Below are 144,179 nucleotides of genomic sequence, written 5' to 3'. Positions count from 1 at the left end.
TAGAGAGAAAATGGGGGTAAGTTTTTTGTGTGTGTGTGTGTGTGTGTGTGTGTGTGTATCTGTGTGTGTAAATGAGGAAGACATGGGTATGTTTATAGGCAGTAGGGAAGGGAGCCAGTAGACAGGAAGAAATTGAAGAAAAGTGATAGAGTAGAGATGACAGAAGGGAGAATCTATTGGAGGAGACAAGATGGAATGGGATTTCTTGATCAGGTAGGAGAGTTAATCTTAGTAAGGAGTAAGGCTACCTCATCATGTGAGACAGGGGTGAAGGAGGAGATAGAAAGCATCCAAATGATAGGAGATGAGGAAGAGGGGAGAATAGGGAGTTCATAGCAAATAGCTTCAATATTTTTGGTAAAATATGGGCTAAGCTGAAAGGGTGAAGGGAAGGGGAACCATGGGATATTTGAGGAGGGATGAAAATATTCAGAAGAGCCACTGTGGAGAGTGGGAAAATGAGTTGATAACGGAGGTATAAGAGGGTAGCTGTAGCAGCAAGGGCCCAGTTGAGGTTGTGTAACATAAATTCATAATGGATGCAGTCATAATGGTTACATGATTTTCTGTACCTTGATTCTACAACAAATGTGTAAGAGTGAAGATGGCGGATGGTGATCCAAAACTGAGTCTTGGAAAGGAATAATTAGTAAAATGATAAGGGGGCTAAAGACTCAAGAGAAAAAGAGTGTAAATTGAATTGGTTCACCAAAGGTCCAAAAGGGGAGAGAGCCGCTAGTGCAGGGGAAATGGCTTGGAGAGAGAATTGAGGGGTCAAGGAATCAGAGGTCATGTTGTAGACAAATAGTAGAATTTTATAAGGGAAGGCAGAGAAAGGTAAAAAATCAATAGATTGTGGTTGGATAAGGGGATTTCAAAATTCTTAAACGTGGAGGTGGTGCTTTTTTGAGTAATGACAAGGGTATGATTATCTTTGTGTGTGGCTGAGGTGCGGTAGAGGAGTAGGTCATGAGAAATGAATAGGTTGAGGACTTGAGTGACTAGGGCTTTTGAGGGAAGAGTTAATATGTATGTTGACATCCTCCCACAAGAGGCCAGGAGTTGAGGAAGCGAGAAAAATTGTCAGCCATGTACCTAACTCATTGAGGAAGGAAAGGAAGTGACCTGGATATCTGTATGCATCAGATACCAGGATTTTGACTGGGTTGTAAAGATGAATTGCACAAACCTCAAAGGAGGAGAGATTACTGAGTGATGGAGGTAGGGAGAGAACATGGAAATGACAATGGAGAGCAAAGAGCATCCCAGTGCTTGTAAGTAGGAATTGCTTCATTCATTGTTTTTTGTATTACCAGTGCCCGGCACATAGTAGGTGCTTAATAAGTGCTCAATGATTGATTAATTGGTTTCCTTGTCCTCCCAGATGACAGTGGTCTTCATTTCATGAAATTACTTTGCATTTACTTCACATATGCTTCGTATTCACTTATCATTATACTGAGAGGCACTGAGTAATAATGGAAAGATAGCTGTTCTTGGAGGCAAGAAGACCTGTCCCTTACACCTACTAGCTGCATGACCAGGAACAATCCAGTTAACCTAGCACTCCTCCTGGGCAAATCCATATGACTGTAAGTTACAGATGAGTTACTTACTCACATCAGAGAAGAGTGTTTCCGCACTGAGTTTTTCCCTGCACCAATGTAATCAGAATTCCAAACCTAAATAAAAAGTCTGAATACATGATGCATCACCCCAGTAGAATATAATCTCCTTGAGGCTGAAAACTGTTTCACTTCTTTCTCTGTATCCTCAGCAGCTAGCACAAAGCCTCGAATATCATAGACACTTAACAAATGCTCCTTTAGTTGAATGGAATGTTTGTGGATGTACTTTGCAAAATGAAATGCATGCTATAATATTGCATTGATTTATGATTATTTATATCACTCTATAAATAATTCACTCTAGAGTTTTTTAACAGTGACCCATGCCCCTCTCAAGCATTTAAAATAGCATTTACTTTATTATAAAGGTCTGTGTATTTGTAGCTTGTTAAATTAAGCAGAGTAAACCAGGATTTTCAAGAGTTCATTTATTCCATTTGGGAAACTTAGTTTCCTTTCTTTAAACCCTCCAAGGTTCTCTATTTTGACTTTCCCATTTGCTATATTAGTGAGGATCTGGGGACTGGGGTGGGAGGGTCAGACTATTATTAAAAGAGCAGATGTGGAACAGAGAAGCTGTATAACTTGCCTCTTCATCTCCTTTCTTCCCCTCTCCATTCTTATCTTCTTACTCCTCCCCCCTCCCATCTTCCACTAAAGAAAACTAGCATTCACACTCCCTACAGTATTTATTTGAAATTATGAAGAAGTGGGCCTCAGCCCACCAATAAAGAGACTACTGCAAATCACCAGCCACCTCCTCGTGCTGCCCCCTGCCCCACCCTTTCCATGTTTTGGCTGTACTCCAAAGAAAAGGAGTGTGCTGGACACCTCAGCCAATCCATTCACAGCCACAGACCCAGGCAATGACATTTTTGCTTTTCTATGGTGCTCCACCAAAACAAGAGCTTGTAAGGTACAAAGAGGAAACACAACAACACCCTCATCTCATTTTGAGTGAGGATTGGGTGAGCATAATTGCTTACAGGTGCAGGTGAACTTTCTGGAGAGGGGCAGCAAGGGTGAGGCTTAAGGAATGAGAGGGTTCTTTTTTTGGAGGAGGGGGAGAGAAAAACAGGGGGAAAAGAGAAAAAACCCACAGCCACCCTAGTGTGTTCAGTATACACCAGCAGTGGTGGTCTGGGCCAATGCTGAACGTTTGTGCATTGGACAATGGCACAGCCTGGCCTGGCTATTATCAGCTGCTGTTTGCTGGTTAGCTTTCCCTTTATTCAAGTGCACAATACAAGCCTTTATCACCCTTCAGTCATAGTGACTCTTGAGGAATACATCTGGTTTTCTCTTTCAGCAGCTCTGAAAAGGTCAGCCTGTTCGTTTCTTATACAGAGGACACCACATTTTTTCCCCCTCTGAACTGGAAAGACAGACCTACACCTTTTCTTCCCTCCTGGTACATAATTAGACATGGTGTTGCTCTAGAAGCTAGCCTGCCAACCCATCCTCAGTAACTCTTTCACAGACAGTGAGGCCTGTTTCTAGCCAGTGCCAAACTCCTTCGTCTGTTCACAAAGGCACTGCTCAGTCTTCCACTGACACATTGCTGGGGGGTTGGGTGGGGGTTTGGGGGAGAGAGTATTTTGTGTGTGTATGTGTTGTTTTGCTAATTATGATTATAACTTTTCCCAACACGATGCCTGACAGACACTCTCTCTGGTAGAATGAAGGCTCCAGAATTTCTGTAAAAATACAATTTTAATCATTTTTCACTTCAGTGATGTTCAGGATTCTTCATGCGCATTGTAACATAATAATAAATGTGCCCATGAGGAAAGAATGATCAGCAGCTGGTGTCTGACAAATTATCTCATTCAAAGCAGGCAAACAGCTCAAAGTTGTGATCGACTGGAGCATAAAGAGACAATTTGGCAACTCCTTCGTATGGCAGAGCTTGGAACTGGACAGGAGAGAGTGACTGTCAAGATCTTCACCCTCCATCCCCTGGTGTATCCTTCCTCTCTAGTGGCCCAGCTGTCTCCGAACAGCAGGCAGGGCTCTCACTCAGCTATCCCTGACCACTGGAGCTACAGAGGGGAAAGTGAGTGGGACTCCCTCCTCCTGCCTGGGCTTCATTGAGAAACAATTGCCAGTAACTGCCTAGAGAGGAAAGAGAAGAAAAAAGAATGCCTCATGACATGAATTATTGACTTAGTAGAACAAGGCAAGGAGACTCAAATTAATTTCAGTTAGGACAAGTGGATACTCACTGGGGCTCAGACAGGGGACATTTGGTCTAAAACTGCTGGCTTAGTCACTTACCCTGCCAGTCCCATTTAGATGCTTTCGTTTGAATCAACAATGCTTGAAATGAATCCAGGTTCCCTTCCCTGCCTCCCCCTTTTCTTCCGCCCTTTTCACACCACGGAGGCAGTGTCACCTTTTGTGTGTCTCCAGCTCTCTCAGCTGAAGCTGAGGAAGCCATCTATTGAAGGAAAGCCACATCGGGCCAGTTGGGAGGAGGAATAGGGTGTCCTCTGCTAGAGTTTAGAGCCGCAGTGGCCTCAGCCCGATGTGAGCTGACATGGTGTTAATGAGTCAAAATGACTTTCATGGGAGAAAGCCCTGCAGTGGTTCACAGTTTGGGGTCTATTTTTAGCACAGCTGGAAAACACAAGCACACAGAGATATTGTTTGGGGGCCTGACTACTGAGGCACATAATATCCAGCTCCCAGGAGGGTTAATTCCCTATTCATGAGCAATCCTGTGTTTAGGACCAGTCTAGTCAAATGTGCATATTGCTCCCAGGAGGGGAAGGGAACTCAGTTGTCCAGCTTCCCCAAGATCAAGGCCACTGGTTCCCTGTCTGATTTAGAAAGCTGAGAAGTGAGAGGGACAGTAGAAGATAGACATGCTGATAAAAGAAAGGGTTATTTTCATTCTTGGAGAGAATGGGTGAGAGACCACACTCAAGCTCCCTCTCTGAAGAATGGAGATGGCCTTTGCTAATCTGGATGTTTTGCTGACCTAATTGGAGACAGAGATATGGGGTGAGAAGAAAGCCCCTGAGATGGCATGCTAATGAAATGATTTGTCTCTGGAAAGAAAGAGCCTCAGTTTCGTCAACTATGAAATCTATTTTTAAATAAAACTAATTTACCTTTAAAAAGTATGGTAATGATTTTCCATAAAACATTTGGGTATGCTAGAGTGAGAAGAAGAAAAAACATATTGAACCGCAATTTCAAAGCAATATTTCTATTCCAAGACCATTCGGACAACATGAAGAAGACATTTCATACCCCCTCCCCCACTCAGCCTAGAATCACACTAATGGATTTGAGATAAAATTTCACTACAATGTAGGGAGATATTTTGTTTCAGATAATTATCAAAAAGTTCTCCAGACAGGGTTATAAAATCTATTCCTTCAGAGACTTGATGGAGTTGAAAATGCCAATGTGTAACCAGTAATCTAGTTTGAAGTTAGATGCCAGACTAGGCTTTTCCTGTCAGTCTTGAGTAATATATTGGGCTTCTCGAATCTGTTTCTCTGCTTCTTGGTCAATCATTGTACTTGGGCAATCAAGTATGCAACTTGGAATAGATTTCTGCGATAGCTTTAAGCATAGTATTCATCCATCCATTCATTCAATGAGGCAGTTGAGGTATGGAAAAAACACATGAGAAAGAAGACCTGGCTTCCAGAAACAAAGTAGACTCTTAGGGCTAGCAAAAAACAAAAACAAAAACAAACAAAAAACAGTTATTTTATTATCCCCTCCCAAGTCTATCCTCTAATTTCCTCAGCCTTTCAGCTAACTTCTCTGAGGTCACCTAGGGAACCAATGGCCATGACTTTGTGAAAGTTTGAGAATCAAGATCCCCCTCCCCCCCCCCCGACTCTACCCCATCCCGAGCAATACCTGTCTAACTAGCTGTGTGACTTGAGAAAAAGTTATTTCCCTTTTTGGACTTTTTTTTTCTTGCTAAAGTAAGGGATTGGATTAAGTTTTCTCTAAGGTCCTTTCTAATTCTGACATTCTATAAATCAAGGCCAAGTGGTTTTTTTGGGGGGGTGCTTTTTTGGAGGAGAATAGCCTGCCTTATTCAAGGTACTGTTCAAAATGCAGTGGAGGACACAGTTTAATAGAATTTATGATCCCTATCTACAAAAAGCTTGTAATCTAGAGGGAGAGGCAAGACATAGACATATACAAAGTTAAATAACTATTACAAAACAAAGATGTAAGAGTTGTCATGAGGCAGCATGAAAGGCAGCATTTAGTGGATTGAGAGCCAGCCAGAGACCCCTGGGTTCTAGTCCTACCTCTGACACATACTGACTTTGTGACTCAGGGTAAATCACTTAACCTCTAGGAAATTCTCTAAGACCATATCACAGAGAAGGTGATTGGCCTTCATTGGTAAAAGGTATATTCTTACTTGAGGTTTCCCTACACCAATGAAAATTATAGATTTTATCACCATCTCTATCTGTATCCACAAGGTAATATATGATTAAGTGACAAATGAGTGCCAAAAAGCTCAAATTTTGCCAATCCTTGGGAAGGAGAAATCATGTGTCCTGGAGTGACAGTGGAGGGAGATTATGAAAAGATTAGACTCAAGCTAAGCCTTAAAGGATGAGTAGATTGTAGATGGGCCAAGGAATGGAGATAGAGTTTTTCACGTAATAGAAGTACCACAAACAAAGGCAAGAATGAAATAGAATGCCATGGGAACAGGCCAATCTGGTGATGTGGAGATTACAATAACAGGAGAGAGAAAACTGGAAAGAGAATGTGAAGGGTTTACATGCCAGACTAATGGAGTTTGGACTTTATCCTCTGCTGGTTTAAATGCAGAGATTCCCTGATTCAGGTCAGCGTATAATTTTTATCCTGTTTAGACTATTCCATTATACTACTTCAGCAACCTTCTGGAATAGGGCATCTCATTCTCAGATTTCAGTATGTACGTTGAATAAATGAGATCCATGTTAGGCAGTTAGTACTGCTTTGGGCCATGTTAGAGAATGTCACTAGACCTGATTTTATGAGAATAATTCTGAGATCATAAAGACTTTTGGGAAAGCAAAAAAAAATACATAATATATTTTCATTACCTTGGCAATGTGGCTTCTCGATGTAGACTAAAAAGAAGTTTATTGAAATCTATGTAAAGGCCTATATTTTGAGTTAGGAAGCATGCAGAGCCACTAGCCAAATTCTAAAGACTAAACAAAGAACCTCAAAAAGCTGATATAAGTTCAAAGAAGCTCATCACCAAATTGGCTGCAGGGTGACGAATTTTTAAAATGATAGTAATTCTCAAAAACTATATACTGAGTTGTAGAGATTCATGAATTGAGAATTGCTTTGGTGAAAGGAGCCTTTTTTCCCCAAAAAATTGAGTATCCTTGGAGTATTAAACTCTTCATAATTTCTTAAGATAGTAGGATTATTTCTCTTTATAGGCAGAACGTTTAAAGAGATTCAAGAAGAGTTTAAATAAATTCATAGATGACAGATCATTCATTCTTTTGCCATTCATTTATTAAGTACCTACACTTTACAAAGCATTGTACTAGTCAATGGAAGAGATACAGACATAATTAAGAGATAGTTTCCCCTCTCATGGTGGACAGATCTATAATTGGTTATTAAGGGAAGTTAGAGATGTTGTGGGAAGTTAGAGATATTGACTTCTGATCATCAGAGAAAGGCTCATTTACCTTGGAGCCTTTATCAAAGACAGACTACTGGTTGGTTGAATCATTGGACTGATATGGCTAGTATGTTTTGTGTTCTTATACTCTCTAAATATTTTAGTTGTAGCAGTCTATAATATTAACTCAAACCAATCCTTTTTCCGCTATATTATATGGCTTCTGTTAATTTTTCATTGCAATAAATCCATAACGCCAATATCTCAAAAAAGTTCCAGTAACACCATAAGTGACCAATAGATCTCCATTATTTCCATCCTCTTTATTAGTTCAGATACATAGAGGAAACACATTGTATTGTAGTGGAAATGAGGTCAGGAAATCTGGATTCCAGTTCTAGCTTTGCCATCAACTTTCTGTGACCTTCAGCTAATTGCTTCTTATTTCTGAGCCTTGGTTTTCTCCTGTATAAAATGAAGAAATTGGACTTGATCTGTTATGTCTCTTCTAGCTCTAACATGAAATAAATGCCATTGGTTAAAAGGGAGTACTCAGCAAGGGTGTAGATGAATCAGCACAAATTCATTCTCACTCCTAAAAAAATTCTCAATATGTGTCCCAATATCATAAGTTGTAGGACCATCTTCATATGGGAAGAAAATAATATTATTACATTAATTCATAATGGTATGTTGAAAAGGAAGCTTGGGATGATATATGTGCATATTTAATCCTCACAGTTCAGTGTCATGGGAGGCAACTAACATTCATCTTGGTTGCAGAGTAAGTCATTATAGCATTTCATTCAACACTTTCTACTCAGTCAGCTTTGAGTGGTGGTGTCAAGATATGCTATTGCCTCTAGGAAATGCATATAGATTCAATAGTTTGGAAACATCACCAAACAATACTAGAATGATAAGTCTCAGAATAGAATAGTAGGAATAGCTTTCAACAAATCTGTCTTTGGCACTAAATAGTATTGTAACCATCATTTCCAATCCTTTGGTTTCTTTGGGTCACAGTTGTCTTATTTGTAAAATGTGTGAGTTAAGCTGAATGACCTGGCTAAGGATAAGGATTTATCTAGCACTTTCATGGTTTTATTCAATTTTTTCAACAATCCAGTGATGTAAATAGTTAAAATATTACCAACTCCATTTTGCAGCAGAGAAACTGAGTCTTGAACAGACAGACAGCATGGCTTAAGTGGTAGAATGCTAGAATTAGGGTCAGGAAGACCTGGGATCAAATCTGCCCTCTGATGCTTACAAGATATATGACCCTGAATAAGTCATTTAGGCTCTTAGAGACTCACCTACAAAATGGGAATAGTAGAACCTACCTCCCAGAGTTATTGTGAGACTCAAATCAGCTAATCCACGTACAGTACTTTACAAGTGTTAAGGTCCTATGTAAATGTAGTTATGATTACAAGAGAGGTGAAGTGAGCGGCCCAGAATCTCTGGGCTAGTAAGTCTTAGAGCCAGGACTAAAATGGAAGTCTTCTGAATCCAAGACTTATATTCTTTCTGTTGCAGCATGCTGTATCATGGTACTTGCAACTCTATTATCCTATGATTCAGAAAGAAGAATAGAGGCAAAGAGTCTCAGATCTCTTATGCAAGTCAGCACAGCAGAAGATGCTTCTTGAAGTCCCTGAACATGCACCAACCTCCCAATTCCAAGGGCACCATTTTGAATTCCTCACCAGTGTGCCTAATGACAAAGCAGAGGAAATATTTTCAGGGATGGCTCCCATTCAGGGAAGCAGGAGGAGATTCCAGTTGACTCCAGCCCAAGGGTTCCAGACCTTGCCTTTGTGTATTCAAATCTGGACCTTTGTGTTGGCTTTTGTACTCAGCAATATTTTTGCTGATTTTCACAGTAGGCACATTGCAGGCTTCAGTCAATATGCCATTTAAATATAGCCACATCTCTTATTCTTGTTTTGAAATTTAAAACCAGGAAATGACTAAAGACAAAGAAAAATTAATTTTTGTTATTAGACTTTTTGATTGGTTTACAACCAATATTTTTTTTTCACAAAAAAACCCAGAGATTTACCTTGATCTATGGCCCTGCTGCAGTGAATAATAGCTTTAGAACACAAAAGAAACATTTGAAATCTTTATTAAATCCTTTGCATAATAGCAGTTTTATTAATACGGTTCAGTGGGAGGCTCCATGTAAGCTTTTGTGGAACTCGTGGCTTCCACAAGCTCTTTGGAAAGTATGTACAGGGATGGAGGTGAAAGCGAGGGTGGGATGAGAAAGGTTCTTTGTTTTGTTTTGTTTTTCCCTCAAAGTAGATTAAAGATATTGTATACTTACATGGATCAGTGAGCCTATCAAAGAGGACATTTCCTTTACTAATGGAGATTCCTGCCCCTCCATTTCTTCTTATCCTTCACAATTCTTATCCATGATCTTTTTTTAAAAATAAATCCTTTATAAAGCAGCCAGCTAACAAACACACTCTAGGTCTTCCTTTTAGCTCTTTCAGTTTCTCCTAATGCACAGGTGATGTGGAACTCAGGCGACAGGTTTCTTGTATCTCACTCATGCTATGTGACCAACCCAGGATTTTTTTAATAGCAATACATGTCATTAATTATATCTTTGATCAGGTCATCTTTGGTAATAAGACATAGCCAGCCATTTAATGTCTATCATTTCCATTGTTCTCACAGTTACTTACAATTTTTGACTCTTTTGAAATCTCAGTGTCCCATTATTTTCAAACATATGATATAACTAATAGGACATAATAATAGGACAGCTAGGTGGTGCAGTGGGTAGAGCCTGGAGTCAAGAAGACCTGAGTTCAAATCTGGCCTCAGATACTTACCAGCTATATCACCCTGGGCAAGTCATCTAACCCTATTTACCTCTTTTCTCATTTGTAAAATAAGCTGGAGAAGGAAATGGCAAACCACTCAAGTACCAAGAAAACCCCAAATGGGGTCTTGGAGAGTTGGACATGACTGAATCAACTAAACAACAACAACAAAAAGAGAATGGTAATTGACCAACTTCAAAATTTACCCATCTAATTCCATCTCTCTACCTGAAATATGTAAATTTACCATTCAAAGAAGTTATGAATTTTCAAATTGAACTTTAATGCTAAAATAGACATTGATTTTGAGCTCTACTACCCTGGTGAGATGAGGATTTGAGAAAAGAGATTTTAACCTGTTATACTTTTAAACTATTTTTTTCCCCTGTTCATCTAGATGTTCCCTTCCTTAAAGACATTGGTAAATTAATCATTCCACAGCACTCAGGGTACCAGAGCACCTCCCATTCAAGCTGAGATCTCTTGATACCTCTCAATAGAGAGGGCACAGAAAGGGGAATCACGGAGGAAAGAAATGAACATATTGAAGATGGGGGGTGGGGGAAGTGTGAAGAGGAAAAGTAAGAGGAGAAAAGCACAGGGGTAGGACAAAATGAAGAGAAACTATTTGGGGGTTACAGGAGGGAAGGAAACTGTGAGATGATGAGACAATCACAACATACATATCTTAAAGGTCAAGTGAAATGCTTATTTTATTCCTCTTCACCATTTAGTTTCTAAGTCAGCCTGGCTGAATACAATTAACAGCTCCATGGTACTGAGCTGAATACTAAATTTAGGTATTAGTTCTACTTTTCACTCAGGAGATAGATGTGGGCACTCTTCTTTTACATAAATGATGCTTTCACTAGTGCTACATTCACTCTTCCCCTCCTCCCCCTAAGTTTTTGCAATCAGAAAGAAAATTCTGGCCTGCTCTGTTGACTTAACTTTCCTTCACTAGAAAGGGTTTTTTTTTCCCCAGAGCCCCTGTGTCCTCATTCATAATCTTCTTCATTAATTAGTGTTTCTATTATTTATCTATCTGCCTATCTTTCTATCTTCCCAACTGTCTGTCTATCATTTATCTATCAATTTTCTATCTATTTACTTTACCTGGGGCACAGTCCACCTATGAAATACTATGACTCATTGAAAAGCAAAAACTTCAGTCCTTCTAGACCTCAAGATTCCAACATGTATCCAGTGATTCAATTCCTGAATCATCTAACTTTTTCATTCTGTTGTCATAGCACAATCAATAGAGTGCTGAATATGGAATCTGAAAATCTTGGGTTCATATCCCACCTCTGACATTTACTTCCTGTGTGATGGTGGGCAAGTCATTTAATTTCTTGTAGCCTCAGTTTTCTTACATGTTAGAGACATGAAAACTTTTAGCACCCCACTTATAATGTGTTACAAGACCAAGTAAGAAATACATGTTTATGTAATACATGTAAAGTACTCTGCAAACTTCGAATTGTTATAGGAAGACTGTTTATTATTGTTCAGTCATCCAAAGCCTAGACTGTTCTATAATTTTGATTTGGTGTCTCCAAAGTGTTCCTGATATCTGAAGAGTCCTGTTTGCTTTATCCCAGAAATGCCGTTAAACTACTAAAACAAGGTTAAGCAATGGGCAATTATTCAATCTTATTCAAGACTTGTAGAATATAGTGGTCCTAACTTCCAACTCATGGGTTTTGTTCCTAAAAGACAGCCTAGCTCTCCTTTCAATGTTTTCACTGTACCCCCTAATAGTTTGGGAGTATGCAGCTTTGTAGCACAGCGTTTAGAGTTATAGGGCCTGAAGTCAGGAAGACTCATCTTCCTGAGGTCTAATCTGGTCTTAGATACTTAGTAGCTATGCAACCTTGAGCACTTACTAGCTGTGTTAACCCTGTTTGCTTCAGTTTTCTCATCTGTAAAATGAGCTGGAGAAGGAAATGGCAAACCACTCCTGTATCTTTGCCAAGAAAACCCCAAATGGTGTCACAAAGTTGGACATGACTGAAAAATGACTGAACAATATAACAAATCCAAATACTTTCAGTTTAAACCATTATTCTTGTATGTTCTTTGTAATATCAATTGCTTAGAGTCATTATTAGCCTCCATAGTATTATTTAATGAGTAAATATTGTTCCACTATCAATTTAACCATTTGAAATCAATTGACTTTTATAAAAGGATATTTACTGAAAATGTATGGCAGAACCAAAGAACCGAAACATCCCCATGGAACAGGAGGCAAAAATTTTTCCTGTAACTCATCCCTAGGAAGAGTGGGGTTCAAACTTCAGAGCATTCATACCACAAAGCTCACTTCTGAATTAAGCATAGCCACTGAATAATTTGCTCTCTTGTCACAGAATTTTAGCTGCCAGGTTAAGCAAGCTGTTCCATGGGGCCATCCAGGCAAACTGAGCTTAATTGCTGTAAAACTCTGATATGGACTTCCAGCCTTTAAACATCTGTTAAAACCTTCTACCAAATGTATGAAGACAGACAGAGAGGAGGTGGCTCTATCCCAAACACAGGCTTGCCTAGGAAGCCATGCATTTGCCAGCTACCTGGCCACCAAGTAAGACAAGGCTTGAGGCTTTTTCCCTACCTACAGGCCCACAGCAATTTATCCTACTCACTTGAACATAGCCAAGGAGAAAAGAGGTCAAGTTGTCATCCATGGGAGTTTTTTGAATGCACACTTGGTTCTGGATCAGTAGCCAAATGAAAGGCGTTTCGTTATCATACAGTAAATAGATAGGAAAAAGTCCCAGAACACCTGTGCTTGCTCTGAATCTGAGAGCAGGGCTCTTCCACTACATATTTGCAGATACTTCATCACCAAGCCCTCTCTCCCCAAGATGGGCTGGCAGCAGGCAGGGTACTGCACAGTCTCTGAAGTTAGTGCTCTCATTGGCCAATCCCCATTATACCACCTATCCTTTCCCCATTGCAACTTTCCCTGTCATGGGTTTCAATATATTGTGGGTAGGCATAAGAAATTAAATGGAAATTTGGGGAGAGTTTTGTGGAAGCCATAGATAACACACAAAGGTCAGCAGATAACATAGTAAAAGTTTAGAAACTCAGAGATGCATAAAATATATGTGTAGTATTCTATAATATCAACATATTTTGTCTTTTAATACCATAATAATTCAGACTTCTCTGATGCAAAGGGAGGGCCAAAAATTTTATGTAAATTTTCCAGATCACTGGGGCACTCATGCCTATCTCCCATGATGTGGAAGAGATAACTGTACTTCTATTTGTAGATGGATACCCTGAGGCGTGGAGAAGATACAAAGGCTCAAAGTTACCTAGAGTTCTTACTTGGACAGAGAACTTGATTTCTCACTTTACATCCCTTGCCTCTGTTCTGTAGCTAAACTGAAGTTCAGAGACATTCATTCATTCATTCATTCCTTTTATGCTTACTATGTAATGTACCAGGTACTGGATGAGATTCAAATGTGAATAAAGCATGGTCCCTACCCTCAAGAAGATTACAATCAGTAGGTGCATTAAGAAAATATACAAATCACATAATACCAAGAAGAATACAATGAGGTATTAAAAGGTACAAATTACTGAGAGCACCAAAGCTGGTGAGAGAGAACCCAAAAGCCTCTTGCCAAACTTTGACTCCAAAATGATCTAAGTGTTAGTTTGCTAGCCAAGATGAAATGAGACCAAAGCATTTTTCAGAATTAAAAAAATATATATTTTTCCTGCCTCTAAATAATAACTCCTTGAAAAGTTGACATCAAAATGATTTTCTTTCCCAAATTTCTTTCTCTTCTCCATCATTCATGCATATTGGCTTGTTATTACTTGAGAGAACTGAGCTGCTGAGTTTTTTTAGACTACGAGATGATTGAAAAATGTGTTTGTTTTTTTTAAACTGCACACATAAGACAGGACTACATGTATTTTGCATTTTCTAAATATGCCCACAATCAAATCCTGTCCCTCAAAAATGTGTTTACAAAGGGGAAAAAAACCACTACCACCTCATTTTTAGTGCACCATCATGTCTGCCATGTGCAAACCTAGTTACTTCATTCATGAGCACAAAGGGTGCCACTCATTCTGTTTAAAGGGCAATTATGTTGTTTAAATATGTGTCCATCATATTTGGGCACTTACTTTTCTTCTATCATTTAGATTGTGTCTGTATGAAGCAAGCAATTTTGAAACTATGTTATTATTTGTCCCCAAAGTATTTTTTCTTCCCCTACAAGAGAATTCAGAAGGGATGAAGGACAGCAGAGCAGGGAAACCTATTAACATCCATTTCAAGAAGTTTGGACCTAGAAACTTCACAGATTATACAGTTTGGAAGGACCTTGAGAGATCAGCTATTCCAACTCAGCAGTTTTATAGATGAGGTAACTGAGTTCCAGAAAGGTTAAGGGACTTGTCCAAAGTCACGCAATTAACATCAGAGACGGGTCTGCAACAACACTCTCCTGATTCCTTGCCTAAGGCTCTTTCCACTCCTCTTGCTCATTGTGCATAGAATCCTCTGCAGCTGAGATATAAGTAATCTGAATCATCATTCACCTATTCATTCAATAAACATTTATTAAATGATTTCTATGTGAAAGGCAGCTATAGGGATGACATTTGTTCATAAAATACTTTCTTAAAAAAAGCTTTTCATTCTCTCCATGCTTTCCATATTGGCAGTATCGTCCACTTTCATCATCAAACATCCAGGACTTCTGACATGATCAGGTCCTAAGAGAAAGGGAATGACTTAGGGGACCTTAACCATTGCTTACCTGGCGATAAAGTTTCATAACTGGCAATTCCCTTTGGAATTACTTTACCTGAAAGGTGAGGAGACATATGATTTAATTGAGGAGGAGACACGAATCTCTCTCTATAACATTCTTGTCAAGTGGTTATGCAGCCTCCACTGGAAGACATCCATTAATGGGAAATTCATTTCTCCTAAAAAGAATCACAAAAGGAAAATACACCTGAGGAATTCCTGGACCATTTCATCACTTTGAGGTTGCCTTAGCATTTATCTCATATCTCATATCTGCAACATCCACTTTGTAGGATTGGAAGAATTATGGGACTAGAATGGAGAAAGGAATCCAAGGAATCCAAAACCTCATGCTGCTATTCCTTCTCTATGGTTTACAGATGTGGACTCGTGGCAATCACCATTATAGTGGGAGCACTGGTCACCTTCCCAGAGTAGTTGTCTTTGTCCTTCTAATCCTCATTAAATGAGATAATAATTGTAAAGCACTTAGCATAATGCCTGGTACATAGTAGGTTCTTAATTAATGTTTATTCCCTTCCTCTCCAGCCTCTTATTTACATCATTATAGTAAAACTCCTTGCTCCAATGGTCACCCTTTTGTGGATGAGGTACATTCAGCAAAATGACTGTGTTTACATTTATCCCAAAGTGAAATTGGCTATCTCAGTAGCTAACGGTTAAGGTACCCATCACTAAAAGTTTTCAAATGAAGGTTGATTGACTACTTGTTCATATTCATTTATGTATGAGCTATCTGCCCTGATAATATAATCTCCTTGAGTCAGGACATTCATTTTGGTCTTTGCCTCCTAAGTGCCTAGAGCATGTGGCACATTAATAAACGCTTTTGATTGATTGATTGTCAGGGATATTATGGAGGGACTCATGCTTCAGGTCGGACCAGATGAATTCAGAGGCCTTTTTCATATCCAATATTCTGTGATTCTATAATTCCCTCATAAAAATTTCTCTTGTCTCCCCCAAAGGGGTTATCTGCTTCTCTGAGAATTTCTCACATTGCCTTGTATCTCTCCTATACACTTACCAAATTCTAATTTGTTTGTAATGTTTCTTAATAAAATATAATCTCTTTTAGGGAAGGGATGGTGGTATATAATATATATATATATATATATATATATATATATATATATATATATATATATATATATATTCAGTGTCTTAACATATTGCTAAATGTTTATTGAATTGGAATTGGAATAAGAATAAAAAATGTGGTAGGTTAACTTTTAGCCTTTTCACTAAAACTCAGCATTTCATAACTTCAATCACTTCTTTGACAAGATTTTTCAAAACTACATCTCAAGCCCCATATCTCTAATATTTCTATTCACAAATTATGTCATCACCTAAAATTCAATATGTCCCCAAACTAAAATTATCATCCTTCCCTGCTCCCCTCATTAAACATTTCCAATTTCCCTTTCCAGTTTCTTTATTTTAAAAAATCAACTGCAACAACCCCTTTCTATCTGTCACAGAGGCTCAAACCCCCCGATATCTGACATTTTCCCTTGGACCCCTATATAGTCATTCACCAGCATATGTCAATTATTTCTTGAACATTTCTTTTGAATCTACCCTTTCTTCATTTTTCTTCTTGTTACTAACATAGTTCAGATAATTACATTTAACTACCACAAGTTTCCTAACTCTTCTTTCTGTTTCCAGTTCCTGCTGTCTTGTCCTGACCACTAGTCAGGGGCTATAAGGTTCAAGGTCTTCAAACATTCAGTATGACTGGATATACTGGGAGGAAGCTGCCTATAAGTATAATAGCTTTGCTCATCCCAGAATTCCTCATTGGTTTGGAGTTTTGGTTTGGTAGGTTGTGCTGGTGGAATAAAATCTGGAGCATGTAGGTTAGTGATAAACTTGTTTTTTATTGTTCTGAGTCTGCACAGTGCAAGATAGAGACTCAGAAGCTTTACAAGTCTAGAATGGCCTATGCCATAACATTTTCCTGTACAGTGATTATAATTGAGAACAGAGAGGATAGTTAGGGAATGGAAGAGGTGAAAGGGCAATGGTAGGTACAATTCTGGATTGGGGAAGAAGGAAAGAGAATAATTATTTAGTAAGCAGTATGTGCCAGGCACTGTGCTAAGCATTTTACAAATATTATCTCATTTGATCCTCAGAGCAACTCTGAAAGGTAAATGCTATTTTTTATTGTCATTTTATGGTTGATAAAACTGAGGCAGACAGAGGTTAAGGGACTTGTCCAAAGTCACACAGATGGCTTACAGTTAGTAAGAGTAAGAGGCCCTATCTGAACTCAGGTCTTCCTACCTGTAGTTCCACTGTGCCACTTAGTTGGCTTTAAAGCATTATGGGTGAAATGGGGACCAATATAACATGGGGCAATTTTGGAAAAAAGCCAGCAACTTTATGGAGTTTGCCTGTCTTTTCAGCTAGTGTTCTGAAGAGATAATTAGGTTCGAGGTTTCTAGGCATCAATCAAACCTGATTTTCAACTTGTGGGGTCTCACCAGGAAAATTGTATTGCTTCACACACACACACACACACACACATGCTTCACGGGAATAGAAATGAAAAAAGCAAGGATATAGCTATCAGACTTCAAATATCGATAACTAAAGAGAAGCAACTTTGAAAGCTAAACAGGACCTGACACTAAATATGGAGATTTTCAAAGTTACAGAATACTAATAGAGGGATATGTAACTCCATGAGAATTAGCCTAATTTGCATTATAGTCTACATGTGCCAATCCTACCTAGATTAAAGGCATTAGAATACAATATCACGCAACTCAGTACAATACATTGCAATATGATCTAATATGATGCAACAAAGAATATAAAATATATTCGTCAAATGCCTACAGCACACTAGCTTCTGGGAGATATATAAAGTTTAGGTGAGACATTGCAACTGATCTCATGCAGCGCACAGTCTAGTAAAGGAATAAAATACAATATCACATGATAAGTGTATCACAAAGTCACAAAACAAAAAGCTATGTGGTACCAGAAGAAGCTTTATGAAGAAGGTGACATTTGGGTTAGATTTTAAAGGGTAGACAGGAGGAATTCAATAGGTAAAGAAGAGAGAGGACATTTCAGAAAGAGGGACCCATATGAGCTAATATTTCTAAAGCATTTAGCACAGTGCCTGATACATATTAGGCACTATATAAATGTTAGCTATTTTATTATTAGGTAGAAGAGTGCAGAGGGTATTCAGTAAGATAGAGAGTTAACTAGGCTGGATGAAGCATAGAGTACATGGAGCGGAATAATATGAGATGAACCTGGAAAGGTAGAATGCAATTAATTGTGGAGACTTTAAACACTTCGCAGGAAAGTTTTAACTTTTCCTACAAAAAAAAGTTGGAGACATTTTATTTTGGTTGTGTCCTTGTCCTTGCCACCAATACTCTGAGTCTAGAGAATAATCTATATATAATTTTGCAGAAAGCTCAAGGATCCAAGCCCAGATAAGGCTTTACAGACTTGAGAAGCATTTGTATGTCTGGACTATTTCTGTGCTCTGTCCAGTCTCAAATTCCAAATGGATTTCCCAACGACATAGTTGGGACTTGCATTCTAACCATTTCGAGCTATTCTCTTGGAGCCGAATCACAAACAGTCACGTTAGATGGAGAAGGGAGTGTGTTTTCTGGAGAGATGAATTTTAAGATTTCAGGGAACCTTGGTAGAGCTTGTGGAGGTTTTCTAGCTTTATTACATATCCCTTCCTTTCACATAATCTGAAGTCTAGCCAAACCAACCTTCCTGATTTTCTTTACACATGACATTTCATCTTCCATCAATCTACCTTCACAAAGGCTGTTTTCAGCCCCTGTGCCTGGAGTGCACTCACTCCTCACCTCTATCTCTTGAAATACCTAGTTTCCCTCTAAGCTCATCTCAAGTGCTCTCTCTTATATAAGACTGTTTTGATTCTTCCAGCTACCAATGACTCCCCTAACCTCCCATAATTACCTTGTATCTGCTTCAGTGGTTCCAAATATATTTTATTTGCTTTTGCTCATAGCACAGTATTATGCTTTACCATGAGAAATCCAGGCACACTACAAGAGAGTCAGGACACTCAAACATGAAAATGTGATTGCAAGTTTCATACAATTTGTGGGAAACTCACTCATGCATATGCAATTTAAACCTGGGGCACACTCCATCATGCATCTCTCTCTCTCTGTCTCTCTCTCTGTCTCTTTCTGTCTCTGTCTCTCTCCTCTCTCTATCTCTCTGTGTCTCTGTCTGTCTCTCACTTTGTCTCTCTGTTTCTGTCTCTCTCTCTCAATGAACATATACTTTTTACCCTTTTATTTACTTTTTTGTTTCTATGTTCCCTCGATAGAACAGAAGCTCCTTGAAGGCAGGCAGGGGTTGTTTCCACTTTTTTTTTTGTCTCCCCAGTGCCTAGCATGGTACCTGGCACATAGTAGTTACTTAATAAGTGTTTGTTGATTGTTTGAGCAAGTCAATATAACGTAAGTCCCCAGTTTATCAAAAATTAGATACCTTCCTCTCTCTATCATTTCTGAAAGAACTGATGGGTCCTACTTTAGTTCAATAGCTTCTGTGCTGGCTCTTGTTTACCCTGTTCAAGGGCAGCACTTGATGTACCCAATTCAAGCACTGACCTCAGGGACTTTTTGACTCCTAGGCACAATAGCCGAGCCAAGATCAGGAATAGGGAACCATGGCTCAGAATTAATTTGCTGAAAGCTTTGTGCTGGGAGTTTATGAAAGGCTCTAGAGATCTGTAAGAACCTTCTACTGTTCATAGGTCCTGCTGCCCTATTCTTTGTTCTTGTCCAAGATTAAAATCTCCAGAAATTTTGAAGTCATCAGGGACGGAGGGGGAGACCTTGGGGGAAGATTAAAATATATCAACTATAAGTATGTATGTATGTATGTTTACACACATACATATACACATAGACATAGACATACACACACACACACACCACACACACACACACACACACATATATATATATATGTGGATATAGATGTAAATATAGATATAGACATATAATGTCCAGATCCCTTTACAGAGCTAAAATTAGTATATGGACATAAACATGCATTCTACAGAACTTGATTTGCCCATAAAATGATGATAAAATAATAATTGGAAAAATACTAAGAAATATTTTCTGTCATTTTTGGCATTGGAGAGGGGAGGAGGAGTTTGATCAAGAAAGGGTTTAGAGAAACAAGACTTTCTCTTTTCCCCCAGACTTCTGCATTTCTGATTTTATCTGGAGGCAAATGCTGTCTCTTCCTTCCAAGAAAACTGGATACAACTTCTTCTGAGAGATCCCCAGCCCTAGCATCAGTGTATGGACACCAGAAAGTCATGTTCCTAGGGCTGGGAGTTAGGCAGTCTCTAGATACCAAGGTTCACTGCTTTAGCATGCCCACATAAAATGGAAATGCTGTCACATCCCCATATGCAAACGACTTGCCAAAACAGTTTAGTGTTTCAAAAGCCATGTACTGAATGAAGACAAGATCTCACTACAAGCTGTGGGAACAGGGAGAGTTTATGAAGCAGAAAGTATGGGATAAGGAAGAGATCAGACCAGTGATAGTTTACTGGCCTTGCAGTTCTTTTAAGAGGCACTAATGGTAGTGGACTGATGCAATGGAAGTAGACCCAGCCTCATTTAAAGCAGTAGCATGAAATTGGTTGCAATAAAATTATGCATTAAGCGTGCATTATGTTTAATAAGACGGTATTGCACTTCCCATGTTTACTCTGTGACTATTGAGGCTGATCCAATTTTCTAAAGTTCTCCAATTGGTTCACTATCAGGTTTCCGGCCAGAAGGTCAAATTTCCCTGCCTGTTATTATATGTCTCTATTACTTTACTATGGCATTTACACTTTGTATTCATTACCTTCCTCCCCCCGCCCCACCATCTCCTGAACCTTCGCTACTCCAAAATGTTCCCTGTAGATGGCCCGCTTGACACAAATTACACCAACCTTGATAGCTGTCAACTTGAGACCATCCAAGAATAAAAGGACATTATTACAAAGCAGTGCTGAAGGTAATTTCATGGTGTTTTACAGAGGCTTTTTAATGGCTTCTATGAAATAATAGGTTTTAGACCTGAAACTGGGAGATGAAGTAAGAATGCAGGAATATATGAAGGGGTATGTGGTTGGGCTTTTAGGCTGGACAGAGGTCTGGATTGTTTCAATTAGAGATACTTTTCTCTCTAGTATTCCTAAACTCAGAATTCCCTCCTGATGTTTTGGGAACCAAGCTGGCTTAGCTTAGCATAGAAAATTCAGGTGAAAGTTATTGTGAGAGCAGGGAAAAGGTCTTTTTCTCTTTCAGTGAGGGAGTCTCAAGGTCTTCCCTCAACCTTTTAAAGTGAGGCTATGCCATCATGAAGATGATTGAATGTATTTATCACCATCTTAGCTCCCTTTTCTGAATCATATTGGACAGTAGGTCCTTAAACCCCTTGTTGATCAAGACACCATAAATGTAGAGGAATACATTAATTCTATAAAGTAACTGATAAGTAGGTTGCCTAAATTAAAGATATAGGGAAAGTGGTCACTAACATATTTAGCACATTTTGCTTTAACACTGACTGAATCCACATTTTTTAAGTGTATAAAAAAAAACAAGTTATTTGATCAGTTCCCCCAAACTCATCCCATCATGTATAATTTTCCTACTTTTTCAGCTAATATAGCTGGGGATTGGTCAGTAGTTAATAACTGGATTACAATGGCAGGACTTTTGACTCAGTAGGAGTTAATTTATTCACACTATTGGCAAAAATTTCTAGTAATGGTCACAAACAAGAACATGGCTTCTGATGCATCCTGGTGATGCATAAATAGCAGCAAAAGTGAAAGGAGAAAGAAAACACTGTTACCTGAGGGAAAGGATGTGAGCTAAAAGGAAAAGAAGTTGATTGGTCTTTATTATTGCTAAAAGACAAGGTGAGGGGCCTTAGAGAAAACTAAGATGTGACTAGTGTGTTGGAGTGATCCTCTTTTTTTTCTAGTGTATAATGTACAGGAGGAAGAGAACATTTTGAACACACAGATATTTATTTTAAGATATTTATTTTGCTTACATCGAGTTGCAGTGACATCTTAAGTTTACTCCAATGATTACTTTTTATTAGCCTTCTTGAAGATATTAGTCCTGTGTACTTTGAGGTATCAAGTTCCTCATCCCTGGAAGTCTTCAAATGAAAGTTGTATGTTCTATTCTCTGGGGGTATTGTAGAGGAGATTCTGGCACAGGTGGAATTTGGACTAAATAACCTTCTGAGTCCCCATTTAGCTGTGAGATTGTGTGATTCTACAAAACAACTATGCATCCCAATAGGGGCTCCTTTGGATACGAGAATGCTTGGTTCTACAAAAAGGCACTAGTACTGACATATCCTAGGACAAAATGCCCCAGGGTAGCAAGTAAAATTCATTAGTGTCACAGAGAAATGATTAAAATAAATTTTAGAAATAATAATAATTTTTAAAAAGGTTCCTGTACTATTGGTTGGTTTCCCCTTGTGTATTTTCACATATTATGTTTTTAAAGAACAAAATATTCCAATAATTTAATATATGATTTTACCTATTCCTTTCCATGATACATATTGCAAACTAGCCAGGCCTGCCCATCCTTTCTGCTTCTCATTTATGTCCTCCATGTTTGTAAAAAAAAAAAGGTTCAATTGAATATGCTATATAGGCCTTCCTTGCATTCTCTTGACATTGGGGAGAAACTACAGGTATGACCTTTAATCACAGCACCAGTATATGCATAATGGTATTTTTCTCCTCCCCCCCCCACCACTACTCATCATTCTGGGTTCAAGAGCTTTGGAAGAAATTAATTCAGTCCTGGGACTATGAATTGGCCACAACTAGCCTCCACAGTTATTCACTATTATCAGTCTCTTCATGGGTCCACCTTTAAAAAAAAAGCTCATTTGCCCCTTATAACATTTATGTTGCTGACATATGGATGGCTAGTCAGAAGAATCATAAACTCAGAGATTTGGAAGGGACCTCAGAGGACATTCAGTGCAATTGTAACCCCTGCTATAACATGTGCAGCAAGTATTAAAGCAACCTCCACTTGAAGGTATCAAGAGATAAGGGATTCATTACCTCTAAAGGGAATCCATTCCATTTTTGGACAATTCTAAATGTCAAGATATCTTTCCTCATATTGAGATGAATTCTCCCTCTATTCAACTTTCTCCCATACTCCCTCCAGAATATAGCAGAACAAGATGAATTTCTCTTACATGAAATAACCACTTATATACTCAAAGACAGCCATCATGTGTCCCTGAGCCTTCTCTTTTTCAGGTTAAACATCCCCAATTCCTTTGGTGATCCTTTCATAAAGTGGTCCCCTCAAAACATTTTTTGATCAGAACATTTGAGTCAGTGGTCCTATGTAGACATAGATCTAACTCAGAAATAGATCTTGCTTCTAATTTCTATTAATATCCTATTTGTCTCTCCAGCTTTGTTTCCATGTGTCCCAAAATCAATAAGAAGTGGCTAAGCCAAAACACAAAGAATTATGCATTGGTATTTAAAGATTTGACTTTTGAGTCAAACATTTCATAATTAACTTGATACAATATCATATATTATTAATGATAAGGAAATTATCATTATCTCCTTAGTCTCCTGGGCCCTCTCTTTGCTGACTGGAAACAATTTATGCCATGTGATCCACAAGGAAACATAATTCATAAAAATAAGGCAAAGTAGAAATTAATAATTGAAATAATATTGAAATTCTTGAAATAATTAACAACGAATATAAAATAATACTAGCATTTAACATAGCAAGGGGAGAGGAAATTTACATGTAGGAGAGTTTCATAGCTCTGTGCATGCTAATAGCAGCTATTTAAGAAGGACGTGTTAGTCAAGCCTGATACTCCTGTTATGATACCGCTAACTCTTCTCCCGATGTAATATATTTCAGTGTTATTCTCTTCTTGCATTTCTCCTCAGTCATCCCTATTTATAGCATTTAGTCATTGGTATCTGTGATTACTTCTGATAGTACAGCCCCATATCATGTATTTCACATTACTGATATAATCACAGCCAGCAGTTTTTTGAGGTTTTTCATTTAAGTTTCTCTAAATTAAGAAAATTCAGGAAAAGTCAGTACATGTATCTACTTGATTTGGAATTTTGTATTTCCTGGACTATTTTTACCATAGGTTAAGCTGGTCCAATACTCCCTAGGCTCTAGATCTAAGATCCTATGATAATGGGATGATAGTGATGCTGCTCTGTCTTACACAGTGTTCATATATTGTAGAAATATTCTTGGTCATGTAAATGTAGGCCAAGCACCCAAATAGATAGCTTTGAATTGTGAAAGATTTAAGGGTAAATATAGATATGTTCCTCTCTAGTTGCCTTCACACTCACAACAGTGAGTGCCAGAAGGCTAGGTCTACATGACCCCAAAGCAACTGGTCAAAAACTTGCCCAGAACCCTAATCAATTGGGTTTAAAAATCAAACTGATTATCTGCCATTCTGTAGAATGATAATGCTGACAATGGGCTGAAATCTTTATTTTCCCAATACTTATGTGAGGTGTTCTGTAGACTTGACATCTCAGAGCCATTTTTAGTGTTTACATGATGAAAACAGAGAGTCAGTGACACCTCGGACTTTCTCCTGTTACTGACTCTGCTTCTAACCCTTGTATCTCCAGAGATGAAAGGGAGACAAAGATGGGTTTGTGCTGCTCCTCAAAAGAGATGGCTGGCTTATGGTTACCTAGGGCTTTTGCAATGTCATCCATACAAACTTTTGTCAGGTAAGGTACAAGTTGTTAAATTTATCCCAGAGTAAGTCATGAGGAGGTGTTTTTTTTCTTATCAGATGAATAATGTTTTGTGCTTAAATGTTCTTTTAAAAAGACACCTACAAAAGATAGACCTGCACTGGATACAATGAGCAAGAGGCTCCCACCACAGAAATCCCGATTCTGGTGAAAGTAATGCACTTTTTGAAGCAGGGTTGAAGATACATCTGTGTGTTGCTGCTTAGTTGATTATTTTAGCTGAATCTATTTTGGGGTACAACTTCAGGATAGATTGAATTATTGATTGAAGTAGATAATCAAACCTGTACCCAATGCTGCCCAAATATTTTCAATCCTGGTTTGTTTTGTTGTTGTTGTTGTTGTTGTTGTTTTCTTCATCATAGAGTTAGGGCCAGAGCCTCACCTAGCTTAACTATACCTCGGGGTAAATTCCTTTTGAGTAGGCAGAGGACAGTCAACTGGAAAAGGGCTTGAAGAGTATGAGGAGGAAGTAGGGAAGGTCTAGAAGTGTAACCTCCTATGGTGGAAGTGTCACTCACTGCCTCCACCCCACAGATAATAGCACCCTTAAGCAAAGCTCCATTTATCTCACAAGGGCTCTGTCTCTGGCTAGGGCTCAACTCTTTGAGGCTAGCGGGAAATATTTTGGTCTACTAAAACAGGAATGCTGCAGACATAGTGTTCTTCTCTGCTTCCATCACAGAGCTAAGAGAAGATTTCGTGTGCACCTAAGCAAGAATTGATGTATATCGTTGTGGTATACAATGCCTGATGTAATACAAAAAATAATATTGGATCTGGAGGGAAAGGATATGAGGCCAAAGCCCTGCTCTGCTACTTTGGGCAAGTTGCTTAATCTTTCTGGGCTTCATATTTCTCATCTATGAGATGAGAATACCTATAAGAATATCTATAAGAATAGAATACCTGACTAGACTATTCACTCAACAAACCCAGGATTATACCTATTGTGTACAGGGCATGACATTAAGTGCTGGGGAAGATACAAAGTTTAGATCAGAAGTAGTCCTGTCCTGATGAAGTTCATAATCTAATAGAATTTCTCACAGCTGCTTGTTTTCCTCAGACACTATTCTTCCTCATCTAATGATCTTTTTCATGTATTTCTAAATGTTATGATCCTATGATGGTGCATTATAACTATCTATAAATGTGAAGGACAGCATGGTGCTGTGGCAAGCATATTGGACTTTGAGTCAGGAGAGGCTTGATTTCACTTTCTCATTTGGAGCCATAATAGCTGTGTAACCTTGAACAAATCATTTAACTTTTAGGAATATCATTTTGGCAATTTTGTGGAGGATGAATTAGAAAGAAGAGAGATTGGAGGAAGTGAGACCAATTTTTGAAATAGTCCATGCAGGAGAAGATGAGGTCTTGAACCAGAATGGTGGCATTATAAGTAGAAGAAGGGGGCAGATGGGATGGTTACTGTGGAAGCAGAATTAGCAGCTGATTGGCTATTGGGGCAGAGTAGGGCAGGGAGAGGGAAAAGTTAAACCCTTGACATCATTCCTTATTCCTTCCTCTTCTTTTTCTTCAATCTCTACCATGGTAAACTTTTTCCCTACACGACAGACCTTAAAATATTTAAAATAGCTACCACATGCCACCTTGTCTTCCCTTCTTCAGGATAACCACGTAAATTAAACTTCCCCAATTCCTTCAGTTGATGTTCATTTAGTGAGGTGGCTGCCTCCTCCCATGCTGCTGTCTAGACTCTCCCTCTATCTCTCTCCCTGCCTTCCTCCCTTCTTCCCTCCCTCCCTCTTTCTATTCATCTTCCTTCCTTCCTTCCTTTCTTTCTTCCTTCCTTTCTTTCTTCCTTCCTTCCTTCCTTCCTTCCTTCCTTCCTTCCTTCCTTCCTTCCTTTCTTTCTTTCTTTCTTCCTTCCTTTCTTCCTTCCTTTCTTTCCTTCTCTCTCTTCTTCTTCTTCTTCTTCTTCTTCTTCTTCTTCTTCTTCTTCTTCTTCTTCTTCTTCTTCTTCTTCTTCTTCCTCCTCCTCCTCCTCCTCCTCCTCCTCCTCCTCCTCCTCCTCCTCCTCTCCCTCCCTCCCTCTCTTAACTTTCCTTAACCATCACCTGTACTAGTAGTTTGGGATGTCTCAGAGCACATGCTTACTACTACTCTCAGGTAACTATTATGGATGGATGTATTCATACTATTGTAGCTACTAGTGTGCTTGCTATCAACAAATCAGCTCCCTGACTCAACTAACTCAAAAAGAATTTACTAAAAGGGCAAAGTTAGAACAACAATTACACAGCATTCTACCTGTAAACCAGGTGTATTCTTCCACTAAGGCACACAGTATTTATGGGAGGCAGGGGTTGGGGGGGAAGGGAGGAAGGCAGAATGGACACAAATTTAAAGTGTCATGTTAGTTAAGCACATGTCTAGGGAATATATGTGGGCAAGGCAACTCACTGCTCTGGAACCAGGGTCTATATGTTTCTCTTGCTCATGCACTGTCTTCATAAGCTACATTGATAGGTATAATGTCTATGCTGGATAGTGTCCTAGATGCTATGCTGGGCTGCTCCATTGTATTACTGCCCCCACTGCTGGGCCAAGCAGCTCTGTTCCTAGGTAGGCTGCTCTGTGGTATATTCTGCTCCTCTTCTAGGTTAGACCTTTTTGCTTCTGGGATAGCACTTTGTTTTTTTCAGAAGGGGAAGAGACCTCAAGCCTAGGATACAGGAAGCAGCTCCAGTTCTATTCCTTTGACCAGGTTCTAAGGTTTTTCTACTTCTCAGGCACCGGGCAGCAGCGAATAGAAATATTGCATTTCTTTAACACACTTCTGAGGTCTTTTCTTATTTAGACCATCTTCCTAGTTGAGAGCAGGGTTACCTAATGACAGAAATCCCTCTAGCTTATGGTGATAAACCAGAATATGCCTTATTAAATCCTTCTCTCTGCCAACTAAGTCATAACCAAGCAATATACACTTGTCCAATAACCTCAAAATAGTGTGGAGTTCAGAGTTCTTGGTTACTAATCAATGTTCTGTTAGTCACATGCTGATCAGGACATTTAAAAAAGGCGCTTAAGCAATTTTTGCCCTAGAAAAGTATATACTCTCTGTAGGCTACTTTGTGTTTCGTGTGTGTGCGTATTTGTACAAATTTTACATTTGTATTTGTCTTTGATGCTTTCTATCAGCAAAATTGTAAACACCTTGCAAGTGTGTACTTTTATATCCTCTCTTAAATTAAAAATTTATAAATCTTGCAAATCATTTGGGAGAAAGCAGGCCATCCTTGGGTGTGCAAAATAGCATGTACATTAATATTTCATGCAATCACCATCAATTCAGTAAAAGTTACAATTTTCTTTCATATATTACATAAGTACATATGTATATACATATATATACATAATTCATGTAGCACATAAAGCAATTAAGTGTATAATTCACACGTAGTAACATGGTACATGCAAGTGAAACAATAGCATATGAAACAAAAGTACATTCTAGCTTTGTGTGTTAATGGCAAGAATTTACTGTGAGTTATAGAACTAAATTATGAAAGTAGGCAAGGGTTACTCTACAATATCAGATTAGCTGGACATAAACAAGTGCATGGTCAGAAAGTTAGATCAGAAGTAACAACCAAGTTCAGTAGATGAGTACTACTGCTAGCATCTATTAGGAATTGGGGATGGAGGGAGTGCTAACCCCTTATCAGTTCTACTACTAACAAACTATCTGCCTTAACTCTTGAAGACCTTTTTCCAAACTGTAGAAGGCTTATAAGCTGTGAATTTAGAGGAAATATTTATTTTTGTTCAGTCATTTTGCATTCATATCCAACTCTTCATGATGCCATTTGGGGTTTTCTTGGTGAAGATACAGGAGTGGTTTTCCATTTCCTTCTTCAGCTCATTTTACAGATGAGGACACTGACACAAACAGGGTTAAATGACTTGCTTAGGGTCACACAGCTAGTAGGTGTTTGAGGCCAGATTTGAATTCAAGTCCTGCTAACTCCACGGCTGGTACTCTTTCCACTATGCCACCTATCTGACCAATTAGGGAAAATATACCTCCCAACAAAATTGAAGGTCCTTGAAATATTGAAATAGGTATTGTCACAATAGTTAATTGTTTTTATAGAGTTTTTTTTTAAGTGAAAGGACTGGTAGATAGATGTTCCTAATCTTCCTAATCTCTAGCACTCAAACACAATGGCTTGATAATAGGTAGATCCATTTATCCAACAAACCTACTTCCAGTTGGAGACAAAATGTCCTAATTGCAGGTTTAGTTCTTTTTAGTGGAGCATAATTTTCTTGAAAGTTGAAAGTTAAATGTATAAAATACCAAGGAAATATGCAATGGTAGAAAGAACATTGTACAAGAACACTAAGTCAGGAAGCTTGTGTCCTAGTTCCAGCTCCAACCCAAACATTAGGTGAGACCTTGGGAAATTCATTTCACTTCTTTTTCCTTTAATTTCCTCTTCTATGAAGTGAAAAATAGTACTAAGTAATTTCTAATGTTCTTTCCAGCTTTTTTAAAAACAATATAACATTTTAAATGTCACAGCTTGATTTTCCAGTTTTCTCTTTAGAAGTTGAGGAGAACCCAAGTAGAGAGGCTATTTGTTTCCTTATATTCACTAACCTTGAAAAATACTGTCAAAAGAAGGAATTGCAGAAATAGTACTACATCAAGAAAGAATACATGTATTATGGTCTCAGAAGTATATGAGTTTAAAAAAAAACAGTGTTGTTTCTAAAAGTAAAAAGTTTTGGAAACAAGGTCTTGCTCAAGATCCCTCAGATACACACACACACACACCACACACACACACACACACACACACACACACACATACAACAACAACAACAACAACACTCTGTAAGTATTGCCTAAGAAGGGGGTTATCAGAATTACAAAAACAGGGGGAATCATGATGTGTCTTGAAAGGGGCAATCAGGATCCACAGAAGCATTTTATTCCCTGACAGACTTGTATCATATTCTTTACATTGTCCCAGAATCAGAAAATGGATAAAGCCAAGTGTCTTGTTCACAATAATTAAGGAATAGCTAAGGTTAAGATATATCTATGTGTTCAGGTTCTTCTTTTCTAATTTCTAAGTTTTCCTACTTCTAAATGCTAAGTATGGGGTTGTTGTTCAAAGTATTTCAGTCATATCTGACTGTTCACGACCAATGGACCATACTGTTCGTGGGGTTTTCTTGGCAAAGACACTGGCATGGTTTGTCATTTCTTTATCCAGTGGATTAAGGCAAATAGAGGTTAAGTGACTTGCCTGGAGTCACGCAGCTAGTAAGTGTCTGACAGCCAGATCTGAACTCAGGTCTTTCTGATTCTAGGCCCAGTGGTTTATCCACCAAGCCACCTAGCTGCTCAAACATGTGATAGTTTCCAGTGATTTGATATTTTTTTTCAATAAAAATGTGGTTGTCATTATATTCCTTGGACTAGGTAGTTTCAAGAAATGTTAATTTGCATTTTATTGTCAAACCACAAAAAAATTCATATCAAAACAGTTTCCTTCTTGTGGTGTTCACTGACATGATATGAGTCACAGTCAGTCAACAAGCATTTCTTAAGCATTTGCTATGTTCCAGGCACTATGCTAAGTGCTGAGGATACAAAGAAAGACAAAAACATGGTCTCTGTTCCCAAGAGGCTCATTTTCTAACAGAAGAGACAATGCACAAACAACTATGCACCTAAAAGATATATACTGGAAAACAGTCTCAGTGGGAGAAGAGGAGATAAAAGCAACAGCAAAAGCAAAACCCAATCCAGCTTTTGCCTCATAAACTAAGCTGTGTTTGTTTCCTTATAGCTATGATAGGTCTTTCCATTGCTTTATGGTTCATCTCCAATTTTTATTCTCTGAAAACTGTTCTCACCAAGAAGACACATTCTCACCAGAGATTCTCACCAGTGTGATAGAGGATCTCTCATACAAAGTCTAAATAGAAGAAGGGTAACAGTAAGGTTGTCTAAATGATTCTATTTGTGTATGAAATGCTCCTTATTGCATGAAATGCTTGGATACTACAGGGCCTCCTAATAAGATTATTTGTCCTTTAAAACAATAATTTAAAACAGGGGCCCTTTCAGGGAGTCCACAAGGTAAAAACAATTTTCATAATAATATTTTGATGTTTTTATTTCTAATATGGCAAATCAATAGACATAAGCCATAAACAAAAAATCTCTGAAGAGTCTTGAATAATTTTTAGAATGTAAAGTGGTCCTGAGGAAAAAAGTTTGAGAACTATTACCCTGAAAACAAAAATTAGCCTCACCATTCACACTGGAAAAACAAAGTGGATAAAAAGTATTCCCCGTATTTTTCCATAGCATTGAACAGATAGCCCATTTGTATGTGCTATTTATATGCATAACATGAATAGCTGCTACAGTTGTAGGTACAATGGCTTGTACTCATAATTATATAGGAGCTAGAAATTGGGCATGTTAAATGCTATTATTGTTTTATACTCATTGTTAGTTATTTCAAGAATTTCAGTATTCAATATTGCCCTGAGAGATGTTGTTGTTGTTGTTGTTGTTGTTGTTGTTGTTGTTGAGTCCTTTTCAGTCACATCTGGCTCTTTGTGACCCCAGAGATACTGGAGCAGTTTGTCATTTCCTTCTCCAGTTCATTTTACAGATGAATAACTGAGGCAAATAGGGTTAAGTGACTTTCCCAGGGTCACACTTCTAATAAGTGTCTGAGTCTGTATTTTAACTTGGGAAAATTAGTCTTCCTGACTCCAGGCCCACAAGTCTATCTACTGTACCACTCAGCTGCCCCTCACTTCCACCAGTGCCTTCTTTTTGAAATTCTCTCCTATTTACACTGTATATGTATTGTATATAGAAGATTGTTTGTGTATGGTTTCTCCAATTAAGAGGTGAGCTTTTTAAGGGCAGGAACAATGTTTTTTTGCCTTTATTTGTTATTTTCAGCATTTATCACAGTGTATGGAATACAATAAGTGTATAACAATGTTGGTTAGCTAACTGACTATTCATGTAACCATGGGCTAATCAACTCTCTCAGCTTGTTTTCTTATTTGTATAATGGGGGTAATAACAAGGGCTATTTTAAGACTCAAATGAAATATGTATTAAAGTGCTTTGCAAACTTTTTATTAATTTTTTTACAGGCTACGCAAATATTAATTATTATTATTAATTTATATCTGGCTTTAGTCAATTTTTCCATTATAACGTGCTACTTCAATGCAAAGCTAGGAACAGTATTCATGGATAAAACAATGAACAAATATGTATAAATTATAAATTGCTTAGGGTCATATGAAATTGCCCACATAGATATCATTCGTTGCTATTATCTAAATTGGTCCCAGTTCTAAAGTTCTGAGACCAAAATAAGCCAGATTCCTCTTTCATGTTTCTTCCAGATTTCTCTTCCCTTCAAATACTTGAGGACAGTTATGTCCCTCCTAATTTTCTGTTCTCCTGGCTAAATATCCCTTATTCCTCCAACCAAAGGAATGTTCTTCATTGCCAGACAATTCCTGGGCCATGTCTTCCTGCACTAGTTATGACCCAACATTGTGAACCAGTTGCTCTCAGGCATCTAATCTCATGAAGTGTGACCTTTGCTACCTGACACATGCAACAGAAGTAAAAGGAATAACATCAACATGTCTACATTGTGTTTACTGACCTTTCAGGAGCATTTGACACCATTAACAACAGCTGGACTATGACAGCTACTAAGTACCTTTGGCTCCTTGGATCCCACCCATACCTGAACAAGAATCCTCTAAGGCCAGTGGACCATAGATTTAGAATTGGAATCGGAAGGAGCTTTAGTGCTGTGTCTCCAAATCCCCCATTTTACAGATGAGGAAACTAAGGCCCAGAGACATTAAGTGACTTGACCTAGGTCACACAGGATTTAATAAAAGAACCAGAATTTGAACCCAGGTCCTCTGACTTCAAATTCAATGTTCTTTGAACTGCATATAACACTACCTATCATCATTCCACAGTCATTGATCCAGACTTTGTTTGAAGAACTCTGTTGAGGGAGGACCTATTACTTCCTGACTCAGTCTATTATATTTTTGGACATGTGTAACTGTTGGAGAGTTTTCCTTTATATCAATCAATAAAAGTTTTATGCTTTGCAATTTTCAGTCATTTCTCTTAGTTCTGGCCCCTGAGCCAAGCAGAACAAATTTAAGTCTTTTTTTTTTTCATGCGATATCCCTTCACATACTTTAAGATGGCTATCATCTCATATGATATATGAATCTTTTTTTCGACTGTGTCACCTTGTCCAAGTCACTGAACCTCTCTGAGTCTCAGTTTTCCAATATGCAAAATGGAAATAATAACAGCACCCCCTCACAGGATTGACATGAAGGTCAAACGAGATAATGTATATTAAGCACTTTGCAAACTTTAAAGCACTATGTATATGTTAGCTATTATTAGCTATCCAATCATCTGGTTAGCTAGTACATAAACACTGATTATATACCAGACTCTGTGTTAGGTACTCAATTATCTCTACTTCATTTAACCATTCCTCACGTGGTTTGAACTCAAAATCTTTCACATTCCAGATGCATTCCTCCAGATGCTGTTCAGCTTATCAATCACCTTCACAAAATGGGGCTTTCCATAACTAAACACATTACTACAGATATAGTAAAATCAAGCAAAGTGTAGTGGGGTTGTGACTTTCTTCAATAACCCTATAAGTTGGCTTTCTTTCCTTTTCTGGAAGTATTCATAGACTAGTAGGACAAGGGGATATTATTGACAATACATCTAGATTCCAGAAAGGTATTTAATAAAGTCTCTCACATTTTTCCACTGAATGATATCTAGAAATGTAAAGCAAATGTAGTCAGGTGGATGCTAAGCTAGTTAAATGACATGACCCAAAGAGTAGTGACTACTGGATAATGTTATCATGAAAGAAAGTCTCTAACAGAGTGTCCAAAGGGATTTGGTTTTAAGCTTCTACTGTTTAATATTTTATATTGGTGACTAATGAAGAAATAGACGATGTTACAACAGTGAGAAGGAAAGGATGATTGATCTTTGGAATGGGAAGGCAGATGAAGGTACCAATGTCTTATCCAATCACTCCCATCCCCCAGGCAACCTTTAGCTAGCCTGTAAAAGCAGAGCAAGCTTAGATTTCTAGAAGGGTGTTTTCTAAATAGGCTTTCATGCCACAAAGCTAATTAGACTGACAAGAGCCAGATAAAGAGAGTTAGTTGACACTTCTATTTGACCAAGTGATGAAGTACTGAGAAGTCTACTTGCTTGATTTTCCTTGGTGGGAGCGCATTTATCTTCCCCTGCATTCTCTGCATCCCCATGCAGGTTCTTGCTCATTGGAATGTACTTCAAGTAGCCAGATGCTGTAGGGATAGTGTATATTAATAGGGCTAGGTAGTGATGAGCATTCTTAAAACATCTTCTGAACCTTTCACTATTCTCTTGGACATGTCTATTTCATATGCCATGGGATTCTGTCAATCAGAAGTTAAGGGAACCTGACAGATAATACCTCTAGCAGATTTTCAGGTGACATACTAGGGAGGAACAATTGATGAATCAAAAAAGATAGAAAGTATCCAAAAAGATCTTGACAAAGTAGACTGGTAGGTTAAAGCTAATAATTTAATGAGAATAGATGTAAAGTTCCACAAAAAGGTTCAAAAACTCCATTTTTCATGGATCAGCTAGAGGAAAAAGATGAACAAAGAGAAAGACAAAGGGAAAGGCAAAGAGAGCAGGGTAAAAGACATCAGTCAGGCAGGCTCCCTGGTGCTATATACATTTATTCAGAGGGAAACAGAAAGAAATAAAAATATCTTTAAAAAAAGAAGCATTATTTTTTTGTTGACTAATTTCTCTTCCTAGAGAGTGTTGAGTGTGACCCATTAGAGACAATCTCCATTAAGATATTATTGTAAATGTGGCTAATATGGAAATGTGTTTTTCATGACTTCATATGTATAATGGGCATCATTTTTTCTTACCTTCTCAATGGGTGAGGATAGAGGTGGAAAGGAGAAAGGGAATTTGGACCTGAGAATTAAAAATAATATGACTTCGTAGTAAGTTGGAGAGAGAAATTAGCTTCATCTGACAATTGTGGAGCTAGTTATTGGTCCTCTTCTATTTAGTGCTGGAAGGAGCCTGAGAGATCATCTCATCCAACCAAAACCAAAAGAGATCAGTAACTTTCACAAGGTCACATAGCTAGGCAGAATTCAAACCCACATCTTCTGACTTCAAGTACACTTCAGTTGGGCCATTCTTTTAGATGGGCAAGTAGTTGAGATACAACATTCTCCACAACAACATTCACTACCTCAGAGGTTCCCTTAGCCTTCTGGACTGTGGTTCTAGTACTTGAAACTTGGGACTAGTAAGGGATCAAATGTCATCCTGAAGCACCAAAGAAATCAAGAATAACTGCAGAGGGCACCTGGGCTGATAAGCTTAGAAACAAAACTTAATCAAATTATATGGATGTGAAGCAAATACTGTCCACAAACCTGGTACATGCAAACAGCTTAGAGATTGAAGAGATACTAGCCTATATTTATCTCAGTTTTTAGCTTCAGTAGGACAGCTTGGATTATGTGTATACAACAGTGCACTACCTGACTTGGATACATTTCAGGAAAACTTACTTAATGAAGTTGACAAGGAGATGGTCTTCGTTACGGCAGAAATGTTCAACTCCACAGCATTATCTGCAATACAGATTCTGAGATAACCAGAATGAGGAGAGTATTTAAAGATCATGCCATATCATGAGCAATTGAATGGAATAGGTACGCGTAGCCTGGCAAGTTTTAGGGATCTCAGCCTATGATGGCTCTCTTTAAATAGCTGAAGGGCTATATACAAGAGTAGTTAGACTAGAGTGTTTATCTCTAGAGTGAAGAACCAAGATAAATTCATGAGAATAATAGATACCTATTTTGGTTTAATGTAATGAAAAATTTCCTAAGAAATAGAACTATCCTGAAGTATACTTGGCTGCTTTGGAATTTAGTAACTTCCTTGATACTGGAGCTTTTAAAGTGGATTGTCAGGTACTGACAAGCAATAGATCATCCAGTAAGGGTCAGAGAAGAAGTGATAAATAGTAGGAGTGAGTTACTCCCTGTTGTTCTCATGAGGTATTGAGGTGGACTATTTATTAGCTTGATAACAATAAAGAAGTCAGCTATCTTTCTGTGGTTTATATCTAAGATATGACAGAAGACCTTCCAAGATTTCTCCAGTTAGATGACTGCTACCCATTTTTAGTGTTTCATGTGGGCACAAATGTTACTCCCAGAAAGAACCTAGAAGACTTTGCTAAAAATGGCAGTCTTCAGCAAGAAACTAAAGACCTTAAGGGCACAGGTGGTGTTTTTGTCACTGCTGCCTGTTAAAGGAAAAGGATTCAGAAGAGAAAGGCAGATTTGGGAAGCGAACAGATGGTTAAGAAGATGGTGTTTGAGAATGGGACTTGGATTTCTGGACCACATCTCAAAATGTAGGAATGACAGGTTCCTGGCTAGGGATGGAGTGAACCAAACACGAGCTGGTAAGATTGTATTTGCCTGGAGCCTTTTAAACCTAATCAAAAGGACTAAACTGAAAAAAAGAAGATGGAGGGGAAAAACTGCTAATGTATATTCACCATGCTACATAGCATAGAGAGTAGTTATAACATAGGAGACAAGCAGTTGAGACACTTGGAAATTTGAAAGAGACAAAAATACAAGAAAGAAATGAGTAATGAACCCCATAGTCTCCAATGTCTACATATATATATTACTACATAATACATTCATATAGGTTGCATAGTACCATGCAAAGTATTGGTAAAAAGCAAGGTGAATTAGAATTCTTAATCCAAGAAGACGAAATTGTCCATTGAGATTTAGAATATTAGTCTGGAAGGAAATACAATATTTGAAATGAATAGATATATCAAAAAAGATACACTTGTTTAAAAAAAATCCAAGAAACAAAGAGAATAAGCATGGTGGAGAGCATCTGGATAAAGATCAATAGAGACAGAGACAGAATTAAAATTGTCATCAGAATATATTAGAGACCACCTGGGCAGCAAGAAAACTTTTGGAAGTGGATCACAAACCTGGCACAGAAGAATGATAGCATAGTGACGAGGGACTTCAATCATCTGGACATCTGTTGAACTCTGTCTTTGCCAGAAACAGAGCAACTAATAACTTCTTGATGTGCCTTAATGACAATTCTATCACAGAAAAGGTAGAGAAATCAAAAGGTGGCAATTCTACACTGGATTAGATTCTCATCAAAAAGGAAGACTTGGTTGCTGGGATCGATGTGATGAAAAATTCAGGGGCAGTGAGGGCATTGACCAGTGCATCATAGAATTTATGATAGAAAAGAGGATATCTGATCACAAACTAACATGAACCTTAGATTGGGGGAGTGCAAATTTCAAAGCATTCATAAAGGATAGGGAGAATCCCATGGACTAAAATTATGCAAGAGAAGTCAGTACAGGAGAGATGAGAAGCTATCATGAATGAAATTTTGAAGGCACCAATGGAAATAGTTCAAATTAGGAGAAAAAGAAGTTGTCTGTAGAGACTACAAATATGGATGCAAAAGAAAGGCATCAAATAATTTTGATTTCTAAAAGTCATAGGGAATCAAAGGCAGGTAATGTAGAATGAATATAGAACATGGCATGACCCTTGGAGGAATGATGTTCAAAGTGAAAAGGTAAGAGTGAGCTGAGGCTAACAAAGAAAGCTAATGAGTAAAATAAGTTTTATTTTTCATTTTTCAAGCTATTTTGGGGAAAAAGTGAAGGATGGGATGGTGATCATTGATAGTAGAGAGAAAGAAAACCAGTTCTATCCTTATTTTACATCTGTTTTCTCTATCAGGGAAAGGGATCATTGGACTGGCAAAAACACAAGAAAGATGACTAATAGAAATTTATACTACAAGATAAATAAGAGAACAATAAGAGAGCACTTAGTTGTCTTTATTGAGTTCAAGGTTCCTGAATCAAATAACCTATTTTCTAAAGTACTGAAAGAACTAAGAAATGGTATTGTTGTACTGTCAGTAATATGTGAAACATTATGGAGAACCTAGATTCAAGTCTTACCACTTTGAGCTGTGGCCAGGTCACTTACCATCGCAATGCCCCAACCAGCTCTTTAACTAACGGTCTAAGTTGCAAAGCAGAAGCTGATCTATGGTGATAGAGGGAATTCCCCCTTTGGGACTTCCCTCTGTCAATGAAATCACAAGTCTGGTACAAACATCATCATCATCATCATCTTCATCATCATCATCATCATCATCATCATCATCATCATCATCCACAAGAAAAGATCATGATCACAACACATATTGTATTAAGTTCCAGGAGCCACAATTTAGAAAAGATATTCAGACACAATAAAATGTCCAGAGGAGAACCTGGACAGCAAAAGGTCTCACATTCATGTCACAAAGAAAACTAATTGAAGATGATTAGGGATTTTTAGCTTAGGCAACAGAAGATTTAGCAAGGACAAGATGCCTCTTAGGTATATAAAGGATGCTCATATGGAAGAAGGATTAAGCTTGTATTACTTGGTTCCAGGGAGCAGAAATAGTGATAGTTGGAAGTTCCAAACAGGAAGACAGATTGAGCTTGTTAAAAGGAAATCTTCCTCTCAAATGGAGCTTTCCAAAAGTGGAATGGGAGATGACTGGGAGATAGTAAAGTCTCTTTCATTGAAGGTATGTAAGTATATACATATAGATAGATAGATACATAGATAAACAGATAGATAGATAGACAGACAGACAGACAGACAGACAGACAGACAGATAGATAGATAGATAGATAGATAGATAGATAGATAGATACATAGATAGATACATAGATAGATAGTTAGATAGATAGATAGATAGGAATACAAATCATTTCTACTTGTGGAAAAACTTAGAACACTTTGTAGGTTATGTTGTAGAGAACATTCTTGATAAGTTATAGATTAGACTAGGTGTACTTTCAGTCTTCCCACCTTCAAATTGTGTGCTTTTTAATCTTCAATGATTCTTTGACATTTGGAATTGTTAATTTCAACTTCTTGAAACACTCTGTGCTCTTGGCCTCTATGACACTGCACTGTCAGTAAATTCTAAACTCCCTCAGCCCAGGATTCACAATCTCCCACAATTTCCCACTTTCCTACCTCTACAGCTTTATGACTCATCATTTCTATCCACAACCCTCTACTCCAGCAAACTATTATACTTATGTTCCTGAACCATACATCATCCATCCCAGCCTCTGAACTTTTACTCATATGTTTCCCACTGCCTGGAATACATCCAACTCCTTGCCTCTTGCATAAATACTATTTTTCCTTCAAGGTCCAGCTCAAGTCATACCCACTTTACAGATGAGGAAAAATCAAACCCAGAGAGATTAAAGAATTTGCCCAACATCACGTAGATGCATTACTAGACTCATTTTTGTACTCCTAAACAGATTTTATTGTTGTTTTTACTACTACCACCTTCGATAGCAATGATGGTCCTCCTCTTCTCTCTTTAGACTCTCCATCCCTATGTCTTTTGTTGACTTTTCTTCCTCTTCCTAACAATGGGTGTACCCAAGTTTCTCACTTCTTCATTATGCTATTTTTTCAATCACTCTCATAATGAGCTGTCATGGCTCCAGCAATCACAGAGTTATTGGCTCTCAAATGTACATCTCCAGGTCCCACTAATACTATAATCTTGAAAATTCAAACTTCTTCCTGTGTGTACATCTCCACTTAGATGTCATGTCTTACTTCACCTCATCTTCAACACATACAAAAGCAAAATAATAACTTTTCCCTAAGAAAACATATTCACTCACTATTACTCCCTTTTTATTTGAGCTAACACTTTTCTTCTATTTTCACAGGCTAGAAATTTGAACACCATCTTTGCTTCCTCCCTGTACTCTATTACCTGTCCTTCAGGTTCTCTCTCTCTCTCTCTCTCTCTCTCTCTCTCTCTCTCTCTCTCTCTCTCTCTCTCTCTCTCTCCCTCTCCCTCTCTCTCTCTCCTTCTTGTGGCCACATTTGTCCCCCTTCACATCACCTTATTTTTAGATTCCTTCAACAGACTCTTCATGTCTCCCCTTTCAATGTTTCATCTTTCTACTTCATATGACATTTGGAGGATGATGACTAATCTTCCTTGACTTCTACCATAGCATTCTCATACTCCAGCACTGGCAGTGGCTTTCTGTTGCCTATCATATCAAATGTAAATTCCTCTGAAAACTCTCCTCAATCAAACTTCTTCCCATAATCTTCCAAAACCATTTACTTTAAATCACCAGTATGCATGCTCTTCTCCAGTCAGTCCAACTTCTTTGCCAACACCTTCTTATGCTTCATTTGTTTATTGCTTCCTGAATACTTTTGCTCATGCTCTTCCCATCCATATTGCCCATAATTATCTCCTCAACATCTATTGATCTTATGCAGCTTTCAACAACCAGTTCAACTTCTATTTTAGGCCATGTGATATATAGAAGAGAGGGCTGAATATAAAGAGACATGGGTTAAATCATGATTCTGATATTTACTTGCTGTATGACCATGGGCAAGTTACTTCACTTTCTGAACATCAATTTCCTCATCTATAAAACTGTGGAAAACAAAACTTCGCTACTTAATGCATGGGTCATATTTCAGTAAAGCATTTTATAAACCTTAAAGCATCTCAGAAATACTCCGTGAAACCTCCTTTGACTTCTTAATTTCACACAGATCTCTTCTTTTTCTGAACTCCTAGGTAGCTTACGGTCAGACTCTGAATTAGACATTCTTTCTCCTACTCCACTTCTTTACCCAGACTCTGTAACTAGAATGTGTCTTTTCCTCAGTTCCACAGCTTAGAACCCTTGGCTTACTTTAAGGCTCAGCTCATGTACCACTTCCTGGGAGGTGACATTTCCTGATCCCTTAATTGTTAGTGTTCTCTCCTTCCTCTCAAATAATCATGCATATGCTTAACTGTTGCATTCCCCCAGAAGCATGTAGGCTGTGTGAGGGTAAGGACTATTTTTTCTTTGTTTCTTTGTATTCCCAGCACTTAGCATAATGTCTTGCACATATTATTTATGTTTAAGGAGAAAGAGTAGGCTGATGCAATCCCTACATAGAAGAGGCTTGGGAGCTTGTTTCTTTCTGGAAAGGCATGATGTTGTGCAATAGAAGTGCCTTGGAGAGATTTGGACCACTAGTCATCCAGATTTTCCTTTCTCATTACGGGCTTTTTCCAAACACTGTCATTGGAGAAGGAAAATGAGCTGCTGAGGGCCTCTGGGAAGATGAAGGGTTTTGAGCCCCCTCTCCCCCTGGAGCCAGCATATAGCTTAACTCTATTTTTTGTGTCTCTGTTGTGTTCATTCTTTCCCTCTTGGTGAAAAAAAGGTTGGACATGTCTATTACCTTATGATCTTTGAAAGATCAGGAGAATGAGCCACCAGGACATCTGTGAGTGGAATCTATGCTGGTTTTGCAGCCATCCAGTACACCACTGATGCTCTGAGGAAAAACTGTTGAGATCCAGTCCATCAGTAGCTGAACCATCCAGCAACAACATCTAATTTGGACATAAACTTGATGGGACTGATATAGAAATTGCAGGGTTTTTGAGCCCACTATCACTAGGGACCAAAGTGGTATAGAGTATCTTTCCCAGGTGTTGTCAGAGGGAAAATATTTCTACTTCCATTATTTCTATATCATCAAAATAAATATCTCTTTGTAAACATTAATCAATCTTAATTGGTTAACTGGAACTATGGTGTTAATCCATAGGAAATTAATGGTTAGGAAACCACAATGGAATGGAGGCTTAAGCTGATAGCATTAGAGAAGAGATATCTCCAACCCCTTAGGGGCTCCCCTGGAACTTTGAGGACATGTAGCCAACCTTGCTCTGGAAGAGTAAATCCAGATAAATCACTGCATGTGCTTTGTAAAAGCTTGCTAGATTGCATTGGATTGGATTGTCAGTGTCAAGAATACCAGGTCACTTGGAAAAGAGGGTGCTAAATGAGGGAGCACTTTGACACCAGGGAAATTCCTCATAATTGCATCTATATCCAGCCATGTTTTAAAAAAGATGTTTTCGAGGATGTGGAGGGGTTAACCAAAGAAGATGTTGATTAGAAGCCTTCTGGTCATCTGGTTTGAGAAGAAAGAAGGGGTCATTCATGTATGCATTTGTTCAAGGTTGTTGGGTTTTACTTGTATAGACATTCACATACTTATTTAGTTATTTTGTTTTGTATTTTCTCTGGGGAGCATTTATTTCCCTCTGCCAGCTGCTGTACCAATCCCACTGAGTGCTCCTGGCTAGAGTGGTAGAGTAAACGAGCGACTTCTCAGCTCTGCTGTCTGCTATTAGTTTCTATGTAAAGCAGGAGTCTCAAAATCTGTGATTTGCATAAACCCAAGATAATTGCAAGGCCAAACACCCCTTGAAGAAATGGTCCTTCTAAAGCAGAGGTGGTAAAGGAGAATACTGAGAAAATGTGTCTTTGGGCCCAGTTTTAGATCTGACTTTTAATTTCTTATTCTCTGTCTTAAAAATTTTTCCCCCTCAAATTCATCTTAACTGCCTTTGGCAGTATTTTCTGTGCAGGATGGTGGTAGAGCTGGGAACATGTTTCAATAACAGATGGACTGGGCTGTCTATGTGGTAGGAATGACAGTCATTCCTTTGGCCTGATGTTCCAGATAAATCTTTGGACAATTCACATGGGAAAATAATCACAAGATGCATGGTTGTCGAATCTTCTCAAAGGGGGCCAGAAAAATGTCTTTGTGCTGAACCACATTGCAGAATGGGGAGGGGAAAACAATATGCATTAAATGCTAAAAGGTTGCATTTCTGGATTGTCAAAAGAAACAGAAGGACTGAGCTGAGGGGGGAGGGAACTTTAGCTCCTTGGTTAAGACAGAGCAATTGATGCTACTTGTGATTGTCCACATCCATAGCCCTGATGAACGATGCTCAACTCATAACATAGCCAGGTCTTGATTATGTCTCACCACAGAGGCTACAGGTAACACAGAGTCCGATCCTCCAACCTGCCGTTTAGGCTTAACTGGCATCCACCTGCTCAGGCTTTGCCCAGGGATAGGAGAATAGGACAAGAGGTTTCTCTTGCTTCCTTCCCCTCAAAATTCAAAAGACACCTTTTCAGCAATCTCCACAACTGAAATAAAAGGAACAATATTAGGACTAAATGAAATCTATAATCATTGTCATTCCTTCACCCAGCAAACTTTCTTTTTTTACCAGAACTACTAGGATGATTCCATTTGTAATTCCACTCCTCTTTTCTTCACTTTTTCACTTGACTTAAAGTAAGAAATGTTATTCCTCCTTTTATTGACTATACTTCCCACTGATTTTTTTGATCCTATCTATCCTTTTTAATCCTATCCTCCTCTTCTGAAGCCTTGTTTCAACATTTTTCCCATATTTAATTCCCATCTCTGTCTCTGCTAACACCTTTCCTTTTGCATAAAATATGCCCATGTGTCCCCTATCTTTAACAAAGTAACAGCAGTAACCACCACCACAACAACAAAAACTTTGTTAACTGTTCCTTACTCAGGCTATCATACTATCTCCTTTGTTGCACCACCAGATTTCTCAAGAATACAGCCCATTTAACTAAGTATGGTAGCAGATAAGCCAAATCTAACAATTAAATTCTGATGGAAGTTGTTGGTGTTAGTGAGAAGGTAGAAACTATGGCTATTGTATATCCAAACAAGGACAAACATCTCAGGGATTTCTGCTTGGATTAAAACAGATTCTAAGATCCTGGTCAAGTACCACAGGCTGCCAGGTAGAGCTCCCATGCCTCCTGTGTAAAAGCTTCCAAGAATACAGAGGATGCATGCTGGTTCCCCACCTTACCCCCCATAGCCATAAGATCTTTGAGGGCAGAGATTGGTTTTTTTGTTTGTTTTATAGTGGAAAAAAGCACATGGCACATAGTAAGCACCTGATAAATGCTTGCTGAATTAAATTAAATTGAAATGTTAAGTCTGAGATGCACATGAAGTATGTGGTTAGTGGTTTCCAGTTTTGATGAGCTGTGAAAGTTCAAGGCATATGAGGGCTGAATATGTGGATGTAGGTGTCATTGAGCCCGTAGAAGCCGATGAGATCACCAAGAAAGTAAATAGAGAAAAGAGGAGGTGGCCCAGGAGAAGATGCTGGAGTATCCCCACACAGAGGAGGAAAGACATGAATGATGATGCAGCAAAGGATGCTGAGAAGGAATGGTCGGCTAGGTGGGAAGAGAAGTGAGGGAAAACCCTAGGGAGAAGAATCTCCATTGCAGCATGTGGTGCCGGGTGGGGGGTGGGGGGAGAGTCAGCATTTGGATGTTGTTGGGATGATGCATATGAATTAAACTTTAGGGACTTAAACTGTCTCATGTATATATCAGTGGTAACTTTGGAAGATACAAGCACACTAGTAGCAGCCAGGAGGTTTTATGAACAGTTTTATGCCAAGAGATTGATGGCTACCTAAAGTGGTTTGCATTTTCTAGTAGAAGATTGATTGACAGTGAGATTCATTACCCTCTCCACAAATTGGAATTTTTACCTTTAAAGTTGACTGTTACAAGCTCCAAGACTATGTGGACATGGTTAAATTCCACACACAGATATATAACAACCCACAGACATATTCTGACTAGCACTAAACTGAATGCTGCCAGCCAGAGATGGATAGCTAGCTGCAATAGCCAACTATGGATTACCAGCCCAGGGAAGATCTGTGCGGATGAGGAAGCCCTCTCTAGTAGTCTCCTGTGATGGAAATCCCTGGTCATCCTTATGGAGGGAGTAAAGGCAATCTGTGACATGAAAGGAGCTGAGCTGCTCACACAAGAAAGCACAGCTGAGAATCTGGGACTTCCTCCAGAGAGTGTCCCTGTGCTGAAAGTAAACACAGTAGCTAGCACTCAACCAATCCTCCCTGCCCCAGTTGTACTTGGGTGATTGGCATCTACAACAGCTGCAGGACAAAGGCCTATGGGAAGTAATGTAGGAAAAAAGGGGGGGAGACATGACCCTTGGAGAATCAAGTTTAGTTCATCACAAAGCATCCACCCACTAATACAGTGGCAGAAGTTTGAGGTGATGGAATAACATACCAGACCATAATGTATTCAATATGAATTACCACAAAGCAGTTGGTGTGACAGGCCTATCAATCCATGGCCATGAAAGAGCTGTTGTTTAGTTGTTTCAGTCACGTCTGACTCTCTGTGACCCCATATATGGTTTTCTTGGCAAGGATACTGGAGTGGTTTGCCATTTCCTTCTCCAGCTCATTTTACAGATGAGAAAACTGAGGCAAACAGTGTGAAGTGACTTTCCCAGGGTCACACAACTAGCAAGTGTCTGAGGCCAGATTTGAACTCACAAAAAATGAGTCTTTCTAACTGCAGGCCTGATACTCTAGCTACCGTGCCACCTAGCTGTACTGCATAGGCATTCCCAACCAATAATCTAAAAGCTTTTGCAGTAGCCATAGTGTTGTGTGAGAAGTAATTCTCTGACTATAATCTCCCTGCCAAGATCACGCATGGTACAGAGGAAAGGTCACTGTCTCTGGGGTTAGAGGACCTTTGCTATCTACTACCCGAGTGACCTTAACCAAGTCATTTAACTTCTGTTGGTTTCAGTTCCTCCTATGAAAAACAAGGGGATTAAAGTAGTTAGCCTCTAATAGAGTCTTTTCTAAGCCAAGATTGTTCAGACCGAGGTCATGACTTTGAGAACTAGTTTCTGTAACAAGCACTATCCTTGGCAGCAATCAATGATTTTTTTTTTAGAATTTTCTTTGCCTTTTCTTTATTGCCTTTGGGTTGGGAACAATCAAGGAATTTTAACTGGCACCCTTACTATCCTCCAGGACAGGTTTAGCCAGAGCAGTTAAATCCTACTGCACTGAGTTCGCTAGGAACCCTAAGGCTGGAGCACAGAGTTTAATGGAGTCAGTATGTAGCATTTCTACTTCATTCACAAAACTCTACCCCTTAGAATGCAATAGACTTTACTTTGTGTCTCCTGAGGTTTAGGTGAGAATTAAAAAGTTTGCCGCCTTTGCCTACTGATCCATGCGAAGGTGAAGGAGATAGGAAGTACATCACTCAGCTGAGAGATCACTGGAAAGAGACCTGTTATCTAAAGCCTCAGCTTAGAGAAGCAGGGAGATCTGTTGTCAGGAACTCTAGCCAGGGGGTCAAATTCTCTTCTGAAATATTGGTGTCCAAGCCAATTACAATAATAACGGACCAGTAAAGATCGACACCACACTCGTGTAGTTTAAAATAACAGGCCAACTGCAAATTTACAAATGGCCCTGGAGAAGATCAGGGCACGATGAAGATAATGCAATACAATACAAACCATAAAAGAGTCAGTTGGGCTTCTTAAGGAATAAGGAAACAGAAACACTGGGGAGTCAGGGAAGTGTCCTCCAAGAAGGCCCCATACATAAGCTGCAGCTACACAGTTGTTGCCAGACTAAAGTCCATATGGGGAAGATTTGAGTCGAGGTCCAAAAAAAGCAGAAACTGACAACATCCGCATCAACAAGCATTTGTTATGTGCCAGGCAATGGGGATACAAAGACAGGCCAAAACGCAGTCCCTGCCCTTAAAGGGCTTACATTATAATAAAACAACATGCAAACTACCACGCGTGTAAGACGTATGCAGTACATAAATAGGAGGTAATCTCAGAGGGAAAGAACTAGGAGAAGGGGAGGAAAAGTGGGACCAAGAAAGGCCGCTTCCAGAAAAAGGGATTGGAATTGGGTCTTAAAAGAAGACAGGGAAACCAGAAGGCAGAAGTGAGGGGAGAGAGAATTCCAAGTTTGGGGAACAATCAGTGAAAAAGCATGGAATTGAATATAGAGTGTCACATGCAAAGAACAGCTAGGCTAGTACAGCTGAATCATGGAGTATGGGAAGTAATGTGTAAGAAGATTGGGAAGAAAGCAAGAAGAGAGGTTGCAAAGTGCTTTAAAAGCCAAACAGAGGATACTAATTAATGAATTTCTTTGCATACCCACATCTAGCTCATTAGATAATTCCCCTTTTTTCTCCTCATCAAATAATTCCCATTTCCAGCTGCATACTGAATGTCTCCACATATCATCATTTTGAACTAAACCAGTCTAAAATTAAACTTATCATCTTTCCCAAAAAGGCATTCATCCTTCTCTTCCTCTTGATCTTTTTTTTTTTGCTTCATTATTCCCCTAGTCACTAAGACTCAAAACTTTAGAATTATATTCAGTATCTCCTGTCTTACCACTCATCTCTTCTGCAATACATGCACCCTCCTTTCACTCCCAGCTACTTAACTCACACAATCACCATGGTATCTCAGACCTTTAATTCCTCTTGCCTGGACTATTGCAATAGCCTCTTAGATTTTCTCCCTAATTCTATTCTTCACCCCCTCGAATATAACCTATATACTACTACCAGATTAATCTCCCCAAAGCATCAAGCCGATATAGTGGATAAAGCTCTAGATTTGAAGTCAAGACCTGAATTTGAATCTTGCTTCAGACATTTACTAGCTGTGTGACCCTGGGCAAGTCACCTGATCTCTCTGTGCCTCATTTTCCTTACCTACAAAATGAAGGAGTGGGGCTTGATGACCTCTAAGGTCCCTTCCAGCTCTAAACCTATGATCCTATAATCCTTTATCAGAATATGAACAAATTCTCCACTGACCTCTCGTTATATATCTAATAAAGTCCAGACTTTTTCACTGTTTTCAATGCACTCTATAATTTTCTCCCAACTTACTTGTCTATCCTTCTTACTATGATATTTATGTTTATGCTCTCTACTTCTCACTATTCCCCTTTACCTACACTATGCTCCAGTCAAATCAGACCACTTGGCAGATGTTGGATGTGCCCTAACATTTTACATCTCTATTCCTCAGAAACCTCATTCCAGTCATAAGTCTCTAACACCATTCATTAGTTCCTTTCCAGCCTTCTCTAATACCAAAGAATAAGGCAATATCTTCTTCCATTTGACACTTAAAAATTTTAAATATGTTATGCTATTATGATTCCTCTTCATCATCACTTCAGTATGATAAACATGTCCAGCATATAGTCATAACATCAGAGAGCTGAAACTCAATTTAACCTAACCCCCTTCCTTTCCATAACATCCCTAGCAAGAGGTCATCCATCTTCTGCATTAACTCTTTTCAGTTATTGGTCACTAAGTACCTCATTAAGCTACCTATTTCATTTAAAAACTTCTTTGTTAAAACCATAGGTCATATATACAATTGACAATTCATTTTCCTTACAGACCCCCCAGACAGTAGATCAGCAAACATTTTTGTGCTCACTTTACAGGTAATGGAACCACATGTTTAAGCAGCCTTCCCAAAGTCACCAGGCTAATAAGTAGAAGACACAGAACTAGAATCCAGATCTTTTGACTCTCTGGTGTTCTCTCCACCATACAATATGCTCCCTCCCTATTTTAGAGAGTTCTTTCTTTTATTGAACATAAACTAGCTTCTTTTTTAGCTTTCATCTTTGGGTCTTTGTTTTTTCCCTCTGGAGCCTTGCAGAATAAACTGAGTTTCTCTGTCACATGACAACCCTTCAAATATTTGAAGACAGCTATCAGGTATACCTTAATTCTATTCGTCTCTAAACTAAACATCACTAGTTTGTTCAACTGATCCTGATATAATGTTTTCTGATCCTTTCACCATCCTTCTCAACTACTTGTAGACATACCTCTCTTCACTGCTGTCCCTCCTAAAATGTATCCCCCAGAACATGACACAATACTCTGGCTGCAGATTAAAGAACAGTGTGGTTGTCATTTTCCTTATTATAGACATTGTGCTTCACCTAAGAATGAATTGGCCTTTTGAGGTTGTCATATTACTTCAAATCAACCTTACAGTTCTCTAGCATTCCTCAGTCTTTTGCTTTGAACTTCTCTCCAGTCCTCCACCTGAGCAATTAATTTCTATAAACTAAATGAAAAACTTTATATATTTTCCTGTTGGATTTTTTTCTTCTTATTTTTGATCCAGGATTTTAGCCTGGAAAAATCATTTTGTATCTTACTTCTGTAAAATATGGTATAATAAATCTCTTCTACATTTTTGTCATTGGTAAATTTGATAAGCACACGTTCCATTTTTCCATTTAGCTCATTGATTAAAAATATTAAACAGGAGAGTGCAAAGGTTACCACTGGCCCCATGCCACTTCATTGGACACCTTGCTCCAAATTGACAAAAGAATCACTAATTAGCTCTCATTGGGTATGGCTGTTCAATGATTGTCATCTGGCATAATTATCTCAGTCTGCATTTCACCATTTTCTCCATAAGCATGTCAGAAAAACTTTGTCATATGATTTATTGAAATCAAGAAACACTATGTCTGTTGCATTCCTGTGATCTACCAAGCTACTAATCTTATGTAAACTTAGGAGGTTAATTTGGTGTGACTTAATCTTATTGAATCCATGATGACTCCTGGTTATCATAAGAATGTGGAAAAGCCAAAGAGGAAGCCCTCGTCTCTCTGACAAGCCTGAGGATCATCAAAGGGATTTTCTGAGTCTCCATGTGTATGACACCTTTCCAATTCTGGCTGTCAGAAACTCAGAGTTGGATTTGACTTTCTCAGTAATATTTTCATAAAAATACATAGGATTCCAAACAGAAACAGCCAAAGGGATCCAAAAGACAAGTACAATTCTTTTTCTTTTATTTATTCTCAGAAGACAAAATATATTTTGTATTTTCAATTGATTTTCTGTAATTCTATACATTTTTCCTTTGGAGGCCACATCTTCTCATGTAAAACCATGCCCTCCTTCTGAGGAACTGCCCCGAGGACAGCTTCACAAGAAGAAGGTAGTCACATTATTGGTTATGAGTCATAAAAGACATCACGTCTCTCAAGCTTTCCCTCAACTCTATGCAGTGCTTTAAGTACTGGAATTCTGTGGTGTTTTGTTATCAGTTTTCATAGAAAACTATGTCAATCTGCCATCTTTGATTCTGGATGAAGCTCCATTTCGGCCAGAGAACTGACTGAGGGACAGAGTCCTCTGAATCCACAAGGCAATCTGCAGCCTCAGCTGGATGGTCATCCTGAGCAGCTTCAGTCTTCTGTTACAATAAAATTCCTCAGACACAGGCAATTACATTCCTAAGCTGGAATAGCTAAGAAATTACTCAGTTCACAATAATCTCCAAGATCCAAAGCATGAATATACATGTGCATGCACTCATATGTATTCATGTACAAAATTACATATATACAGAAACATGCAAACAAGCATACACCAGCACCAACACATAAGCATGCATGTGTGCATAAGTATGCATATACTGCACACATTTTTTATAGACCATAGCACTTAGCACAGGGCCTGGCACATAATGAATGCTCAATAAATACTTTTTGACTGACACAATCATATAATATATATATATATATATATATATTTCTGTTTTCCTATATGTTAACATACATGCCCATATCCACTGAAAACTTGCAAATACATGTGTGTACAAATATATGCATGTACAGTACAAATATGCATGCAATAGTTCTATATATGAATTAACATATGCATAAACATTTACATATTGCTTACACTTGTGTGCAAACAGGCATATACACATATACATAGAAATGAACAGGTACCTCTATATCAACATGCAATTCTCCTGTCATATTTACTTCCATGGCTCACTTTCTTTGGTTACACATGTAGAGTTATGTTTGCATCTTACACTTATCCAAACATATGCGTGTGTATACATTCATGCATAAATATCTGAAAACATGCTTACTTTTAAGATGTTATGAAAATCTCATAAAGGCACATGTATTGTGCTACTCACTCTGTCTCTTTCACTGTGTTATAGGAACGTACCCACGTAATTTTCTTCTGTCTAGTTGATATATTGACATCTGGGTTTTCCTGTACAGAACAGCGCACTATAACCATAAAACAGAAGTGCTGATGTAAACAAATACAGGCAGGACTGAAGGGCTATGTGCTTGTTCCAAGCTGAGATTCTGAAGAAGGCACACACACGCACACACACACACACACACACACACACACACACACACACACACACACAAAAGCTGAGCTGATCTGAACCTAGGAAAACAGCAAATTTTTTTCCATTATATCAATAAATCAATTCACCTGACTTTGATGGTCTACAGACAGACCTACCAAGAGGGTTTGAAGTGCTGCTCTGTTCCCTGACACTCTAAGGGACCTTGGATTTGGCCTTGGTTTTGCAGTTTTTCCTCATCCTGTGTTAACAGTGAAACAAATAGCTTATACATACAAATTTCAATTTGATATTTTATACTTAACAGTGAGGACTTGTGAAAACCTGCCTGGTACATGAGTGATTTTTTTTCATTCACCACATTTGCCAGAGTTGTAAACCTAAGGCCAAGTTAATTAAAGTTAATGGAAAATGTATTTTTTTTATTAAACTTTCTCTTTCTATTGATTTTTCCTTCTCATACAAATAGTACAGACTTATTTCTTGAAATCAAAACTCTTCAGAACAGAGGCAAAGAGTAAGAAGAATCCCAAAGTGATTTACAAAGTGGAAGACAGGATTTTAGAAATGGCTATGCTGATGATTGTGCCCTCTCCCTGTTGAGGCTATGTGTCAGCCAAGGACACAGGTGACCTGTCACATCTGAACTGGAATTTATCTCTTTGAAAATCCAGGACAATTGAACTTGCAGAACTGAGCTGGCCCCTACGCAGTTCCAAACATCTGAAAGACAACTGAAAAATGTATTGAATTGAATTGGAAGTAAGTATGGTACATTGTAGAATGTGCTGCACCTATAGTCAGTGATGCTGCATTCATCTCTCACCAGTGACATTTACTGCCCACGTGATCTTGGACAAATCACAAACTCCCTGGGCCCCAGTTTCCATAATATTAAAATGAAAGGATTGGACTACTTTGTAGCTGTGAGGTTTCTTCTATCTCTAGAGCAATGAATCTCTGATCTTAAGAATTGAATTTAATTATAAGGTAATGTGGTGCATTGTATAGGGCACTGGACCTCAAGTTAAAGAACTCAGTTTGAAAGCTAGGTCTTGTACTTCAATCAACCGATCAATTTATAAGCATTAATTAAATGCTTACTGTATGCCAGGCTTTAGCGCTGGGTATATGAAGACAAAAGCAAAACATTTGTGCCCTCAAGGAGCTGACATGCTAGCTTATTCCTTATGTGATTTTAGGGCAGCCTCTTCTACTTTCTAAGCTTCCGTTTTCTTATTTATAAAATGATCATGGTGGACTTGATCCATAATGTGTCTTGCAGATCTTGTGAATTTTATGAATTCATAAAACACTTGTTAAGAGTTTATCAGAGAGTGAAAGTATAGCTCATCCAGGTTAACCAGGACTGGGTAAGATTTGGAGGCAGCCGGGTAGCATGGTGGATACAACTTGGGGATAGGAGTCAGGAAGCCCTGAGTTCAAATATGGCCTCAGATACTCACTAGCTGTGTGACCCTGGGGGAAGTCACTTAAACTCTGTTTGCTACATTTTCCTCATCTGTAAGATAGGGATAATACTAGCACCTACCCACCAGTGCTGTTGTGAGTAACAAATGACAATAATTGTAAAACACCCTGCGTAGTTCCTGGCACATAGTAAGTGCTATGTATTAACTATTATTATCTGTTGTGAAAGTCCAGATAATCTAGGAATCTGTGTTAGGTTCTATTATCTACAAAGTAGGAAGTTAGAGCAGTAATTCTTATCCTAGGGTCTGAAAACTTAAAAAAAAAAAGGCAAAACTATGTTGGAATAGAATTGATATCCTTTGTATCCTATGCATTTTATTTACACACTTAAAACATGATTCTGAGAAGGGGTCTACAGGCTTCACCAGACCTGAAGACAGCCCCATGCCATAAAAAAGGTTAAGAAAAACCTGCTGTAGAGTGAATGAAGAGCTATCTCCCTGGGAAGCTCCAGGCTCTCTCCAGTAAACACACAATTTCCAAAGTGAGGGGCCCTTGGCCCTACAGGTGCAATGGCAGAGGAACTCTTTATTCAAATTCAGCAAAACAATAATAACAACGGATGCTGAATTCTAGATAAGCAAGGGCAGGACATGTATAGATTTATATATTTTGTCTTCTTCATTAAAAAGCAAACTTCCTAAGGGCAGAGCCAAGATGGCAGAATAGAGGCAACAACACAGGAGAACTCTCCCAACATTCCCTTCCAAACAACTTTAAAATAACAATTCAAATCAAATTTTGGAGTGGGCAGAGCTGACAAAAGGTCAGGGTAAGACATTTTTCTAGACTAAGACAACATAGGAGATTAGCAGGAGGAAAGATATAGTAAAAATAGCTGGGGAGAAAAGCAGTGACTAGTAAGGTTTTTTGGGGGGAGGGGTTTAAGGTTGGAGGAGGCTAGCATGTTTGTAAGTAGCAAGGAAGGAACCAATAGACAAAGACTGAAGATTTGTTGGGAGTTGGGGCAGGTAAATTACTGTAGAAAGAATCTTCCAGAAGAGATAGCAGGGGATGGGATCAAAGGTACATGCATTAGGGTTGACATTAGTAAGGAGGAGGGCCATGTCTCCATCAGAAAGAGGAATAAAGGAGACAGTGTAGAATAATGTCAAGAGCATTTGAGATGTTAAAAGAAAAGAGTCACTTTTGGGAGCCTAACAAAAAAAAGGATTGGAAAGTCAGCATTACAAAGTGGCAGGACAATGGACAGACACAGGGAAACCGTGCTTTTTATTCTTGGTCCTACTATTAACTATGTTGGGTAAAACCAGGACTCAGATTCTAGGTCTGAAAAATGATGAGGTAAAAAAGGGGAGTGATGTAAAAGGAAGATATATACGTTATCTATTCAGTTGGGGGGAGAAGAAAAAAGAAAGAAGAAAAGGAGCAGCTAGTAATTAGATTTTTCTTGAGACCCTATAATAGACAACAGCAGAGGGCAGCTTCCATTTGCATTGGCCCTTTCATAAGAATACAAAAGATAGCTAAATAAGCAAGCTCAAATTGCCCCCCCCAAAAGGAAGCATATTAGAAATAAAGATAAAAAGTATTTAGTGGATTAGATTGCAAGCTCCTTGAAGGCAGTGAGTTTTCTTTTTTGTTTTTGCTTTTCTATCTTTGTATCCTCAGCACTTAGCAAAGTGTCTGAACATAAAAAGTACTTAATACTTGCTGACTGATTGATTGAGTGATTGACGAGTTTCCTAGTATGAACAGCAAAAAGACATTTTTTTCATTGCAGTTCACAATGGGCGTTAGATACTAGAGCTACGAATAAGCATGAATGAGAACTGAGGATCTTGTTTCCAGCAAGCATGGAAGACAGTAGAATTTTTAAAGTAACCTGTAGAGAATACGTTGTATGTTAATTTTTGATGGTAATAAATAGCTAGGTCCACAAAGAACATATTTCAATCTCCCTACTAATTCCCTACTTTCTACCAAATCTGTTTTGAAAAAGAGACTAGAAAAAAACAATCTTAAGCTACAAAGAAGGGCATGAAAATTCTAAACTATGTTTTCCAAAAAAAGATGGAAGACAAGAGAACATGATTTACAGAATAAAGGGTAAAGGGAAAATTTCTGAACATTTGGAACTATGTGATAGGTATGGTAGGTGAGCTGGACCTATTTGAGGAAAAAGCAGTTTCTTGTACTCTTGTGAATATTTATGTGAATTTACAGGTGTCACAGAAAAGAGCTGATGTATTATTGGTCAAAAGCAGAAGAGATAAGTAGTATTGAGGTATACTGAGGCAGCCCTTTTTAGCCCTAGAATGACTAATACAGAGTTTTACACTTTTCCCAGGGTAACTCTCCAGGACATTATGGAGAACATCCTGAGACTTGTGAAACCTATTTAACACTTTTTACTCTTGGTGGTTCCTGTGGGGAGAAAGGTTAACACTAGAAGGAATCCAGATAGAACCTGAATCATGAAGTGTTAGGAATGAAAATGATGACCTTGGGCACAGAGGTATTGTTTTCATAATTGTTTCTGATTAAAGGTAAAAGATTTGAAAAATGATTTGAAGTGATTTTTTAAAAAAATCGTATCTGAGAACAGATTTATATTTCTCAATCATGGCTTAAAATACGCAAATGATAGGATCTTGGCCAGGGATGGTCTACATCTAATAACATTGTATAAATATATACATTTCTCTGGAGTTCTAAAAATCCAATCAAGAGAGTTTTAAAGCAAAAAAAAGAGGGATGGAGAAAATCTCTCAGGGCATCTGCCAAGACAGATACCACAGAGAATGTGAGATGGAACAGAGGAAGAACCATAACAGGGTGGACCAATAATTCAAAGAAGATGTTTTGCAAAAAGGGAGGAAGCAATAAAGCCCGTGAACTCAGTTGCCTATATACAAGTGCATAAATTGAGGTGAACAAAGTAAACAAACACAGTGAACTAGTCATCTTCATGAATCTTAAAGCAAGGAGATAAATTCAACGTCAAAAGTATCTGTGAAACTCACTGTATGGGACTCATGACTGGACTATAAATGGATTGTTATATCTCAAAAGGTAAATAAAAGGGAAGTAGAATAGTCTTATGTATTACAAAAGTATCCTCATATGAGGAAATCTATTTACGAAAGAGAAGCATGCAGGAGAGAATCAGGAAAAGGAGAAATGGAAGCAGAAACAGAAGTGATATTGGTATTGGAGTATACCATAGACCACCTGAAGTGAAAGAAAAAAATCAATGAGGACTGGTAAACAGATCAGAAACCTGGTCCAGAAGTATAGTAACATAATGATGGGAAATTTCAGCCATACAGATACCTGCTCTCTCTCAGTCAAAAGTAGAACAGTTAAATGACAATTTTTTTTTATTAACCTTAATAAGAATTTTGTCTTTTAATAGATGAAGGAAGCAACAAGTAATATTGCTATTTTGGAACAGCTTCCACCCAACAAGAAGAAAATCATTATTGAGAAGCAGAAATGACAGAAATCTTGGGAAGACATGGCAATTCCTCTTCAGAGTTGATGATGAAGGTAGGAAATCTAAGTTTAGTCTGACATACAGGCTAGGTTATGGTAAAGAAGATTTAGAAGAGTTCAGAGAAACATCAGATGATGCAGGATCTACAGCCTCAAATTCTACAAGGGAATTCAGCCATGGCTGAGAGCATCATTTTCCCCTTGCATTCCCCTTCCCCCAACACTGGTTGTCACAGAACACATCTGGGATTGTTGGATATTGGGAAGATTCTCCACTATTGCCCCTCTCCTTTCCTACTTTGTCCAGTTTGCTTGGGACTGTTCACATGGCATGCATGAGATGTTTGCAATGATTCCATTCTTTCCAATTAGATGGAGGACCACCTACAATTAGATGGAGGCTTTTCCATCTGCCCTATTATTGCCTCCTAAGGTTCTCTAGGCCTTATTACCTACTCTTCTTCTATGCCCTGCTATCCCCTGGCACTGCCATTTGACCTACTTATGTAATCTAGGGACCTTTGGCCCTTACCATCCACCCCACCCTTAGGACTTCCAGTCTTTCTTATTCCTTACAGATGAGCTTTCTTTTATGAGTTATCTCCTCCAATTAGAGCGTAGGCACCTTGAGAGGAGGGTCTGTCTCATGTTTTATATTTGTATCCTTCAGTATTTAGCATTATGCTTGGCACATAGTAAGTGCTTAATAAATGTTTCTACTACATTCATTCAGGAGGAATGAAAGGACAGAATCCAAGAATGAAATTATGATACAAATAGAGATGATAATAATAGGGGGAATGAAGAGCTATCTGAATGGAAAAAAATATGTAGATGCTCAGAGAACTTACAAAAAAACAGGTATTGAAAAAAATGTGAACTATGGGAACAAAGATCACAGAGGATAGAAACAAGTGGCATGGTCCTGTAATAATTCTATCAGGAGTGCTAAAGCTCTATAAGAAGTACTATAAAACACTAAAAGAACTTATGAATGAGTAATTCAGGAAAAACATGAGATTTATGTGAATTAATGCAAATGAAATAAACATAACCAAAAGATCTAAGAAATATAATCATGTAAATGAAAAGTTCACTAAATGGAAGGTGAACTCTGAATAATTAGAAATCAAATGGATGTCTTAGAGAAAAGATCATGAAGTATACATCCTTCCCTCACAAAAGAGAAATGGGAGACTTCCAGGACATAAATTGTCAGATGTGATCACTATATCAGAAGTTTTTTTTTCTTTAATTGTTTTTCTTTGCCACAGGAGAGTTTAATTTTGGAGGGATTGGGGTGTTAAAATTATTGAAAAGACAAAAGGCTTAATTTTTTTTTCTTAACAAAAATAACAGAGAACAAAGGAAGTGACACAGTATTGGAAATGGGCAAATGTCCTGATTTTCAAAAAGGGAAAGATGATAGCCTACAAAATATGGTCAGAGTCCCTAAGTTCAATTTCTGGGAAAAAAAATTCTAGGTAGTATGTTTAAAGGCACAGAGTCTGACCACTAAGAATGGAAAACTTGCATCATTTCCATTTTTGACTGAATTATGATATTTGTATATAGGGAAAATCCTATTGACATCACATATGAGCAAAATATTTGACAAAGTCTGTAATGGTATCTTCATTGAAAAGATGGAAAAAATGGGCTAGAAAATAGTATAGTTATGTGAATTCAGAATACGTTGAATGGATGGACCCAAAGAGTTGTCATTAATGGGTCAGCATCAACTTGGAAGCAAGTGTCTAGTAGAGTACCAGAGGAATCTGTCCATGACCCTGTTCTGGTCACTATTTTCATCCATGATATGTGTGAAGGCCTACACATCCTACTTATTAAATCTTCAAATGATACAAAGGTGAGAGGCATGGCTAACTTATAAGATACCAGAATGACAAAGGCAGGATCTGAAAATATCTTAATAGGCTAGAATGTTGGTCCATGTATAATAGGACAAATGATAATAATAATATTTAATGTTAATAAATGTTAATAATAATTCATATTCAGTCTTATAGTTTGGTTAAAAAGTCAACTGCACAAAAGCAAGATAGAGAAAACATGGCTAGAAAAGCACCTGGAAGTTTAAGTTGACAGTTAGTTTGATATAAATCAATACTAACATCATAACCAAAAAAATGTCAAAGTAAATTTCTGTTATATTAAGATAATCACAGTGTCCAGAGCAAAGGATGTGAAAGTCCCCATGGAAATTTGTTCTAGCCATCCTAGATATGGAACATTGTGTCCACTTTTGCATGCCTTATTTTAGGGAGGATAACAATTGGAACATGCCCAAATGAGGCCAACCAAGGTGATGAAGGGACTAGGAACCATGCTATATGAAAGGACTGGGGGAAGTTTGGCCTTAATAAGGGAAAACTTTACAAAGGACCTGATTGTGACTTCTAAAAATTTGAAGAGCCTCCATCTATAAGAGGAAATAAACTTGTTTTGTTTGATTCCAGGAGATAAACTTAAAAAAGAATGGTTGTAAGTTTAGAGAGGCAGATTTGGGTTTAATGTGAAGACTAAGTTAACAGTAATTATAAGTGGTGAGAAATGAAACAAGCTGGCTCAAGAGGTAATGGATTCCTTTCCACTGGGAGTCTATAAACAAATCCCTTGTCAGGGATATTGTCAAGGCAATTCCTATTTTGATACTGGTTGTACTAGGTACCTTCTGAGGTCCCTTCCAACTCTGAAATTCTATGAGACTGTGATTCTGACTAGGCAATCTCTAAGATCTCTTCTAGCTCTAATATTTTGTAATTCTATGAAATATACTATTGCCTGAGGCCAACCTTCCACAGTCATATCCTACTTACCTGAACTCTGCCTTGGTTGCAAACACTGCCACTCAGTTCAGTGCCTTGGTATATTAATTATTTAAGCCAATTCTTCCCAAATCCCCTTCTTCATCTTAACTCTTGCTTTTCATCGAAGAGCCTGTCAGTGAGGGACAGGTTCCCTGAGCTCTCTTATTAGTTTCATAATTTAAACTAGATGAGGCCCTTATGATCTTTTCTTACCCAGTCTAGGCAAGAGCCAGTGCCATCTGCTTCTTCCTTCTGCTATACATTGAATCATAATCAGCTCACTGGTTTCTTAGGCTCCTGCTAGATGCAAGCTCAAGAGGGCCGGAACTGAATGTCATTTTGTCCAGCACCAAGGTGTTTAACAAATGCTTATTGAAGATGAAGTTACTTTTGATGATTGATGCTGTGTCAGAGTACTTAGTGGGGACTAGAGTTACTTTGGGTAGAAACCGACTCCCATAGAATACAAGCTTATTGAGGGTAGGAATTGTTTTTCATTTTTGTCTTTGTATTCCCAAGATGGTACCATACTAAGCACTTGATAAATGTTTGTTGAATTGAATCATTCATTCATTCATTCAATAAGCATTTATTAAGCACCATCTATGTAAAAGTTACTAATTTACTTGTTGAGGGTAAAACGTCAAAGTCAAAAAGAAGGAGTTTATAATCTAGTGGAGCATTGAATTATTTGCACCTGATTCTCCCCAGATCTGCCATTTTTTTTCTTCTGGATTCAGTCACAATCATTAAAAGAGCAAAAGCAATTAAAACATTTTGTCAGTACGGTATTATATATAAGGTAGGCATCTTTTATTAGAGGAGTTCATTTGATTGGTATGGATGACAAAAGGCCAATGTATTTTATACATGATTCATATTCTTCGCGAACATTTACTGAAGCTATACCCTAAACAAAAGAGGTACAATGACCTGGTTAGTAGATAGATGGCTAGCCTTGGACTCAGCAAGACTTGTGTTCAAATCCTACCACTTCTATACATATTAGCTATGTGACCTTCAGCAAATCACTTAACCTCTCAGTGGCCCCAGATAACTCTAAGGCAACAAGTTACAAACAAGCTTTAGTGGATGGAGTTTCTATAGCATGTGTTCTCTGGATTGCTGCAATCACAGGTCCATGACAAAAAAAAAAAGGGGGGAAGCCTAAGCTGAGCAGAGTAATATATGTCATAGAGGATGTGTATTTTATACTACAAAAGTATACCATAAGCCTCTTGAAGTCAGGGACTGATTTTTCCTCATATCTCCAATGGCTACTATAATGCTTGGTGTATAATAATGCATGATAAAAGTTTGTCTAAAGTAAAAGGAGCTTAGAAATTTTTCTTAGGGACTGTAGATTATATGACACTGCCCTATAATCAACTAAATGTCCTCTATGTGTCCTTGTCTCTTTCAGTTCTGAATGTCAGTCATCCCTCAGGTACATTCTACTTCGGAAGATTTACTATTCGGATGCTTAGCAACCATTTCCAAACAGGTTCACCCCTTCCCTGAGCATTCTCTTCTAGGTTCGTTGAAATTCCCAAACCAGGACTAATGCAATAAATTTTGGCTTTGAAGGAGGTGGTGAAGGTTGTTGGAGGGATACCCCTCATTCCTATTGAATTAGCTTTCCACTGCTAATCACAGTGATGTTTATTATTTACTCTTCTAATGTATAAAAACGCGTTCATTACTCATTAAACAAAAGACCCTGGGTGCTTGCTCAAAACAGTAAGTGTAACGATTAAGGTAAATTAAATCTAGTAAGCCAAAGTTAAACTCTCCCCCAAAAGAGAAGATGGCAGTCAACAGACTTGACCTGGCAGGGAATCCTAAACCAACAACGTGGATTTTACAGCAAACAGGAGCTGGGGTGGAATTAGAATTCTATCTCAGCCTCTGTTTTCCTAGATTCCAATCTGCTTATCATTAGTGAGAGAGCTGCCATTGATCTCCATTACAGATTTATCTCCAAAACTGGTATAAAGTCACATACGATGTCTTCCTACATCTGTTTCCTATCTGTACAGTACCATGACTCTCCCCACATGCTGCTCTGCACGGTATATTAGCACAAATCATGTGCAAGAATGCTTCTGAGAAAGTCTGGCTGTCCCTAAGAGTGAGCTTCTCTTCTTCCTATGGGAGGTGACAGTAACATGGGATCATAGCTTTAGAGCTATATGTGGCCATGAAGCAAAGCGCTCCCTCATTTTACAGAAGAGAAAACGGAGGCCCAATTGGATCACAGATTTAGAGTTGGAAAGGAACGCAGAGGTCATATAGCACAACTTCTTCTTTTCACAAAGGAGGAAACTGAGGTTCGCAGAGGTTGAGGGATGACACTGGGAGTAAATGGAAGAGCTGGGGTCTAGTACTAAGTTTTCTGATCCCCAGTCCAGTGACTTTTCCTTTGTACTACATGATTTCAGCCATAGTGAATGTTGGGGCTAGCAAAACTAACAAAACTAACAATAGCTTATGTTTCTATTGCTTCAAGGTTTACCACAGGTATTCCTCATGACTCTCTGAGATAGGTGTGCCGGCATTCTTAGGCCCATTTTTAGATGTACATGTACATGGGTACCCTCTGTTTCACTTGTTAAAGCATTCAAAATAGGTTCTACGTGCAGCTAAGTTAATACTAATGAGAGTGGCACATATAGAGTCTTTGTGCTCTTAGGACTGCCACTTCAGTCAGCTTTTCATAAATCCATGGAAGCAGAGAAGAGGAAGGCTCTTTAAGAGGCCAACTGGCCCAGTCTTCTGCTCTGAGATGAACTACAAGGAAACCAGACCAGACAGCTGAGAATTTACATTATTTTTAAGGCCTTCCAGGGAAGTGGTTTACAGAGCCCTTTTCCGTCACTCTTTCCAGTGTTGTATAACCCTCACGGTAGGAAAATTTTTTTCCTTTTGCTTAACCTACATGCTTCCTGCTATAGACAGTTGTGTTGTGACCAAAGAGTTCCATCACATCTATCCACGGCCAGAGTCTGGGGTTAAAATGAGTCCCTTTTTGGTCTCCTTACATATTTACAGACTAAAAACACCCACATATTCCAGAAGAGTGTAACCAAATTTGCGGCTACTAGATTTATAATGAGATTTCTAAGGGAAATTGGGGATGAATTTAGAGCATCTTGAGCAAAACCTCTGCTACTTCCAGCTTTTATAGGGAGGAAAAGGAGGGGATATTGAAGAAAGAGGGGGAAATTCAAAAAGTTACATTTACATAGTACTGTACTGTTGACAAGAAGTGCTTTCTTCTGAACAACACTGTTAATTGGACAGTAAAAGTATCTTCGTTCCCACTATCAGAGGGGACAACACATTCAGAGAAGTTAGATAATGTCTCCAAGGTCACACAGATGTTAGCAGAAGTAGGATTTGAACCTGGTCAGCTAGGTTGCACAGTGGATAGGTAGGCCTAAAGGCAAGAAAACTCTGAATTCAAATCTGGACTCAGACACTTTCTAGCTTTGTGACCCTTGGTCAAGACACTTAACCTTATTTGACTCAGTTTCCTCATCTATAAAATGAGCTGGAAAAGGAAATGGCAAACCACTCCAGTACCTTTGCCACAAAGACCTCAAATGGGGTCACAAAGAGTCAGACATGATTTAAACAACTGAACAATAATAAAACAGTTGTTAAGTGTCAGAACCAGGATTTGAATCTGACTCCTTGTTCAGCAGCCAGTCCTCTTTCCACTAAACATATACCTTGTGGAAATTGATCTCAATATTTTATATTAACAACCTCACAAAAACCCCACCTTGTATACTCAGTGGAATTATATTTTTTTTTATTTGTGCAAATAAGAGAGTATCTAATTCAGCGAAATTTTCTCGTTGTTTCATAGAAATTCAGAATTGGAAGAGACTTTAGGGATTATCTAGTCCAAATGCTTAAGTTTATGGAGAAAGATGTAGTGTGGGATAATGGAAAGAAAAAGGGGAAAGAGGAAGGGCACAAGCATTTATTAAGCACCTACTATGTGCCAGGCACTGTGCTAAGTGTTTCACAAATATTATCTCATTTGATCCTCACAAGATAGGTACTAATAAAGAATATTGGATTTGGAGGCAGAAAACTATTCACAACTGAGGCTTGCTCAGTGATGTTGCCCAAGTACCTAAACTTTTTCACCTCAATTTCCTCATCAATAAAATGAGAATAATACCTTTCACGTCCATCTCGGGCGGGCTATTGAGAGGATCAGATGAGAAAATGTAAATAAGGTACTTTGTAACTATAAATTACTATATAGGTATAAGCTGACATTATTACAAGGACACTGAAATCCAGAGAGATGAGCTTGTCTAAGTTCATACATTTGGCGAGAGAAACTAGAAGAAATCCCAGGCCTTCACCTCTTTCTGTTATGGCAGGCATTCCCTCTGAGCCATCAAAACCCAAACAATGAGCAAGTGAGGCCTGGGCTGGGACCTATTACTAGCCAATCAGTGAGAGCCAGAGTGGTTTGGGTTTAAAGGCATAGTAGAGTAGCTCCATTTGAATCCCAATGGGTTTTATCAAAGCCTGCTTTTTCAGAGCTATACTTCAAGAAATTATAGATGAAAACTACATGAGACAAAAGAGTTAATTGTCCCAGTTTTTGAAAAAACAAAACAATGCTAGTTCTGGCCAGAAACTCTGAGGGTCTTCCCTTCCCAGACTGATTCTTTTGTGAAGGCAAATGAGGCCATCTTTTGTCTTAATTCTTACCTAGTCTTTAATTAATAAATGGCTGTTGCCTCAGACACACTGAGACCTGGGAATGACCTTAGCTTAAAAAGGCCAAGGTTTCCCATTGCATCTAAGGCCATTACCAGTTGTCCTGACCTATGTCTTGTCACTGGACTCTGATGACTCTGGAGGAGAGAGTTAGGCCAGTGACTTTGCACTGCTCTGCTTCACTTAAATCCAATTCACTTGTAAGTCATGACACCACCCTCCTGATGTCATTGGTCCTCTTCAAGAACGAAGGTCAAACAGCAATCTGTTATGGCAGACTGCTTCCTCTTTATAAAATCATATTTGTTTGTATTCCTTATATAAAAGCTAGAAGCATTATTATATGCCACTTGAGTGGGTGCTCTTCTGTGCACTTCAGCTTCCTCACCTTATAAAATATAGGAAGGGGGCAGCGGGAGGGGAGTTGGATTTAGACGGATCATCAAGGTAACAGAGGTGGGTGGCGCACAGAACCTGGAATCAAGACCTGAGTTCAGTACTCATTTAACTTCTCTGTGCCTTACTTTCCTCATCTGTAAAATGGGGATTATAACTGTACCTACCTCATAGGATTGTTGTAAGAAGTAAATCAGGCAGCATATATAAAGGGGCTTGGCATACTTTAAAGCATTATATAAATGCTGCCTAATATTATTACTATTATGTCTCTAAGACTAAATAATTCACACATTGGAAGGGATCTTGGAGATCATCTAATCCAATTCATCTTTTTTTCAGATGTGTTTTCATCAGTGGCAGGAAACTTTAGGTAAGGAAATTCCCTCTAACAGTGCAATTTGGGGCTTTTCTATAACTTCCGGTCTTGGAGAGTTAAGTGGTTAAGAGACTAAGTGCTTTGCCCGGGACCAAACAACCAGTATGTTCTTGGCAGGATTTGTCCTTGGAAGGATTTGAACTTGGGGCATTCTAGTTCCATGGCTTGATCTCCAAACACTCTATCATGCTTCTCAATCCCTGCCTAAACAGAAATGCCATTTACAATATTCCTAACACATGGTCATCCAACTGCTTGAAGACTTCCAATGAAGGGAAGTCTGCCATTTTGTGAAGAAACCCAATCTACTTTCACAGAGTGCAAATTGTCAAGCCTATTCGTTATTCTTTCCTGGAACCAAAATCTGCTACTGTATCTTCTATCCATTCCTCCTAATTCTTTCTTCTGGGGCAGCACAGAAGTGCAACACACAAAGACTGTGCCAGTTCAGAGATTGAGAGAGCTGTAGAAAACCTCCCCCAACACTGGCGCTAGATTCCCCGCCTTCCTGTCCATTCAGTTTTCAGTGAGACATGCCTCTTGACCCACTCCCTGGCCCACAATTCTATGTCCCACTTATTGAACCTCCCTGTGGTCCTTGCACAAATTGAACATGCAGAGTCAGGCCAAACCATGTCTCTCATAGAAACAATGTGTCAGTGGGGTCTGAAAAATCCAGCAGGCATTGAGCACTAAGCCTCTTTCTGGGTAGCTTTCAGGCCATCTAGGAGAGCTAATGTTAGTTCCTTGCATCACCTAGAGAAGGCTTCAAGACTCACTTAAATGATTGACCTACTTCTTTACTTTCCGTTGTTGCAAATTACAAGAATATACTGTGTGCACTTTCAGGCAATTTGATACTATTACCTTAAAATTCACTGATTCTGCCCAACCCCCTCCCCCCTGCCTCCCATGTTCAAATGGAATATCTGACCTTTTTCTTTGGCAGCAGCTTCTCTTTTCCAGGTAACCGATGATGATTTTATACCCTGGATGATAATCAATATGTAGAAGCTGTCTTTATTGATCTGGATAAAACCACCAATTACGGCTATTCTGAGCAAGGCTCAGTGGGATTCAGCGTGATTACACTGCAGTGGGGGAGTTATCACATAAGTAATCAAAAATGCCACCAGAAGGGTATTTAATTGGGTTGCAGGTGAAATGTAAATGGTTATCCATTAGATCAGCCTTTTGACTTTTTCATCTATGAGATGGAGCTTCCTCTCCTGATCAACTAGATCATTCCCACTTTGCAGGTTATACCATCACTTCCTCCCCCTCCCCCAGACCTTCTGCCCCACAGCCTCATAGATGGGGTGTGATTTAGAGCTGTAAGTGCAGCCAAGGACTGTCTTGTTTCCATGAGTCTGCAATAGACTTTACCAGCAATCAAATGCTATACCTACCTCACAGGGCTGTCGTGAGGATTCAATAAGACAATATTGGTTAGGTTCTTAGCACAATGCCTGGCTTGTAATAAATGCATGTTACATCATATAAATATATAAACATTACATAAATGCTTATTCCTTTTCCTTCATTCCCCTTATTCAATGGGCAAATGTGAACTATAGGAGATTTTTGAGCAGGAGCAACATGACTGTGACTAACAGTTCACCTCTTAGCAATACAAAAGATGGTTTGGGGATAGTATGAGAGCAAGGAGATACTACGTAGAAATTGCAATATTTTATATGGCAGTGAGAAAAGAAAGGAGAGGAGGTATGAAAGATATTGTGGGAAAAGAGAGAAAAAAGAGAAGGTACACAAAAACAGATGAGAAGGGTAAAAGAAGAAGAGGGTCAAGAAGAAGACAAACCAGCAAAGGAGGCAGAGAAGGAATTTTTAGAAAGGCTGCAGTAAACCAAGAGACTATGGTGACTTTGAGGGCTATAGAGGAAAGAGTATCTGGTGCATAGATGTGATCAATAGTGCTAAAAGCTGCAGACAGATCAAGGAGGTTGAAGACTGAGAAAAGCCATTGGATCCAGTGATTAAGAGGTCATTGGTAATGTTTGAGGGAACAATTTCTGTAGAGTCCTGGGGAGAGAAATTAGTTTATAAAGGGTTGAGGAAAGGAAACATAGGAGCAAGTAACTAAATGGACATGAGTTAAGGGAAGGGCTTTTAGGGTTGTGGTTTGGTTTTGGGTTTTTTGGGGTTTTTTTCAGTTTCGAGAGGCTTGAATATGTCTCTGAACAGCTGTGAAAGAGTAAGCCAAGTAACTAGTCAGCTGGTTCAGGGTTTTCTTTTGCACTCCAAACTGAGCCCAGTCTTTCTAAACAACCAGACTAAATCCTTATAGTGTCTAAAGTTAATGAGCCTGGGGAAAAGACTACCTCTGAAAGAGTCTAAGGACCAGAAGAGACAAAGGGGAAGAGCCCTTATAGCCATCCCAGTGGAGAGTCTCTTTGCTGGACTGGTTTCAACCTAAATGCAGACTCCTCATCTGGAATCAAACTATCCTTGGAAATATAGAATGCCAAGGAGTCATGAGCACTTAGACCAAGCCTGATCAGTTCAGAACTGTCCTTCAGTAATAACTATACTTTTGCACAAAGCCCCTAATTGAGGTCATCATGGCATTGTAGTCACAGCTTCAGAAAACAAGCATCTGAAAGAGCCATTAAAGGCTTTCGATATGTTATTTTTTTTTTGCTTTTTGCTTTTCATACTACTCTGAGTCAACAAAGAACATTCCTGAGACATCAAAGAAAATATCAGTATAGGTTGTCTTATTGTGAGAGGGCTCTTATAAAAGCAGCAAGCTTCCTCAGAACAGAAAGACAGAAAAATTAGAAACTCAAAGGGTGATTTCTGGCCTCCTCATTTCAGGCTGAATGCTCTTCTCTAAGTCACAGGGTCACCACCATTGCATAATTTGTGCCCATAGCATGCACTCAAGTTCCATTCGTGTGAATACTGGTTCTGCATGCAGTGAGGGCAGAATATGCAATAGCTTCTGCCTTGGTGATAAGAACAGCACCGATGAGAAAAGAATTTTCCCGTTAATCTTTGGTCTACCATTAGGTATGCATGGGGTATGGGGATAGGGGAAAGATAAAGGATAGAGCTATATGAGGTGGACAGAATATATAGCAATATATATTCAACTCTGAATTCTTAGATATGACTTCCATTAGAAATATATCAAATTTTATACCTAAATTATGTATAACTTCAGAACATCCTGCCAAGGGTCATTCAAAATAGATTTAACATACCAGGAGCCAATGTGTCCTAGTCTAAGTAAGTTAAGCACTGCCAAAGAATGAGCCAGGACTTTAAAAAGGGACATTCATGGATTCAGTAAACAATTAAGTTTGTTTCTCCATTCAACTGTTTTTAAAAATAAACATTTTCAAATCATTGGTGATATTTTTGATCATCTTATCTATCAAAATTGGTCAGTTTGAATGTTCTATAAATTAATTCATCTGTTAAGATAACCAAAACATTTTTAAAAAACACACATTTGAAAAACACATACACTGTTTCATTCTTTAGAAATAGCCTGAATGGACGTGAATATGACTTCCAAAAGTGCTTGACCTCTTCACAATTAATAGTATTTATACCAGAAAGATCTGGCTAGGTTGCTCCTACTTGGTTTTTGCCTTTGCCTTATGGTTATTTAGAAAAAAGGAAGGAAGGAAGGAAGGAAGGAAGGAAGGAAGGAAGGAAGGAAGGAAGGAAGGAAGGAAGGAAGGAAGGAAAAAAGAAAGGAAGAAGAAAGAAAGAAGGAAGGAGGAAGGAAGGAAGAAGAAAATAAGGAAAGGAAAAAAGGAGGGAGAGGGGGAAGCAAGGTGGAAAGGAAGAAAAAAGGGAGGAAGGAAGAAGAGAAAAGAAAGGGAATAAATTCAGTAATAAATACAGAGCATGTGAAATAATTTTTCAAGTGTAGTATGAAGTAAAAGAGCCTGTTAAGCTAGAGATGTTTTTAAAATCTTACATACCTATGATATAAGTGAAACTTCTCACATCTTTCTGAGTATCATCAATATTATTATTTCCATTTTTTTTAAAGATCAAAAATAGTAAAGTTGCTGGCAAGAACGTGTCATACCTTCCACATGGCTGAAAGCTAGCAGGAAACAGCTTGTTATAGTAAAGACAACAATGGACATAAATTAAGAGAAACTAAATTTGAATCACAGCTCTGCTATTCACTACTAGCTCTGCGACTTCCAGCAAGTCGTTTAATTTTTCTGAGGCTCAGTTTCTGTATTTGTACAAAGAGAAGGTTGGACAAGATATTAAGTCACCTTCTAGCTCCACATCTTATGAATTCTGGGGAAAGGCAAGGTGATCCGTCTCCAAGAAAAGAGATAAAAAGGGAAAGAATAAAAGATTGGTGCCATCCATATAGAAGACTTTCTCTATAGTTAGTCTAAACAGACGCAATTTGGAACTCTTTGATTTGTTCTGTCTCAGACTTACTGTTTCCACAGATCAGATATCCAGGGAACTAGACTGTTCCACGTCATCTGAATGGTCATTCCATGAGATTGTCTCAGTTGTCTATCCAATCATAGAGCTTACTGGAGATTACCATTGTAAAAAGTCCTAGAATTTATAGAATCCATCATCCAGATGCAGGCTGTATTTGTATAACATGTATAATTTAACTTGAGAAGGCAGCACAGTGTAAGGAATGATCATGAATATAGGAGTTCTATGGATTCTAGTCTGAGATCTGACCACTGACTAGCTGTGGGACCTCAGGCAAATCACTTTCCCTCTCTTACACTCAGTTTCTTCATGTGTAACAGGCACTTAAAAATAAATGAGAGAGTGATGAAAGAAGTAGAAATATACAAAGGCATATAGAAGACAGCTGATATACTTGGAGCCAAAGTTCAATATTAAATTTGTTCTTGGAATTTGAAGAAATAGAGAGTAGCTCCTGATTTGAGAGCCATTTTCCCATACTTATGATTTCCCTGTGAATTTCTCTAATTTTTGTCTTTTTAAGGCATGTTCCTTCAATAGTTGTTGTCGATACAAGGCCTAACATCCTCTTTGACAACTAGGTGACTAAGAGGACCTGAATTTACATCTTGCTGTAGATACTTTCTAGCTGTGTGACCCTGGGCAAGTCATTTAACCTCTTTCACCCTCAGTTTCCTCATCTGTAAAATGGGGACAATAAGAACATCTGCCTTGCAGGATTGTCATAAGAATCAAATGTGATACTATGTAAGATGTGTTTTTAATATATGAAAACATGACATAAATGTTATCTATTATCATTAAATAAATTTCCCCACTTTCCCCTACCACCCACAAATTGGCTTATCTGTACAGTTGTTTCAGAGAGAGGAAAACACAACCAATACTTCTTCACAGAGAGTGCCTACAGCTTTATATGATTTCCATTCTGTGTCATGCTGGGAATAAGAAAGGAATTTAGAGATTATGCAAATAAGGACAGTCCTGCAGTCAGACATCCAGGCAGCCTCTAGCCAAAACAAGAGTCTCCAGACAGGAAAGTGTTCCACCAGATTCCCTATCTGTTTGAGTATATTGTATGTAAGGGAAAATGAGGCAACACAATAGAAGGTCAGCAATAAAATTCCAGGAAATTTGGGAAAGGAAATAAAGTAAGGAATTTTAGGCAGTGGCATCACTAGGAAAATCACATAGGAGTAGATCCCAAACTGCTTTGATTTTTTTTTAAAAAAAAAATCTGTCTTTGGTGTCCTAACATAAGAACTGCTGCTGATGTTTTTCAAGATGAAGTTTGGGACTGTTGTTGGTCCAGGAATTTCTTCCAACATTGGTCTTTAGTTTAGGTCAATGTCAATTGGTAGAAAAGGTAGAATGAATCAATAATTTATTTATTTTTAAATAATGAGACCTCATTTGGTTCCTCATCAAAAGCAGCACTAGTCTTCTCACAAATTTCAATATGGCATTTGGGGGCAAGGGAAAGAGGATACAAGCCAAGGGAGTGGATAGTTTAAGTGGGGAAACATTCTGGCCCACTAATGGGTGATTAGGGTCAACACTTGAACAACCATAATGTTGTATATTTCTTTTCTCCAGTTAAGTCAATAAGTATTTCTTAAGTATCTACGGTGTGCCAGGTATTGTGCTGAGCATTCAGGTTACAAATAGAAACAAAAACAATTCCTACCCTCAAGGAGCTCATATTCTGATGGAGGTGCTCCCATTCCTCAAACTCCCATAGTAAATTGTACCTCTCTTACCATTCTGTTCTGTTCCATTACACTGTATTGAGTTATAGTATATTAATTGTACTCTTTATTATAATATGTGGAGATAGCTGGTGGTACAGTGAATAGTAAACTGAACCTAGAGTCAGGAAGACCTGAGTTCTATTCAATCTTAGACATTTAATATCTGGGCAAGTCACTTAATATCAGTCTGCCTCAGTTTCCTTAACTATAACATAGGGATAAAAATAGCATCTATCTTGCAAGGGTCGTTGTGAGGATCAAATGAGATATTTGTAAAAAGCGCTGAGTACAGTGCCTGGCACATAGTGCACACTATATAAATGCTTATTACTTTCCCTAATGCCCTCCTGTTTTCGTTTGCTTTTTTTTTAGGCAATTGGGATTAAGTGACTTGCCCAGGGTCACACAGCTAGTAAATGTCTGAAGCCACATTTGAACTCAGGTCCTCCTGACTCAAGGGCTGGTGCTCTATCCACTGCACCATCCAGCTGCCCCTTTTGACTGCTTTTTTAAAAAAAATCTGGCCTAGCAATTTCTTTCTCTCTCTCTCTTTTTTTTTTTTTTTGGACTAGCAATTTCAAAAGCACAAGGAACTCTCAGAGAGGAAATTGCCTCCATTAATGCAGATCAACTACTGAAAGTCCTAAAGAGTTGCCTAGGGCCTGAAGAATTAAGAGTCTTACCTTGACCTCATAGCTAGGATGGGTCAGAGGCAGAGACTTAAACCTAGGTCACCCTAACTCCAAGGCCAGTCCTCTATTTGTCATGCCATCCTACCTGTTGTTACTGTATAGTTATTGCATATTTGTACATGGATTATAATCAGCTTACAAGTTTGTAAATTTCATATGTGCAAAGATAATGTTGGATTTCTACCTTCCCATTAAATCCTAATTCAAATTTTACCCCTCTATGAAACTTTCCTTGAACCCATCCAGTAATGCTCTTTCCCCCTCAGATTTGGAAGAGTATTTTGTCTTCATTAATAAGGCACTAAGATATATTATTTTGTATTTTATTTGTATTATATTCTATTACTAGACTTTATGTTTCCTAGGGAAGAAATGATGTCTTAAGTTTTATATCTCCCCCAAAACTTGGTTTAGCACTCTGCACATAGCAGGTGCTTAAGTGTTTGTTGACTTTTAAAAATTGAATTATTTATGTAATTCTCCTGGATTTTCACATACTAGGTACTCAACAAATTATTGCTGACTGTTGAGTGAATATATGCAAAACTGGACTTGATGTTCAACTTAGCTGTAGGCAAAGTCCAAGCAATTCTCTCCCTATTCCAAAGATTCATGATCTTACTGGTATGGATATTCATTCCATTGATTTGTACAGATCTTAACAACTTCACACTTCATACATGGAAGATGTTAGTTCCTGCTGCCAAAAATGCATGATGATGTCCAACCCTCTGGTGATTTACCTTTCTAAACTTAACTAGACTAGTCTTAATATGACAGACACACAGTCCATCATTAAACCCATACTAAAAGCTTTTCTGGCTTGTTAAGACTCATTAGAGTTTGTGCTTTGCTGGCACATCTTTTGAGACCCATCTTTCTACCATGATGGATTATTGTAGGATGACTTTACATGAAAGTAACCTCTGTCTGCTTGACCAAAAATATAGAAAGCAGGAGCAATTTCAAAAAGAGGCTGTTCATACAAGGCAGGTATATGCTAACAGTTTGCAGATCTGTTTTTCCCCTTCCAAATATTCAAGGACACAGTCCATGAGATTCAGGTAAGATGACACCACTGGCCAAGCCAAGACATTACTGCAGGGACATCAAGAACTAAAATAATGGATAAATAATGTGTTCCTTACTTCATAAATTTTAATGTAAATCTGTGTATGTGATGTTTACTCATAGCAATGAATATTATTCTGATCAATTATTATGACACTGAGGACTCAGTTTACATGTTAAGAAACTAATGTTAATACCCCTTTTCAGGAAATTAATTTCTCTTTTGGCCATGAATGTGCTAGCACTCTTTGGGTTCATCTGATTTATGGGTTTCAGAATATTGATAGTATGGTATAGTATAAGATGATTGGTATTAGTAATCAGATACTAGTACTACATTACTGCTACACTAATACTAATTAATAATAGCAATATTATAACAGATAATATAGCATTGAATAGTGCTCATCTAATTACTACTTGTGGCAATTACAGTATCAGAGTCAGTGACATTGGAAGAGACCTCAGCAGTCACATAGTCAAGGCAAACTCCAAAAGAATTTCCATTACAATTCATTCAAGTGATCATCAGTCTTTATTTGAAGGTCACCTATGAGAGAAAACCCACTACCTTCCAAGATAGTACACACACTATGAGATAGCTCTAATTTATCTTCCTATATGATACTTAAATTTGTTCCTCTGTATCCCACCCCTCCTAATTCTCTCAAGACAAATTTCTCTTGCATGTGACTGCCTTTCAAATACTTAAGGATAGCAACTGTGTTTTTCCTTAGTCTTTCTCTTCTTCGTGCTAAACACCCCAATTTCCTTCAAGTTATCCTTATGCATGGAGCACAGATTGAGCAGGAGATCGACTACTCCAATCTACTTGATGAAATTAAGGGTATCTGGCTTCGAGTGGCCCATTTGCATAAAAATAATCAGAAAATGTGGCTGAAGATTGGCAAAATCAATTGATTTGTCCCTGGGCCTGGATCACTTTGATGCCTTTACTTGGCCTACTAATTCACAATGGAAAACAGGAGCTACTGAGAGTTTAGAAGTGGAGAGAGCTATTCCTGGTAAGTCAGTTAAGAAGAGAGTCAGTTATGGAGAAGGAATTCACCTCTTGGGGACACTTTCAGCTCTTGAGAACTCACTTGTGCAAGAAGAGGAGAGGGATTTCTCTCTCCTCCCTCCCCAACCTCAACAGTAATAGCATCTCGCACCAGAAGTGGCCAGCTATAGGAGAATGTCCTTGCATGCTTCCTGAGATGGGAATTCAAGGGCATTGTTTTTGAAACATCCATCTTCCATGGTGAAGATATTCAGAGAAAAAGGGCTTTGTGCTTAGAGCTAGAATTCTGCTGCTTGGAGTGTGGCAGGCCCCACAGCCCAGACTCTTAAGGGAGCAAAACTATGGAGGATTTTCACTGTCCATGGTGTAGAGGTTCTTGTTCTTTCTGAAAGAATCAGGTAGTATTCAGTATTAACAAGTGAAGGAACAACCAGTAGAGACTACAAGACTGGGTTTAGCAGACACAATGAAATGATACATGATCCTGCAATCCTTCAGCAGCAGAGGCATGTGTTTCCCTTCCCACACATACCTATACCATTTATGTTCCCTATCTATGTTTTTTTATCTCTATAATTTATCTCTATGTGTGCCCACTCTCCTTCCTAAAGCTGGATACATTTGTAGGATGGTATGTCTTAGGTTTTTATGGGACATATTCTTATATGAATCCTCTTTCTATGTTCCTCCAGTAAGTACCTTTGCTCTATGCTAAATATATCCTCTGGATTACTATTAAATGATAAACCCATTGATGGGAGCTCACACATGATAACTTTAGGAATAGAGACAGACCCACAGAGTACCTCTAGGCAGAGTAATCTGTAAATATAGGTTGTGTAACTAGCCCATAGGAGTATAGTATGAATATGTATCATAGCATATATGGTTTTAATTTAAAGCTTTTCACCAACCACATGGGAAGTTGATAATTTGTAAATATTTAAAAAGTGTATCCCTACTAGTATAGTTAGAAAGAGTATACATAGACAGAGGGTACAGGTACAAGGTAAATTTGAGAGAATGACATAAAAATTAAGGGATGAAAAAAGGAGTACAGTGGGTGCATAAGGAAGGGAAAGGTAGAATGGGATAAATTACCTCACATGAAGAGGCACAAGAGACCTATTACAGTGGAAAGGAAGATGAGAGGGTGGGTGATGGGCATCATTTGAACCTTACTCTCATCAGTATTGGCTCAAAGAGGGAATAATATACATAATCAGTTACATATTGAAATCTATCTTACCTGACAGAGAAGTAGAAGGGGAAGAGATTAAATAAAGGGGTGGGGGCAGGAGTGATAGAAGGAAGGGCAGATCAGTGGAGGTGGTAGACAGAAGCAAAACACTGGTGAGGAGGGAAAGGAGAGAGGACAACAGGAGGAAGAATAGGATGGAGGTACATACACAGGTAGTAATAATAACTTTGAATGTGAATGGGACAAAATCCCATAAAATGGAAGCAGATAGCAGAGGGGAGCAAAAACCAGAATCCTACAATTTGTTGCTTATAAGAAACACACCTGAAGCAGAGATACACACAGAGTAAAGGTAAGGGGGCTGGCACAGAATCTACTATGCTTCAGCTGAAGTTAAAAAAAAAAAAGCAGGGGTAGCAATCCTGATCTCAGACAAAACAAAAACAAAGACAGACCTAATCAAAACAGGTAAGGAAGGAAACTACATCTTGCATAGACAATAAAGTAATATCAATACTAAAGATATATGCACCAAGTGGTACAGCATCCAAATCCTTTAAGAAGAAGTTACAGATTCACGTGAGTTACAGGTTCATGACCAAACAAGAAATAGAGAGCATTACACAATGTAAAATAGATAATTTTAATTAAATTAAAAATCTTTTGCCCAGACAAAACCAATACAACCAAGATTATAAGGAAAACAGAAAGCTGGGAAACAATCTTTATAGCAAGTGTCTCTGATAAAGTCCTCATGTCTCAAATACAGAGAGAACTGAGTCAAATTTATAAGAATACAAGCCATTCCCCAATTGATAAAGGGTCAACAATATGAGCAGGCAGTTTTTAGAGGAAGAAATCAAAGCTATCTAGAACTATAGTGTTTAAAATGCTCTAAATCACTTTTGACTAGAGAAATGTAAATTAAAAGAATCATGAGGTACCACCTCACACCTATTGGATGAGCTAATATGACAAAAAAAAAAAGGAAAATGATAAATGTTGGAGAGGATGCGGGAAAATTGGGACACTAATGCACTGCTGATAGAGTTGTGAACTTATCTAACCATTCTGTCCAAAGGGCAGCCAAACTGTACATAATCCAGCAATACTACTACCAGATCTCTATCCTAAAGAGACCATAAAAAAGGGAAAAGGACCTACATGTGTTGACTTGGACTGGGAAAACATGTCAAATTCTACAAAGACTATTTTTACTTTGTCTTCTGCATATGTGGTGGCACATGCAGTATTTTCATGGTGATCTCTTTGTTTACGATCAGGATACGTGGCCAAATTAATTACTTATCCTTCTCCTGTACCCTCCATGGCACCAAGTCATTACTGAACTCAGAGTAAAGACTAAATAAATATTTACAGTTGGTGTATTAATTGATTAAATTAAGACCCTCCTTACCTCTAAAATTGCAATACAAGTCTTTAAGTACACAAGCTGTAAGAAAGTTGAATAGATTTGTAAGTTGATTGTAAAATAATTTCAGTTTCTATAGATAACAATCTTTTCTGAAAAAGTTTTCTGCTATTGCCATTCCTGTTAGAGCTTATATTCCAGGAGATACTCAGAGAGATCTTCTCTGGCAAAAAAAAAAAAAATCATGGGATTCTTTGGCATTTCTGAATATATTTCATAGGCATCAGGGTCTATTGGCCATAAAATGGGAGTCAGGAAACTTGGATTCTGGTCCAGACTCTGTCATTTATTCATTATGTAATCTGAAGCTATAAAAGTAATGAGAATTATTATTGTTATTACTTGACCAATCTATGTGTCTCTTCTAGTCTAAAAAAATGGAGATAAAAATCATTAACACACATTGAACTACTTCACATGGTTATAGTGAAGAACAATGAGAAAATATGTCCCCTACTTCCATGTTTTTGTATATGTGGTCTGCCACATCTTCTATCTTCTTTCAAAAAAAACCTGTAATCTCCTACTTGAGTCCTTTCCTTAATTCAGTAATTAGCACTCTCTCCCTCTTGATGTCACTTTATATTACTTTTGTATGTACTCTACATTTGCTTGTTTGTATGTAACTTGTATCCCTTGAGTAGATTATAAGATCCTCGAGAGCAGGGATTGTTTCATTTTTTTTTTATCTTTGTTTTTGTCTCAGCACCTAGCACAAGGTCCTGAACATAGTGTTTGTTGAACTGAATATTTGAGGAGGCGGGGGGATTGCCATGCCAATACTAGCTGTAACTGACAGTTATTTTTGGTGACCAGAAAAGTGCCCAGGAATTCTACAACAGAGAATGACCACATGATATAAATGGCAGCTATCAAGAGGGACAGCAGGGACACCTATATCTTCAGAAAAATGTATAGTTTTTCCCAGTAGGCTGATAGCAACAGATAGCATAAACTCCTAGAGCTGGAAGGGACCTCAGATAGTTTAGGCCTGCTCTCCTGCTTTGAGGAGCCTCACAACAATATTGTAAAGTAGATAGAACAAATATTGTCATTCCCATTTTATTGATGAAGAAACTGAGTCTCAGATAGGTTAAATGAATCGGCAAAGATCACAAACCTCAAAAATGTCAAAAGTATTAGAACTTTAGTTCTTCTGCCAACTAAGCTGTTTTCACTCCATCAGGCTGAGGAACCCAGAGGAAGAAGAAAAAAATGACTTGACGTATCAGCCAGGATGATATTTCCCAGTTACAGCACGGTCAGTTCATAGCGTTCCTCCCCACACCTCAGACTTTCTTTAAAAACAAGAAAGAAGGAATAAGAAACATTCCAGGGGACGTTCCTTTGATTGGGTCATTTTGTTCAGGAATTGCTTTACCATGTAATAACAATTTCAGCAGATATTGCAGTGATGTTTATCAGTCTTCATGTACACACCTTCCCCACAAAACAATTGAGTGATCTTTGCTTGGATTTAATGTAGCTGCAGGCTTACAGTTGGTAAGGAAAAGGTTAGGTTACAGGATGTGTCCCTCCGATAGATGCTTTGCTTTCTTCCTCCCCTCACACTCTCCAGTTTCCATTCTTCTCTGTTTCCATGGCTCTTTCCATTACACAGTCTACTCTCCTCAAAGTTTCCATTACTGTAAATTCTCACAAAGTCGGTATTTATCAAGAGCTAGGGTAAAGGGCTGCAGTAACATCTCATGACAATTAAGATCTCCTGGTGTTCTGCTGTTGGTCATAGAAATCTGGGTTGGATTTATAGGCAGCCCAGAGAAGGTTTTTTTTTCTTTAATATTCTTTCCTTTGGGGTCCAACAGACATCACAAGAATGCCTTTATAGGTTCTAGTTTTGGCAGGAGAGAAGAAAAGTGGTTGCATATTGACAAACCAAAAAGTAAATGGCAAATTAGATGGGTACCTTTGTTGTTTGATCTTTTTCAGTCATGTCTGACTCTTCATGACCTCATTTGAGGTATACTTGGCAAAGGTACTGGAGTAGTTGGCCGTTTCCTTCTCCAGCTCATTTTACAGATGAGGAAACTGAGGCAAATAGGTTTAAGTGACTTGCCCAATATCAAACAACTAGTAAATGTTTGGGGCCAGATTTGAATCCAAGTCTTCATGATTTTAGGCCCAGCACTCCATCCACTGAGCCATCTCATTGCTCCAAATAAGTACCTACTATATACCTATATCTACTCTAATTCTTCTGCCTTCAAAACACATTCCCAATCCTGTTTCCTTTTAACCTCTCTCTGAATTCTACATTTGCTAAACTACGTGGCATTCAGGATAAGATTATAAAATGTGTAACTGTCTATAATTGCAAGATATTCACAATCATTCGTTATTTGCCCATAGAGAGACAACATGGTGTAGTGAACAGTTAGCTTTGGTGTAGGAAAGATATGCATTTAAATCTCACCTCTAACATACATTATGAATGAATCTGGACAAGGTGCTTAATTTCCCAATGCTCCAGGCAAATCTCTAAGACTAAAAGTTGCAGAGCAGATGCCAATATGTACTGGTATAGGTAGTTTTCTCTTTAGAAGTTCACTATACCTATGAAATACCAAGTCCAGGGGAAAAAAGTTTGTAGTTGCCTAATTAACACTGATTTCCCAATTGTTCTCTTAAATTCAGACTCTAGTTTGAATCAGAAGTCTTTCATGCATGCATGCATCAAATGTGTTCATTTCTGTCCTTGATAATGCATTGATCTAGATACCAAGAGACATTCAAAGATAAAGAAGAAACAATCACTGGCCTCAAAGTGTTTACCTACTTCCTAGTAGAGGTAATAAGACATATATGCAGATAATTGTAATGCAAATTAGGATTCGGTTAGTGTCATTAGAGGATTGATCATTTATTGATTGCCATTTATCACCTGATCAACTTGGAATTTCAAGAGTAAGCAAACCTGGGCAGCTAGGTGACGCAGTGAATAGAGCTCTGGCCTTGGAGTCAGAAGGACCTGAGTTCAAATCCAGCCTCAGACACTTAACACTTACTAGCTGTGTGACCTTGGGCAAGTCACTTAACCCCAATTGCCTCACCAAAAAAAAAAAAGTAAGTAAACCTTTCTGTGAGACTTTAATTGCACCTTCTTTTGAAAGTTGTGGACATGCCCATTGGCACTTCATTAATAGGGTTGCGGACATCTCCTAGGCCTGAATACTGGTCTGAAGTTGACACTTCACTGAGGAAGAATGGTTGATTCTCAGCAACTGGAGAAGGTTGGGTTGATTCAGGTTGTTTGTGGATCAGAACCTCCCTTTTGTTCTGGATGTATAAAAGGAAGTTAACAGAACTTCAGTAGTCAGAGAAACCCAGAGAGAGTTAAGGATGGAATACAAGCCATAGACTTAAAAATGAACTTAAGTCTGGGGTCATGTGAAGAATTTAGTGAGGGGGTAGGAGAAGGATATAGATTCCTATAATCCTGCTAATTCCAGTCTTGGGGAATGGCTGTGAGTAGGTTGCATGTCCTCTCACTTATGCAGCCTAAGAAATGCCAGGTAAAAGATTGGGTGCAACACAGTACCATGATAGCAGGGGAATGTTGCTACATGGTCCAGCCATCTAGGTGGAGAAGAGGAGAGTCCCTAGAACCTAAGCTCCTGTATCCAACTATGGGGAAACAGTGGTATAAACTCTCATTTCAAGAGATTGCAGCCATGCAAGGAGAACCACGCAGCTGACTGGTAAAAATTCCTGATTATCAGTCTTTTGGAGGACAACAAAACATTCTTGGACAGAAGGAACTAGCCTACGATTTGGAGACAGAGGAGCAGAAGCGACCTGATCCAAATTATGAAAGAACAGAAACCTGGACTTTTCCCTTTACTCTACAGTAAGTTATCGGGTCCAGGTCCAGTAGGGAGGATAGTTGTTTCTCTAATAACCCTAAATTAGTTTCCTTTTTGAGGAGAGTCCCTTAAGGTGTACCATAAGGCTGGAAGTCTGTGTGCATCCTTGAAGTGAAGATATTGTTCCCTGGAACACCAGGGGCTTTCCTCTTTATATATCCTTTCAAAGAGAAGTACAAACATAGGGTCACATTATGAGTCTGGAGGACTATATAGGTCCTTAGGCAGATTGCGGGCAGAGGGAGAGGGAGGAAGGGGAAGATGGAATTCACCAGAGAAGAAAAATAACTATTCCAATTGTTTATAATCTACTATGAGCCCTTAATAATGAGTTTTACATTATGAGGTGTGGGATAAGGAGAAAGAGGTCAAGCTATACAGTCTTGTACCTGATAGGCGTTATTATCTTGAATGCTTGCATGGGAAATGGGGACCTTTTATGTACATCTGTAGATATTCAGACACCAGTTTTATTATGAGATTCTCAGATGAAATTCTGGGTAGGTTAGGAGAGAGAGCACTGTATATGAGGACAGTCAGTGTGACTGGAACAGAATTTTTGAAGGGAAATAACCAGTAATGAACTTGAAAAAAAAAACAGGAGTTGAATTGTAAATGGCTTTCAATGACAGAAGAGTTTGTATTGTAACCTTAATGAAGGAGGAAACCACTGAAGTTTCTCAAGCAAAGGGATAAAATTGTCAAATCTGCACATTAGGAATCACTCTGTCCAAATTTATCATCCAATACAAAACCTTTTGACTGTTCTGAAGGAGTTCAATACTTTGCTTATAAGCTCTTATCACTCAACTCCTGCCCATAAATTTAAGCATACATCTTATTTCCTCAAATATCCTGAATTCACAGTTCCTTCTCTGATTTCACTCCCAAAATCTACTACTCCTCACTGCTTCAACTAAACATAAGGATGGTCATACCCTTGATCTCATCATTACCTGCAAGTGTTCTACCTCCATGGTCAAGAATTCTAGAGTTCTTTTATTTAAAAGATGAACTTCCTATCATTCCAACTTTCCTTGTGTAGTACTTCTCCCAGTCCTATTGCTTTTCCTCACCATGACCTTCAATCTCTCTGCCCCTCAATATTTTTCCAGGACATCACTCCTGCTCTAGCTTCACTTTTCTTCCTTCCTAATCTATACGATAGTTGTGTCATTCAGTCATTTCAGTTGTGTCTGACTCTTCATGACCCTATCTGGGGTTTTCTTAGCAAAGATGCTGAAGTGGTTTACCATTTCTTTCTCCAGCTCATTTTACAGATGAGGAACTAGGGTAAATAGGGTTTAAGTAACTTACCCAGGTCACAAAACTGGTAAGTATCTGAAGCCAGCCTTGAACTCAGGGCTTCCTGACTCCAGGCCCAATACTGTACCCACCTTACCACCTTCTCCACACTCAAATACTTTGTTCTCTTATTCTATCATCTCAATCTTGAATTATTCCTATCATCTACTTCCCCAACTCCTACTCACTTGCTGCTGAACTGGGCTAGAAAATGTCATACAACCACATTTTCTGGGGCTATTATAAATTTACGCTGTTGAATCTCAACTGGGTCCTCAGTGCAGAAAGGTAATCCTCTCACTCCTTCCTATTTGACTCTGTATAACATTCACCATAGGGACTGTCCTAAACCTTTACTTCTCCCTTTAAACCTCTTATACCAACGCCTTCCCAAACCTCCCAGAGAAAATAGATCATTCACCATGAGATTCTTCTTTTCCCTTTACTTCATCTTCCAACCTCACTTTCTCCTCCTTTATTCCAGTCTCTGATGAAGGTGTGGCCCTTCCTTGGCAAAGCCAACCTCTCTATAAGTACCCTTGATCCCATCCCCTCACACCTTCTCCAGCCGATTGGTCTTCCAATCATTTCATTTCTCTGTCACTAATTATCACTCTCCCTTCCTACTGGATCCTTCTGCCTACTGCCTCCTCAAGCACTAGAGTCCTAAATCTCTCCTTCCTTTAGCAGTCAAACTCCTAGAAAGTGTCTATACTCTTTGCTTCTACTTCTCTCTCTCTCTCACATCACAAACCTTTGCAACCTTTCTTCTGCCCTCATCCCCCAATAGAACCTGTCCTTTCCAAACTCAGCAATGACCTCTTCATTGCCAAATATGGTAAACTTCTCTTGATTCTCATTCTTCTTGTTTCCATTGAATCTCTACTTTGAGAAACTTTTTCCTTTCTGGGTTTTTTGTGACACTGTGCTCTTGCTTCTCCTTCTACCTCTCTGAATGCTCCTCCTCAGTTTCCTCTCATTTAACCATATTACATCTTCTACAAGTGAATGGATTTCAAGGCTTAGTCCTGGAGCCTCTCCTCTCCCCTCCCTGTACTCTTTCTCTTGATGACCTCTTCAGTTCCCAAGGATTTAATTATCTCTATGCTCTATGTTGATATATATTTATGTATATATACACATAGCATATGTGTATGTATGTATATACACATGTATACACATATGTATGTATCTTATATGTATGCACTTATATATATATATACACATACACATATATGTATATACTAAGGGTAGATATATATGTATGTGTGTATGTATTTGCAGCCTTTGTATCTTTCCTGAGATCCAATCACACATTACCAACTGCCTATTTGACATGTTGAACTGTACATATTGTAGATTCAACATATCCAAAACAGAATTCATTATCTTTCTCCAAAATCCTGCCCCTTTTTTGAATTATTTTTTCAAAGGCCCCACCATTTTCCAATTACTCACATTCATAACTTCAGTGTCATCCTCAGCTAGCCACTCACACTCACCTTATACATGCAGTTTTCAAATCTCCTGATTTCTTCTTCCAAAATATCCTTTTTTATCTGTCTCTTTTTCTCTATTAACAGAGTCACAATCATAGTCCAGGTTTTCATCATATCTCACCTGGGTTATTACAATAACCAGTTAATACTCTCTATCTTGTCCCCCCCACCAATCCACCCTCCACTTAGCTGTCAAAATAATTGTCTGAACAGTTACAGGCTATGTCTCACAGTTATTCAATAAACTCCAATGCTTCCATATCTCTTCTAAAATAAAATATAAATTCTATGTTTAGCATAAGAAGCTTCACAACTAGGTCCCATCATACCTTCCCACACTTATTATACATTACACATTACTGGAATCCAGTCAAATTGGCCTGTTTACTGTTCCTCACACATAACATCTCATATCCCATTGACATGACTTTGCATAGGCAGTCTTTCGTGTCTATGTTGTACTCTCTGCTCACTTCCATCTCTCAATATCACTGCTATCCTTCAAGGCTCAACTCAACTACCACTTTTCAAATGAAGCCCTTCCAAAAAAAAAAAAAACCCAGCTGCTAGTGCCTTTCCCTCCAAATCACTGTCATCTATTTTATAGATAGCTGTTGTCTTTTCCAGCTCCATTGTCATCTCTTTGAGGGCAAGAATTTGTTCACTTTGATCTTTGTATCTTCAGGAAGTAGCATAGTTCTCGGCACTGTCTTGGGCCCTCTTTTCCTCTCCCTACGCTCTCCCTCTGAATGACTTCAACTTTCAAAGGTGCATGATGAAATCTTTATTGGATTATCAATTTGGAAACTGTATGGAGGGTGGCCCAAAAAAGCCTTATCCCCTATAGGAAGGATGTTGTCTTCTGCATTTGAAAGGTAGAGAACAGGAATGGAAAAGTTTCTGAGCAGGAATTTGCATGGACAGACTTGTGAGTTAGGAAGATGTCTCTGGCATGTTTCTAGGATGGAGTGTGGGGAGGAAAGATTGAAAGTGAGTAATAATTTAATATTAAAATAATAGCTCATATTTATATTTCTCCCTTTTCTTTTGTTGTAACTTAGCTTGCTAAGAAGTACTAGACAGTTACTGTTTTTTTCTATCCCCAAGCTCTGTTCAACCCAAATGTTTGTCAACCTGCCCCTCCCTTTGAGTAATAAAATAGATAAAAGATATATTTCTTATTTTTTACCAGTCACAAGTCATAACTTTCCTTGGATGAATGGGCAAGTAGCTCCTCTAAACCTACAAACATTGGATTAACCCGTTCAGTATGTTAGATAGGAAAGAAGTCTGTATTACACAAAGACAGCTGGTGATACACTGAAATACATATGTGTGTGCATACATATACATATTTATACACATATAGATACAGATTGATATATGTATCATATATGTATTGCCTAGATATATAAATATGTATAGATAGATAGATATGTATGTATCAATAGATCTATATGTACACAGACATATGCATGTATGTGCATTGATTGATACATATAAATATATATATGTGTGTGAATATTTATATGTATGTATGTAGTATGTGTACAGCTATCTATATCTATCTATATGTATATACATACATATGTTCAATTCTGGCCTCAAACACTTACTAGCTACATGTCCCTGGACTAGTCATTTAACCTTTGACTCAGTTTCCTCAACTGCAAAATGGGGCTAATAACAGTACCTACTTTGCAAGATTGTTATGAGGACCAAATGAGATACTATTTGTAAAAAAGCATTTAGCATGGTACATGGCACATAGTAGGAGCTATATAAATGTTTATTCCCTTGTCTTAAAGCTGGTGTCACTGAGGTAGACAAAGGTTACATGTGTTTAAGTGCAAATGTAGGCATTAAGGCCAAGTACTCATATATCACCCCACCTAGGTCTTGTCTTGGCTCTAAATAGCTCATTTGACCCTAGTCTACAACAAGTGGGGCCACATTTAAAAGTCCACTTTCCTTTCAAGGCAAGGAAGCAATAGTTCAAAAGTGGGGCTAAGGAGCTGCTTGGTACAGCTGGGGATCATTAACAACAATGAAGGTCAAGCATAAAAGGCCTAATGAAGAAGCTTTTTCCCAGCCAGCTTCTTTTTCTCTAAGTAATAAAGTCATTCTCAGAATAAAATGAAAAGGATTCCTTGTGACAAAATAACGTTTTGAAGAAATTTCTCTGAGATTCAAAAATTCTCTAAAGTTTTTTTTTTTTTAAAGAGAAGAAAAGTTGGAAACTAAAACAGAATGAGAAACGTTTTATGAAAAGAAGCCTTGACAAATAATCTTACCTTGGCTATTGAAAACACCTGTTTGCTAATGGGTGGCTTTTCATGTTGCTCAGGGCTTCTGGAAAGAATTTATGATTTCACGTCCTGTCCCAATGTGTTAACAAAAACTTGGGAGTCTCTGTCTCTGGGCCTATCTCTACCCCTACTTCTATCTCAATTTCATCTTCATCCCCATCTTTGTTTCATCCATAAGAACATAAATTCCTTTAGGGCAGGGACTATTTTTGCTATTCTTTGGATCTATACAATGTAACACAGGGCCTGGCACATACTATACACTTAATAAATGTTTGGTGACTATTTCTGTCTCCTTCTATCCTGATGTTTAAGAACGGGGTAAACAACTGTTGGCATAGGATAATTTAGACACAGGAAGGTATGTTATATGACCTTTGGAAATCTATTACAGTCCCATGATTCTTTGATCTTTCTCACTTTTATTTAAACAAATTTGTTTATCTTAGATGGGGCAGAGGAGAATCTGACTGGAATACATGTCAATCTAATGACTGCTAGAGTGGATTTGGTTGGTCTTTGTGATGCCTTATTCTTCCCTCTCTCTTCCAAGTATATCTCTTCTAAAGATATATATTCAGTCAAAAGTGAGCTTCCCTGATTCAGGAACAGCCTATGCAAGGTTACCTTGTGTGTTTTGTACGTGTGTGTATGTGTATTCTATACACAGCTTTGCATATGTTTTGAATATAAATATATATATATATATATGTGTGTGTGTGTGTGTGTGTATACATATATATATGTAAACACACACATGTTGTCTCTTCTACTAGAATATAAGCTCATTGAGGGAAGGGATTTCACATTTGTCTTTGTATCCCTAATGGCACATAGTAGATGCTTACTATATGCATGTTTGATTGATGAATCTATATAATAATTCACATTAATATAAATACTTGTTGACTGATTTATTGACCTGAATATTTATAAAGCACTTCCCTTCTAGCAACTCTATGATTTATGTGTTACCAGTTGTATCATCTCCATTTCATTGGTGTGGGGAATTTCTAGTTTTCCCAGCTATGAGATCAGCTGTCTATCTACTTTACCATATTTTTTCTCTGAATTGGGTAGTATTAGGAGTAATTATACAAGTGGTACTTTATACCACTTTTATATATTCCTATAACAGATCTGACCATTTTTGATTCAACAAATAATGTTTCTTAATGTTAGAACTCTTCATCAACAACAGTTTTTACATGTCATGGTCAATAACTTTCATGGCTTATGCCTACTCAGTATCTCAAAAAAATGTGTTATGGTTTGAAGGTCATGAAGATACCAAAAATATAGAGTGCTCAGTTGCATTATCACAACTAGACCTGAGTGACCACCCATTATTTCCCCTTTATTGTCTTTTTTTCTTGCCCTATGGCTGGTTAAAAATTAGAACCAATTAAAATTTTCTGGAACAAATCCCACTAGAATAGCTGTCTAAGCTGTATGTAAATACAATATTCTACTAACTACTAAGGTTGGCTTTCCCAAAATGTGGTACATGCAAGTACAACATAGAGAAATGAACACCTCTGGCTTGTGGCCCAACTATTTCCACAGTTTGAAAAAAGGGCTATTGAATCATAAATTTGCAATATATAAGAGGATATACCTGTAAAATGTATTCTTGTATTTTCTGTCATGTGGATGGATACTAACTAAAAACTCCTTCTCTTGAAAAAATTTAAATTACTGGACCCATTAAGAGAAAATTTATAGCACTGAGAGGCTAAGTGTTCTCCATCATTATAGGTCAAGGGTAAGCAAGTAGTTAAGGGAGAATAGCTACTCTGATGATATACTTGGACATTAAGTTTTGAAAGACTATATTGTGTTTTGTCATATTATACTGTTATTATAAATTATATCATATTATTATATTATATTTACATAGAGGAAAGAGGTAGCATGGCATAGTGGATAGAAACCATACTAGAAAAGAAGACCTAGGTTCAAGTACTGCTTGACTTGACCCATATTGATTGTATGACCCTGGACAAGTCACTTAATCTTTTAGTGTGCTAAGCAACTCTATGACACTGTAACACATGGGAAGATTCCATCTTAAATTAATAAAGGGAGTTTCCTTACTTGGGAGTTATTCATTTAATAAAATTATAGGTTCAGTTCCTAACCTATGCAGTGGCATGACATCACAAAGAACAGAGAACAACCTGTCAGCAACTTAGTATAAAAGTCCTAAAGAGTTTGTCTTATAATCATAAAGAACTGTATTCAAATCCTGTATTTAATTCTTACTAACTATGTATCCTTTGAGAAAGCCTCACAATCACTATGTGTCTCAGGCAACTCATAGGATTTATCTACTGGTATTGACAAATTGTTCTGGATGGTGGAAAGAGTTCCCACATTGGAGTAACCTATACTGACAAATCTCAGATCCTTCATGTATGTTATGCCACACTGAAAGCACTGAATGTTCAACTTTCAAATTCTCTCATATCAAAGAAGCTATAAAACATTGGGGAAAAAAAATGCAGACAATGTATTCCCCCCAAAAAAAGCAACTGAGAGTTCAACAACCACCAATCTACATGCCTATTTTCTCATTTATAGAAATCCTTTATAGCAATGGTCATTCTAGAGTTCATACATTGAAATTATAGCAGTGTATCAGACTAGGGCCTGAATCTTGTAAATTTCAAGAAAACATTTGGCTTAATGTTGAAGAATCTTGAAGCTTTGGTGTGATGGAGTAAAGCTTGGGTGGTATCCTGGTCCTCTCCCCACCCCTGTCCCATACCAGTGGTAAGGTACAGAGAAGGACAAGGCACTATGCTGAAGGAGATACTGCTCTGTCTTTCCATCTGTCTATCCCTTTCCCCTTTCTCTCTCTCTTTGTCTCTGTCTTTCACACATTTCTCTCTCTCTCTTCCTCTATCCTTCTATTCTCTTCTAATCTACTGAATTAGGATTCTTTAAACCTATCCCTGGAGGGGTAAGAAAATGATGGATGTCTTCACCCACCCTGGCAGTATGGCAGCTAGGAATAAGTGTAAGTTAAAGTACACCAGGGACTTAGTTGAACTTGAGCTTGGGCCTTGGACCCTGTGTGCCTTTTCTATTTTGTGTCCTTTCTTTGAGTATAGGTGATTTGATATAGACAAACATCCCCTACTTCAAGGTGACATCGCAAGTTAAAGTAGTTTGGTGCTTCTTGGAGAAAATGATTACAGAAAAGAGGATGAACCTAAGCCCTGCATAGCTTGCCAAAAGGCAATGGCAGTTTTTGTTTGTTTGGACAGAGCAGAGCTGAGTTTCACCTTTGGATGAAATGCCATTTTCATTAGTCCAATCAGTCCTAAAAATATTTTAGGTTTTGACATTTTAAGTATCAACTTCCTGAGAGTATGTAGCAGTAGTTGTAATTTACTGTACCCTGTTTTGAATCATTGTTAATATGTAGTGTGTGTCTCTTGTGTTAAACATTTCTTTCATTTGGAGGAAATAAATAACTGCCCCATACCTGATTTACATGGTACATTGAGTACATTTCTACCCTCCACTTTTGGGTAGACCCAATTTGACATAATACAAATTAAGTTTTCATTCTCCTTGGGGCTCCAGGGTAAGAGTATGAAGTTAGAGAATTCAAGAAGCCAACATTTTCTTTCAGTGGCAGGCCTAATAACTGAATTCAATCCCAGCGTCTAAAGTTACAGAGCTGAGAGAATCCTCTTAGTGGAGAGGGAGAAGTTGAGCTCTCCAGCCCCCCTGGGACTCAGCACCAAGTCTTTAAAGGTTATTTTTGATGAAAATATGAAAAAGGAACTGAATAGAATTTCCTACATTTGACAACATATTCAGGCACACAAGAAATTAGTGTCCAGAAAAAAAAATATCTCATCGTATTTAATGTTTACTAATAACCAGTACAAAATTGACTCAATAGATTGAAATGTATCTGTAAAAAAATTTCTTCAGGCAAGTTTTTCTCCCTCAAATATATAAATATCATTAATAAGAATCCCTTGATTGAGGTAATCTGAGAGATACCTTTGTTCAACTGAGCTCTGAGTACTGATCTCAAAGAAGGCATTTAACAAAAGAAGAAGACAAGTTCAACAAAAGAGCTCACTGCTGTCATGGAGGATATCCTGTGGAGAGGCCAAAGAGAAGGCAGACTCCCTATAAATGGTAAGATACTCCAGATGCTGTTGTTTTCAGATGTCATTGTCGTAATTGCATCAAGCCTCCAAATACTGGTGGCACCCTCAAGAAAATCCATGGACATTCAATAGAGAATAATTTGGCCAGCCACAAAGGAAAAATCAAGTGGATGAAAAATGCTTATTTCCCCTTATTATAAGATGCAGTTGAATGGACAGCCTATTGGATTAGTCCATTAGGACATATCTTGAGTAAGCACCGCAGATGGATAATGAGCTAGCCTTAGAATTGAATAGGAGAACAAAATCAATCTGGGTTGCATTTTAGAAATTCTGCAGCACTTTCAAAAATCCCAAGCTGTTCTCTGACACAAAAATCTATTTTTTTGACACCTATATATTCTCCCAATGATGCTACATGGCAAAAAAAAAAATCACGGACCACAACAATCTCAAAAGAATTAAAATTTAAGGTGACACAAAGGACAATGGAGAGGTTTTGGGTGAGCACAAGTAGGCCACAGCATATTACCAATGGTGACAGGCATACAAAAAAGAAGCACAAAAGATATCCATTCAATAAAGGTTCACAGAAGGGTAGTCAGTCACTTATGTATATAGCAAGAGTCAGGGATACCTGATAAACAGCCCAAGTACTGTACTGGCTAGAGCCTCTAGGGACCATAATTAGAAGTGGATGGTGGAGGGATCCCATATTAAGAGATAGCAAATGATTTGAAGTTTTTTTTTTCAATTGATGCCATAGGGATTATACAAATCCCTTCTGGACTAGTTTGTAAATTTTCTTACTTTGTTTAATTTATGCAAATTAATACAGTAGTAGAATAGATATTCCAAATAATAATTATACAGTAGCCCTAGCAGGCTCTTGATGTACTTGATGTATAGAGGCTAGAAATGGGAGAGCAGATCATGAGAATTTGGTTCTTCTCCCCAAAAGCACATTTGTACATCAATACTTCACAAGATCCATAATTTCATCACTGTGAGCATTGCAATCATCAATATAGACAACCCTTCTATACCTTAGTAGAGAGACTTAGAAATTTACTTTGACCAAAACCAATTTTTGCCCAATGGACAAATGCAGCAATGACTACGGGAGGCCCATGGGGAGAGAGACAGAGAGAGGGAGAGAGAGATAGACAGACAGACAGGCAGGCAGACAGACAGAGATAGAGAGACAGAGACAGAGAGAGAACTAAATGCGGAGTCAGAGGAGCTGTATTTGAATCTCAGCTATGCTTTTTATTATCTGTGTTAACCTTGGACAATTTTCTATGTCATTTCTGAGCCTCTATTTCCTTGCTTATAAAAATGAAAGCGTGGTATTGGCTGTTTTTTTAAGGTTTCTTTCAATTCAAAGTCTATGATTCTATGATCCTAAATGGGCACTCTACTGGGGTGACTGTGCTTTCAGCGATGAAGTTCGTGGAGAGGTGATATTAGAAGTCTATTCCCCTTGAAGGCTGATGATTCATTATTCACTGTAGGGAAGGCTTTGACTGAGATGAGCCAACACACAGGTACATATGAGTATTCTGATTCTGGGAAAAGAAGTCACAGTAGAGTACTTAAGGGTCCATATCTTACTCAGGAGAAGCTTATCCCTGATTCTATATCTAGGTGTTAAGATAACAAGTTTGATTGCTTACAAAACATGTACCCAATCTTATGGACTTCAAAATTGATTCATCAAAAGCTAGCAATCGTCCCTGATCATTATAGCTAGACTTAGGAATAGTCCAAGTTTCTGGACTATTTTGCAATGGCAGAATTCACTTTCATATTCATTTATATTCAGTCAGTGCTACAGATTGATTGGATTTATACCAACAAATAAATATGAAATTGTCTTTTTCATATCTTGCCCCAGACAAAGAACAAACCTGAAGGAGAGACTGCATTAAGGACTCAGCCAAGATGATCACCTTCAATGATACTGTAGAAATGCATTCATTGTGGGGGATTTTTACCCTGATTCTTTCATCTTTATTGTGTGCATAGATTGTCCTTTAAGAGATATGAAAATGTAACTGATATACTTGCCTTTTACTTAGCCCTAGGACTTTCAAGAAAATGAAATATGACATTTCATGATGTATGTATTAATTTTATCTTGGGAAAAAAATGTTTTCTAACAAATGAGTAAATAAATACCAGATTGGCTTATGATTTTTTTTTGAGTTTTGGTAGTCACTTCACTCTAAGTCACATTCTTCCTTTACATGTATCACTAGTAATATAATCACTCATTACATGTATTGAAGGAAAATATTTTGAAAAGAGGCATCTGCAAACCTATTTATGACTATGGTGATTATCTATGCAAGAGAAAGTGGACCTAGAGAAATTAGTTATTTTCCAGGCTATTTGTGGTGTCTCTTACTCCTGCTTTGTAATGGGATTTTTGTCACTATTCTAAGTCCTCAGGACCTTAGATTCCCTCCCTAGAAAATAAAGCAGTGTACCAGAACTTCCTATGGACCTATTCACTACAGAATGGAATACAGAATAAAAGGGTTCCATTTTATACCTCACTCAATTACCAATACACCCAAAACCTTAAAATAAGGCAGTCTTACCTCACAATGGGATGGGGTTTTTTTTAAATTTTTTTAATATAAATTTATTTATTTTTAGTTTTCAATATTCACTTCCACAAGTTTTTGAGTTCCAAATTTCTCACCCCTCCCCCCACCCCAAGATGGCATGCATTCTGAATACCCCTTCCCCTGGTCTGCCTTCTCTTCTATCTCTCCCCCCTCCCTTCTCTTATCTCCTTCCCCTTCTATTTTCCTGTAGAGCAGGATAGACTTCTGTACCCCATTTCCTGTATTTATTGAGGAGTAAACCTCCACAGCTGCCTGCGATTCAGTCCTCTGAGGCCTGCTCCAGGTTTGCTTCGGCCTGCACGCCCACGCAGCACTGCGCTGCGCTCCCAGCCCGGCTCGATACACCTTTCTGATCAATCATCCGGGTTGTCTTAGACTGGAAATTTGTTTCACTCTGTCTCTGCTGCTTCAGAATTTGTTTAGAGCCATTTTTATCAGTATTTGGAGGGGTTTGGGGGAGAGCTCAAGCAAGTCACTGCTTTCATTCCGCCATCTTGGCTCCGCCCTCACAAAGGGACGGTTCTTTCTCAGTGTCCTTTGCTAACTCTTCATGCAGATAACAACCTAGTGGTTGGACCTTGGATGTCTCCCAAAGCTCTATCCCGGGTCCTCTTCTCTTCTCCCTCTGTACTGTTTTACTTAGCAATCTCATCAGTTCCCATGTATTTAACTACCAGATCTATACAGATTATTTTTGTATGTATTTGTTTAACCCTAGCCTCTCTACTGTCCTCTAGTCTCATATCTCCAATTGACTATTGGACAACTTGAACTGGATGCCTCCTAGACATCTTAAATTCAACATTTCCAAAACTGAACTCATCTTTCCCCTTAAACCTTCCCTTCTTAACTTCCCTATTATTGTCCAGGGAGCCACTTTCCTCACAGCTACCCAGGCTGGCCACCTGGGTGTTAATCTGTAACTCCTCACTCTCTGACTCCTCATGTCCAATCTGTTGCCAAGGCTCCTTTCTTTTCTCTGACATTGCCACCACTGATTCAGGCCCTCCTAACTTCATGCCTAAATTCAAACAATAGCCTGCTGGTGGGTTTCCCTATCTCCAGTCCCTCCCAATTCCAGTCAATGCTCTGCTCAACTACAAACTTGATCTTCCTAAAGTTCAAGTCTGACTATGTCTCTCTCTGTCTCTCTGTCTCTCTCTCTCAACACACACACACACACACACACACACACACACACACACACACACACACACACACACACACAAAACTTTATAATCAACTCAAGTGACCCTATTGCTTCCAGGATCAAAAAAAAAAAGATCCTGGCTTTTAAAGCCTTCCATAACCTAGCCTCTTCCTATCTTTCCCATAATCCTATACCTTACACCCTCCCCTGCGTTCTCTGTAATAGAGTGGCGCTGGTCTCCTTTATGGTCCTCAAACCCAACCCTGTATCTTCTGATTCTAAGCGTTTTTCCTGGCTGTATCCCACACCTCCTTCTTCATCTCTGCCTCCTGGCTTCCTTGGCTTCCTCCAAATCTCAGCTAAAATCCTACCTTCTACAAGAAACCTTTCTTTTTAATCTTAGCATCTCTTTTCTGAGATTCTCTACATTTTAGCCTGTATATATCCTGTTTGTACATAATTGTTGTATATTGTCTTCTCCATTACACTTCGAGCCCCTTGAGAGCAGGGCTATCTTTCTTTGTATTCCCAGTACTTAGCACAATGACTGGCATATATCTTATTGACCAACTTATAGACCTACAGGATGATGTAGAAGTATTTGCTTATTAGTTGCCTTGAGACAAACTTGGACTGAAATAGATACGAGCGTTCAAGCTTCTTATTACAGTAAAAGCTCCCATTCCCTCTTCTCCTTTCTTCTCTTTTTTTTCACCTCTCTCGCCATGTGTGTCTGTTTGTACTAAGTTGCTCTATGTGAGAGAAGGGGAAAAATCCCACAAAACTATTCTATTTATCCTCATTCCAGAAAAATGGGCCAATTCACAGCTGCAATACTTGGGAGAGTTTCCTGTCTGGGAATGTAGAAATTGCCAAGAGTGGAAGCAGCAGCCAGAGAGGCCCCTGTTGTCATTGGCCCAAACAGCAACAACAACAACAACAACAACAGTGAAATATACATGCATGGACACACACATACAAACACACACATACAATTCAACAAAATCCAACAAAATGGACCAGGTTTAAAATAGGAGCTTCTGTCTTACGCATCCTGTGGCTAGATACATTTCTTGGAAGCCTTCCAAGTCAGCCCACTTCTCCCCCACCATCTGTCATCAGTCATCCGCCTACTGTAAGTGTGCCGACACAGTACAGGAAGATTAACAAGTATCAAATGGGAGAGGAAAAAATAAAGCCACCACGATCAGCGTTAGAATGTGGCTACGCTTTTGACATAAGGTTACAGAAGCCGGGAAATTTGAATCAGAATTTTGCTCTCTGAATCATGAGCAGAAAAAGTGGTGTATTGTTATACCCAGGAATTATTGGCCTGACCTTGGAAGTATTGGGCTTTTTTCCCCAGGTCCTATGAAAATCAGAAATTATTTGAAGTCATTTTCTATTTTGATTTCATGGCCAATGTGTTTTCCCTTTAAGGAACTGGAACAAGATAGGAAGGGAGGAAAGGAGAAATTTCTAAGAAAAATTCTGAAGTAATCAGAACCACCCAGAAAATGTCAATTCATAATCTCTACAAGAATTTGTTGGGGTTTTGTTTTTGTTTTTTAGGCAATTGGAGTTAAGTGACTTGCCCAGGGTCACAGTGTCAAGTGTTTGGTCTAAGGCCAGATTTGAACTCAGGTCCTCCTGACTTCAGGGCCAGTGCTCTATCCACTGCACCACCTAGCTAACCCTAATCTTTACAAGAGTTTTAAATAAGTATTTACATGCCACGGGTTGGGCTATGTTGCTTTTATTTGTTTAGTTGACATTTTAAGTTTTAGACTGTTATCTTCCCAGCGATCTTCAAGCAAAAATTGGCTGCTCACCATTTCTACAATTAGCGCTATTTATGAAATGGGTCATTAAGGCAACATCAGAACCAGAAGTAGCAACAAAGACTTCTAGAAGTTATGTCCAGATCATTCATATTTGAATAGCAAGTAACCCCTGGGCGCTTGAAAGGATTAGTAGTTCCTTTGGAATCATTGCTATCTTGTGATTAAAGGATTCATGTTACCAAATAACCTCATGAAAATGAATGGACAGTTTATGAGGTAGGCCACAAATCACTTTCATAAACTCTTTGTTTCAGGCTCAACCCAATGAAATTCATCAATGTTACTATGGAATGTTATGCTTCTAGCCCTTATCACTCAAACAATACAAGCTAAGGATTCCAAGTAAAATAGTTGGCTTTCTTTGGTTGGTCAGGAATTTAAAAAGAAGGAGACTGAGGGAAGGCTCAGGCTGCTTGTCCAGCAATTAAATTTTACTTATAGATTAATAATGCAAACCTCTGGAAATGGAAATTCTACTAAAACCAATTGTTTTGACAAGATAATAGCACGGTTCACAACACAGAATCTACGTAGCATACATGTGTCAGTATATACCAAGGATTTCAGATTTCAGCAGTTTGTTCTATCCACCCCAAAGCTGATCACAACTGTCTACAAATCCAGCTTCAGACACTAACTAGCTGTGTAATGCTGGGCAAGCCACTTAACCTTCTTTAGCCTCAGTTTCTTTACCTGTAAAATGGGGATAATAGCAACTACCCCAAGAAGCTTACTATGAGAGTCATGAGGTAACATATGTAAAGCACTCTGCAAATCTTAAAAGCTATGGAAATGCTAGTGATGATGATGGTGATATAACATTCAAGGTTTGCTGTGGCCTAAGTTTTTATTACCCTGTGAATAATTTGGTAATGAGAGTCTCAGGCTGATATTCAAATGAACAGCAAAGAGTCTGGTATCCTTACTGCCTAGAATAGTGTTTTGCACATTTTTTTCCATTTGGGTTGGAGGAGGCATATTGAGACTTGTAATTTAATTGATGTAAGGATTCTTAATACTTTCTCTGTAGATACAGATTGACAACTCATCTGTAACTTAATGTGTTAGAGAGTGTTCTAGGGCACTGAGTGATTAAGTCACCTGTCCATAGACACGTGCTACCATGCGTCAGAGCTGGGACTTGGACCTGGTTCTTCCTGACTCCAAGGTTGGCTCTCTGTCCACTACACTAATCTACCTCTCATTTTGCACGATGAGTACTTAATTAATGTTTGTCAAATAGATTAATGGATACACCATTGGTTGTAGTCAAAGTCTTTCCAACTTGGTAGAACTTAGCAGAGCTATTCTCTGCTCACTAACACAGATTACAACCATACCCCTATGAGGCATCAGGTTAGGATAAAGTAAAGGATACTATATACATCTTTGCAAATAACACCCGTATTCTACTTGCATTACAGGTGGTGCTATGGTCATTTAAGAAGAGCTTGCTCAGACTGCTGTTGTTTGGTCATTTTTCAGTCATATCTGTCTCTTTGTGACCTCATTTGGTTTTTTTGTTTGTTTTTGTTTGGCAAATACCTAAGTGGTTTGCCATTTTCTTCTCCCACTCATTTTACAGGTAAGGAAACTGAGGCAAACAGGGCTAAGTGACTTGCCCACGGTCACATGGCTAGTAAGTGTCTAAGGCCAAATTTGAACTCCGGAAGATGAGTTCTCCTGACTCCAGGCCCAGCACTCTATCCACTGCGCCACCCAGCTGCCCCCTTGCTCAAATACCCATGATCTGTTTCATTCTCAGTATATACAGATGCCAGATGCCATTGTCACCCACGTATCATGCTATTATCTTCTTTCATGTGACAATTTCCTTGACAGGTATCCAAATAACTTTTAAAAATCGAGGAGGAGGCCACCAAGCCACATGACCATTGAGAGCTATGCCTAAGAGAGTTTCCCCACTTCTGCTCTGTTCAGTTAGTTAGTGCTCTTTGTTCTGGTGGCTTTTATGTAAGACGTGTCCTCTGGCCAAAATGATGCCAGATTCCTCAAGATCTGAGGTAGAGTCAACAGAGGACAGAGCATATGGAAGGGAAAGGCAGCAGAGCCAGCCCTGCCACAGTCAAACCTCACAATGATTCCAGCTGTATCTTTGGACATGCCAGGAAGGCTTGAGCACACTGCCTGCCAAAGAGTCATTCTCCCGAAGGGAACTACTCTTATTACATACGTAGATTCTAGTGACGGGAAAGGGTGAAGTAATACTGATTAGTTGAACTGCTTCACCATTCGTGCATTAAGTTTCTCTATGCCTTGGTCTTCTCCTCCAGAACCGTAATACAATTCCATAGAAAGTAAGCAAAACAAAAGGCATTCGTCTAGTCACTGCAAACTTTTGCCAAAGGAATGAGATCTTCAATTGCCAGTTGAATCCCTTGTGAGACTAGGTAGAAGACTACTGCAATATCACTCAAGGAGAGAAACAAAGAGGAAGGGAATGAGAAAGGGTCGTGCTCATTATAATTAACTGCATGGTTATGGGAAACTTCTACTATTACCAGAAAGCTGATGTCTGGGGTTTTCCTCTCTCCCAGAAGAGCTGGAAATGGGAGAAGGGAGGGGGAGCTTTAACCAACGTTTTGTGGCCAAAATCTCTTGCCAAAATTCCTCCACAGAAATGTCAGTATTGATATTTGGACAATTACCTCTGATCCAGCAATACTCAGCTCCAAATTAGTAGCATCATTGCTGCCTCTCAGCGACGCCTCTTTCCCACCTATCCCCAGGCCATCCTACCTTTTCTCAGAACATCCCAGCGATCTCCAGGTCATCCTACCTATCCTAAGAGGTCTAAAAAAAGGAATTTTTGTGTCTCTTTCTTGACCACTTTGCTGAGAGAAATAAATATGGAAAACACACACCAAACTTCTGACATTGGCTCATCTAACTCTCTTGCTCATGATATCTTTGCCTGAGTTAGGTCCTCCCATATTCCCATTAATGGAGTTGCCATCATTCCAAAGGCGGAAGGTTGGACTCAGCTGAGTAGTCCTTCTTGAAATGTTATCACAGCTGCTTTTAATCTTCTTGTTCTTTTGAGGGAGGACAGGTTACACTATGGCAGCCAAATTCCCCTCAGAGGACTTTGTCTACTCCACCTTAGTAACATTATAAATAAGGTCATTTCAATAATATAACTGATGCTTAGTTCTGTTTAAATCTATTTCCAATCACCACTCAAATCTCAGGGCTGGACCAAGCCTTGAGAAATCACGCAATCATGTATTATATTGAATTACACTTATCAAACTTTAAGCAGCATGAGGATAGGGTCTGTGTCTTAGCTACACTTCATATACAGAGTAAAGCACAAGGCTCAGCACACAGTAAGCCCTTAATGAATGTTTGCTGAATCAAATGCAAATGAATAAAAATTAAATGCGACTTTCTCAAATATCCATAAAGGATAAAGCCTAAACAAGAATCATCACCTGACTTACAGAACATTTATCAAGATCAAATAAGATAATGTATTAAAATGCCTTGTAAACTTTGTAAAAATAAAATTACTGCAATCAATTTAAAAAAACATGAATTATCCCACCTCAGACACTTAATAGCTGTATGATTGTGGGCAAGACACATTCAGAATCTCAGTTTCCCCATCTTTTAAATGGAAAAAATAGTAGACCCTAACCTTACAGTATTATTGTAAGGACTAAGATATTATATGTATAGTATTTTGTGCTATGCAATTGTCATGAAAGCTATGGTGATGATAGTGGGAACTAAGTCTTCTGGGCCTGGCCTTATAGACATCCAAGGAATACTCCAATTCATTTTTAAAAATACCATCACAGAGCTGATATTCCTTTGCATGGTAGGATCTGGACTATGTACTCATGAAAGGAAGTAATTTTTCCTTTTTACTTTAAATTTACTTTAAAACTACAAGGTAATTTTTGAGGGAGAGAGCACTAAGAATGGGAATGGTGGTGAAGGTGAGTAATACAATCCAGATTCTTTCCTTGATCTGAAAGACTTTTTTTGAGTTTAAATTAAACACTACTGAATGTAATTGAAGATATACATTCATTTTTGTCCTGCTGTAGTCAAAGAGAATGGTTTATTCTTCTGGTCATCAATCATGCAGTATCCCTTCATAAACTCTAGTCAAAATGGGCAATTCATTTACAAAATTGTTGCGATATTAATAGTAGAACAAAATGGGGTGAAAGCCAATGAGGAGGGCATTGTGGCATACTGTGTTTCCTTTCCCTTTTGCTTTTTCTTGAGGAGACAAGGGAAGTTTCAAGCTTCCAGATTAACTCAGGGTTCTCTTCTGGTTTTCTCCTAATTTTCCTTCACGTTCCTTGTGACCTACTTCCTTCTCTAGGGAAGGGCTTTCTCTCCTGGTGAACTACCCAGGTAATGTTCAGCCTGCTGTTGAAGAAGCCAGCTACTGCGACCTTTCCCTCCCTCTCCACAGTAAGGCAAAGGAAGGAGAAAGGAAAATCAGGTTTTCTGCCAGCCAAACCTGCTTTTCTCTTCTGGCAAAAGGTCTCAAGGAGAAAGTATATTTTTCCACCCAAGACAGTAAATAAAAGAAAGAATGTTGTGGGTGTGCAAAGTTCTGAACTCAGCTCTCATAATGGGGTATTTGAAACTTTTCTTTTTTTGGCAATTACATTTCAGAGTTAAAAGACACCAGGAGACATTAGTCCTTACAAAGCAAGGAAGAATTACTGTTTAGGCTTAGAGCCTAGAAATGTGTGTCCTTTGGTGTTGGGGTTCTAGAGTGAGGCACCCCAGAACTCCTGGAACCACTAAGTACGGGCAGCCAGCCAAGGTTTTCTCATGACAAGTCCTGGAATGTATGTTGGCAGGGTGCATTTATTTTCAAGGTGTTTATAAAGTTTCATGATCCTTTTCCCACCTGGTTTGCCTTGATCTGCCACCAGGAACAAAGAGATGTGGCAAACACCAGGAATTCTATTCCTTCTCTTCCCCAAACTTCTATGCTTCTTCTGTGCAAATTGCTATTAGAAAAAAAAAACTGTTGTATATCTATGTATCTCAACGTGTCTGTCTCTCTGTCTCTTTGTCTCTGCCTCCTCTCTCTCTCTCCTCTCCCTCCCCTCTGTCCTCTCTCTCTCTTTCTCTGTCTCCCTCTCTCTGTGTCTCTCTCTGTCTCTCTATCTGTCTCTCTCTCAGTCTCTGTCTGTCTCTGTCTCCCCCCAGCCTCCTCCTTTTTCTCTTTTTTCTCTGGGTGTCTTCGCTTACAAGTTTAGAGACTGGGAACATTTGGGTAGTTTTCCAGCTGCTTATGCACAAGTGTAATTGAGTCATTTATTTTTAGTGATGTCAAGACTTCGAGAACAGGCATAAAAGGAACATTACACACTAACTAACTGAAATGTAAGAAGTTCCTCATTTTGAGAATAAGGATACAGTAAATGCTATGTTTCTAAAACTGGAGAACCTTCGCATCAAATGTGAGTTTGGGCCAGACCAGTTTTATTTTCAGCTGGGGGGGTTCCTGACTGCAGCAAGAGAACCCAGAGCCGTAGAACCTATTTGACTTACTGAGCTCTTCTAGAATAGCCTCTTAACCTACTTCTCATTCTCATTGCCTGCTTGCAGAACAGATATGCTCAGGTAATTTACTGGTGGAGAAACAAGGAGACAAAGTAAAGTGCTACAAAGCACTTTGAGATCCTTGGATGAAATGTCTTTGGAGAGCCATCAGTTTTTTAGAACAAGGTTAATGGATCTCATTGTGAACATATTTATTGACTGGGACATTAATGAACATATAGTGTCAATTTCTCCACCCATCCAGCCCTGTCATAGACAGGGGCAGGGAGGGAAGCAAACCTAATCTAGGGGTGGCTAAGGACTGATGGCACTTCAGTGTTCTAGTTCTGAGAAAATCACTTGGGGGGGCAGCTAGGTGGCACAATGGATAGAGCACTGGCCTTGAAGTTAGGAGGACCTGAGTTCAAATCTGGCCTTAGACCAAACCCTTGACATTTACTAGTTGTGTGATCCTCGGCAAGTCACTTAACCCCAATTGCCTAAAAAAGAGAAAACCACTAGGATAATGCCATACTATAGGAAAGAAATTCCCTCCCTTCTATTCAACAAACATTTATTCCTCTCCAAGAGATTGTTTGCATGTCAGTATTGCAGAGGACAACATGTCATTCAATCTATTTCAACAAATATTTTCATCATATGGCACAAAGAAGAAAGCTCAGGATTTGGATTCAGAAGACCCAAGTTCAAATCCCAATTCTTCCATTAATAGAGTGTGCAAGTTGCCTGACATCTGGGTCTCCAGCACCTCATCATTAAAATGAAATGGCTGAACAGATGACTTCTAGAGTCATTCCAACTTTAGCCCTAAACCATCATCATTAGTTAGGTGGCTCAGTGGCTAGAGCACCAGATCTGGAGCCAAGAAGACTCCAGTGCAAATCCAGCCTCAAATACTTAATAGCTGTGTGACCCCTGGACAAATGACTTAACTTCTCCCTTCCTCAGTTTCCTCAATTGTAAAATAAGGATAAAAATGTTATGTACTTCCTAGGATCCTTGTGAGGATCTAATGAGATGATATTTATAAAGCTTTTTGTAAACCCTAATATGCTACACAAAATGCTAGTTATAGTTATGCCTGAGATGCAATCAATGTGTAAAGTACCAGAAGATAGAAATATGAATAAAAGAATTTGCTTTCTAATTGGAAAAGATCATAAATTTTAAAAAGTTCAGGCACAAGAATACTAGAAAGGCCCAGAAAACCAAAGGATACAATGGTGGAGTGGGTGGTAAGGCCTAGACATGCCTTTTTGTTGTTGAATCATTTTAGTTGTGTCTAACTCTGTGATTCCATTTGGGGTTTTCTTGGCAAAGATACTGGAGTGGTTCGCCTTTTCCTTCTCTAGAGCTGTAGTCAGGAAGACATGAGTTCTGATCCAGCCTTGGATTATTACTATGTGACCCTGGACAAGTTGTGTAACCTCTGTCTGCCTCAATTTCCTCATCTGCAAAATGGAGATAATAGTGACACCTACCTCACAGAGCTGTGAAGATTAAATGAGATAATATTTGTAAAACACTTTGAAACATGAAAAGTGCCATATAAATCATTTTAATAATAATAATAATTATTATTATTATTATTATTAGGCAGCTAGGTGGTATAGTAGACATAGCTCTGAACCTGAAATCATGAATGCCTTAGTTCAGGGGTGGGGAACCTGTGGCCTTAGAGGCCCATACATGGCCTTGCAGCCACAGGCTCCCTACCCCTGCCTTAGTTCAAATCCAGCCTCATCCATTTTCTAACTGTGTGACCCTGGGCAAATCATGTAACTGCTGCCTGCGTCAGTTTCTTCAACTTTAAAATGGGGGTGATAGCATCTACTCCCCAGGATTTATTGTGAGACTCAAAGGAGATAATATTTGTAAACCTCTTAGCACGTAGGAGGTGCTTAATAAATGCTTGTTTTCTTTCCTTCTCCTTATTATCCACGAGGCTAGACATCCTCTCAACATTTCCTGATTGGTTAAAATAAATCACTAGTTGTTATCTCTGCATTCAACTGAACAGCACACCCCCCTTGCAGCTACATTGTAAACTCCAGAATCACAGAATATCAGGGTTGGAAAAGATCTCCACAGCCATCTACTCTAACCTATACATAAAAAATGAATCTGCATCACAACACAACTGACAATTGATCATCTAGCTTTATCAATTAATCAAGGAGCATTTGGGTGCCACCTATGGAGTAGGCATTCTGCTTTGAAGATGCAAAGACAAAAATGAAACAGTCCCTGTCCTCAGGGAGCTTATATACTATCAGAGAAAATAGCACGTACATATATAATGATATTTTTAAAGAATCCGAAGTGATTTTGAGGGCAGCTTCAAGCACCAGAAAAGGCCTCGAGTAGGTGGTGAACCTGTGTTGTTCATTTGTTCAGTCACGTCTGACTCTTCACAACCCCATTTGGGGTTTTCTTGGCAAAGATACTGGAATGATTCACCATTTCCTTCTCCAGTGTGTCCCCGTTTTAAAGATGAGGAACGGATGCAAAAGGAGTTTCAGTGACTTACTCAGAGTCACACAGCTAGTAAGTGTCTGATGTCAGATTTGAACTGAGATCTTCCTGACTCCAGGCCCAGTACTCTATCTATTATATCACCTAGCTTCCCTGGTGATCCTTGAGAAGAGCTTTGAAGAAAACAAATGATTCTAAAAGTGGAGTTGAGAATGGAGTACATTCCAGGCATGGGGGACAGTGTGAAGATATGGAGATGGAAGGTGGATGGTTCTGTATGAGAAACAGCCAGAAGATTAGTCAGTCTGGCCAGATCACAGCATGTATGGAGCTGAGTAATGTATAATGTTGGAAGGAGGCTGTAACCAGGAAGTGAAATGTCTTTAAATGCCAAAGAGAGAAGTTCATATTTGATCCTGGAGGTAATAGGGAGCCTCTGGAATTTACCAAGTAATGAAGTGACCTGTGCTTTAGGGAAATCAATGTGGCAGCTGTGTGAAGGCTGGAATGGAACAGGGCAAGAAGACTCGAGAAAAGAAGGCCAGTCAGGAGGAGGATCACCTTGAAATGAGGACCTCCAACGAGAGGTGAATCCACTTCATCATAGAGTAACCCATTCTACTTTGGGATAGTTCCAAGACAATTTAATGTGTCTTCTTTGCAGCTTCTATCAATTGTTCCTTTGGGGACAAATAGAACCAATGTAGCCCCTCTTCCATATGAAAGCCTTCTAGGACCTTTGAGGCAGCTATCAGAAACCCCCTGAGTCTTCCTTTCTTAGGACAGCCCCCTCCCCCAGTTCCTTCAACCATCCCTCATATGTCATGAACTCAAGTCTTTCCCCATTCTGGTTGTTCTCCTCTTAGTGTTCTTCCACCTTACCAATGTCCTTTCTAAACCAGGGCATTCAGAACTGAAGAGAGAGTTCCAGACATAGATTGAATGTGGCAGGGTACAGTAGGATTGTCATATCTAGAAGCTAAGTACCCAAATCATAGATCTGTTGAAGGAAATGAAAATGTTTAGTTTTAATTCAGCCCAAGATTTCTTTGACTTTTTTAGATGATAGATCATTGACTTGACTGACATTGACCTTGTCCACCTCTAAAACTCCTAACACATATTTGTGTTGTATTTATACATGGACATCCATGACAGAACAATTTTGAGAACCTTCCATCAAACCGCATAGAACATTCATCTTAAAGCCTTGAATGTCAGAACTAGAAGGTACTTTAGAAAGTCTTATTTCAATCTCTTCATTTTACAGATTTGAAACAAAGAAAGTTCTAAGAAATGAAAATTACTTGCCCACAGTCACAAAAGTGATCTGGGCTAAACTTTGAATCCAGATCCCCTGACTAAAAATGTACCGATCTGTCCCCTACATATCATTATCCTGCTCATTTTACAGGTGAGAAAATTGAGGCCCCGAAAAATTATATGACTTGTCCAAGGTCACAGAACTTATTTAGTCCACTGGTCCCAAATCCATTGCTCTTTCCACTATGCCTCTTACTTGATGGTGCAATCAATTGACTCCAGAAGGACAACAATGTCATGTAGATAGACTATTGATTGTTTTGACCAAAAATCACAATTGAAATGCTTCCCAGAGTTGCCCCATTCACTATGCGCAGACACTGACTTAATCTGGATCAGAGAAAGTCAGGACCTGGCTAGTGACCTAAATACTGAAGTAATAAAAATAATTGCTTACATTTAAGATCCATACACCTTTTAACATACATTACTTCATTTGATTCTCACAACAACCTTGTGAGGCAATTACTATTTTCCCCATTTTTCATATGAAGAAACTGAGGCTCAGAGAAGCTAAACAACTTGCTCATGGTCTCACACTTAGTAAATATCTGGGGCAAGATTTGAATCCAGGATTATCTTGGCTCCTTGCCCAACCTTCTTTCCATTATATCACCTCAGCTGATAAGAGAGGCATAGACATAACGTTTATTCCATATATTAGTTATTATCATACTGCTGTACATTGGGCTTCAGTCTGGGTGCCCCCTTTAAAAAAATCTAGGAAATCTATTCAAACATTTTCCAGGCTAACTACTCTACAGGCTTTTTGGACTTGTGCAACATAAAAGTTGGGTGCAGATTACATAAATATAATAAGATAGAGATACCATGTAATTATTTTAAATGCAACATTCAAATTGTGTGACCAGATTCTAATCTTTCTTCCACTGCACAACCACACCTCTGCCCTATGGACCATCCATGAGATTGATGTTATAGGCTTTCATGCCCCCAAATGACTTAAAAGTAGGATCAATAACTTAGTTACCATAAAATGTGCTCATCAAAAATGTAATACTCACCCAAATTATGAAATCCAGTGCAGCTTTTTCATTTCTTTCCCTCTCCTCTCCTCTCCTCCCCTCGAAAGAGCAGTAGAATGAAAGAGCATTGGACTCAGAGTCAGAATAACTAAGTTTAAGTCTTGTTATCACAAATTCTAGTAATTGTGTAACCCTAAGCAAATTGCTAAATGTCTTTGAACCCCAATTTGTTCATTCATAAAATTGAGATGTTAATACTTGCACTACCTACCTTGTAGAATTTTTAGGAGAAAAAGCCCTCAAGCTCTATCCCAATGTGAGCTGCTGTTAGTTTTGGTTCCCATGCTTGCTATAATCAGGAGCTAGAACGAATTAAAAGGTATTTCTGTAATTATAAAGGTGATAGAGAGCCTCATCCTGTGGAGTTTGGAGGATTTATAATGATCAGCGAGCTGAATAAGTCAACAAGCATGTAATAAGCGCCTATCATGTTCCAGACACTGTGCTAAGCACTAAAGATAATACCAAATAATAATACCAACAATTCCTACCCTCAAGGAGCTCACAAGCTAGTGGAAAAGACAATATGTAGGTAACTATGCCTAAGCAAGATTTATACCAGATGAATTGAAGGTAAGGTCAAAGCAAAGGCACTAGCATTAATAGGTACCAGGAAAGGTTTCTTTTTTTCTTAATTAATTAATTTATAGTTTTCAACATGCACTTTTATAGGATTTTGAATTCTAAATTTTACCCCCTCCCTTCCCAAGATGGCATGCAATCTGATATAGACTATACATGTACAATTATATTAAACATATTTCCACATTAGTCGTGTTGTGAAAGAAGAAACAGAACAAAAGGGAAAAACCATTAGAAAGAAAAAAGGACAAAAAAAAAGAAAAGAGTATGCTTTGATCTGCATTCAGACTCCACGTTCTTTCTCTAGGTATGGATAGCATTTTCCATCAAGAGTCTTTTGTAATTGTCTCAGATCATTGCATTGCTTAGAAGAGCTAAGTCTATCAAAGTCGATCATCTCAGGATATTGCTGTTACTGCGTACAATGTTCTCCTAGTTCTGTTCATTTCACTCAGCATCAGTTCATACAGGTCTTTCCATTTTTTTTCTGAATCTGCCTGTTGATCATTTCTTATGGAACAATAGTATTCCATTACATTCATATACCACAACTTGTTCAGCCATTCCCCAATTGATGGGCATCCCCTCAATTTCCAATTCTTTGTCACCACAAAAAGAACTGCTATAAATATTTTTGTAAAGTGGGTCATTTTCCCTTTTTTATGATCTCTTTGGGATACAGACCTAGTAGTGGTATTGGTAGATCAAAAGTATGCAGTTTTATAGCCCTTTGGGCATGCTTCCAAATTGCTCTCCAGAATGGTTGGATCAGTTCACAACTCCACCAACAATGCATTAGTGTTCCAATTTTCCCACATCTCCAATATTTATCATTAAGAAAGGTTTCTTGCAGAAGGTAAGGTTTTAGCTGAGATGTAAAGGAAGCTAGAGATGCTGAAAGGCAGAGGTGCAGGAGGAGAACATTCCAGGAATGAAAGACAGCTAGTGAAAATGCACACAGTCAGGAAATGGACTGCCTTGTATGAGGAGCAGCAAAGAGTCCGATTTCCCTGGGTCATAGAGTATATGGCAACAAGTAAGGCACAAGGATATTGGAAACAATGGAAGTGCTCCTATTATGAAGGGCTGTAAATCCAATCAAAGCCTTTCTTATTTAATCCTAGAGGAAATAGAGAGCCACTGGAATCTATTGAAAGTAGGAATGACCTGGTCAGATCTGTGCTTAGGAAGATCATTTCAATAGATGAATGGAAGATGGACTGAATCTTATGTAAATACAAAACTTATGGTAAGCTATCTGTTGTATTTAGCTCAAAACCACCTAGCCAATTTCTCCAGAACTTTATAATTCACTTCAAGTTCAGAGACATAAAGCCAATATATTTACCATTTCAATGTATAATTGGAATCACCCACAAAACTGCTCATAGAATTCCCAAGTTGAAGGGGACCTTTCAATTAGATGACAAGGGAAGCCCTGTCATCTGATCACCTATGTGAAGCATCATCATCTACAATGTCCCTGACAAGTGACCATCTTGCTTTGGCTTGAAGAAGTCCAGTGCCAAAGAACTCCTTACTTGCCAAGGAAATGTGTTACATTTAGGGATAATCTTAATTGTCAAGAAGTTCTTCCTTTTACTAAATTGAAAAATGCTTACCTATAACTTTGGTCTATTGATCCTAGGAAGGTTCTGCCCTCTGGTCTATGATAGGACCAGAGATTTTCCTCTTCTCCTCCTACCCACACATGAGTTAAGCTAGTTTTTCCCCCAAAAAAGGCAACAAAGCTGGGATATGAATGGCCCAGGGAGTGGGGCAAGGTCCAAGATGTATCTCCCTACACTCAGTTTCCCAATAGCCTCTGAACATATAAACATGGCTTCCCGGTCACCTAATGCCATAAAAAAGTCCACCTGCATGGGATCAGGGTCCTTCAGATTTGGTGGCTGTCCTAATGTGACTACAGTCACCAGAGCCTGTTCTGATGACCAGATAGATTTCCATATGGAGATTAAAAAGGCCCATCTAACAAGCCAAGTGCTTGTAACATCATTGAATAACCTTCCTATACTAGGGATAAGTTAACATTTTTTGTTAACTATTCAATGACGTATCTGAGGGCTTCATTTCATCCCAGCATCAGTCAGGCCTGCCCCAAATTAGTTCCAAAAGAACAAATCTAACCCATCCACCTCAAACAACATGGAACCTGTCTTCTGTATTAAAGATCTGAAGACAGAGATTACAACTTCTCTCCTCCAAGTCTTTTCTTCTCCAGGATAAACATCCTCAGTTATATTGAACAGATACATACCTGGCTTAGATTCAAGTCACCTCACTAACCTGATAACTCTCCTCTTCTCCAAAAATGTTGTGATTTGCCAATGTCCTTCCTCAAAGGACACTAAAAACTGAGCATTTTTTTTCCAGAGGTGATCTGAACAAGGGAAAGAAAAGCGAGACTATCCCCTACTTGTTCTAGATCTAGTTTCTATTAACGCTGCCAAAGATCCCTTTGGTGTCTTTGACAACACTGTTTTCTTTTTCTCTACTCTATAGATGGACATATACAATAGTTTTTGACCAAAGCACTTGATTTGGTGGCCCTGTGTAGACATGACCACAATGGTAGCCCTAGAGACCTGAAAATATCCAGATCCATTGAAAAACTCTCCATGGAATATTTTCATACAACAAAACAGAGTTCCTGCTACACATCACAGTGGAATGCAGCTCCTGATAGCATCCCCACAAGAGGCTACTTCAACTTGAGGAGCCAATTTCAGAAGCCATTCTAGATGGGATTCTTCTTGACCTCACAGAAGGAAACTTATATAACAGGGAGGAAAATTCCCCTTGCTTCAGTATGCCAATGTGATCCTGAGAGGTATTGGTTTTATTTGCATGGAATGAATATAGAGCACTCAAGAAATCCCACAAAATATGTAGAGAAGAGAAGCATTCAGCAGTGGGGGGCCGATATTCCAAAACTGAGATAGAGGCAATAGCAAGGGGCAATAGGCGGTGGAGGTAGAAAACAGTAGGAAGGCAAGTTGTTTGTGAAAGAGAACAGTGCTGTAAGGAAGATCTGAATGTAAGTCTTGTTTTATGAAGCTGTAAAGATCCTTAGTCAGTTCACCCCCCACCCCATGGAAATAAGTACTCATAAAGCAAATGAAATTCATTTTCTGAATAATGATGAATGAATGAATTGAAGAATTAATGAAAAAGCATTTATGATGTGCTTGTTATGTGCTAAGCACTGTGCTAACTGCTAGAAACACAAATAGAAAAATCAAAACAATCCCTGTTGTCTAATTGAGGGAGGTACCACAGAAAAGAAAATTCAGTTACTGGGTGGATGAAAAGGCTTCAACATCTTAAAGATGCCAATGAAAGTAAGATGGCGAGGCCCAGGAGTCCTTAGGCCACATCAGCAAATTGGATGAAAGTTCCAGGGGTCTTCAGAGAGTAAAGTCAAGTCAGATGGTAAGGCCTGGAGAACCTTAGAATACAGTGGCAGATATGTAAAAACTGATAATCATCCATCTCTCCAGAAGGAATAAAGTGTTGACACCCATCTCATCCAAGCTGTATGAGCAGTCAAGAAACATAAATAGGTTCAAAGAGGGAAGGCAAAGAGGTGAAGACCCTCTGGTAATGGCAGGTCTTCCAACCCAACCAATGTGGCTTGGGACCAGGGTATAGAATCCAAGGGGGAAGATAGAGAAGAAAGAGTACATCTTTTGGTGAAGGGTTAGTAGTTCAGTTTTAATGAAGCTAATGAGAAACTTAGAAGTGGATAGAGTTCTAGACTTGGAGTTAGGAGATCTGGGTTCAAATTCTCCTTAGTAGCCATGTGACCTTGATCGAGTTATTAAGTTCTCTGACCCTCAACTTCCTCATATGTGAAATGGGACTAACTATACTTGCACCACCTACCTAACAGATTGTTGTGCAGAAAGCAATATGAAGGCCTCAAATGCCATATGAATATTAACAACTAGATTAAGTCCATGACCAAGAGACCGTGATTATGAGCTCTAATTATTAGCCAAGTGAAAATATCGTATGATTGTAGTGTTATCAACAATTGGTACTACAGAGACAACATGGAGCAGTGGATAGACAGCTGGCTTTGAAGTCAAAAAGACCTGGGTTCAAGTGTTGCTTATAATATATATATTAGCTGTGTGACACAAGGCATGGCAGTTCACCACCCAGTTAAGATGCAGAGAAGGGGCTGATCTTCATTGGCTGACAAAGTTCTGTCCCAGGAGTTCCCCAAAACAATGAAATCACAAGTCAGTCAAAAAATAAAGGAGTACTGTGCTGGTAGTCACTGAATCTTGAAAGAATGAGAGAAAGATTTCTAGCACATGATTATTGTCATCACTTGACTTTTTTCAGCCTCAATTTCCTCCTTTATAAAATAGGGATGATAATTGTTCTATCTACCTCACAAGTTGTTATGAGGATCAAAAGCGATAATGTCTATGAAATACTTAGGAACTATAAAGTTCTATGCAAATACGAACCATAATTATGTTTTTAAAAACTCAATTACTAAATATTTTAAGGAGGTACTCTGTTATTACTCTCCCCAGAGCAGATCTAGTAAAGGACCTTAGTATAAGACTTGTTAGTATAAGAACTATCAGAGAATACATATGTATGTATATGTATATATACATATATATATGTATGTGTGTATACATATACATATACATATATATGGATTGTAAAGCCCTACCATAACTGCAAAGTGGGAAGATCTGCATGTAAGTCATGTTTTATGAAGCTGTAAAGATCCTTAGTTTACCCCCCACCCCATGGAAATAAGTACTCATAAAGCAAATGAAATTTTTTCTGAATAATGATGAATGAATGAATTGGTATCATCTCATTTAGGTATGGCCCTTGTAAGGGAGTTCTGTCTGTGTGATTTCTTGGAAGAGTGGAAACTCACATGTGGGAGCTGGGCTAGTCTATTTATGTCTGAGTTGTAGAAAGGAACCAGACAACTGGACTCAGCTGGTCAGATTACTTTGGTAGCCAGTAATAAGAACTAGCCCCAGACTAGATTAACAAAGCTTTTATCTAAGACTATGGTTTTTAGCATTCCCCTAATACCATTTATAAAATGACATTTGCTTGTAGAAGGTTGTATCATTATAGCTCTAATAATGTCATTGCCCTTCTCCCAACAAGTAAAATCCAAACTCTTTAACCTGTCATTCAAAGCTCTCCATAATCTGGCCCCAGCCTATCCTTCCAACCTTATTTCTCGCTATTTCTTTTCATATACCCCATTGTTCAGACAAACCCAACTACTTGCTATTAGATGAAGAGACTCACCATTCTACAGAGTCTCTCTCTTTGCTTATGGTTCTGTCCTCACCTGTGGGGACCTCGTCTTCAGTTTCAACCTGTCCAAATCGTACTTAAGTCAGATACCACCTTATTTAGAAATATTTTCAGGATATCCTCAACTGACTTCCTCCTCTTAAACCCCATGGCCCTTTCTTTGTACCTCTCATGGAAATTAATCACCTTCTGCTTTGTATTATACTTATTTGTGTACTTATCCCTTTACTAGACTGAGAGACTGCTCTTTGAGGTCAAGGACCATATCACTAAAACCCCCTATGACTTTAAGCGGGCCATGTCGTTGAGCCTCAGTTTACTCAACTCTAAAATGAGGGGTATAAATCATTTTAAAGTCCCTTCTAGCTCTACAGTTTGATGAATTACTGAATTCATAATCTTTCTATGTCCTACAGTTTAGCAGATATATAGTAGATGTAGTAGGTATACAATAAGCATTTCTTTTATTCAGTTGATGTAACCAAATTGATAATTTGATGTTTTGGATCTATTGATAAATAGTCCATTGACAATTTATGCTGTTTCACCATACTAGGCTCTAAGTGTTTAGCCATCTATAGACACAGCCATATCTTGGGTGAGGGAGGGAAGGGAAAGAAGAAAAAAGGTGATACATCCAACTAGTTCTCTCTCTATCTCTCTGGGTGTATCTCTTTGTCTGTCCGTCTCTCTCTCTCTCTCTCTCTCTCTCTCTTCTCTCTCTCTCTCTCCCTCTGTCTCTCTCTCTCTTTTCCCCTCTCCCTCTCCCTCTCTACTTCTTCCTCTCCTTCTCCCTCCCTCTCTCTCTCTGTCTCTCTTTGTGTCTCTGTGTGTCTGTCTGTCTTTTCTTTCTTTCTTTCTTTCTTTCTTTCTTTCTTTCTTTCTTTCTTTCTTTCTTTCTTTCTTTCTTTCTCTGTCTCCCTTTACTTTCCCACAGACACATCTTCCTTTTCTTTCCAAATGCCAATATACAATGGCAAGGGCTGTAATATTCTCTAGCTTGATTGGCAGAGAGGAGTGCTGGAAATTTCACAAGAAAGCCTGTCCTCAATCTTTCCAGCCCAATTTTGCAGACCCAAGAGCTTCAGATAAAGATCTAAACTTCTGGGTGCTTATCCAAGCCAAACCTCCAAGTCCTTGGCATTTTGCCCATGCTTTAGAGGAATATGCAGGGTTGCATTTTCTTACTATGTCTTCAAAGTTCTTAGAGCTTTTCAGCAAAGCCAACCAGTAGATTCAAGCACATACAAACTCAAATCCCTCCCATGTTGGAACATGACAGCAGGCTCCCCATACCCTTCCAGAATGTTAAGAGGAAGCTAGTGTTCTGCAGACTAGCGGCTGTCAGTTCAAAAGCAATGGAAGAAATTATGTCTCCAAAAGTCATTCCAGTGATTGCTTTAGAAAGAAACACCCACTAGATGATTTTACCAATGCTCCAATCATAACGAATCACCTTTATTTATGTCCTAAAGGAACTAAACCAGCAATCAACAAGCACGTATTTTGTTGCTGCTGCTGTTGTTAAATTCAATACTGAGTGTTCCTATCTCATGCAGCATTGAAGTGCATGGATTATTCATGGGCCCTATCCCAGTACTGACTGGGACAGGAACTTTGACCTGCTCCATTTGCAGCTTGGATTGGTTTGCCCCTTGTTAGGCATCCCGGTAGCCACTCATTCTCAAGGGCTCACTGTATTAATGTTGAACTTAGTACAGACACCCCATTGCTTAGTCTGCTGCAACTCAGAACTCTCAAGCTCAAGAGATCTGCTAGCCTCACCTTCCCTAGAAGCTGGGATTACATACATGCATCTCCACAAGTCTAAACTCCTCATTTTACATAAGAAGAACACTGGAGAAAAGAACTTTGGTCACTTACCAAAGTTACACACTGAGTAAGTGTCTAAGGTAGGATTTGAACACAGGTCTTCCTGACTCCAAGTCCAGCATTCTATGTACTCTGCAATCTAAGTGCCTTTATAGAGTGTCTACTGAATAGCATGTTTTATGTTAGGTATTCAGAAAATAAAAACAAAACAGTACCCGCCCTCAAAAAAGGCACGTTCTCTGGAAAGAAATAATCCATATATGTTGAGTCAAGGGTAACTAGGAGGTTACAAACCTGAGTGACTTCAAGGATGATAGAGCCCTGGACAGAAATTAAAAAAAAAAATCAAGAAGAGGAATAAATTTTGAGGAAAAGAAACTGGGTCTTCAAAGAAAGTTCTGCATAGCTCTTTCTAAAAGATTTAATTAGCAATTAGACATATATGTTTCTCTGGGCTTTAAAAGCATTTTGGATCTGCAACCACATAAGAAACTACCCCAGAGTCTACATGTTCTACCCAAAAGACAAGTTGCAATGAAAATGGGGTAAGAAGGAATGAAAGTGATCAGTGAATTTGATCTTAGTTAGCTTGATCAATCAATCAATCAGCAAGCATTCAGTTGGCACTTATACTGCACCAGGCACTGTACTGAGCACTGGGTATACAACCTCCACCTTAAAGAGCTCACATTCTAATGGGGAATACAACACATATAAATCAGAACATATAAGGTAACATATAAAACAGGTGGAAGGTTATCTATGGAACTAGCAGTTGGGATGAATAGGAAAGGCCTTCTGGAATAAAAAAGATGACTTAGACTTAATAGGAAAGGATAGCTGAGACTTACAGGATCTCAGCCATTCTAACAGTGAGAGGTTGGGAGAGAGAACATTCTAGGCATAGGAAACAGCCAATGCAAAAGAATGGAAGTGGGAGATGGAATATTCTGCACAAAAAACACCAAGTAAGATAATATATCTATAGTATAGAGGAAATAAAATAGAATAGAATGCAAGAAGATTAGAAAGATAAAAAGTGGCCAGATAGTGTGAAGAATTTTAAATACCAAATAAGCTTGCTGGTGCTTATGGATGAACTTTGCAAGTGCACACACATTCACAAAAAAATGCTCACTCTGCAGGTGCAATCACAATATTTTGGAAGAAAGAAATTGGAGAAGGTAGGAGAATGTAAGATCACATCACTAGCACTAAGGGAGTATCCCATGGTAGTTAATATTACCTTAGGCTAACTCCTTCCAGTGGAGCAAAAGCTGACAAATGCACAGTCACACTTGCACTAGGCTTGAACCTACTCTCAGACTGCCATGTGCCTATATCCTTCCTCCGTTTCAACATCACAGCTATAATGGCTAGGCTGAACTGAGAAGAGCTGAATGGTGAGCTTGTCTTTGAGTGTGAGGCTATTTATGTCTCACCCTATTTATCTTCTTCATCTCTAAGGCTTTTCCCTATTGTCATCTACAAGAAAATCAAGTTTCTGATATGCTCAGATATGCTTCATTATGGTTTGTAAATATCAGTGGATTTTCTAAAATTTTCTCATCAATTTTACATACTCCCATATTTTAGGTAATCCAAATTTTGACCATATGTGTTATTTATATATTCACCAATAAATATTTATGAATTGCCTACTACGTGCAAAGCATTGGACTAACACTGCAAAGGGAAAAAGATATAAAGGAAGTCATCCTTGTCCTCAGAGATTAAAATCTAGTGGTGACATGAAATACACATACACATATGTTATATACATGAAATGTTGTAGGAGATCTGGAGAGGGAAAGAGCAATTTCTAGAGTTACCCTCTAGAAATCAGTGAACGCTTTCTGGAAAAGACTGTACTTAAGCTTCATTTTCAAGGATTTGAACAGTGTAAACAAAGGCATGGAAGTAGGATGACTCAAGAAGTATTTGGGGAATGGCAAACTCACCAGTTTGGCTGAGTTTGTGCAGGGCAACAGTGTGCAAAGAGTCCAGATAGGTCAGTTAGATGCAGATGACTGAAGACCTTAAATAACAGACCAAGAAATCTGGCCTTTATTGGGCAGGTAATGGCAAATGATTGGAGGTTTGTGATCAGAAGGGACATGATTGAGGTATTGATGTAGAGAGAAAATATTGTTTGGACATTTGTGGGATGGAATGGCATCAGAAGATCCTGGGAAGAGGGAGGTCAGTTAGAAAGCTGCTTAATAGTCTGGGCAATAGAGACCTAAACTAAGGAGAAAAAGGAAAAGAGAGGACAGGAAGAACAGGCAGATTTTGGCAGTTCATTACTTATGAGGAAAGGGAGAGAAAAGAAAAAAGGAAGATGGAGGAACCAGAGAAGACAACTAAGTTTCTGAATGGCAATACAATGAACATAACAGGGAAATCAGGAGGTGGCTTGTGAGACAAGGGTATATGTTTCCCTTTAAAATTTAGTTAGGGAGCTCAAAAAGACACGTTTATCTGGGTATTTTTGAGAAACTACCTTTTTCAAACATAGATGGGAGTTAGTCAACAGTAAAGTTTGTTGGCACCTTCCCCTTAGTTTTTTATACTTTCATTCTGGAATTGAAGTACAAAAAGAAATAGGAGTCCTACATGTTTGCTTTGTCTAATCACCAATAAAACTGATTATCCAATACCCATTCACTTATATTGCCCATTCACATTACTAACAGTAATAAAAACTGAACACAAAATGGGCCCACAAAACATATTCAGTTCCTGCTTCTATAAAACTACAAATGATAACTCTAGAATGCCCCCCACTTGGGGAAAATGTGACAAGACTGGATTGGGTGGTTCTCAGCATCAGGCACAGAAAGGGAGTTTCTTTTTTTCAGTAATGATGGGAATAAATGGTCCCCCAAGAAATGATGAGTTCTCTTTATAGCATCCGCAGAATCCAGGTTAGTTTGATCAAGTGGAACAAAGCTGGCAGCAGGTACAAATTACTCTGATGGTTGAAATGACAAAGCTTCAATGGGAAAGAAAATTCGGAATGCAAGAGATATAAAAAGGCTTGGGTTTTGGTTTTCTTTTTGTTTGTTTGTTTGTTTGCAGGGGAAAAGCAAGCAGCAACAACAAACAACAAAATAGAGAGTGGGGAGACCCAAAATGAAAAGCAACCATTTTTGTCCTTCCTTTGGTATATTATAGAAGATTAAAGGAGAGTGCAACTCTTAAAACGCTCTCTGTTATAACTTCTATTCCGTGTTTATCTCTAAGCCAAGAATGTTAACCTCCATGAGAGACTTATGTTAAAACATACCCAAAGAGAATGAGAACTATTGCTCACCTTCTGGCTGCCCATCAGCAAGCAGGGCTCTGTTTGTGGATGTCAGAAGCATACATTCTCATCTTCTATTTGTGCCCAGCTCCAAAAGAGAACTTACACACATGGGTGAACCGCAGCTTGGGCAAGCAGCTCTGACTTGGCACTAATGAACTCCCCTTGTATCCATGGCCAGTGGTTAGGCACAAAACCCCCGAGCATATCATGCCAGGCGTGAAACTGACAGACATTCTGCCCATGGGTGCTGCTGGCCAGAACTATTTCCAAAGTTATCCTAAGGGCCATGGGAAAGAACAGGACACCCAGTCCAATTTGGATTCTCCACTTAGTACAACCCTCAGCGTTTAGCACAGTGCAGCCCTCCTCCATCCTTAGTGGCTGGCATGGTTAAGCAACAACATGAGGTATGGCTTCCTTCTGACTCTTACAACATACTGCATGTATAATTTCGCATAGGCTGCATCAACATGACACCTAAAAGCAGTCAATTCATTTAGGAAAATCTATCAAACAGGTCTTTCAGCTAATGAAATACAAATTAGTCCATTGACTAAATTCCTCTCTTTTCAATAGGCTCTTTTGGCATTGTGTAGTCATGATTATTAAATAGCATTTTCAGATCCAATAGGATGGGAGGGGAGGTAGTAATCCAACACTCTTTAGTGTTTATCTCTCCTGGAGCAGAGATTGAATAGAAAGGGTCCAAAGATGCTGACGTCTTTTTTCCCTTTCCAGGCAAGATTATTAAGTAAATCTTTCTATGTATTGTTAATAAATCTTATTTGGTCAGTTTATGTTGTGTGTGTTTTTCAGACTTCATCTGTGTCAGCTTCAATAATTTTAGGATCTGGGATTTGATCAATGTGCATTCATATACCCCTTCCCACACCCCAACACTAATGCACTTCCCAGCCCCTCCAGAATTTGGCAGAGAGTATTTAAGGGTTGCTGCAGCCAAAAAATCCACCACCCTGCAGCCAACCTGGTGATAAGCCTCTCCAAATCTAGCTGGGCTGGTCCTCAGACAACAGACACAGAGTCTGTTGTGGGGCCTGTACTCAAAGCTTTTCCAGCTTGATAGGACCTGTCAGAGCCTGGATGCCACTGGCAAAGCTTCCAGAAGCCATACTCACCTCCAAGTCACAATATAGCCCCAAAGAAGGACTTGTGTTCAAAAGTCTACACCAACACATTGCCAGAACAAAAAGATCCAATTAAATGGACCCTCCAATTCCTTCCAGCTCTGAGATTCTATGAACCTGAATGCTTATGCTTTAATTCTTTGTATGAAAATAAAAGCTCCTTGAAATTCTCTGATTCCCCTCAGGATAAAATGTTAGGAGTACACATTTTCTTCTCAGGTGGCTCCAGTGATTTTTCAGCTACATTCATTTTCAAGATCTCCTTACTCACTGAAGAAGGACACTTCACCCTCTATGGGTCACCCTATTAATTACTATTACAAGAAATTGATTTACACTCAGCCCTTTGCAAGTGCCTGGGTCTGTGCACCACACTGTAAAATGGCAGTGAGATATTCTACATCAATAAAATCCTGAGACATACACTTTAAGATTTCAAGGCTGACCTTCAAAATGTGCAGGGGCTTTCTTGCCTATACTTCTGATGATTGATCATTCTGCCAGCATAGAATCCTGTGGGAGAACAGGTAAATATTGCTTTTAGACATGGCTTAATAGCAAATGGCACAGCAAGGAGATCGGTATGGACAGATCATCCAGTGCTTGAATGGTGAGGGGAAGGAAGGAAGATAGGGCGGAGATCCAGCACTCTGCTATTTTCATCTGGTATTTCCATCCCTACACTTCTGAACAGGTGCATTTACTCCAAATTGTCCATCAAGCTTTCTCCTTCCTCTCCTTCTTCCCTTTTCTTTTGCTCTTTCTCTTCCCTTTCCCCAAATTTTCCCTTCCCTCTCTTACCCTAACCCTTAAAGTCAAAGTCATAGTGGTTGAAGATGGTAAAGTTGGCTCAGCAATTAGAAGGACCATCTACTTGCTTTCTCTTTTTTTTTTTTTTGTACCTTGAGCCTTGAGGTGACCATTTTCCAAAGTGGAGCCTAGAGAGCTATTGTGTCACAAATTGGAAATGAGAAGACCACTGACAGGAGAATGTCAAATAGAAAAGCTGATAGTTTAACCCTAATGTATTGGCTAAAGAGTAGTGACTGCAGTTCCCTAAATACTCTAACCACAAAGAACCATAACATTGAACCCTGCTGCATTTTGAACCAACTATAAACTGGAAATAGAAGAAACAGGAAAGCTCACTGAGAGGCTATATCAATAGCCCAAATGTGAGAGAGATCACAGGAGGTGGGCCTAATACTTTAGCTGCCAGAGTGGCTCAGCATTTTCTAAATTTAGCAATATTAAATAACTGATAATGACATGACCTTGTTAGAGGACCAAGTTGAAGAGGGAAGGGCAGTGTCAAAAATAGCATCCAGTCTCCTGGCTGAAGGTCCAGGGAAATGTGGGTTCACCCCCACAAAATGGGATGTGGTGATGAAATGCCGAGACCACTGCCAAATGCCCAAAACTCCATTCAGGCCATCTTTCATGTGACAAGCTTCAGATTCTTTGGAAGATGTTCATTTTAAGCACTTAGCAATACAGCTATTGAACTCCCTAGGAAAGCTGAGGAAAACATACCAGGCTGTGGCTGAGTCTACATGCACAAACCAATTTGAAGGAGAAAAAAGAAAAGAAAAGCATTTGAATTTGGTCAAAAGTCATCTGTGTGGAAACAGACTTGATGGAACTCAACTGCTCGTTTTAGTTTTTATAGATCAGTTTGGAAGTGTAGATCCATTGGTCCAAAATGGACTGGAAAGCCTAATAATCCAAATCAGTATCAGAAGAAGCAAAAGACAGTATTTAAGCATAAAGGACCCAAAACCAAAGTAGGAAATGCAATATGACACATAATATCTGAATGTTTAAAACTTTGCCTTAGCATGATATGTGAAAGAGACAAAACCTAAACTAGAGAGGCATCAAAGTAGGAAGACAAAAAAAAAAAAATGATGAACCAAGATGAGTTGGATGGTACACAGTATCCGCAGTTGCCTTCCCATCTAGCAAAATCGAGGTAGATATGGATCTCTATGGCTTGGCTACCAAAAAGATCATTAAATGCTTTTAGCAAAGCTGTCTCAGAGGAGCAACCAGCTTTGAAAGCCAAATTGAAAAGGGTCCATCTGATCATGTAATTGGAGAAAATGCAGGATCTATGCCATGATAACACATTAGAGACATTTGGAAATGAAAGAGAGTAAAGAGGTAGTCTGATAATTAGCAATGGTCTGAGAGCTGAGAGACATGGAATTCTAGAGAAGCAGTAGTGGAATCCATTTAACAGCAAATACCACTATTTCCTCCTTCCTTTGTAACCCCAAACATAGAAAGAATTCACTGAGCAGTATCTTGGATAAAACTCAACCTGAATTTCTTTATGTCAAGGGGACTTTCTATCACAACAATTTAAACTAATGTTTAACATTGAAGAAGGATTTTTTTTAGCTCTTCTGTTTTCAGGCTATTTTTTTTTTACAACTTGAGAAGTGACACTATGCCACTATAGTGAGAAAGAAATCTGTTTACCTCATGATCATTACAGTAAATGAAGCATTCTCAGCAGTCGAGAAACTGTTCAAATGATGTTTACTCATTTCCATTAGGGGTCTCATGGAAATGTAGGTTTATGAGAGAAAAGCATGGGATGCAGCACCTCTACTAGAAGCAAAGAATTTAGAAATTCATTAAGTTTCTATGTTTTCGACCCCACCAGGACCCTGTCAGACACTTATAAGGCACATAAACTTCATGGACCACTGATTTGGGGGATGCATACGTGGTGTAATGATCAAAGATTCATAGTTTTATTGTGAATTGATGAGCAATTATCTGTCTGGAAAAATTGATAAACCTGAATAATTAAAGCTGTTTTTTTTTAGTTTAATAACATGTCACAGAGATTTAATTATCTAGGTAGTAATCTCAATTCTCCACTTCAATTTACCCACATAACACAAAATCATACAGTAAGAAGAGGTCAACTAATCCATCCCCTTCTTCCAGGTAAGACTGCCCCAAGCCATTCAAGACAAATGGCTATGAATTCTCTCCTTAAAAAAAAAAAATCAATCTTAACAGTGATTTATTATGAGAAAATTTCCTAGGCTACAAGAAGTACCTCGAAGTCAAATGATGATGAATTTTATGTAATTGGAGACCTGCAAATATCTGTTCTCTGTCTCTTGCTAAGTTATGGTGCTTTCAGCTATGTATTTGGAGAATTACAAGTCTGTTCATTTAATATTCTAATGAAATTCAAAGTTCAATAGTCAGGGACCTTGCTTGTTACATGACTATAGTAGATGCTCAATAAATACTTACTGAATTGGATGCCAGCTCAGTGCTGGGCACATTGTCAACCCCCAGCAAATAGTGAATAATAATCACAAAAATAACAATGAACATATAAGGAACGTTGTCACCTTGAAACCATTATAAAGACTTTTCCCATATAAAACCAAAGGCTTTGATCAATTTGGGTTTTAAAAAATCAGGTGAAAAATTGTTCATTAAACCAATCATTTGGCGTCATGTAGGTGAAATATCAAGACTGATTAGATTTATGACAGCGGCTTTGTGTATATGACTGATAAAAAAATCTTTTGGAAATGAAGAAGTAGTTAGAAGTGGTCATTTGATGGTCATGGAGACAACCACATTGTTTTCCCTAGAAACAAAGATTTAGTCACTTTGAGAATGCCAAGCTAGTTTGACTGGTTTGACCAGTTTTTCCCCTTTGGGAAGAGAGTCTCATGTTTTCTTCTGATCATCTAATGCAATAGTTCACATGGTACATGTGACTCTTTCATTGACAACTTTGGAGTCTTCCAAGACCTGTAATCTCTGTGTTATGTTATTCTACTATGTTAAAATGTAAATGTTAGAAACAAGTGTTGTGAGCAGAGCAATGGACTTGAGAATCACATGCTAAAATGAACTCTGATAACTTCAACCACACTTGGGTTAGAGAGACCAGAGTGTTAGATGAAGTCAGCACTGTAGAAAAACATTGGAGTGCAACTCTTTAGCCAGCCAGTCTTTGGAGATGTAGTATTTATTTACAAGGTGGAAGAAAGTTTGAGAGTGAGCAGTCTCTCCAGGAAATGCTAAAGTTATTTGCCTACACTGGTCTGGGGTTTCTTTATACTCTTTCCTATTTGTTGTGTATTATTGGTTACTGACCCTCCAAAATAACATGTCTAAATTCTCTCGTTTCTTGCATGTAATTTCAAGATTAGATCCTTTGGATTCCAGAAATTCATTTTTTAAAAGTATGACACAGATTTAGCTAAGAGTTGTATATCTGATATTCTGTGACTGTCCTTGAGTCACTAAAGGAATACCCAGAGCCGGGTATTTGAACATGATATATTGAGTATATAGGAGTTAGGTGGCCTATTGTGGGCAAAAGTTAGTGAAAATGTGGATTCTGAACAACCTAGCTGTGAGATCCAATGATCCAGGGACTAGAACACTGTTCATTTTGGAAGGGACCTGTGATTTCATTTCCATAAGAGAATTCTAGGTGAGGAAGCTCCCTAAACCAATGAAGAATAGTATGATCTCTACAATTTATAATATTAAAGTGTTGCCTGGGGAACTTGAAGAGTTAGTATTATGCCCAGGGCTACACAACAAGTATATGTCAAAGCAGGACTTGAACCCAGCTCTTTCTGACTTGAGGCCAGCTCTTTTCCCCCTATATCATATTACCTGACCTGACTGTGATCTAATGATAAGAAAAGTAATCCTCACCAATATGGTCCTTTGGTAAAGGAATTAATGTAAATATAGTGCTTCAACTTAATCACCCTTAGGCATGCTACCATTAATTTTAAGTACTACCAGCTTGCTCCTCCAGGCTCCAAAATTTACTCAGAACTCAAGAAAATGAGAACACTAATTTATACCTTTTCACATTGAAGATAGGTCTTCCCACAAAATAAGCAATGCCCTTGAAAATATCCCTGTTGACAACTTGTGGATGGGGGAGGGGGGAAGAGAAAGTGACCAAAAAAGTTTGAGTCAATATGTAGACATATCCTGAATTGTCTGTTTTGTGCCTGTGTAGACAAAGTCTGAATGTCACCTTAACTCTTGTCAACACCAGTAGTAGTTTTCTTGACTGCCACTCGTCAGTTCTTCCACTAACAATTTCCTTCAATAATTCGCCATGCCAAACTAGGTGACCCTGGGCTCTTCAAGGCTGTCCCAAGAGAATACAAGCTCTGGAAAATCCTACCACCTTATCAAACTTCAGAAACTAACTCTGTGTGTGTGTGTGTGTGTGTGTGTGTGTGTGTGTGTGCATGTATGCATGAGAGAGAGAGAGATTCAAGTACCAGCCTCACTACCTCTAGAGCCTCAACCACAGAAGTGTGTATATATGTGTATGTGTGTTGTGTGTGTGGGGGGTCCCACAACATTATACAAAATCAAATATTAAACTTTGGAGGCCTTGTGGTTTTGTTCAGTGGAGAGACCAGTCACACTGATGAAATTACATCATCTTCTGAAGTCATTGAAGTACCCATGATTAACACTTTAGGCACTTGGGAATGAACTGGGGTATAGAGAAAAGAGTGTTAGGTATAGAGTAAGAAGTACTGCATTTAAGTAACCTTTTACACTTACTGACTGTGTGACCTTAGAGAAGTCCCTTGATCTCTTGGAGTCTATTTTTTCCTCTTTAAAATGTGAAGATTCAGATTTACACTATCTACTTTACCTAGTGATGAATTGGGATGATCAAGAGTGATAATGTTCATAAAGCATTTTGTAAATCAGAAAGTGCTATGTCAAATGTCAACTACTTAGCCAATTAAATACAGATGATTGCTGGCCTCTGTTTCTGAAGAAGAGTTCCTGATGCAACTATCCCTGTAAGGTTCCATCAAATATTGCCCCTTTCATTGCAGGAAATCAACCTCAGGAGCTGTCAGGGCTATATTTAAGCGTCAGCAATCCACTGCTGATATGTTGACTTGCCTATCACTGCTTTATAAAGAACATGCCTCCTCTCCTCCCTAGGAAAAACAAGAGAATGAGATGAGGGGACCGATCCATAATAAAGGACTTTCACACTGAGGTAAACTTGAAAACAGAGAATATTTATGCAAAAAATCCATTTACTGTGGCAGTAATTTTCAGCATTTCCCCTGCTGTTACTGCAGATAATTGAGTAAAAGCTTTTCCTTCTTCAAACCAAGCATCAATTTCCAACTGATCCCATTAGAAATTCAGTTTTGAGATGTCTCGTCAGGATCATGTCTGCTGAACTGACAGGAAATGCTTGATAGAAACACATCCTTGTCTTTGGGGAAGATACTTAAGACAATTAGAAGAAGCCAGAGAACTCTGTGGATCCTTGAACCAAATACGATCAAGATAGATCCTTTGTGACCTCCTTGTAACCCACAAGATGATGGGAATTCCAGGCTGGGATCTACATTCTTTCCACCTGATTATGCACTACCAATTACCATGCACTGCCTCTTTAAAATGGATTATACATTCATTTACCTTTCTACTTTGTTTTCATCTCCAAGTGATAACCAAAATCAGCAAATGGATTAATACTCACCACTGAGCAACAAAATGAGTAAATGGTATCTCTGCTGACACTTTTTTTTCTCATACCAACAATTCCTTCATGCACTTATGATTGATGTATCATTTGGAAGCTAACAACAACAGCAATAATATTAACAAAAATGATAATAGAATTTATATAGTTCTTTAAGGTTTGCAAAGTACTTTATCTGTTAACTCCTATGTCAGGACATCAAATTGTGTTTACTGATCCTAATAAATTGTGATTGCATTTACCTCTTGCTCCCAAAGCTAATTTTGTAATACTCTTTTTTGAAGTACTGAAATCAGCTAAATAAAAGAGTTAAATAAACAGACTCTGAAGCTCGTAACAGAATTGTGAACATGGTGATATAGCTATCCATGTGGTAATCATTTATGGCTGTATCTTTGTGTCTGTCCTGCCTCCCACATTAGACTGGAAGATTCTTCAAGGTAGAGATAGTGTTTCCCAGAGGACAAGATAGGTATGCGCTCGAAAACAAGTCTGACCAACATAAGAGAAGTATTTACTCAGGGAACCTAGATCAGAAAATCGTTTAAAGAGTTACGTGTTAGAGGAGCTGGCAACTTTAAGTCTAATTTTCCCACAATTCCTCTTATTTGATATACTAATGGAGTAATAGATTCCTCCTTCTCCTTATACCACTGTTTATTCTGCTGCTCTACCTCAGCTACACATAAGATAATTACACCTTTGACCTTGCCATCACCTACAAAGTGTTCCACTTCACTCTATCCAATCATAATATTTTACCATTCCCTCTGCTTTATGACTCTTAACACCATTCTTCATCTTCACCTTGACTTCCTATCCCTCCATCCTTCTATCCCTCCATAAAATATATTCTTCTCTAAGTAACCATTTCTCTAAGGTATGGTTGTAAATAACAGAATTTTTAAGGCCTTTGAGAAATTCTTCCCTGGAAAACTATATTATTTCCTATAAACATACACATATTCTACCATATCATTGACTTATTATTTCTAGCTTCAGCTGTTTCCTATGAAAAATGAAGACTTCCAGCTGCTGCTATGGGCTAATATGACAATGGCAAACAGAATGAATATTCTTTTTTTATGCTCTTTCCCAGCTTCTGCATCATCCAGTGATCAGGTAGTCTCCATAGATGGCCACTTTTCTCAAGTACCCCACTTGCTATTATTACACCAAAAAGAAAAATTTTTTTAAAAATTCAGAAGATGCTTCATGTTTATCTATTTCCTCAGTCTACATGTTCAACAACTTTTCTCAATGCATAAAACATCTGAGGATTCTTAAGTGGTGCAGTAGAAGAATGGATTTGGAATCAAAGGACTTGGGTCCAAAATCCCATCTCTGCCACTTACTATATATGTGTGGACTTAGACAAGTCACTCAATCTCTCTAGGCCTTGATTTTCTCATATGAAAAATGAGGAGATTCTACTACATAGTCTCTGAATCCCTACTAGCTCTAAATCCATGATACTCCCAGTTCCTTTAGAATGTAAAGTCTTTGGAAGTAGGAACCATTTTGTCTATTCCAAGTATTTGTTGAACATTGTCTCCATGCCTATCACTGTGATTGTATTGGAATAATATGTTAAGGAGGATTGGGAAAGACTGAAGTTTGAAGAATGACATAGAAGTTCCATAGACATTAATTAGAGGAAGGAAGAAAATCAAAGTTGTGCAATGTCAATGGAAACAAAGAAGAGTTTCAGGAAGCCTAGGGAAAAACAATGGCAAATGTTCTTGAGCAGAATAAGGTCTCAAAAAAAAAAACAGACTAGAAGATCAGAGAGACAGGTGAAGAAGTGGGTACAGAAGGCCAGCTTTGGAGCCAGTAACATCTACTGTCAACTCCTGCCTCTGACACATACCATCATGACATTTAACCTCTCAGTGGCCCCCAGCAATGCTTTTAGACTCTAAGTTACACACAAGTTATGGGTCTGGATAAGTAGATATAGTTGCCACACCAAGAATGCTCCCACAATAATGCAATCACAAATCCGGACTAAAAATGAAAATAAGGAAGTCAATGTAGATTTTGATCAAACAGCTTTAGGAAAAACAATATTTGAGAAAAGGGAAAGGGAGGGAAAGAAGCCAAATTGAAAGGGGATAAGAAGAGATTGAAAGGAAAGGAAATAGAAGCAATAGCTATGACACCAGATTTCAGTAATTTAGCCTTGAAAGAAGAGAAGAAGGACAAGAGCTAGCATGATCAAGCAAATGTTACTTGCTTTTTATTTGTTGTTGGAGGATTAGGGATATCCTCTGTGTGTTGCTATGGACAAAAAATAAATAACCATCACCTAGAGACGTTCCAAAGATTAACTTCTCCACACTTTGCTAGATTGAACCTTAGGCAGTAGACACAGAATCTGCCTTTAAGATCACACTGGAAGCTAACTAGCTTGTTAGGAACTGCCCTATGCTGTACTCTGCTAAGCACAGTCTTTGAGACCCTAGGGTCAACCCTCCTCCACTTCTGCAAAAGTAATCTTTCTAAAGTGCAGGTCTGACTACATTGCCCTACTACTCAACAAATTTCAGGGGCTCCCTGTTACCTCCAAGATCAAAAATTAAATCTTCTGCTTGGAGTTCCAAGTATTTCATAACTTCAGCTTACCTTTACAGTCTTCTTCCATCTTACACTGTCTCCTCCTCCTTTTCCCTTCACATACTCTGTGATCCAGCGACTGGCTTCTTGGCAGCTCCTCAAACAAGAACCTCCATCTCCTGGCATCCAGCACTTTCACCGGCTGTCTCCCACATCTGGAATGCTCTCTCTCCTCATCTCCAACTCATTGCTAACCTGGCTTCCTTCAAGTCCTAGATAAAATCCTACACTTCATAGGGAGCCTTTGCCAATCCTCCTTAATTCTAATGATTTTTCTCTGTTCCTTTTTTTTTAAATTTACCCTGTATATAATTTGTTTGTACCTGGTTATATGCATGTTGTTTTCCCCCTTAGACTATGATCTCTTTAAGAACTAGGGCAGTCTACTACCTTTCTTTGTATCTGCAGCACTGAGCACAGGCCTGGCACATAATAAGTCCTTTTTAAATGTTTATTGACTAACTGACCTGTCTCTTATGGTAAGACCACAAAGTAAGAGTTTTGTGGAATGAGACCTGAATTCAATAAGGCAGAAGGGAAGAAATCTGTTGGATAATGAGGAATTTAAAATACTATAGAAATAAATAATAATTATAGGATTGAGGTGCTGAAGAAAGTGAGAATAATTGGGATCTAAGGTACAGCTAAAAACAGTTTTGCTTTATAGAGGAAGGAAACTCTTCTTTTTGGACTTGAAGGAAAGATGAGATATGGAGAGAGTAATTTATGTTGATCTGACAGTGAGAGAAGTCCAGGCTGATGGCATCATTCTTCTCCATGAAGTAGGAAGGGGAGGGAGGAGAATAATCATATATATGATGCCTACTATGTGCCAAGCATTGCGCTGAGCAGTTTTACCGATATTGCTCATGTGAGACTCACAACAACCCTGTGAGGTAGATGCTATTATTATCTCCATTTTATAGTCGAGGAAACTGTGGCAAACAGAAGTTAAGTGATTTGCCCAAGGTCACAGAGCTAGTAAGTATCTGAGTCTGCATTTGAACTCAGATCTTCCTAATTCCAGGTTCAAGCCACCTATGCAAGTATTTAAGGAGTTTAATAATAAGCAGAAGAATTTGAGCAGCATGAGTTTATAATGGGTCCAGCTGGCATGTCCTACAGCTTCCTCCAGGATTGTACTATGGCCCTTACCCAGTAATAGAGAAAGTAGATGATTCTGGTGCTGCTCAGAGAGCAAGGGAGTCAAAATACTCCTGGTTCCCCATTGCCTAACGTAGACTCTCCCCCTACCAGCACCACTAGCAATCTCTCCTTCTGCAGTTCACTTAATTCAGTTGTCAACCAATCAAGATCCCTCCCAGGACAATCTCTTTCCTTCCTTAATGAATTCAGTGCCTACCTCAATCTTTCTCTACACTCCAACTCTTGCTCTCATACTAGAAACTTCTTCCACACAAATATTAACATTCCCTGAAACACCTTAATTTCCCAGGAAAGTCTGATATGACCTGTTCTTGATGAAGTCATGCTGGATTTATATAATCTCTGCTTCAATTTCTAGGTATTCACCAATCATTCCTCTAATGATCCATAGTAGAATCATCACAGGAATTGGAGTCAAGTTCATGGGTCTATCATTTGAAAATTCAGTTTTCTTCCATTTTTTTTTCATTGAAACATTTGCCATTCTTCAAGAGGCCTTGGGATCTACCCAGTTTTCCATGATCTTTGAGATATCACTGAAAGTAGCTTGGAAATCACATCTGTGATCACTTTACATCTATTTCTGGATCAAGTGGCTTACACTCATCAAGGGCATCCAGGTGCTCCATTACTATATCCTCATTTATCTTGGGTATCAACTCCTTATTCATTTTTGTCCTGTCATTTTCATTGCAAAGGCTATTCTCCTTTGGCTGAGACAAAAAAAAAAGGATTATTGAGTAGTTCTAGCTTCTATCTGTCTTTAGTTATCATCATCCACTCCCCCACTTTCATCTACACTCAGGTTCTTCTGTGGCCCTCTTTTTTCTCCCAATACAGCTTGAAAAGCATTTGTGTCAACTTTAGCTCATTCTGAGATTTGTCACTCCTGATACTATTTCCATAGGACATGCCATTCTTTCATAGTCATCCACTGTTAGCAGGTTTTGCTTCCATTTTCTGCTTACTTCTTTTTTGTATCAAAGTCGGCTGGTCAGTTGCTTGTGCATCTACCTCAATCTCTTTAGAAAGTGAATGGATTTCCTTATCCTCAGCCAATCTATTCAATTCTCATACCCTACTCCTCTACTGCACCTCAGCTACATACAGAGATAATCATATCCTCTATCTTGCTGTCACCCACAGGGTGTTCTACCTCCATGTTTCATGAACTCTTAAATACCTTTATCTAATCATAATCCTTTATTATTCCACCTTCTCCCTGATTTATGACCCCCAACCCTGTTCTTCATCCTCACATAGATATCCAATCCCTCCACCCTCCAGTTCATTCCCAGGCCATCACCCCTGCACTGACTATACTGTCCCCTCTTCCTTATCTGGACTTCTTGGACAGCAGTTCAATTCTACAATATCCTCTACATTTAAATCCTTTGCCCCCTTTTCCTATTATCAATGACGCTGTGCCAAACTTCCACCTAGAATCACTCCTGCAATCCTTTGCCTTTACTCTTAAGTATGTACTATTGAACAAAGATGAAGGAAATCACACAACCACCCAGACTACATACGCTGCATAACCTCAACTGGGCCTTCACTGAAGCAAGGCATTATTTTACATCTCCATAATCAATTCATTATTTCATTCACCACAGCAGCTATCCCAAACCTTTTCATTCCTCCTCAATCTCCCTATAGCATCTTCTTCCCCCACATTCTGAGTTAAATATTTTACTTTTCATTTCAGTAAAGAAAAAGTTGAGGCCAATTCTGAGAGATCCTTTGTCTATCCTGCTCATCTCTTATAACTCACGTATTTTCTCTGTCTCCTTTACACATCTCCCATTAAGAGACTGCCCTTCTCCCTGCCAAGAGGAGCCTGTCTACATGAACCTTTGATCCCATTCTATCCCATCTTCTCCAACAGATTGCCCCTCCATCATCCCCATTCTCTCCCTAATCTTCAATTTTTTCCTATCCACTGGTTGCTTCCCTGCTGCCTACAAACATACCTATGTTTCTTCCATCCTTAAAAACTCTTACTTGATCTGACCATTCCCAATAACTTTTGCCTATATCTCCCCTCCCTTCTATGGATAAATTACTTGAGAAAGCTATCTTCAATTGATTTTACACTTTCTTTCTTCTCACTCTCTTCTAAACCTTCTACAGTTGGATTTTCAGCCTCATCATTCAACTGAAACTACTCTTTGTCTCTGCTGTTTCCATCTCTCTGTCTCTCTATGTGCATGTGTGTGTCTCTGTCTCTCTGTGTCTCTTTCTCTGTCTCTCTGATTCTCTGTCTCTGTCTCTATTTTTCTTTTTATCTATCTGTTTGTCTATCTATCTATCTATCTATCTATCTATCTATCTATGGTGTAGAGCTACCAATGGCTTCTTATTGCCAAATTCTCCAAAGGTCTTTTCTCAATAATCATTATTTTTGACCTCTCTGAAACCTTTGACACTGTTTACAACCCTCTTCTCCTGTGTACTTTCTCATTTCTTGACTATCATGACACAGCTCTTTCCTGAGTCTCCTCCAATCTGTTTAACCACTACTAAGTCTCCTTTACCACATCTTCTTCCAGGTCATTCTCTCTAACTGTGGGTGTACCCCCACAGTTCTTTTCTGTCTATATATTATCTCAATTATTTATCTCATCAGTTCTCATAGGTCCCTCATGCCTAGAATGCTCTTTGTGTTCCAGTCCACCTCCATGCTTCCTTGTTTTCTCCAAAAACTTGGCTCAAATCCCATCTTCTGCAAGGGAGCTTTCCCCTAATGCCACCCAACACTGCTAGTGCCTTTCCTCTGAGGATATATACATTTCTGTTGTATATATCTTGTATGCACATTGTTATTTGTATGTTGTCTCCCCCATTAGAATGTCCAAGGCCAAGGTCTGTGTTTTTGCCTTTCTTTACATTCCTACTATTTAGCACAATCTTGTCCCATAGTGTTTAATAAGTGCTTGATAACTGATTTACTGACTTGAGGTCTAAGCATAGAAGATAGGTGAACACTTGTCAGTGTCAAAGAAGAGGGTGTTCTTATTCAGGAAGTAATTAGACAAGATGATCTCAGAGGTCCCTTCCAAAACTAAGATTCTGTGACACAATGCTACTTATAGAGTATCTACTGTGTGAAAGACATTAAACTCAGCATCATAGTATTGGTCCCTCCACTCACAGAGTTTACATTCCTATCAGAGGATAAAATATTACATTCAATTAAATAGATAGTTAAGTACCTACTATATACAAGATGCTATGCTAGGAACTCCAGGTGGAAATAGGAAATAAAAAATAATCTCTACCCTCAGAGATTTTATAATCTTACAGGAGAAATATGACATGTATACTTCTTCAGATTTTAATGGTTTTGCAATACATCATAGCAGCACTACCATCAGTGGTGCAGATTCCAAGACATCCTTATCTTCCCAGCCAATATGACTTTTGTTTATGCCCTCTTAAAAAATAGTCTACTGGAGTCTACTCAACATGTTGAGTGGAAGAGTCTTCTTCTTGATCTCTTGATATTCCATGGTTGCCAATCCAGCACATGGGCTGTCCATCTGTTTTCCATACCTCTTGTTATATGAGTTAGGCTACCTCTTTTTTCTGATCATACCTCTTTGATAATATCTTTTATGCCATTTTATGTGCATAATTCATCTTTCATAATATGTTGCAGGCATGTGACACATCATGTATCTCTCCTTTGCCTTTTTTAGGATGGACAACTTTAACTCTTTGGAAATTGCAGCATTTCATGTTTTACAGGCAGGGAGCGTCATCAGAAGAATATTAGCATTAAAAAGTTGGGATTTTGTTTCAGGGAAAAGTTTAGGGCCATTGCAAATTTTGCACAATTTCCCAAATGCAATCTAATTTTCTCTCTTCCTCTACTTCAATTATGGGCCCAAATAATTTTTCCATATGCAGTGTCTATCCAAGAGATTTTTGCTGACCAACAAACTTTTGGGGCTGTCTTTCTAACTGAATGTCATACTTTGAAAAATAGATGTTCGTCATCCACTTGGTTTTTCCTGTGTGGATAGTTACAGCAAACTCTTGCATGATTATGATTCTCATTTACAAAGCCCTACAATGTTCCATATCTTTATCAATTAATACATTTTCATTAAGTGCTTACTACTGCCAAGAACAGTGCTAGGTGATGAAGATACAAAGAGAAATAAAAACAGATTGTGCCCTCAAGGAGCCTACATTTTCACAAAGGTAAAAACATATATAAATAAGTACATACAAGACACATACAGGTTAAGTAGAAAGTAACCTTAGGAGAGGAAGTTGCAAACAATCAGCACAATGTTGTAGCTAACAGGAACATTTGAGGGGCTTCACCATTTGTTGAGAATTTTTCTATATGGACTCTGAGCAGGATATCCTGGACAACACCTTTTGTTAGCATCTACATCTCTAGTTTATACTTTGTTTTATATTTATAGTCAGAGGATTATTAATGTTACCTCAATTTTTGTGTCTATCAAACAATTCTGTTCATTCTTAATATATGAGGAAAACACTTTATTGATGAGATTCCTTGAGGCTTCATTTTTCCCTATCAAAGCAAATACTTTTTTATAGACAACAATAAACATGTATACAAATAGCTATAATAAAACCTAAAAAAAAAAAATCAGCAAATTGCATGAGAAATCTAAGGAGAGAGAAATTGCTTTCAACTATTTTCCTAATAAAATAGGAAAGTACCCATGCAACAGAACCTAAATTAGACACAGAAAAAAAAAAAGATACGGTTTCATGAGGCAGAGATAATATGGGAGGAGTCTGTTCTAGGATGATATTATGACCAAAGTATTGAATAAAACCATAAAATGACAAGATGAGAATGGGTGATGATGATAGTCCAGGTTGACTAACATTATCAAGTACCCCAAAGGTATTAGCATGTAATGAAACTTGTTGAAGTCAGATTGTGGATCTCCTCAAATGCCAAGTCAATAAGGTTGTACTTTATTCTGCAAGCAACTGGGAACTACTAAGTTTTTAGTCATGGAAAGATTTGGTTTAAGCAGTCAATTGGCAAAATTTCTTGAGAAAGATGGATCCATGTAGAGTCCAGTTAAGAAATGATTGTAGTAGAACAGTCAAAGGGTAGGAAGAGTCTGAAGTAGAGTTGCTGCAGTGGCCATGAAAAGGAAAGAACAGATTCAAAGTTGGCATTAACAGGATATGTCCGTTTTTTGGATAGGGATGATGAGGGAGAAGGAAGAGTCAAAGATGACTCTGAAGTTTCACATTTGTGTGTCTGAGAGGGTGGTACCCCCATCAAAAGAAATAGAGACCATAGGAGAAGGGATATCTATTTGTAAAAGAGATGATTAATTCACTTCTATACCCATTTATTACCACAATCAAGGAGGTCAGGTAGGGCAATTGCTGTTGAAGGAGGAAGGCAAAGGTCTTATTAATAAACCTGACAAGAGCACCAAACTCTCTTCCCTTCTGAAACACCTATACCCAGTCTATAAAATCAGAACTATCCCAGACTTCTGAGTAGTATGTTGAAACTAGCTTTTAAAAATTGCAGCACTGACTACCTTGTCAAGATGAAGGGCAAAAGTATCAGTTGGGACCTTTGTTTGACTGAGCAGTAAAACTCTCAAGCTCTTGATTCCCGGATGGTTTTTACTATGTGTCTGTCTTTGAGTTTCCTCTGCTGTTTATATTCCTGGGGAGAGACTTATTAAATAGGGTAGACTGTAGGCTGGTGAATATCTTAAAGTACAGTACATGCTAATAGAGCTGGACAGTCATGACATTATAATGAAAGTCAGCAATATTATTTTAGATTTTGATTTTTTGTTGGGGGGTTTTCCCCCGCTAGAATACCTTCTAAGATCTTCAATTTTCTCTAGTGATCACCTGTTCTGGAGATGGTGGGATCCTGGTGGTCACCAGTTAGACATGTACAACACTGATTTGGGCATGCTAATGAGATAACTAGCAAGCTGTTAAAAATGTGGAATTATAGTCATAAGGTAAGACTGATGCTGGAATAAAGTCATCTGAATAGACTTTATAATCAAAGCCTTGGAAGTGAATGAAGTTACCAAGAGACAGATTGTAAAGAGAAAAGAGAAACAAGAACAAAGCTTAAGAAAATGCCTTAGTGTAGGGTAAAGAGGAAGGAAGAGTTATCAGTACAGTAGAAAGAGGATTAGCCAGAGAGGTACAAGGAGAATCATGAGAGAGGAAGGAGAAACTATGTAGAAGTATTAAATGGTGAACAGTATCAAAAACCTAAAAAAATCAAGAAGAATGAAGGCAGGGAAAAGGCCACTAGTTATTTGTTATTCAGTCATTTTTCAGTTATATCCAACTTTTCATGACCACATTTGTCATTTTCTTGGCAAAAGTACTAGAGTGGTTTGCCATTTCCTTTTCTTGCTCATTTGACAGATGAGAAAACAGAGGCAACTAGGGTAAAATGACTTGCCCAGGGTCACACAGCTCATAAATTCCTGAGGCCAGATTTGAACTCATAGAGATGAGTCTTCCTGATTCCAAGCCCAGTGCTTTATGCCACCCAGCCGAGCCTGAGAAGTGCATTAGTTAACTTTTTGAAATATTTCATTAAAATGGTGGTGGAGGCAAAAGCCAGATTAAAGAGAGAACAGTGGAGAGCTGGAAATAAATTACATAGACAATATTTTCCCCAGAAGTTTGGCTCTAGAAGAAAGGAGAAAGACAATATATTAGCCTGAAAGAGTTGTTGTCCTTCCTTCATTTTCAAAGAGGACCAATGACACCATGGAGTGATGTTTTGATTTATTCATGAATTGGATCTAAGTGAGGCAGAGCTACACAAAGGCATCTCTCTTCCAGAGTCAATGAAGTCCAGTGGCAAGATAAAAGTCAAGACAACTGATGATGGCCCAGGATGCAGTGTATGACCTTGGCATCTTCAATGTCAGACCAAGCTCTAAGCACCCCACACCTTCTGCTTCAGCTGCCTTTGTGGCTATTGGAACAAATTGTTCTCATCCACACATTCTGCTGGGGTAAGTCTTCATGTGCTTGGTGTGGACATCCCCCTAACCCACTAACAAGTCTGAGGCCTGTCAGTTACCCTCAATCTGGTTTAGCCCATGGGCGAGAGGGTTTTACCAGGGTATGACTGCTACACATGCTACAGCTTCTGGGAGCCACAGGTGAGAGTTGGGTGAAAGGTGAGCAGCCTTGGAAAGGGTTCAACAAGCCCTCATACCAGAGGTGCTAGTCCTCCCTAAACACCCCATAAACCCCAACTCAAAACAGTAACAGTATTATACCTATTTAAGTGGAGCAGCAAATTATACATAATACATTCGCAGTTTCACGTGCAATCATTTGTATACTATGTTATGGAAATGCTTATTTTAGCCCACGAATTAAAAATAAAATAAATTTTTAAAAAATGTAAAAGGTTAACAGTGAAGGGAAGGGAAGTGTTGTCATTGTGTTGTTGTTTATTAGAATAGAAAAGACCTAGACTTATTTGTAAAAATATGGGGGAAAGAGCCAAGAGAGAGAAAGATGCTGAAAATGTGTGAATATATACGAGAGCAGTGGTGGTTATAGGATCAACAGTGCATGTGGAGAGGGTAGCCTTGGGAAAGAGGAGAGCCATCTCATCCTCCATGCCTGGAAAGAAGGAAGAGAAAATGGGTTACAGCAGAGAAAAGATTAGGGGGAATGAAGGAGGGAATCTGAGAGACGTTTACATCTTTATCTTCCCAGTGAAATCAAAAGAAAGGAAAGACATGGAAGTTCTCAGGGTCAGCAGTAGGATGGATGGCATGTCCTCCAGGTCCTTGGATTACACAAGCAGTAAAGTTGACAATGCTGCAGGACTGCAGAGCTTAGAAGCAAGGTAGAGGGTAAGACCTTGTAGGGTGGTAGGGTAGATGGTAGCATTTCATGGGCTCATCAAAAGACGTGGAGTTATTTAACCTCATCTCATCTAAGCTCTGTGAGCACTTAAGCAGCATCTGCCAAAGGAGAAGGAAAAGGAGGTGGGGTAGCCCTGGTGGTAATGACTGTTCCTGCTGTAGCTAAATGGCCTGAAGCCAGGGAAGGGGAAAAAAGTAGGGGGGGAGGAAGAAGAGAAGTAGGGGGGGGATGTGTGTTTGAATCCTATCTCTGACGTTTACAAGCTACTTAATAAGCAATTTACAAGTCACTTAACCTCTGAGCCTCAATTTTCTCATCTATAAAATGGGAATAATAATAACAGCCATATCACTTACCTTTCAGATTTGTTGGGAGGATCAAATAAGACAAAGTATGCAAAGATCTTTGCAAATTATTGTTGTAACTAAATGTCTAAATATGACTATATGTAAACATATCACATTTAACTATATGACTATGTCAAAGGTTGTTAATGAACAGTATAATGAGTGCATAAGGCACATGCACAGATAATTGTAATGCACATGAACTGTGCAGTAAAAAGACCACTAGATTTGCAGTCAAAGGACCTAGATTCCATCCATTCCTTTGACCTTGGGCAAATCATTTAACCTCACTGGCTCTCCATTTCCTTATGTGTAAAATGAAGGGGATGGACTCCATGACTTCAAGGACGCCCCTCCTGCTCTAAATCTATGATTTTATAATGATGTGATTCAAAGAGGCATAAAAAGTTCTATGGGAGATCTAAGGGAGAAAAGATGTTAAATTAAGATGCCAACAGCCATGACTCAAATACAAACCAAGATTGTTAGAGCCATAAAACAGAAGACTGACCACTAAACACTCGTCATGTCCTTTAGAGATGTGTCCCTAGTACCCCACTTACTAGCCATAAGCCACTTAACTTTCTAGGGCCTCAATTCTTCATCTATAAAATGGGGATAACAAGCCTTCCACTCTCTCTTTTACAGCATTGTTGAGAAGACCAAATGCATTCATATATATAAAACACCTTGTAAACTATAAAGAGGTAGATAAATGCTGGCTATTATTATATATAAAAACAATTTAGAAAGAAATATCTGCTCATTCTTCTTCCATTCCCCTTAATATTGTTATCATATATTGGCCACTCTACCCCATCTCTGTAGTAAGATACAATTTACAGTTTGGGAAAACATGGCCATAATAAAACTGATGGATGGGCTTTACTTGTCTCACTACAATAGATTCTTGTTCTGGAGAGGAGCTGTCATTCAGTTACATTTCCATAGACTTCTGTGGACTGAGAAACTGGCCCTTTAATTTTGGTTGTTCACCAAGACAGTATTCTTTCTGTGGCCTAGAGAAAGAAGACTTGTTTTTGAGAAGAAGCAGATTTTCGCCTGATGCTGCAAGGGCGATGTAAACCCCGAGGGGCAGATTTATTATTTTTCAAATGTAATTGTCCCACATTCCTGCTGCAAGAATTATCCCATCTCCAGACACATTCAAAGCAACTACAGATCATCTAAAAACATACATGTACTTAAATCGCAATCGTGCTGATTATTTTTTTTCTTTAAAAAAATTAAATTAAATTAAAGGTCAAGTTGGATGAGAAGGAAAAGCAAAAACAACTCAAATGAGTGGCTCACTGGACTTGAGAGATGTGAATTTTCAGAAACACTCCCCCCCTTTTTTTTCCTATTAATCCTTCCTTTTCTCCTTTATCCATTATGTGGGATTAGTTCTTTGTAAATTTGGATTTGGACTGATGAATTAAATTCTTGGCAACCGCTGTTACTGCTGACTGGTTGCTCCTTTGTCCTCTTTGTGAGATCTATAACTCATTGCACCTGTTGCATCTGAATAGTCTACTACAGTGTTGTGTGAGTGAGTGAGTGTGTGAGTGTGTGTGTGTGTGTGTGTGTGTGAGTGTGTGTGTGTGTGTGTGTGTGTGTGTGTGTGTGTGTGTGTGTTTCTCTAAAGCTTCTAGCATGCAATTTATAAGAAAGAACTTCCTGACAGTACAGATTGCTAAACACTGGAAAGAGTTACTGACAGATGTTGGAGAATCTCTTTCCTTGGAGGTCTTTTCAAAATAGGCCTGATAGAGCTCTAACCAGCAGAGTTTGAAGGCAGAAGAATAGACTACATGCTTCTGAGGCATCTGTTTCTGGCATTAAGTTTCTATCGTGTGTTTATTTGTTTACTAGAGGTGTGGAATTGTCAATCTGAGAGGGACCTTTGGCCTTGGCTAGTCTAAGACTTCTGATGAAGACAGATGAAGACCTAGAAACATAGCAACTTACTCATAGTAACCTAGCTAGTTATGGGAAGTGCCAACCCTGAAACCCTGACCTCCTTACCCACAGTCTGACCACCCCTCTCCCACTTCCTACTTCCCCACTTTGCATCTCTTAGTTTGTTATTTTGAATGGAGATTACCCAACTACTTTCAGAGAAATTTCTAAAGGAGGCTCTATTTCCCTTAAATTTCAAATTTCTGATAAACTAAGATCAGAATTCATTTCAAATATGGAAAGATGTCCCTTTTTAAAGAAACAGATTTTTAATGAGAATCTAGGCTTCTGAATAAACAGGACCACAAGATAACCATTTTTAATATATAATGCATTCCTTATAATGCAATCATTCAATGTATTAATACTTGAACCATCAGTTTCATAATATGGTATATTCTCTCCTTTTATTTTCTTTCTAAGACTCTTTTGTACATAGAAGTCAGTCAAATGAAGCCCAAGCATCTTTCTTAGAAGTTCAAGTATGCTTCCTTCTCCCAAAGTTTCTCTTTTCCCTGGGACTCATCATTTCTCCATCATTCCTGTCCCCCCCACCCCACCCCCCCCTCATAAAAATCAGCTAAGCACCTAGTACTTAAGAAGGCATAACTTTGATCCAGAGCAGCAATCAGCCCCATATCACATAGATGAAGTTGACAATCACCTATGAAACGTGATTTAAGGAAAAACAAAAAGACCTCTTCTGCCTCTCCCTAAATAATAACTAAAAAAGTCTCTGTCACCTACCTACTACAGGACTTGAAACTGAAAAAAAAAAACTAGCCTTTTGGCTAGGTTATAATACCATCTAATTCTGACTCTGATTCTGAGACATCATTTTGCCTGAGAGTGATAACATTAGCTAGTAAAGATTAATTTATCTGTTTAACCATTCATAACCAACTGTCACACAGTCCAAAGTAGAGTCTTCAGGAAATTAGGTAGCTAAATTCTGATGTGAAAGGAAGTAGAGAATGTGAGGCATTGTCAGAAGCTGGTAGGGTGCTACTATTTAGAGCCTTGGGAAAACACAGAGCTGCATGAGGGCCCTCAGTGCTTCCATAGAAACTTGGCCAGGATGTCAGACTGACAAAGACAAAAACAATCTATTTCATAATCATAACTAGGGTGAGGCAATAAGTGCCTTGTACTAGAGTGATAAATTTAGAGGGTGCTAACAGCACTTGAAATCCTTTAGTAATTCAAAAATAACAACACTTAACACTTAATTGGCAAAAATAATTAGTTTTAAAAGGAAGCTCATCTTCTTTTCCACCTGGTTATCTCACCCCCAATTAAGAATATACTTTGCATCTCTTACCAAACACAGTTCATATTAACTGCCTTAGAGTCAAAAATGACTAGATGCAACTCTGTTGCTAACAACTCCTTCTGCCTAGAAATTTTTTTTTTAATTGAAATGTTCAGCTGTTTGGTCATCAGAAAAAAATTGCCTCGAACTATATTACCAATGACTATGTCCTAGGCCAAGGAGATTCATTCGGTTTATCTCATAAAATTATTTTTTTTCTCACCTACAATAACCTATGGGGGACTAAGTCTCTTACAAGAGGATGGTAGGTGTCAGCTTATTCTGCCTGACCCCAGAAGGCAGATCTAGGAAAGATGGGTGGAAGCTGCAAAGGGAACGATTTCTATCTGTTATAACAAAGCATTTCCTAACAGAGTTATCAAAAAATGAAATGGGCTGCTTTGGGTGGTAACAAGATTTCCATCACTGAAGATCTTCAAGCAGAGACTGCATGACCACTTGTTTGGGATAATGTAGAGAAGACTCATTTTCTTTTTAATTTCAGACTGAACAAGATGTTCTTTGAGGTCAATTCCAACTAAGAGAGTCTGATTAAAGCGTTTTACACCACGAGAACCTCAGTAAATTGGGATTATCTGACCTGATCTCCTCATACCACCTCCTATTCTTTCATTCACTATGGCTTATACTCTGTATCAATGATAAGTGTTTGGCTTCCCATTTGGTGGCCATCCAGATACCAAGGCAGGAGAAAGGGGGAAAAAAATGTGTCTACTTCAGGTGGCATTGTCCTTTGTCAATGGGTACACCAATATCTGTAACAGATGGGAAAAGTTCCACTTTTGTGACATCAACAAGGTCAGCTATTCACCCACCTGATTTGGGGCATAGATAGCCTTCAAATACTTACCATCTTAAGGGGAGGAAAGAGAAACTCGGTGACAGAACTGCCAACAGTTGACTTCCTTTGTCCTATCTTCCAGATCCAAGTCCATATACAGGTCATGCATTCTCCTTGTGATAGCACTGGTTTATGATCAAGCCCCAGCAGACTTTCACACACTGACGTCTTCAGTTATTCAGAAGCGAAATGGAAATCCCAGGTATGCTGTTCTTCTCTTGTTCCTTTCCTCCTTTACATTGATTTAGGCTTGCTATTCAATTGCTTTCACAGCTCCCCTTCTCATTTCCTCAAAAAGATTAGAAGCTTTAATGGTTTTCTGAGAGCATGTCTAGAAATAATTCTAAATTTCTGGACTGGGAGGGACTGAGTATAAATGCATTCATCTCTGTTAGGGCAGCAGTAGTATGGGGGCTTGGAGTAGTCAAAAGAATTCTGGGCCTGGGGTCAGCAGAGAAGTCAGCTTGATTTCCAACCTCTGACACTTACTAGTTCATTGCTTTCTGAACCTTTCTTTATTGCTTCAAATAGAAAATAGAGATAATAACACCTATAGTACCTAAGTCACATAGGCTGTTGGGTGGATTAAATGAAATAATGTCTGTCGCAGTGCTTTGCAAAATTCGAATGAACTGTATAAATGTCAGCTATTTTTACTTTTTAATCCTTGCTAATGGAGGATTACATGGGGCACTAAGAGGTTAAGTGACCTTATCCAGTGTCACATAGCTAGTATGTATCAGGCAGGACAGGTGTTCCTGTCTCTGAGGGAGGCTCTCTGTCCCCTACACTATACTTACTCTAAGATAATTCTTGACTGAGATCACATTTGTAGAGCACTTAGCTCTGTGCCTGACATATAAGAGGAGCTATATAAATGTTTATTCCCTTACCTTCTTCTCTTAAGACTATAGGTGGTAGAGCAAGTGTTGATCTGAATTGGAAGAGGAGAGTTCTTTGTTAGGAGTTTGTTATACTAATGAAATCATAGGTTCAGTGGGAGGATGAGGGGAGGGTGGGGTGGGAAGCTAATTAATCCAAATAGCCTTAGCCAAAATTTTCAACCTCCTACCAGGCAACTTTTAAAAAATTAGAGTTAGTCATTTCTAATCTGTGTCTTCTTAAAGCCAGTGCTAGACACCTTATAGTTCTTATAAAATATTAATTCATGGCAAAGACAGGCAATTGGTAGTCTTCATTTTCAATTGATATTAAGAGCATGTCATGATAGAAGTCTATGAAAATGAAGGGTGAAACACACTTATCTCATTACTTCATAGATCATATCCTGGATTTAGAATGTCTGAGTCCTTTTTAAAAGCCCTCATTTGAATTAAATTCAATTGTTTTACCCCTAAAGGTCAGTATGGGTCTGGCCTAAAAATATGGATGTACAGCCTTCAGTTGGAAATTCTGAGATGTAAGATGCTCTAGATCCATGTCATTTCCCAATCCAGGTAACCCACAAAAAAAAAAAAACTATGATATTTAGGGTTGCTTCTCCATTTAGATAACTTTTATAAAATTGAATTTCTAAATCCTTTGAGATTGTGCTTGATGCAAACCCCTCAGATAATCCCAAGAATGAGCCCTGACCACTGCTGTCCAACAGGTGGCAGGTGGACTGAGGTCAGACCAGACACTAGGAACCCATTTCAGAACTGTACAAACCCACTTAGCTCTTCCTAAGACAACTCCACCATGCAGAAGTGATGAGGACTAAGTGGAAAGAGCACTGGATTGGAGTCAGAAAACATGGATTAAAATTTTGACTAATATACTTAAATTTGTGTGGCCTTGGGAAAGTCTTATCATGTCTTGGGGCCTCAATATTTATTAATCTATAAAATGAGGAAGTTGGGATAGAGATAACCTCTTTAATGTCCAGTCCAGCTCATGGATAAGAGGACAAATACCAGAGTGCTCAGCAGAAAGCATTGGGCCTTTTGTAAAATATTGGCTTTTTTCCCCTTTCTTAAGTCTTTTCTAAAGTAAACATCCTCATTATTTTTTAACGGGGGCATATGGTTTACCCTAAAAGAATGTAGTTGACCTATATGGTTTCACCTGGTGTTGGAGAGTAGATCAGAAGAAAAAAAATGCCAACATTGATTCATATTCCTTCATTCATCAGGCATGTATTAGGCACCTACTGTGAGCAGAGCACACTGACTCTTGATATTGAAATAAAACAAGGATTTGACTCGAAGAACTTGTTGTCTAAGTGAGGGTGAGATACAAGTACAATAACTATGATAGGCAATGCTATATTATAAGTGAATTAGAAAAGGGCAAAATAAAAAAGTGGGGGCAGCTAAGTGGCGCAGTGGATAGAACACCAGCCCTGAAGTTAGGAGGACCTGAGTTCAAATCTGGCCTCAGACCAAGTACTTGATACTTACTAGCTGTGCGACCCTGGGCAAGTCACTTAACCCCAATTATCTAAAAACAAACAAGCAAACAAACAAACAAATAAATAAATAGTAAGTAAATAAATAAGTAAACAAAGAAAGAAATGAAAGAATTCATAATTTAAAAAAGGGTAAAATAAAATATTGCATGAAATTTGGAGAGGCTTGTCATCATGGAGGAGTTGGTGATTAGGGAATTCTTTCTGTGGGAGGTGATATTTGAATTGAGTTTAAAGGACAGGTCAAAATTCAACCAAGAAGAAAGGGGAAGAGAGACCTTTTCAGCACAAGATGTGTTCAGATAACAAGGAATGTTGTTTCCTCCTCTTTTCCCTCCTTGCCTCTCATTCTACTTAATTCCCAAAGTTGCTTTGGGGTGGGGGGGCTCGGGATGATAATTCAGTACTTCCATAATTCAAGGAACTCTGAGTTAATTAATGCATACTCTCTTCATGAGTTACTGTGGCTGAACAAAATGCATTACTTGTTGGTTACCCTCTGGTGATGAATCTAGTTAGATGAAACTATAAGCTGCTTGAGGGCTACAACTATTCTATTTTTGTCTTTGTAAGCCTGGTACACATTAAGGACTTAATAATTGCTAGTTGAATGAATGAATGAATGGGTGGGTAGATAGATAGATAGATGAATGAATGAATGAATGAATGAATGAATGAATGAATGAATGAATGAATAACAGTTGGTTTCTGTGGCAGCTAAAAAAGTTAAAGTAGTCTTGGACTGCACGAATAAGGGCATCGATTCCTAGAGTAGGTTAGTAAGTAATGCACTCTGTACCGTCAGACCTAACTTGGAGTATTGTGTTTAGTTCTGGCTGCCATAGATTAAAGAGGACATTGCTAATCTGGAGAGTGTGCGGAGGAGAGGAACTAGGATGAGCCTTGAGTCCATGACTTCTAAGGATCAGTTAAAGGAATTGGGCATGTGTAGCCTGAAGAAAAGGAAAAAAAAAAGAGTTGGGGAACTAGATAGTTGGGTATAAGTATGTCAAGGGCCTTCATGTGGAAGACAGATCCAACTTTTCTGTTTTGTCCCAGAGGGAAGAGCCAGGATCAATGTGGAGAAAACTGCAAAGAGGCCAGCTTAATGTTGGGGGTGGGGGGAGAACAGGCTGCTTCCCAAGGTGGTTTATTTACTCTCCTTAGAGATCTTTCACCACTCATTGGGTATGGTACAGTGGGGATTCCTTGGGACGGCTGATGGGCTGGATTAGGTGGCCACAGAGGTTCCTTCCAATCTGGGTTCTGGGATTCTAAGAGTACAGACATTTAATGCAGCTCTGGGTCTGTGCAAGCTTTGATGTTTTGGTAGGACCTGCCAGAGCTTATCCTTTTCTGGGATCACATTCAAGAATTCAGGGTCACATCTATACCATGATGAGGCATTGGAGTAGGACGTTAGTCAGAGAGTCTATCTGTGCCTATAGAACATCTGTTCGCCAAAAAGGAATTTCTCATGGCCACGCAAGAACTGCAAATGAGATGTGGTATAATGGAGGGTGCATTAGATAACCTGAGCTTGATACTCAGTCCCTGTGGCTACTAGCTATGTCATCTCAAGCAAATCAATTAAATTCTTTAAAGCTCAATTTTCCCATTTGTAAAATGGAGGTAATAATATTTGCCCTCAAACAAGGTTGTTGTGAGGAAAGTGCTTTGTAAAACTTGAGGCATTACATATTATTATTTAAATAACATCATCCATACATAGATGGTCTCCTAAAGTTTCTAGAACTATCT

General features: G+C 38.6%; 1 long non-coding RNA gene across 4 annotated transcripts; it reads right to left on the bottom strand.

Annotated features, from left to right (window-relative positions):
• Positions 1-49,672: 49,672 nt before the first annotated feature.
• On the bottom strand, positions 49,673-116,371 carry LOC144456636 (uncharacterized). Of its 4 annotated transcripts, none has more exons than XR_013485647.1 (4): positions 116,170-116,371; positions 105,319-105,409; positions 50,822-50,918; positions 49,673-50,134 (listed from the first exon to the last, which is right to left on the bottom strand). It is a non-coding gene; the product is annotated as an uncharacterized LOC144456636 (long non-coding RNA). The 4 variants fall into 4 exon arrangements; XR_013485646.1 differs by having other exon boundaries at positions 49,673-50,080; XR_013485649.1 differs by having other exon boundaries at positions 49,673-50,080; positions 50,822-50,901.
• Between the last annotated feature and the right edge of the window lie 27,808 nt (positions 116,372-144,179).

Source organism: Phascolarctos cinereus, unplaced genomic scaffold (assembly GCF_003287225.1).
Source record: "Phascolarctos cinereus isolate Bilbo 61053 unplaced genomic scaffold, phaCin_HiC Scaffold_4;HRSCAF=312, whole genome shotgun sequence".
In the NCBI taxonomy this organism is placed as follows: domain Eukaryota; kingdom Metazoa; phylum Chordata; class Mammalia; order Diprotodontia; family Phascolarctidae; genus Phascolarctos; species Phascolarctos cinereus.
This window is presented reverse-complemented; position numbering and strand designations above follow the sequence as displayed.